The following is a 144,179-nucleotide window of genomic DNA, read 5'->3' as shown; positions in this document are numbered from 1 at the left end:
TGGATAATTATGATATGTAGACATAGGTTCATCACTTTAAACAAATATACCACCCTAGTGGGGGATGTCGATAATGGAGAAGGCTATGCATTCGTGGGGAAAGGGTGTGTATAAGAAATCTCTCTACCTTCCTTTCAATTTTGCTGTGACCCTAAAACTGATCTCAGAAAGTCTTTACAATATCGTGCGTATATGTATGTGTGTATAGATAGATTAGATATGTAGACAAAGAGGCTAAAATTGTGCATAAATGACTATGTATGATAAATAATCATCTATTGTGTTAATGGTGTTTATAACTTTAATTTCACATAGGACATTGAAAGCATTTTGGCTTTCTTTACAGAACTTTATATTTGTCTCAATTTATACACATCAGTTTATAATTAGGGGAAATGAGACACCTTTAGGTGCACAGTTTTGCCAAAATAAGGAAGTTTGAGGCTATCTGAGTTTTGGACCTGTCTTGGGAATCCAGAAATATCCAATTATAGACACTGTCTTAAGAAAGAATGTGATTCTCTTGCTTTGTAGCTGTCTGAATTGTGCTTCTTGTTTCTTACCAATTCATTTCCAGTCACATGCCCCCATAAATCAGGGCATGCTGATTCAGGGACATTCACTTTTTGGAGTGGGGTGCTGTATACTTTCATTTCCCAAGAACTCAGCATCCTTCCTTAACTAATTGTATCTAGTTAGCTGTAGAAAATTTACTGTTTCTATTTTAACTGTTCTGAGAAAACCGTTAGAGGGTTTTAGCTAGAGTGTGTCTATGAATATTCATAGACAGTCATCTTCTGTATTAGAAAACACACCCACATCTCTGCAGTATCTGCAGCATGAACAAGGGCGTCCTCTGGGACTCATAGGGCAGCATGAAAACTTGACACTAGTCTGCCTGCAGGATGAATATAAGACCTGCTTTGCTTATTGACCACTATAAAAAAGCCTCTTTGATTGACTTTTTGGCATCATGAAAATATTTTAATCCTGTTCAATCTGTTTGTATAATTTGCCTAATCACAAAACCTTCATAAAATTGAAATTTGCATTTTCTAAAATCAGAGATTGATATGTAGCTTTAAAAAGGGTATGTATATTCCTTCTGTATTATTTTGGGATATACAATGAAGCAACATTTTGCATATATACTTGGTAATGAATGTAGAAAGGTAGTTAAATATATAGGCAGATATGATAGGTTCATGTTTAGGACTATTATTTTGAATTTGAATTTGATATATGAATATGGGGCATATATAAAAGAATTGATATGTGGGTAAATATTGGCAACTTGCCTAAAATCACATAGCTAGCTAGCTAAATCTAGTGCATATGTTTTATTCATATGTATCTTTTATGTATGTCTATAGTATGTAACACAAAGGTCAGCTGGAACCTTTCTGTCCCTGGGGTAAGTAGGGAACACTTCACACAATAATTTTTGTCAATTCTTGTGGCTTAGTCTCTCCTGGTCTCCTCTATTTTATGCATTATCTTTTAATTGTACTAGGTAGGCGAAAGTGGAAATCGATAGATCTTTGAGAATTGACTACCACCCCCCTGCAGCCCATGCCAGTGACTTCTTAGGTATCAAGGCATCAATGGACAGAGGATTTATTGAAATTTTCATTTGGGGACAAGACTTAAAGCTGAACATAGAACTTTGAATCTCTTTAGAGCACATTTCTTTCCTAAAGTTCCTGCCAAGGTGTGTCTCTTTGATCTCACTAAGCCTCCTACCTTTCTTTTTTGTTCTATTTCCTCTCTTTTTCTCTAAGGAATGCCATGTCTTTTCTTTTTCATGTGCAAAGTAATTCAGCAAACTTACATAGCTCAGTTGCTTACCATAACCTATCAATGTTCTCCCCAAACAAGGCTTCTCTCATTAATATAATATACCCTCTTTAAGAACAGTTGGGATAATATAACATAAAACATGCCTTTTTAATGGACATTAGCATCACAATGAGGACTTTTTCTTAAGCGTTAGTTCATTGATGTTCCATTTTCGATTTGCCTGCTTGCCCTGTGTTCTTCCTGTATACCCTTTCTAGCACAGTGACTTGCAGATTTCTGTCTCAACTTCTACCTCCTATGCTGCAAACTCACACGCAGATCTGCATACTGGACATCTAGATTTACAGGACCCTCAAGCACCTTAAACTGAACATATTCAAAGCAAATCTCTCTATGTCCCACAGACACTTTGCTATTTTTTGTTCTCCCTCTATTTGTTAATATCACCAGTATCTTCACAAACACCCAACCCAGAAATCTGGGCTCTATTATTAACTTCTAACTTTTCCTTATGATTATTGGATTACTAATAGAAATCTGTCCCTTCTAAAATCTATCATTTCCTTTCCAGGCCCATTAGCTCTCCTTTAGATCATCAGTATTTTTTCTCCTAGGCTCTGGAAATCAGTCAGCTTCCATTTGGTCTGTACCTATTCTAATCTGTCCTCTTCCACTTATGCCAGCAAAATCTTTCTAAACTACAAATCTGACATTCTCTTCCTTCCCTCTATTAAAGGTCAAGTTCAAGTACATGAAGTATTCAAATACAATGCCCTTTAAAGTCTGGCTCCAGGTGACTAGCAGCCTCATCTATTTCTGTTTCCCTCTGGACTCTCAGTGGCATCTTTCCTTTTCTTATATTTCTTAGTGAGCTGTCACATTTGATATTTTACATTTCTTTATGTACTTGTGTAAATATTGTTGCTTTTGACTTGAAAAACATTCCCCGATTTTTTTCTCTAGCTGGTCAATGCCTCCCCTTCCTTTTACATCCAGGGCAAAAGAATCTTCTAGAAAGAAGCCTTTCTTGACTTTGTTCTTTACTCTCCTGGTTAGCATTAATTCCTGCTTAGCACTAACTCTTCAGCCCTGTGTTTGCACAGCACTTTCCCTATCCCTTGATTAGATCATCTGCTACATTACATTATAGTTATTAGCTTACCTTGACGTCCCCACTAGGGTGAGAACTTCCAACTCAGGACTGCATCGTATTCAAGTTTGTTCCCTCCTTATTTAGTGCAGTGCATAGAGGAAGCTCAGTGGATGCATATTGTTGAATAAACAATAGGTGATACTTATTTAATTATTGATTTTGGAGGCAAAGATTTCAGGTGGGCTTTTGAGAAGATCTTTTATGTGACAGAGTCTCTCCTTAACTTTTAGTTAGGTTCCTATGAACCCTTTTTCTGACTAGATGTTGGGTCCTGACTTTGGCCTGCCTAGTTCAGTTTTAGCAAGAATCTTGCTAAAGAAGCTCCTACCCTTTAAGTCTCCTCTTAGCAATTTTCTACCCACTGACCCTTAGGCCTGCTCATTGATTATAAATCACCTCCTATCTTTTTGTATTTAAGATCAAGTCCTATCTGTTTCCTCTATTGGGATAGTCTTGAAACCTATTGCAATAGTCTTGAATAAAAGCTTCCTTAACATTTAACTTGGGTCAGAATAAGTTTTTGTTTTGTTTTTAACATATGCCATGTTGTTCCCTCTGAAAAGGCTACCCTCTTCAAATAAATGAGGATCTCTGAGAGGTATGCTGATTCTTCCAGACTGTGTTTATAACGTAACTGACCTTAATTAAAAGTATCCTTCCCAACCTACATGATGGTTAACCTAGGTCTAGAGAGTAACTTACTTGTATGTCAGAATTTGACTCTCTATATTCAAGTTAATACCATTTTAAATACCTCATTAGCACATATCTATATTTACACCTAAACATAAAGACTGGTTTTATAAAGAATGCGGAAGACTATGTACATCTAAATAATTGTTGACCACTGAGACTGTCTCAATGAGACAAAAATGCTAACAAAAGAAAATCACCCAATGTCTAAGTAATTATAAGCATTCATTGTATGCTTTTCTCTATTTCTCTAATAAATATAATATTTTTAAGCAGCTGTACACTGATTCCAATGATACTGACACTGATTAAATGCTAGAAGTCTCTTCTAGAAAAATATAAATTGCAGCATTTTAGGAACAATCTTAATACTTCGTAATTGCACTTTAATAGTTCTTAAATATTAAAATATGTCAGACCTACCTCAAAGCAGATATTAAACAGTAGCTTTCCTGGGTATGTTGTTAAATATTTTTTTAGCACCTATTGCTAGAGGATGAGAAAATGGGAGAACAATTCAGACCAAGTTCTTGTCTTCATGGAGTTTATTTTGTCATGCAAGAGAATGACAATAAACAAGAAAATATAAAGTCCACCAGATGGTGATAAGAAGTATGGAGGAATATATAGCAATGTAAAAAATACAGCAGTGTAAAAAAAAAATGGGGTGTATGTAGAGGATGCTCTTTTTAATGGAGTGATCTGAGAAAGGACTCTAAAAAAGTAGTAATAGAGGAAAAATCTGGAGAGAAAGAGAGAGATGGGGTATAGTGGGAAGGCATCCCATACAAACCCTGTACAAACACCCAGTGCAAAGGTGAGGTGGGAGAGTAGAATTATTCAAGAAGCAGAAAGGGGCTGTGACAGGAAGTGAATGGGAGGTGGTGGGGCCAGATCATTGTAAGCCCCTGGCTTTTATTTTTGAGTAAAATGGGACCATTTTGGAGGATTTGGAGGAAGGGCATGGCATAGCTGCCTTCTTTTTAAAAACAATTGCTCAAATTGTTGTGTGAAAAACAGACTTTATGAGGACAAAGCCATGAACAAAGAGAATAGTTAGTAGGTTACTGCAATAATCCTGAGGAAAAATGACAGCAATTTTTACCAGTACCGTAGCCAAAGAAATAGTGAAAAGGAGCTGGATTGTGGATATATATTGCTGATAGATTCACAGTTGGGAGAAGGAAAAAAAAAAAAAAAAAGAAACAAGGATGCTTCCAAAGTGTTTTGTCTTAACAATGTAAAGACTAAGATTACCACTTTTTAAGATGGGAGAAGTGGCGATTGTGGAATGTGGGAGTTGGGTAGTAAAGATAACAGGAATTTGCTTTTGAATGTGTTAAAAATCTATAACCAGTGCTCTTAGAAAAGAAATCTGTTGCATTTTTTTCTTGCCAAGATAGCAAGAGACTTAAAGCTGCAGATGTGCCTATGCAGTATAGTGCACACTTAGATGGTTAGGCATTATAATGCGAAGTGGGCTCCTTGCCTCAAAACCCGGTGGATTTGAAGGTGAAAGTTAAGTGTCCCAGTGTCACAGACAGCCCTTCCGTATTTTACAAAGATGAAAGTGGTTTTCTAAATAGATAATTAAGCCCCAAAGCAGTTTGGCTTAGATAAAATTCTGTCCAAAGAAAGCCTGCATCTTTCTCCCTAGCATTAAAACACAGACAGCTTTCGCAGCTCTGGGGATTCTTCAACATATGGAAGTACCACTTCTAGCCAAGAGGCTTTCTGTGCTTGCTTATAAAGGCTAATATTGCCCGAAACAAAAGAAATTATCAGTGTTGTCTTCCTTAAAATGATAGGCAAGTCTGGAAGTTGAGGTAGAAATTCACATCTTTTAGAATTCTTGCACATACAGTAATTAGATGTTCTTGCATGCAAAATCTCTATGAAGTAGATTGGACTAACACAATTATTATCATTGTCAGCTAAGAAATCCAAAGTCCAAATAAAAAAAAGAGGAAGGAAAGAAGGAAGGGAGGGGCCAAGGGGGAAGGAAAGAAGGAAGGAGGGAAGGAAGGAAGGAACAATAAAAAACAAACAAACAAACAAAAAAACCCCCACTGTGTTCTAGAAGTAGTAAGTAGCAGCCCAAGGTTGCAAAGGTGATTTTATCAGAACTGAGATGATGAAAATGTATCTTAACTTCTGGTGCAGTATTCTTTACACTATAGCACACAAATATAATCGCTGAGCATTTAACTCTGCATTTCTTTTTCTCTTATGTAGGTTTTCTTTTGGACCCAGCAAAAATTCCTGCAGTCTAGTTTATGTATGAATGTTGTTAGGAAATAATTCAGAGGAAGCTAATGGCAAGTTGAGGAGGGACTTGCTTTTATTGAGTGATCATAAAATTTCTTATATAAGCAATTGGAGACTATCCAGTTCTTCCTGGTTGCAGAGAAACTTACCCTTCAACTCCTGGAAACAGAAATATTAGACTCAACCAATGAAGCTCAAGCAAATAGCATTACCTCATCCAAAGAATATTTCATTGGCTGTTCACTTTCAAGTTGCTTAAAGATAGTTTCTAATACTTTAACCCTTGTGTTTATAAACCCTATGCAATGAGTGCAGTATTGGAGCTATCTCTTGATACTAAAGGCATTCTATGTGATATATGTATATAAACCATATGGTTGGATTAAAGAAGCAAATGCCACTTATTTCCGTTAAAAACATGTTATAATTCTATTGGTCAATTTGACCAAAAAAATCCCTTAATTTTATTTTTTGCTGAATCATAATATCTCTATTTGCATGCTACAAAAATATCAGTCCTTGGAAAAAAGAGCAAAGAAAGTCGTGGGTGGTTTGCTCTGTGCACCATACCCCATGACTTCTGAAATAGCCAGTATTTTCCATGGATTATACTTTTTTATACATTTGTCTTTGGCAAGTTGGGGGTTAGAATTGGGTTAAGTGCTGGAGAGGGGAGTATGCAGGAAGAGATGATGAAAACAGCTAAGGGAAAGGAGGAGCTTTAAAGAGGTCCAGGCAGACGAGGCTCATGTCATGTTTATCATGAGCACATACTTGCTCTTCTCTGTTCAAGAAACATCCTCCCCATTATCTCTCTTCCTCTTCATTCTGATCCTTTAAGCAAAAGTAAAATCCCATTTATTTTATTTAGAGCAGTTCTAACTAGTCTTACCTTATATCTGACCCCTCACATAGTTCTTTTGTCCTGTTTCATTATAGTTATATATTAGTATTTTGACCTAAGACATTGTTGTCTAACCATTTTTTATCTCATTTGTTGATTAGATTGTAAATTCTATGAGGTCAAGGTGTAGGAGTTACAATTTTTTACATCTTGCTGAGAACCTGGCACAATAAACATTTGAAGACTAGTTAATACAGTGATGATCTGAGTCAGAACTTTGGAGTAAGTACCTGACCATAATTCTCAATAGCTAATAGGATCAGGAAAGTTCACTCCAGAAAAGAAGACATGAGTCATTTGTCTCTTTTGCAGTTCACACACCTAAGTTCCTCCAAGTTTTAAGGAAGCTGAAGGTGTAATAATCTTGGAAAAGATGGAGATTTGACCTCTAGTTGTGTCACTTTCTGTGTCATAATTTCAGATATGCTGTTTAAATTACACGAGCTTCAGTTTCCTTGTCTGGAAAACCAGGAGAATTTGGAAGTTCATTTACAAACAGTTGTAGGGGTTACAAGAAGTTGCACAGATCCTTCCAGCTTGCCATCTTCTTTACCATCTTCCCTTTGTCCTGGGGGAGATGTATTCATTCTGGATGATAAGAATTTTGTTCTTAGCAGGGATTTTGTGGTATCATCTCCTACATTACCCATCCCTGCTCAGCTTTGAGATAAAACTTTTACTTGTGGTTTAACTACTTTCTAGATCTCTAGCCAATCTCCATCAAGGCAGAAAAACATTGACAGCATCCAACTTCTATACTAATGGATAGCAAATTGAATTTGTTGTCATTTATCTGCTTCGCCACTGATAAACCTCAAGCATCTGAATGTCACAGGGCTACAAGCCTTCAGCTTTACCTCTGAAGTATACCTCTTTGTTCCAGATGGCTGTATCTTATCTTACTGTTCAATGCTTCAGAGTCTCATTGCTGACTCTTAGGCATTGTTGCTGGCACCTGCCTTTCCTTAAGAATGACCTATCATCTCAAACAATGGAGACTCATGTCATGAACTGCAGGCTTGACCTGGTTCTGTGTTATCATTGCTAATAGTAGCCTATTTGTCTTGATCTCTTTGGACTTGACTTTGGATCACAGGGCAACCAATTAGCATACATATCCTTCAAGATTCGTTAATTCGTTCACTCTTTCATTTTCTCATTCATTCTCTCATCCATCTTCTGAACATGTCAACTCCACTTGAGACCCTTTCCTAAGTTCTAGGTTGCAGAGTTAAATATAATAGCGTTAGTTCCATTGGTCTTGATCAGACCATGTCTCAGCTTCACCTCCTTCTGCACTTATCCCAACATGACTCATAGCTGAGCCTGAATTATCCTTAAATGCTCCATTTTACTATTTATAGGAAAAGATGTTCAAATGGGAAATGAAAAAAATGTTGTTAACAGATCCAAATGCATATCAAATTGTTTGGATGTTTCCTGAAGTCTTTAATTGACCTCAAAGCAAATAAGCAAATGGTCTTTTCTAAGTAGAATTATTTACATTAAAAATAGATTAGAAACACACAAATCTTTAGAAGTATTTTTAAATAACACACTGTCCTTGCCTAGGGAGAGGCAGAGCAGGAGACAAAACAAATTTAATGTGGGACTCTGTCTTCTCTACACAAATGCTGTAATCCTAATAATGGGCTGATTTGTTATAGTCCTAATAAAGTTAATGGAAATGATCAAAATCTTTCCAAGTATTTCTTGCTTTTATTTAAAAAAAAAAATCAATACCCAGCTTTCCACTAAATTGCAATAAAGAATGAAGCCAGTATGTAGACTTTACAGAGTCTGCCAGAAATGTCTATTTTAAATGACCCAATGCAAGGACAAATACCCTAATGCCTTTGTGATTCTCCAGTGGTTGATCCACTGGCAGCCTGACTTGTGTTCTCTTAGCCAGTCCTATAAGAACAGGGGTTGTCTATGGCAGTTGCTCCTTTTTGGTCAGACTTGGGATTACATCATCGTATCCTTCAGTCTGAATTTTAGTGGTCCCATGGGGGAATCTCTTTTTCGGAAAAGTTGACTTTGGATTTTGTATATGAAGGTGAGTGCATACCACAGCCAGAGTTTCAGACTGGCCCCTTGGACCCCAAACTTGATTTTCCTGTTACAGTTTTCTCTCCCTGAATTGTCAGTTCCCTTCTGAAATGGTTTTTCTTCTTCTATCCTGTCTAGTTTCCATGGTTAAGATTCTCTTGTTCTATGTAGCTTTTCAATTCATTTATTTTTGGTTTTCAATTCATTTAAATATTGACTGAACCCTTACAATGTGCCAGCTAAGTACTAGATTATAGCAGAGACAAGGTGAGTTTTCCCCTACCTTCATAGAGTTTATAGTCTATTGAGGCAATAGCTGTTTAACAAGATATTATTATAAAATGTAATGAATATTAGTAGGAGGAGTAGAATTCTTATCTCCCCTGCTGGCTCAATCTTGAATTCTGCCCAATGACGAAATTGTCTAGAATCATCACAATAGTTTACCTGGTTGTCAGGAGTCCTGCCCCTCTCCCCTTTGATTTTTCCCATACCATGTCCTCCCTACCTGATTCTGTTCCTCAACACTAATACTTAGAAACTCATAATTGAGTCCTGTTTCACTCTATCACTATGCTTGGAGATACCTGGCTAGCTCCTGGGCCCGCCTTAGTTGCAAGATCTGTTCCTTATAGCAGGGTTGTGGCACTTTGCCTTGGGCTAGCTGCTGTGTCTCACTTTCCCTCCCAGCTCTACAAGCAAAAGTCCCAGAATTCTATGCATATCAGCCTCTTAGGCTGCAAAGATTTCTGCAAACATGTGTGTATATATGTATATATATATATATGCAAACTGATTTGGAACTGACTTTCTCTATAGTTAAACCATGTCAGCGTCTTAAGATACAGCGCAATGTTTCTCTAGGGAACTTGCAGTCTCTAACAGAGAGTCTGATTCATTTTAAGGCCACTGCTGTACTTTATACTTCCTTAATGAGGTATGCACTGTTTTCTCATGTGCAAAATGGAAGTAATGGGTGTTGAGTTGAGGATTAAAAAGAGATAATATATGGGAAAATACTTGTAATTTCCATGTGTCATACCCATGTGAAATATTTTACAGCATTTACTAAGGAATACCTTAGTAAGATGAAAGCAGCATTATAACCATCAAAATTGGTTTACTTATGCCCAAGAGAGTAAAATTTGTTCCTTTTTGGCTGTTAGTTTTCTCTTATGTTAAATGAAGGGATTGGACTGAATGACTTTCTAGCATTAATATTGATTGCATGATATAGTTTTCTATCTTACTGATTCTTAAATATTTAAGATAAATCAATAGAAAAATCCATTATCAGCAAACATTTGTTACACAAAGAGTAAGTACAAGGAAGCATATTGAGTGCTTGGGACATACAACAATTTCACATCTCATCATGACTACTGAGGAACTTCTCTGATCTGGAAGAGAAGCAGCATACTTGGAAAGGTATAATGGTCAGTAGGCAGCTACATGTTAACTAAGAATGATACCAGAAGAGAAGAAAGGAAACAAACTTTACCAGTAGCCGGTGGTTCTCCATTACTTGACTCTCATGTAACTGTGCAAGATTTACATTGGTATCCCTATTTTACAAATGAAAGATATGAGACTGACATAACACTCATAATTTAATCAAGCTCAAAGAACTGGTAGCTAGAAACCACACTTGTCACTTTTATAACAAAGTATAAGGTTTTACACTAAGTCAAAGGCTTTGGTAGCCCAGAAACTATGAGTTCCTGACCACATAATCTACTACTGAAATTGGGAAGCTTTTGAGAGTGAAAGGGATACTGTTAATAGTTACTCAGAAACAAAAAACATAAAACAGGAATGATCTGGGTACATTGAGGTGTCTGGTCCTCCTAGCTACCATGTTTTATTTAAACAATGTCATTGGGGGTGGGGGTGGGGATATTTTAGAGCAGAATTAAAGGCAAGAATCCTAATCAGCAACTTGAGGAAAGGGCCATCTCTGCTCTCCCACCATCCTCAGATAGGATATCAGACCTCAGATGGGGTACCAGACCTCTCTGCTCTCCCAAGCATCCTCAAATGGGGTTTCAGACCTCTAGTACCTGAGTTTAATATTCTTTAGCTGCATAGTCTTGATAGCTTATAATGATTCTTCTTTCATGAACCCAACAGTTATTTACTATGATAATGACCTGGGGAGTCACAGGATGGGTCCCCAAATGAACCCATGACCTTGCATAGTCACCCCGTCCCTTATTGCTGGCTTGCTGTCTTATACTTGTTACATCAAACCAGGAATGTTTAGGAGTCACCAGCTGGTCTAGACATGAATCTTCACTTTCCCTCTTAGGAGTGTGGTATTTGGCAAGTTACTTAACTTGTCTTTCCTGAGTTTCCTCATCGCAAAAAGGGGCCTATGTGATAAAACATGGCTTCCAAAAGTATTAGCTACTTTTAGTATTAGTATTAGATAATTAGAATGATCACTTCTTTCTACCAAGGAGAGGATGGGAGTAAATAGCTCAATAAGTATAATTTACTGACACTCGATAAAGAGAAGCATTGGATTTGAAGTTGTAAGTCTCAGTCCCAGATTTTCCATAGAATGCTTTTGGGCAAGTCATGTTACTCTCTGTGTCTCAGTTCCCTCATCTGTATAAAATGTAGCTAGGGCTTACCTTCACAGAGTGATGTCTACCTCACAGGGTCATTATGAACTTCAAAATGAAATATTTTATATTTTGAAAAGCGTTACATACAACTAAATGATTACAACTTGTAATTCTAACATGTTTTATTACAAATGATTTAATAATTTGTTCAATAAAGTGCATACGACATTTGGACACTTTCAAATATTTTTAAGTATAAAAATAGTCTTAGTGCTTTTATCACCTGTAACTTAACAGGTGATTTATCACTGGCATAGTTGGATTAAGATCTTTTAAAAAAAAATGATCAGTTTTTGGTGAAATAAACAATGTCCAGAGTTTGCCTTTTGGACAAGAGTTGTCAGGAGAGCAGTTGGGTACAGTCTGTTCATCCTTTCCAAGGCTTTTAAGAACAGCAGACTGCATCTTCTTAACATGTGGTCCAACATTCCCAAACCGAAGTATATTATACATTAAAAATACAGAAATGAAACATTACCAAGATTAGGGCTAGCTCTGCTTGGAAGAGATTTTTGTGGTGCACTGCAGACAAACAGGAGCAGCAGTGCTGAATCTAGTTATAGAATCAGCTTCGATTTCCACTTGCTACCTTGGTCAAGCTGCAAAGACACTAAGAGAATGAGAGTTCAGCAGTGGGCCAGAAGGGATCCTGGGGCCATTTTCCAGGGAAAGCCGATAAATCAGGTGAGAGAGAAAGGCCTCTATACTGTTTTAAGTTGCTATAAAAATCAGATTAAAAGTGGAACATTCCAAGTGAAAATGCTGTTAAGGAAAATAATTTAAACAAACGTATTTTTTAAAATCTGTACTCTAGAAGGATATCCTGAGATTAATACTTAACTCACTGCCTTTGAAAGAGATGTGAGTGCTTCAGTCAGCTTTCCAGGGCATGTGTGGACTCTGAGTGTCTGGTGTTGTAATGTCATTACCCTGCTCATCATTTCCAACAGGCAGGATGGTCCCATTTTCTAGTTGGAGAAATGGATTGGATTTACCTGCCCTAAGCTCACAGTTGCCGGTTTCCAGGCTTGCTCTTTCTCACCACTAAGCTCCACCATCATTCAAATCTGTCAAGTGGAGAAATTTTATAAAATGCACTTAAAACTTAAGTGGTTGAGAGAGAGCTCATGGTTGCCTAGCAACAGAGCTTCCAGAGGTAAGCAATGTGACAAGCCGAAGAAATCTCTAGAGGAGAGAGGAAACCTTGCTTTTAGCTGTAGCTTTCTTGCTACATTAAGTGGGAAAGACATTTCAGCACTTGAGGGAACTCACATATAAAATGACGTGCTTGAGCTAGATGATCGCTAGAGTTCTTTACACTCTTTTATCTGTGATTGGATGAACTATCAAGTTATTAGAGTCTCAGGCTCTGAGACCTGATACCTGGATTTAAATCCTGATTTTTATCAGTGATTACAGCATTTTTGACTATTCCCAATCAAGTTCCGTACTCTCTATGTAGGATACTGTCCTGCCAATATATGGTTCTTTTACATGATTTACTTAACTATTTCTTGAGCAAGTATAGTATGTAAGGCACTGTTCTTGTGCTAAGGGAGTAAACGTGTAAATCACAAACTCCATTTTCTAGTAACTGTGCAGAGGGTAGGGTAATGTATACAAACATCCGTAAAACATGGAGAAGTTGATGAACCTTGGAATGACCCTAGAGATCACTTAAAAAGGGTCTTTTATTCAGCTCCCATGACTCCCTAGAGATGTGGAAGGTTTTTATTTTATGATAAAGTTTACATTGTGGTGCATCCTGGAAAATCTGAAGCATCTTTCATGTCTTGACAAAAAAGGACAGTGAGGCTCCAGTTCAATGACTTGTCCCAAATCACACAGCTAATGAATGGCAATGGTCAGATTCAAACTCATGTTTTCTGATTACGCATTTGGTATTTTTATGCAAGTTAGGCCCTTAATGTAAAATGAAATTTGATAGATGCACATAGATGCACACAAGAAATAAGAAATAAAGAATAAGAAATGGAAATAAAGTGATAATATTTGAAAAGAAGGAGAAGTTACATCAGGAATGAGTTAGAAAACAAATTTCATGGAAGAGGTGGCTTTTGAATGAGACATTGTAGATCATATTAACTTGCGTCTCTGAAGTTGGTAGGAAAGAAGTTCTTGGCAGAGGAATTATTATGAACAAAGGAAACAACAAATAGACAGTAAGGCCATATCATTCAGAGGCCTTAGTTTCATTCAATAGGCAGGAATGAAAAGTTTTCATTTTGCTGCTCACTGGAGGAATTTGTGTAGAACTGACATGATTAATTATTAAATATTTGGTAGAACTCATTGCTATTGCTTCTGGAACTGAGGTCTGCTTTGTGGAAAGTGTTGGGTTTTTTAACTCTAGTTTTGATATTTTAAGGTACAAAAGATTATCCATATTTTTTATTTCTTCTTATGTTGGACCATGTATTCTTGATCTTTGATTCTTCCCCTATTTTCCAGTACCTGGCATAATGCATTTGCTCAAATAATATGTATTGAATGAGTAAATTAGTAAATGACTTAAAAGTAGATTTGGCATATGAATTCATGAGAAAATATCTCCTAATAACCCAGATTGTGTATGTGTGTACATATGTACATGTGTAAACATACACACATATACATGTGCACGTATCTAATTCTAGTGTTGGATGAAGCATGGCTACAGGAGGCTCTGCGGTGGGGCATGATAAATCCCTTACAGCTGCTCAGTGAAGAACAGTAAATAGACAGACGCTGGGCCAAATCTAACAAACTTAAATGTAGTGCTAACCTCTGAGAGTGTACATAAACCTGGGTGAATTTACCTACAAACAACATTAATCATATCTAGATCTTGATTTTCATTTAAACACAAGAGAGTCTGATCTGATGGAGAGTGCAAAATAAAGAGAACCTCCAGATAGTAGAGATACACCTACCTCGTCAAGTGAAATCCGTATTTTGATTGCAGGTGGTCCATTTAGTTTAGAACAAAATAGAAACCAACAAAGGAAGTAGAGAAAACAAATATAATCCCCCAAGTAAATGCCAGTTTATAAGTCCTACTACTACTACTACTACTGCCAATAATAATAATAGTACTTGAGGTGGGCTTCAGTTTCCAAGGCCACCAGTAATTGGAGTGTCAATCAGGAAATAGAGACAGAAGCCCAGGCTTGAGGCCTGGAAACTGATGGTAGAGGTTAATGCAAGACTGTAGCACAACTTGCAAGCAGATGCCTATGAATAACCACAGAAGAAACAGACCCTGGACTTGCTGAAGACCAATACTTGACCCTAAAATTGCAGCTAGTGTCCTTATAGGCTTTTTTGGTTTTGTCTAACTTGGCTCAGAGGTGAGTCTTCACTTGGTAGGCCCATGAGCTACAGTTAGGCCTGCATGACTGGGGCAGGAATGGACTCAGAACCATGATCTTGTAAAGGCTTTCAAGGAAGTTCCATTCTAAGTCGATGACCTATGTGTTTTAAGGACAAAATTAGAAATTGTATTGCCTATTCCTCTGGAAACAATTCCCTTTTCTCAGTGGAATGTGAAAATAAGACTGATAAAACTCTAAGTTATGTGTAAGATGTAGAATCTGAAATAGTGCTTCCCCAGGAGGACTGTAATGAGTATACATGAGTAGGAAGTGCCAGCAAATTAATGGCCTCAAAAACAAAGTGTGTAAAAAACATCTTATGTGCAGGATATTCAAGTCAAAAAGAATGCAAACAGTAATACTGAATTCAAGCAAAGGAGTTAGATAGCAAATATGCCCTCTAGTCCTCATTTCTAGTTGAAATAAGATGCCTTTTATTTTCCATCACCTACATTAATGAGTAATACATTGTGTTTTATAAAAGAGTAATTGTTAAAATCCTTTATGTGTTTGTACTCCAGGACATGAGAGCAATCTGGGGGTCTGGGATGTGGAGGATGTTTATTTGTGCTTACTCTCTGATTATTAATCATTGCCTTCACTTTCCCTTGTTCTTCACCGGGCATTTCAGTATCCATAAACATCTTTAATAGAATATTATAAAATAGGATACAAGAAGGACTCATAGAGTTAATGAAGCTATTTTTAACATGGTAATATTGCTGACATGCACTAACATTTTCCATGTGCAGGTTCTGTCCTAATTTCTTTACATATATTAACTCCTTTAATCATTATAACAACTTTATGAGGTGGGGACTGTTACATCTTGCATTTGAAGAAAGTCAAATACAGAAAGGTTTTAGAACTTGACCAGGTTTACATGTGTAAAGGAGTTTAATTAAGACTCAAACATAGGATTTATGAGCCCAGTCTGTGTACTTAACCACCAAACTGTGCTGCTCCTGGATGATGCTGTGTGCTGTAGGCAAGCAGAATATCAAACTTGAAATTATTTGTAACCCTAACTCTAGTATCATCTATGAATTAGACAGTGCTGTGCTCTAGATGTGATGAATATGAGTAAGACATGTTGTCAGTAGGGCAGAAAGATATGTGCCCCAAACTACAGATGTGGAAATAGGTACCCCCATTCAGATTTTATGTTTAGGATTACTCAAAAAAAAAAAAAAAATCAGTGCTGAACTAGCATTAAGTTCATCCTCTTCCAGTGCCTGCTTCAGGCTTGAGTTGTAGCCCTGTAGATTTTAGCCACAACGTTTCACAATAGAATTTGTTCCTGCAACCTTTTCATACCTGCTGGTAAAATCCCTTTTTATCACTATTCCATTTCTTGTTTTTCTTTCTGCTTATGATCTAAATCGTCTTCCACAGTCTATTTCCGTGGCTGGAGGTGGGTGGGAAGACTAACTCCCACATCTTAGTTCAACCTTGCAGCACCTCAATTTTGCTTAAATATACTATTCTCAAATATTCAGGGCTGGGAACTCTGAGAATTGTGTTTCTAAGCAGAGGTCACCGCAGTATAAATCAGACTAGCATCTCTGCTTTGTTTATGTAAATTCATACAGCATAATCAATAGAGCCAAAAAAAAAAAATGGATGGGAAAGCAGTCAGTGTATTGGCCACTTCATAGAAATCTTGTAACACAGTGACACCATCTCCTGCTTCCCCACCACCACCAGTGGATTTGTAATGTTAGGTGTACGGTTGATGGCTCATTAGATTCCATGGAGTCACAGTCACTGATGTATCAGTGGTGGCAAAGGGACTTGTACAAATCACAACCATGAATTTTTGTGACTCCCAGATCTATCTGTAATATTTTTCATTTTTCTAACAAAGAGACCTGGTATTTTAGGGACTAGTTCTCAGTGGCCCTGGCAATCCTGTACCAATTCTGGACTTGAAACTGATGGGCTTATCAATCTAAGACATTAACAACACGCAGGGAACTTTAAAAGTTGTAATCCGTCTCTGGCTCTGAGACCATGGAATGCCAAAACCATCCCTGCTCAGGGCTCCTACTCCTCACTTTTTTTTAAACCTCTATGACTTGCAAAAATCACTTATAAAGATTTTCCCCATCCAGCAAGCAATAAAAAAGGATGCAAAGCCTTTGGGATATAAAACATGCTATGGAAATTCAAGCACGGTTCTGTTCATTGTAAACCCAGAACCGTAAACACCTGATTACCTTGCATGAAAGCGAATGTTACTTTTGCTTAATTTAGGGGCAGAATTGATGCATTCAATAAGGAAACTGGTGCAGTGGAAAGAGCATGGATTTGGGTTCAGAGAAAGCAGAGTTTGCTTCCAGCCTTGCTAATTACTAGGTATGGGACCTCGAGCAGATCAAACTCTCAGAGCTTCAGTTTTCTAATCTACATAATAAAGATAAACACACGTGCGCGCACGTGCGCGCACACACACACACACGCACCCTCCCTCAGAGATTTGTGAGAATTGAATTAGATAACAGGCAAAGTGTCCAGCAGAATCCCTATCTTACAGTCTTCCTAATGTTTTGAATGTTAAATCACTAGAGCAAGCTCTTCAATAGAGAGGCCAAAAAGTGGTGCATGCAGTGAATTTGCCAAAAAAGGAAGAGGAAACCCTGTTGATGTCTCCTTCTTTTTCATCCTAACTGTTCTGCTTGGAATAAAAATCCATACAGACCCAGAATACTGTTGAGTGAATAGAGGAAACATTTCCTGACACCGCTCCTTGAAGAATCATCACAAGTTCACTAACAATGGGGGACTTGCATTGGAGAAGGCATCAAGAAGCATGGTGCAGCAGAAGCAGTTCTGGATATGTGCAAGGTGTTGTAGAATCTGGTTCCATTTGGTTGCAGGCTAGCCAGTTACCTAGCCTCTGTGTCAGTCTCCTCACCTGAAAAAATAAGGAAAATGGCCCAGTGGCCTTTGATAGCCTGAGCTGCTTTTCCAATCCATGAAATGAAATTCCTTCATGAAAGAGAGATTTTCTGCAGTTCAGCAAATGGGCCGGCTGCTAAAGCAAAGCTATAAGCTTTGCTCTAAAAAGAGCAGGAAAGAAACCTATCTCCATCATTTCCTGGATAGAAATTTAGTTTCAGCCATCTCTGGAGCACTGGCTTTGGCAAAGCCATGGGCTCTGTCACTGAGGAGTAGAGCACAAATGACCTTAGTTCAAGTGAGAATGCTGCCTGTAGATATGGCATTTTCTAACAGAATCATTAAGGGAGTTTCAGACCTTGAGGATTTTACAACAAAGCGAAAAGCTTAAAAAAAATTTTTTTTAAAAAAGAAGAAAAACCTCTCTTAGTTTGAGCATCCTCTTTGACAAATGAGAGAACAGAACAAAGTGATTTTAAAAGCATCTTCCATTTTTAAATCTGTTTTTATTCTACGTACATAATGGAATTCTTTATAATCTCACAGTTGTTTTTGGAAATGACACAGATTTAAGGCATGCTAAAATCACTTTTTTTGCTCAGAAATATAAAATGACTCTTCAGTGTCTAGATAAATTTCAAGTTCCTAAAACCTGGTATTCCAATCCTTCATAATATACAACTTATCACTTCAACATGTTCTGTTTTCCAGAGAGAGTTACTTTCAATGTATATTACTCAATCTATATATACAATCTTAGAGGATCAATAGTGTTTCTTGTTACATTTGCCCATTCCTTAAATCATTTTTAAAAAAACTTCTGAATAAAAGATTGAAGTTTCAGTTTTCTTTTAGTTCTTATTAATGCCTTGCATATAGGAGGTGATAAAATCTATAACAATATAAATGAATAAATGACATAAATCTTTTCTTTTTGGAGTTCCCAGGTGGCCTAGTAATTAAGGATCCAACATTGTCACTGCTGTGGTTTCGTTTCAGTCCCTGGCCTGGGATATTCCAAATGACACAGGTTTTTTTTTTTTTTTTTTTGGTCAAGCACAAAATCAAAGAACATAGAAAGAAAGGAAAGAGGGAAGAAAGGAAATGAAGGAAGGAAATCCAGTGGAAGTGTCAGGAAAGGAATAGAGAGTGAATCTTCTTTAACTAGAGGCTTAATTTAGATCAGAGAGATAATAGGACTGATTGTAAGCAGGCAAAGACTTGGCTCTGCAGCATACCTGTTGAAAATACTTGGAAGAAAAGTCAGATCTATTGAGTTGAGCATGCATAGACTCAAACAAACTATTTCTGATCAGTTATACCAGATGAAAAGCACAAAAAAAGGCATTGATTGTTGAAGATGGCACATCCTAATTTTATTTTATTTATTTATTTTTTTTCTGACTTTATGGAGTCTTTATTTGATGGTTGAAAGATAGGCTACAGAAATTAAACTTATTTCCCTCCTATTAAAGTTTTGCCTGTTCTGTTTATTTTTTTTTTTTTTTAATTTTATTTTCCCACTGTACAGCAAGGGGGTCAGGTTATCCTTACATGTATACATTACAATTACAGTTTTTCCCCCACCATTTCTTCTGTTGCAACATGAGTATCTAGACATAGTTCTCAATGCTATTCAGCGGGATCTCCTTGTAAATCTATTCTACGTTGTGTCTGATAAGTCCAAGCTCCCGATCCCTCCCACTCCCTCCCCCTCCCATCAGGCAACCACAAGTCTCTTCTCCAAGTCCATGATTGATTTTCTTTTCTGAGGAGATGTTCATTTGTGCTGGATATTAGATTCCAGTTATAAGTGATGTCATATGGTACCCGCCCAAGACCCCAGGGGGTGCTGACATCCTAATTTTAAAGCTGGTGCTGTGTGATCCTGAACAAACTATTTAACACTGCTGGGCTTAATAAAGCTGATATTAAATGAGAAAATGCAAAGAACATAACAAAGAGCTCAACCCTTCTTAAATGTTCAGAAAGATGCTAGTTTTTCCCCACCTCCACTAATTTTGTATTTCGGATCCTTCTCTGTGATATTAAAATGAAAAAGTCATGTGCAGCCATTTAGGTGATCAAAAAGCATAGGCCACTTTATAACCTGTAATCTTACTGGGGTCCATGCCAAATTCTGGTCATTTTCATCTCTTTGCCCTTTTCTACATTATTGCTTCTTTTGGGCTGCAAATCAAACAATATGTCATAATAGATGTAGCATGAACCTAAAGAATTATTGACTCATTTTTTTTCAGAAATGGAAATTGGGAAACTTTGCTGTGCGGCAATCACTTTTGGGTGAGTTTCTGGACACTTTGACAGCTTTGCAGTTTCCAAGCTCAAAATTGTGTCCAGGCCTATTTATCTGTCACCTCTCCTCTAACTGAGCAGAGACTTAGCAAAATGCCATAACTCTCTTAACAAAGTGCCATAACTCTCTTAACTAAAGATTTCAGGATTTTTGGGAGTTCCCATTGTGGCTTAGCGGTAATGAGCCTGACTAGCAACCATGAGGATGTGGGTTCGATGACTGGCCTTGCTCAGTGGGTTAAGGATCTGGCGTTGCCGTGAGCCATGGTGTAGGTCTCAAATGCGGCTTGGATCCAGCATTGCTGTGGCTGTGGTGTAGGCCAGCAGCTGCAGCTCTGATTCAACCCCTGTCTGGAAACTTCCATATGATGTGCGTGCAGCCCTAAAAAAAAATAAATAAATAAAAGATTTCAGGATTTTCAAAAGGGCCATTATTGAAGAATTGGCTTGGCTTCTATTGGTTCCCACCTGTTCCTAAAATTTTAATACAGTGGTTCTGAAAATAGCACTGCCAAAACTCCAAAATCCTATTGAATTAACCAAAATTGCTAAAACAGAATTCTTCTGAGTGGTCTGGTCATGTTTAGATTATAACTTCCATGTTTTCCTATTGCTGAGCAGATCAAATTTAAATATTTCTACCTCGCTTTCAGGCTTTTCTATTGAGTGGCTTCATCTACCCATTCAACTCCATCTTCCCTTACTCCCCAGCATCTGCTGCCCACGATCTGTACATGTTCTACCTTGTTATAGTTACATGAATTTGACCTTCCCCCAAAGTGCACGCCACGCCCCCTAATCCCACATCTTTTTTTCTCTTTCAAGGGCAAGTTGGCCTTATCTTGTCCATGAGAGTTTTTCTGATTGGTCCAACGTTTGTAATTATGAGTCTCTAACCTCCCCTGCTAACATCCTCTCCCCCTCAACATGCACACTTTTATGCTGGAGAATGTGCTCCTTAGATCCAGGCCAAGCCTTCCTGCCCCATAACTCTTTCAGCCATGTCTCTTTGTATCCATATTTTGTGCCTGAAAGGGGTGCTGTGAATAGGAGCAGGGCCTGACAAGAAGGATGGAGAGAATGATTTGTTTATTTATTTTGCCTGTTTTCCTAAGATCATAGGGAACTGAATTTCAAGAGATTTGCATGACTTAACTAGATATAAGCTGATCTGTTTAGGGTCCATGTCGTCGCATGTGGCACCAAATAAGGAAAAAGGATGACTATTCTTCCTACTTCTGCATGAAGCTGAGCAGAATTTTGACATCATAGCCAGCAGGGTCTAGGCCGATTAGATGCCACACTCAAATGGGGAAAATTGGTGAGTATCAACAGAAAGCATAGCAAGAGGAGAATTTGCTATTTTGGAAAAAGGTGTGATTAGGGTTTCAGGAGAGTCAAAAAAGATGGTAAGGCATTGAAAATATATTTAGTGTCCTCCCAAATTTTTTTAAAGCTAGGATTTCACTCTTGTATTAAATATTCAATATACAGAGGCTGGGGACACGATGCCCTTGTTACAGAAGAGAATTATTTGTCCTGATTCTGACTCTGCTTTAGGACATGGACAAGCCATTTTCTATGCTGAGAATGAAGATGGGAAGTCAGGCATGATTCATTTTTCTCTCTTAAAAATCCATTATTTCTTTCGAAATTACAAAAAGTAATCTCCATTGGTTTTAACTAGTAAACAATGCAAACTTATAAAGAGGAACTTGATTACCTGCTTTATTTTTCTCTTTCCCCACAATAACCAAAGCTTAGAGCCTGAAACACAGTCCTTTGCAAGGTCTTTTAGGTTCAAACCCATACATGCTCACACGTGTGGTAGTTTACTCTGTGTTCCTGGTCTCTCCAAGGTTAGTGCTTGCCACTTAACATGAGATTTTGCTCTTGGCATGTCATCTTTTATTCCCAAGCTATTATAAGTGACTTGAGAACAAGGAGGGGTTCAAGTATCTTTAATTTTCTATCAGATATACCCTCACCTCTCAAGCCAACCCAAACCCACGCAGTACCAAGGTGCACCACAGACCATGTCTTGGTCTTTTCCACCGTTGTCTGGTTGCCTTAGAAATACTGCAGTTTCCTTGGCTGTCATTGGATTTATAAAAAATACTAACTAAACCAAAACAAAACTTGTAGTTCTTTTACTTCTTGCACCTTGCCAAAATGCAAATGCCTTAAGGAACAACTTGTAGCTCTTTTAATTAGGGGGGAAAATTGTACACTTAATATGCATACATGAAAATGTTGGAATGAAAAAGGCAAGGATTTTAATCATAGGAGTGCAAGTATTACCATAATTAGCTCAGTGTATTTTAAATATTTCCTGGTGACGTAGCTATTCCTCTTCTAAAAACCATCTCTGCTATACATATGTGCATCCTCTGTATCTGCTAATAAAAATTATTCACAGCGATAGGAAAAAATTATGCTATCATCTTCTAAGTACTGTAATGTAAGGCAAAAGAGTCTAATCACCTCCACATCTAATTAAAATGGTAAATCACTTTTAAAATTCTTGTGCTATTATTGAAGACTTGATTATAACAGTCCTGTGTCAGCAGTGCCCCTTAAAGCAAAGAAGTAAGTAAACCTATTACCCAGAAGAAACAAGCCCTCAGTGCTAGACCTCGTAGTCAAAAGCAGGATGTTCTGTCAAGCCAGTCAGATTTCTAGTGAAACTGTCCTCCTGATTTGCAGCAACGAGTTCTTTCTTAATCACTTGTAAACTGGTAATCTTATCTATTTCATTAATTTATGGTGGCTTACAGAGGCCATGCACACAATAAGAGTGCAGTTTACTCTGTGTGTGTGTGTGTTAAATTTCTGAGCCCTTCCCCATAGGATAGTCTGAACTTCTTTTCTATTCCATCCTCTTGGATTCCACGCCACCCAGGATAAACATCCAGGATTCCCCTCCATCCTGAATAAACTCACAGATGCTGAGGTAGATGGAAAATTCACACAAGCCTAGTGGCAGACATGGGCTCCTATCTCTAATCATCCCAAACCATCTTCTCTTCCACTCATTCCAGCCAATGCTCCCAAAATTGCCTAGCTCTGCAATTCTAGTTGGTTTCTTTTCCTTTTTTTTTTTTTTTTTTTTTTTCTTTTTAGGGCCACACGCATGGCCTATAGAAGTTCCCAGGCTAGAGGTCCAAAAGGAGCCGAGGCCCCTGGCCTATGCCACAGCCATAGTAATTCGGGATCTGAGCTGCGTCTTTGACCTATACCACACCTCACGGTTTCTAGTCAGATTCGTTTCCACTGTGCCACGACAGAAACTCCTCATTGGTTTCAATATGTGGGCTCTTGATGCTTCCTCCACTATGGTTTAAGGATCCACTTGCCCAGGTCTCTTGGGCTCAGTCTCAATTTTGTCTCTTAGTCACAATTTCACATTATCCCTCTTGCAGGATGGTGGTGGAACGGTCTTGGTACTTGGTGCTTTTCAAATCTTTAAGTTCTGGTCCCTTTTTGCTTAACAATGACTTCTTCACATACTCTTTCTCAGCCTTCACCAGAATCATCTTTAATGTCCATATTTCTAGCAACCATCTCTTCAAGGCAATATATATGCCTTTCTAACATGTATTAAAACCTGTTCATTGCCCATTTCCAAAGCCACTTCCACACTTTTAGGTGTTTATTGCAGCAGCACACCACTTCCAGGCACCAAAATCTGTATTAGTTTCCTAGGGCTTCAGTAACACATACCACATGAACAACAAAAATTTATTTCTTCACATGTCTAGAAGCTAGAAGTGGAAGATCTTTGTGGGCTCATGATTCAGCCCATAACACAAATACCCAGTACACATGCAAGGCTGGGAGTAGTGCCTGCTCCCACTGGCTAGACTGGATGCTTCGTCATTGGTAGGGGACTCAGTATTTCTCAGCAGCAAGGAATCAACAGCCCCAGACTGAATGCAACTCTGGTCCCGCTTATGATCTTAAAATCAAGACCTGAAAGGGTCAGGTTGTTTCCGAATATCTAACTGCTTTTCAGAACACAGTTCAATAACATTTATTAGAATATCATAAAACCCAGTACCAACAAAGGTGGGATCCAGACTATGCCATCTATTCAAACAATGATGGTGTATTAAAGAAACAGGAAAGTATGACCCTTGATGGGCAGGAAACTCCATCAAAACCAAACTAGAACAGACACAGATCTCTGAGCAGGCTAGGATACTGCAGTATTTATTATGACTATATTCTGCACATTCAAAGGTGTAAGTGGAGACACAGAATATACAAAAGATGTTAAATGTTGGAGTTGTTCAGATGGAGAGATAAGAACATTGTCCTGGACAGAACTGGTTAAAGATGTCCTTCAAACAGAATACCTCTTCTCCCTTGCCTTTCTCCCTTTTTATGCTCTTATGGGGGCTTAGAGTAAGTTGTTTAGTAAGGAGGATCATAGAGTCTGTGGAGTTTGAAGGAGAATTTTTGGAGTAGCTTTGTAAGTTCCTCCGATCCAGCAATGCATCTGAGGATGAGCAGGGATTATGTAGTACATGAGCATCCAGGGAAACTGGGTCCTAGCCCCAGAATTATCACTACCTCAGTTATTTTCCACTGATTACCCAGCTACATTGGGCTTTATTTTTATTCCCTAAAAAAAGTAAACAACCCTTTTTAATCTAAATCAGTATTTGATGAGCATGTCTTATATTCAGCCCTGTGGTACCAGTCCAGGGTTCTGCTGGAGGTAGCCAGCTTGTAGCACAATAATTGAGTAAATTGAATAAATATTTTTAAGTCATCTTTTTTTTTTTTTTGTCTTTTTGTCTTTTCTAGGGCTGCACCTGCAGCATATGGAGGTTCCCAGGCTAGGGGTCCAATCGGAGCTGTAGCCGCCAGCCTATGCCAGAGCCACACCAATGGCAGATCAGAGCCACGTCTCCACCTACACCGCAGCTCACGGCAATGTGGAATCCTTAACCCGCTGAGCAAGGCCAGGGATTGAACCTGCAACCTCATGGTTCCTAGTTGGATTCATTAACCACTGAGCCACAACAGGAACTCCTAAGTCATCTTTTTTAAGGAAAACTGAGTAATTTTTCCCAGCTTTCTCTTGTTATCATATTAATTCACTATATTTATTTACATAGGAGATAGTTTTAAAAAATGTTTCCAACTTAACTCATTATTATCTCCAGTCTAAGCTGGTTTTCCCACTTACATCCTCTTTCTTGGCAAAGGAACTTATAAAGCCTCATATACACAAGACAGAACCTATAAGCCAATATCATTTTTTCCCTCTACTTCATCCTTGTTCACTCATTCAGTAAGAAAAATGTTTTGTGCAGCCCAAATGTCCATCAACAGATGATTAAGAAGATGTGATACATATACCCAGTGCACTACTATTCAGCCATAAAACAGAATAAAATAATGCCATTTGTAGCAGCATGGATGCAGCTAGAGATTCTCAGTCTGGGAGTTCCATTGTGGCTCAGCAGTAGTGAACCCGACTAGTATCTATGAGGATTCAGGTTCAATCCCTGGCCTTGCTCAGTGGGTTAAGTATCTGGCATTACCATGAGCTGTGGTGTAGGTCACAGATGCAGCTCAGATCCTGCATTGCTGTGGCTGTGGTGTAGGTCTGCAGCTGCAGCTCCGATTCAACCCCTATCCTGGGAACTTCCATATGCTGCACATGTGGCCTTGAGAGAGAGAGAGGGAGAGAGAGAAATTCTCACATGAAGTGAAGTAAGTCAGAAAGAGAAAGACAAACACCATATGACATCATTATATGTGTAATCAAATACAGTACAAATGAACCTGTCTACAGAACAGAAATGTACTCACAGACATAGAGAACAGACTTGTGGTTGTCAAGAGGAAGGTGGAGGGAGTGGGATGGACTGGGAGTTTGGGGTTAGAAGATGCAAACTATGACATTTGGAATGGATACTGTATAGCACAGAGAACTCTATCCAGTCTCTTGGGATAGACCCTTATGGAAGATAGTATGAGAAAAAGATTGTGTGTATAAGAATGACTGGGTCACTATGCTGTGCAGCAGAAACTGGCACAACCCTGTAAATCAAATATACTTTAAAAATTAATTAAAATGAAAATCTAAAAAAAAATAAAAAAGTTTTGTGAAGCCATCCTCTTCCCTCTATCCCTGCCATCCCCAGTCTCTATAAGCTTGGTATCTTCTAATTTGGACAGTCCAGTCGTTTCTCTCTAATCCACCTTTCATAATTATGACTGTCTTTCTTTTTTCCATAAAGATGCGTTTGACCATGTCATGTCGCTTTCATTTAAATCTCTTTAATAAGTTCCATGGTCTTTAAGATAAAATCAGCTCAGATCACCCTCTACAGCCTGCCTTCAGCCTCACATCATGCTTTCTATACACCTTATAATTCAGCTTCACTAGACACTGACTATGAAGGGACCCATTAGACTCTGGTGTCCGTAGACTCACCAGTTCTCCTGGGAATCCTGGAATGCTGATTCTCTGCTTGGCATGCCTTTGGGGATTTGTTAAGATCTTTATAAAAACATGCCTCTTTGAAGGCTTCTCAAATCTCCCAGACAGTGTACACTTCCTCTTCCTTCCCCCAGGCAAGCCCATCAAATGCCTTCCTCCTTTGTGCCTTTCGTCACACTTTATAATCATCCACTTAGAAGCCTGTTTTGTTTTCTCATGAGGCTTGGGTTTCTTAGGGCAGAGCTTGATACATCTGTATATCTTCATGGACATTAAACAATACCTCCAGTACAGCAAGTATGTGTGCAATGAAACCGTGTTGAAAAATGAAATAAATGGATCATTAAACAAGCAGAACATAAATGGTATCGATCCATAATTGTTATTTATTTTGTTATTTTTATGCCATTTTCCCTCTAACGTCTACGAGTATTATTGGTCTCTGCTTCTCGTTTTTGCTTGTTTGCTTTCAGAAGCGTCATGGGGCTGGGATGAGGGTTGGGGCCAGGAAGGATCTTATGAGAGATTATGTCTTGGCTCTTCTGTGATTCCGGAAATGATGTTCATTGGTCCTTCTTCTTTCTGAGTGTTCTCTCACTTGAAGATCCAGGTGAACTCAGGGAGGACTATGAATCAGGTTGGGTTGTGCCTGATAATTCATTTCTGAAGGTAGGCTATTGAGTGGCACAGAGTCCAGCTGGCGATATTATTAGCATAGGAACCTGTTGAACCACCGGGGCAGCATTGATGAGATGGAATGAATTGGTTCCTCTTTTGAATGGCTTGGCAATGCCTCAGGATAGAGGCATCCAGTTAGCTCAGTGTGCTACTTGAAAGACCACTTCTCCCTTCCCTCATCAGCCTAAAGCCTGCAGTAGCTCTTAAACTATGTCCTGCTTCAGAAAGAGCATCACACACACTTCTGGGATCGAATTAATCTCCAGCTACTTTCCCTGGTGGACCTGAAGAAGCACATCCCTGAGTGAGGACCTGAGGTTTCTTTTTCTTTTTTTAATTTCACCAGCATAAACTTTTATATCAAGAGGCTGATCCTGATAAGGTGAGCCAATGGAAGAGAGTAAATAGGGAATGAAAATAACTTTTAAATGCTGGAGGATTTGCCTAAAATCATTTGTGAGTTTTTGTTTTGTTTTGTTTTTGTCTAGTGATTTCTTTTTTGAGTCCTGTTGGAATGGCAAAAGACCTTTGAATATTCTCTTCACTGTAACTATTCATTTCATGTGCAAATGAAATCAGTATCTTCTGCTTTAGAGCAAAAAGCAGAGCCATGAACTCCACTTTGTTGGCCAACCCCTTTCTATTTTTTTTTTTTGCTTTTTCTACTTATTTATTTATTTATGTATTATTAGAGTATAGTTTGATCTACAATGTTGTGCCAATTTCTGCTGTACAGCAAAGTGACCCAGTCATGCATATATATATAATATATAATATAATGTAACTTTGCTTTTATTATTTTCCAACATGGTCTGTCCCAAGAAACTAGATATAGTTCCCTGTGCTATACAGCAAGACCTCATTGCTTCATTCTAAATGTAATAGTTTGCATTGCCAGCCCCTTTCTAGATCAAAGTTGTCTTTCCCAGGAATAAACTCTTAGTCATTCAGTGGCCACCTGTGATATTGCTGTCATATTGGTGAGTGAATGGTCAGCCTCGAAACTGGAGTGGGTAACAGTTCAGATCATGGCTTTGGTAGGAGGCCTATGATCAGATTCCTGCTTTGCCATTTACAGCTTTGTCTGAGGACCTCTCATCCTTAGTTTCCTTGTCTGTAAAATAATCCTTATCCCAGAGTCTTGCAATGGACAGCACAGGAGAAATGTATAAAGGTCCAGCAGGTGCCTGGAGTCTGAAAGGTGCCCTCTCTTTCCCTGCCTATTAAAGGTGACCACTCACCTGGTGCATTCTTTATTTTATTAAAACAAGGAAGAAGGCTTCCTCAGAGGGCTCTGCCTCTTTATTGACACCTGCCATCCCCTGACCCACTGGCTGCTGCCCCGTGTCAATCATCCTGCTGGTCTTCCTTCCCTGCACATGGATGGTGGGGGCAGCATCAGACAGCTGTCCTAGGCACGTTAAACTGAATTGAAACATCACCCAGCGAGAGCCCTGTTTTGTTGAGAAAGCATCTTACAGAACCTGAAGTAGACGTAAAACAGAGCAAAGATTCTAGGATCACGAGCACCCCCTATGGAAAGGCCAGGAGAACCGTAGAAGGTATTAAAGTCCCAGCTGCTTCCCGAGACATAGCTCTCCCATGGACAACAGCATCTCAACTAGGGCCTGGCTAAATTGGGAGGCAACCGTGCCTGACTTATATGGTATCACTTATATGTGGAATCTAATGAGAATGATACAAGAGAACTTATTTATGAAACAGAAACAAACTCACAGATTTCAAAACTAATCTTATGATTACCATAAGTAGAACTGTTGGGAGGGAGAAATTAGAAGGGTGGAAATAACATACACATACTACTGTATAAAATAGATTAACAGGAATCTACTGTATAGCACAGGAAAATCTACTCAATAGTTTGTAATAACCTACATGGAAAAAAGAAAAGAATAGATCTAATTTATAAGTGTAACTGATTCACTTTGCTGTACACCTGAAACTAATACCACATTGTCAGTCAGTTATACTCCAATTGTATTAAAATATAATAAAGTGGCATAGTAAAATTAAAACAACCCCACCAAAATCCACGATAATATATAAAACTAGTTTATTTTCTTTCTTTTCCCATCATCACATGAAATAAATGTGTTGATTTTATGTTTAAGAAAAGTGAATATTGTAATGAAGTGAGCCCATGGAAAAAAATAAGAATGGGAATGAGATATATTTATTTCCTTTACAGGAGTCTGAACTTGGGGGAAAGCCTGGGCTTTTTCACTATCAAAATGATATTTCTGCCAGCAGCATGGCAGTGATTGAAAGTATGCTCTATGTAGTTAGAGTTCCAGGGTTGATGTCCTGACTGTGTTATTTAATCAGCTATCTCTCTTTCAGTGGATTATTTGACTTTTGACTTTGATTTTCTCAAACTGTAAAATGAGGATAATATTAGTTGACTCACAGAACTGTTTTAATTTCAAATGAAATTATACATAGGAAGTGCTTAGAATAATGCTTAACAAATCGTGTGCCCTCAATAGAGGCCATATTTGCTCTCCGTGTAAGAAATCACTGGGAATAGGGGCGCTGGCTTCTGAGTTCACTTATCTAAGATTCTCTAAGACACCTCTGGCATAGTTTCTCCCAAACTAGCGTGCCTGTGATGCTAAAGCCCTCCTTTTCTATGTCTTTCATCCTTGGAGACCCCTGAGGTTTAAAGTTATATGTATCTTCTTCTCTTGGCAATCAATATCCATTACGTATAGCTCACGATTGCAGCTTTTCCTGGAGCAAGATGTTAATGGATTCTGTCGAGGCCACGAGGCAGCCACTTCCTTACATAAGGGCTTTTGAGTTTCCTAAAAGCCTGACCTTCAGTTTGAAAGTGATCAGGAAGCTTCCAATAATCTCAGGAGCCTAATCAGTATTTTTCACTTCTTGGTGATGATTAATTGTCATCAGGAGTCCCCCACAAAGTCATATAAGTCATACAGGCTGCAGCTTTTCCTGACATTTACTATCCATTAGGTGTCTCTGGGAAGAGGGAAGCTCTATAAGTTTCCATGGCGACGGTGGCTAATCAGCTGGCCTTCAAAAAATAAACAGATAATATAAAATTAAAAAACAAAAAGCAGAGTAGTTCTCAGGATCCTGGGTCATTTGGGTCTGTTGACAGAGAAACTTCAAGAAGAATGGATTTCAGAACTGAGAATAAATAGGATTTGTCTTTCCAATTTAAAATCTCCAATTGAAGCTTTCAGGCTGCCACCAGTTCCCCTTTGTTCAGTGATACAGTCCTTACTTTTCTATCTCAATCCACGACCCTGCAGACAGGGAAGTTGTGTATGGCAAAATTCACCCAAAGTTACCTCCTTAACAATCAGGAGCAGGACTTTAACAAATTTCTTAATAAGTTTATTTCAAGTCGCGACTTTGACCGCCTGGTGTTGGCTGACAAAGGGACGAAACCATCCAGCAGTTTGCCAGCTCACAGGCGATTTAGTTTCCTATGTCGCCACCTACTGACCCTTCTAGGAACTTCCCCGATGGATTGTCAGGTACAGACAGACCTGCCGCAGGTGCACTTGGTAAGAAAGTTATTAACTTTCTTTAGAATAATTTCCCAGTTTTAGCACATTAAGTATGCATTTTTAGACTGCATAATCACATGTAAGTACAACTGCCTTGAACAAAAGGCAAAGGGCTACGTGGAGCTGGTTGATATTTGAGAATATAGTCAGCCCTCTGTAATTGAGAGTTCCCCATCCAAGGATTCAACCAACTGCAGAAAAAATATTTTTTTAAAAGTCCAGAAAGTTCCAAAAAGCAAAAGTTGAATTAGCTACATCCTATCTACTATTTACATGGCAATTGCAACTATTTACAAAGCTACTATTTCCATTGTATTATGTAGTTTAAGTAACCTAGAAATGACAATATAAGCAGGTGGGTGTATAGGTTATATGCAGATTTTAGCCATTTTGGGTAAGGGACTTGAGCATGGGGGGTTGGTATTTGCAGGGGTCTTGGAACCAATTCTCCGTTGATACCCAGGCAGGACTGTAATAGATGTATTGAAAATGCTGGTTTTATTTTGTTTTATTTTGGGTCATTATCACTGTATGCCTGGCAGAACTGATATAAAAATATGCTTGAGATTCCTTGGCACAGTTGCATTTGAATAATATATTGCAACAAATACAGACTATGATTTATTTTTGGAGAATCTTTTTAAAGTGATTTGCAGGAACTTGAACCGCAGAATTGATCAACTGCCCTCCCTCTACCCCCTGTGAGGTTCGGCCACTAATGTCTCTGCTCAGTTTGACTTCTTTTTATATTTCATATCATTTTCTATGGGTTTTCCTGGTTCTGCATCACTCAGCAGTCAGAGGTTTTGTGCCTTGGGCAGAGGTTTTGGTCAGACTCTGGGAGCCCATAAACCTTTGGCCTTCAGCTGTTTAATCTGTCTATGGTTCAAGGAGCATAGTCAAAGTTCAGCTTGATTTCACTTTTGTTTTGGATTTTCTTCTCCACGCCACTCTCTAAGGTACTCATCCCCAGGCAGGTCTTTCCCTGGTCATCTGGGAGGTTGAGAGGGGCTCATCAAACCTTCCATGCTTCTCTCAGGCCCACATGGCCCTCGTCCCATTTCACTCTGGTGCATTCTTGCCCTCCCTGTGACTATAGCCACAACCTAACAAAGATGCGTCCCTATCCTCTTTGTTTCCTATACTTCTCCTGATAAATTGTTTGAGCTCCCCAACCCAAACCAGTCCACCGATGTCATTAAAAAATGTAAATACAAAATTAGATAAAAAGTCCTGGAAGGAGCAGTATGTGTGATGGGCCCTAAAACCCCAGCTTCATGAGTTTCCAGAAACATCTGCTTCTGTTCAGGGCAGAGGGCACATGACCTGGCTGTGGAGAACAACCCAACACCCCAAGACACAGCATCCCAAGCTGTACCAGGCTCCATGTAAGTCGAGGCAAATACCAGCACCAGGAAGTGTTATTTATTCACAGCTGGGCATCCATGGGGTTTGAGGTGGAAGGCAGGTGGGTCCATTCCTAAAAGGAGTCCTGCCAGTGGATGTGGGTTCAAGGGGAAGGATTCAAACCCTGGCAAGTGACAAAAGCCAAAAACATTTGGTCTATGAAATCATAATTGGCTTTTTAACCAGGGACAAAACTAGGCCAACAAGGGGACCACTATGGGGGTAGCTGTGAAGATGCTTCCTAATCTATAGACAGTACTGGAACCTTGAGTGATGATCTAGGCAGGAAGCAATGAAGCAGGAGGACTTAGGGAATCTGAGACATGTTTATAATTGGAGAGAGAGAGAAGAAATAAAAAAAAAAATCATTGGACGTTAGTAGTTAGCCGATGTGAAGCCGAAGGTGGAGAAAGTGAGTGATGATGGGAAGTTTCCTGAAAGAGATATGGGAACGATAAGAAAAATAACAATTCAAGGAAATAATTCTTTTAAAAGGGGACTGAAGTATCACCAAAATGTATGTTGTTCATCAGCACATGTACTGTTCGGGTGACTACAGATATGTGAACATGTCTTCATTTTGGATGTCAGAGGGTTATTGTTTGCTTTCATGAGGCTAGTATAGATGATATGGAATTTCTTTTTTCAAAAATTTACATAAAGTATTTCAAGTAGCATATTTTGCTTTATTCATGCATTTATCAGTATTCTTTCTTAAAGGAGTGGTTTTAATTAGAACCTCGGAGGCTTATCAAAAGCACACCAGGTCTAAAGTGCTGAGTCACTGCTGTCCTTTGTGGATTTCATTCCCTCCTCCCATGACCAGTCAGCATAGCAACAATAATACACCAAGAACAACCAGCTTTCTTCCTTGATTTGCAGCCTTTATTTAATTGAATCAGGAAATTTGCATTTAGCACTTGAAAACTTTACTTCAGTAAATGAAAAAATAATTGCAGGTAGCTTTGGCAGTGAACAAAAAAGAACATAGAGAACACAAGAGAACACTCTGAGAAGCATCCAAATAAGAGAGAGCTAAAAGCATTCCCAGGACAGCCCCAGGCATCCTAACCACCTGACAGGGAGGGGTAGAGCCAGCATAGAAATTGCCCAGGAAGTGCTCCAACCCAAATATTGCAAGCATCTCAAAAGCCCTATGTGGGAATCATATTTCTTCTCTGCTGAAGTTAATTTTCTGAAATTCTTATAACTCTGACTTTTCTGAAAAGCTCTTAAGGAATTCTAAAAATTTAGGATTTTGGAATTAAATTCTAGGCATTTAGAATTACTAGGAGCATTTCATGTCCTCTCTTGCTGCCACCACAAGTGTAAGAAACTTTGTAGTTAAGATGACTATTTTTTTTGTTTTGTTTTGTTTTTATTTTTTCTATTATAGTTGACTTATATTGTTTTGTCAATTTCATATACATGTTTTGTCAATTACATATGTATGTATATTCATTCACATTCTTTTTCTCACATTATCATTCATCGTGTTCCATCACAAGTGACTAGATATAGTCTCCTGTTGTATACAAGCAGGATCTCATTGCTTATCCATTCCAAATGCAATAGTTTGCATCTACTAACCCCAAAAAAGGTGACTATTGTTTTGACTCCTTCACTAATAGGAAATGTATGGAACAGCCATTTACCTTTTAATTAACTAGTAGAATCTGATGCTTCCTGAACAGATTTCCTTGGCATTTCTTCAGGAGAGAATGTCATTTAAACCATAATTAATGGTAATTACATCAGATTCAAATTAAGGTAAGCCTTTTTATGCTCCTAAGGAAAAAAATCTCTTATAAGAGATATTTTGATTCTTAGACTCAGGGTTGTAATTTACCATCCTCTAAGTTTTGACTCTTTTTTTAAATAATTAACATTATGTAAGAAAACTATGCAAGGAGACTGTTTATTTTTATTTTAAGCTAAAAAGCATTTGAAAAACGACAGACTTTTCTTGTAGCATATGTCTGCCCCATAGATTGTGAATTCTACAGGTAAATTTTTCAGGAAGATGTGGTTTCTCTTTAGCATTTTCTGTCTAGATAAAGAACATTTGAAAAACGAGTAGAAATTTGTGTGGCAGATATCAAGAGAAGGTTACAAAGATTTTACATCCAGAATCTTCAGCTTAGACTTGCACAGCCATTTTGAATATCCAGTTTCAAGCTCTAAATGAAAACAGATGGTTAAAAGTAAATTGTTTTCTGTAAAATCTATAAGCACGTTATATTTCAGTGACTCATTTATATCTACTAATTACAGTAACCTTTCTGGATTCTGTTGTACTACATTTATCCACACTTCTCAGATCTCCTCAGCCATGGCTAATTACCCAATTATTATAAAATCGACAAGCCTATCACAAAAGAAAGAAAATCGTTTTGTTTTTCATTACAGGAAGCCAGACCCTTTGCTTGAACTAAGGTGCATCTTTTCTACTCCCCATCCTTGTGGAGTCGGGGGGACCATTAGAAATGCCTTTTCTCCTCCATCCCAAGAGGGAAAGTGTGTCGGGCAGGACTTCTTGAAAGAATGCCTTGTGGGGGAAAGCTTCCTATTAACCTGGTACATTTTAGGGACTCAAAAAAAGCCAATGAATGGATGAATGAAGGAATGAAAACAAAAACTCTGAAATGTAGCCAAACAGTGCTCATTGTGTCTCTCTTTGGCAAAAAAAAAAAAAAAAAAAAAAAAAAATCAATTTTTTTGATAAAATTTCTACCATTAGATATAATAATTCAAAAGTAAAATCATGCCTCGAATATAGTCAGTTATGCATTAGTAACAAACTTTGGTAAACCAATCATGAAAAAAAAACTATCCTATTAGAAAAGATACCTTTTCACTATTACCAATGCAATTACATCCTTTAAAATACCTCATGAGAATCCGTGGGTATTATCCTCTAGCCAAGAAAAGCTTGAGAAAGAAATTTTATTTTTGTTGTTATTTCTAAAATCTATCCAGCCTCTGACACCGTTGAATTCTAGCTTGCTCCTTTGATGGGGCTGAAAACTCTTGGACTAAAACATGCACTGCTGAGTTATCTGTTAGAAATGTAATCAGATCAAACAATGTCAAGCACCCTCATCTTTTAATGGGAACAGAGGACCTCACCAATCAGTGAGTAGATAAAAAACACAGAAGGAGACTAGTATTTAAAAACTTTTCAAAGGAGATCATCAGTCATAGGAACCTACCACTTTGGCACTTGGATTGGGATCTGCAGTTCCTCTTGGTTCTTTACTTGCAGGTTTCTATAATAAATAGATTTTGCTATTTCAGGAACAGAACTAGACATCGTACATAGACACACATGTGCATGAGCACATATATGCACAGACCACCTCTTCTCGATGCATGAAAACTCTTAAGACTGTAGATAGCTAGGGGATGGAGGGGGCGTGGCTGGGGGGATGGAGAAAGTTCTGATTAAGTCAAGTTTGTCAGAAACGATTTTTTCTTGTTAGCCTTGTTGTGACTCTCTCCAACACTGTATTTGGCAAGAGACTTCCAAATATTTTTCAAGTACTAGAGCTTATATTAAAAAAAAATCTCAGTTGAAATCCCAGTAAAATCCTGGGAGTTCTTGTCATGGCTCAGCAGGAACGAACTGGACTAGTATCCTTGAGGGCGAGGCCTTGATCCCTGGCCTCACTCCATGGGTTAAGGATCTGGTGTTGCTGTGAGCTGTGGTGTAGGTTGCAGGCACATCTCAGATCTGGTGTTGCTGTAGATGTGATGTATACTGGTAGCTGTAGCTCTGATTTGGCCCCTAACCTGGGAACTTCCATATGCAGCAGGTGTAGCCCTAAAAAGACAAAAAAAAAAAAAAAAAAAAAGAGAGAGAGAGAACAGCCTGTACTAGCTGAGCAGGGCATTCCACGCCACCCTGATTGTATAGCACATTCTGAGATCCTTTTGTTCTGGAGGAGGATTCTGTGGAACCACAGACTGAAAACTGTCTTAATCACACCCTTCTCACCATTTATAAAAAAGCATAATGAGAAATGCTGATTTTACAAGGATAAAGCTGAGAATCTTGGTGCTTTCACCTCTGTGACCTTGGGGCTACAGATGTAGATAGAGATTCAGGTGATTTTAGAGACCTTGTGATATCTTTTCTGTTTGGCTCCATTGCTCATGCAAGTGTGTGTTAAGTTAGCGAGTTTATTTCTCTCCCATCAATATTGATATAGGGAACACACCTCCTCAGTTAATGGAAAGCCCTCTGCTGATCAAGGAAGCCATCATTGGGTTTGATGCCCAAGAACCGAGGCAGGGAGGAGGATGAGGTGAGGGAGACTTTGGTCTCAGGGGAAACATTTAAGGGGTACAGACTCTGTAATCACAGTAAATAATATGTAAATTTGTTATTTTTTTTTTTTTTTTAAAAATCAGAACTGGATTTCCCTGGTGGCCTAGTAGGTTAAGGATCTGGCCCAAGATCTTCCACACACCATGGGCACAGCCAAAAAAATTTTTTTGAAGTCAGGACTAATTACCGGAATTCATGATGAACACTCAGTATTTCACATAAAGACAGTATCTGACTGAGCACTCACAAGACTCACTGATCACCTTAATCCCTGCCCTGCTGAGAAGAAGTTCCTATTTGTGTCTCAGATCGGAGAGCTGGGTTCTCTGATTGGACCTTTTCAAGGAAATGAGGAGCGGTTCAGATGATCAGTGGACTGGACACAGACTCACACAACCAACACAAAGGGGCCCAGGGACCGTCCTTACCAGCGTGATGTAGTGCGGACTCGAGAAGCTGGTTGGAAGTCTCGCCAGGGACTCCGCGGTTCTTCGCTGGGGAAAAAAAAGATACTATCAACCTGTAGTTAGTTCTCAAACAAATATGACCATTTCTCAAGCCTACACAATAAGTTTTCTTGGTCTTCTCTAGTATACAGTCCTAGTAAATGTGCAAATATTGAAACTCATGAAGACCATGTTGTTGCCTGGGCAGTTCTGTGATGGATGAGCCTGAGAACTTACCTATATGGCAACATGCATAGGAGAAGAGTGGGAGTTTCTTCACAGGTTATGATCTGAGGAGCACAAGTCCAGTCGGCTAGCCTCCAAATCTTAGTATCTCTAATGGTCTGCATGCCTGAAATTCCACAACCAGCTACATCCCTTTGGATCCTGGCGGTCTTTGAGGATTTCCAGAACTCACTATTGTAATACAGATATGCCTGGCTGAAGTTACTCTCTTTGAAATGTTTTCTGCTAACCCCCATTGGATGTCAATACAACCAGAAATCATGGTTCAGGGGAAACAGGATCCAGGAGAAGCACTGGGTGCCGGAGAGAAAAACTAACCAAGCATCCTAATTGCAACTGGGAGAGGACACCAAACACGGTTTTCTCAAACCACAGTTTTGCTGAGAACTGGCCTTTGACAGGTAACTAATGTAACAAACTGGCATCAGCTAAATCATTATTACTTCTATAATTTCATGCCAAATAATACAAAAAACATCAACAAGAGATTTGAGGACCCAAACTCTCCTAAACTGTCTGTATTTATAATACAGTATATGGTGAATTAAATTCATTCATGTATTTAACAAATATTCAGTAAGCTTATTTTCTGAGTTCCCTCATTTAACTAAAGTCAAAAGCCCTTCAGGATTTTGTGTTTTAGAAGTAACACATATGCCCCAGGCTCTATCTAAATCTCTGGTGACAATTTATCATTGATCGCATGCTCAGGCTACCTTCACTTGTCTCCTTTCTCTGGGAGTGCAACTGTTTTGCATATTAATTTAAAGAAAATGTAATTAGGAAAGAAACTGCGACAGTGCAGCACACGAGGCATAGTAGATAATTAACACATATTAAGTGCTAAATATATTCCAAACACTGTGCTAAATGCATTTACATACATTTTCTTATTTAAACCTTATATTAGCATTCTGCGTTTTCATATGGGGAACTCTCAGGGTAAGCTGAAAATGTTATAAATGATATTTTCTTACATGTAGGGGATGAATGTCAGGTAATATGGGCTCAGTTCTTGTCTGCTGCTCATCACCAGTGTATCCTTTATTTTCCACTCCCAGTGCTTCGCTAGGCGGTCTGTTAAGAAGGAAACTGAATATTGACACTGGCTATGGGATAAGCCTGGGGTTAATATTATATCGGCTAGGAGATTTTTAAAAGACAGATACTCATTTATACCCTGTAACAATTAAATCTGAGGGAGGAACCAAAGTTAGTATTTTAAAAAAATCCCCTGTGATTCCAAGGTGCAGCAAAGTTTGGGAGCCTTTGGGATAAGCATTTGAATGAGAACAAAGTATATAAAATCTTGACTTAAATACTTGATCTTCAGTAAGAGGCATCTACTTTTCTCCCATCAAGCATCCTCTAAGGCCACCAAGCTTACACAGTCTCACTATTGGTCCCTTCAACACATATAGAATATAGACGTACCTTTGAACTTGCTTCAACTTAATACATTTTTGGTAACGAATTAATAATACGGCAGACAGAACACCAATAATAACCAGGATGAGTACAACCACCAGGATGGAGATATCTGCAAATTAAAAAGCATGAGCTGCAGCCAGGACAGCAACTTCAGGGCCATAGAATAATAACATTTAACTGGTGATACAATCCTGCTTCTTCTTTCCTGAAAGAACTTTGATTCCCCCTCCTCCATTTTTTTTTTTCTTTTTAGGGCAGCACCTGCAGCATATGGAAGTTCCCAGGCTAGTTCAAATTGGAGCTGTAGCTGCTGGCCTATGCCACAGCCACAGCAACACCAGATCTGAGCTGTGTCTGGGACCTACACCATAGCTTGTGGCAATGCCGGATCTTTAATCAACTGAGCACATCCTCATGGATACTAGTCAGGTTCTTAGCTTGCTGAGCCGCAACAGGAACTCCCTGCCGCCTACAGTTATTTTTTTAAATAGAGTAAAAGACCAAAATACTGTACAAATTATTATCTATATTGGCAATTGACCATCCATGCAAGATTCCATTATGTTTATAGGGAATCACAATCAGCAGGAAAATTTGTCCATTATTGACTGTCTATAGAAAAGGCCATACTGTGTTATGGGTTCTTAGAAGAACTCGTCTAACTTTAACTAGAAGAAGACACATTCATTCTAAAAGCCATTGTAGTAAATTCAAACTTGGGTATTTAAATATGCAAAACAACAAAAAGACCATACACATTCATACAGAAATATAACATATATGTGGTAGAATTAGCATATAAGCAAAAAGCATTCTCACTGGCTAGGCTTTTGATACATGCAAGATATTATATTAATCTAGGATGCTCACTGGTAACATTTAAGGTTTCCTCCCAGTCCACAGATGCCTGTACTCCTTCACACTGGCACCCGAGATCACCGTCTTCCACCTGGAAAAGCCATCAGTCCTATCATTTATCAAATGACTGACGCGAGTTGTGTTTTGCACCTCATTTAGCTCGTATTAGCTTTTCATCAAATGCACACACATAGATACACACACCCGCACACTCATGAACTTTTTATTAATTAATTCACAAAACTGCCTACCAGAATCGATGTTGGGAACAATAAGCAGACAAAATGCAAGGAGCAGCTATGTTTGAAGATGGCCTTTGAACAAGAGAATGATTCTGACAAATTCAAAACCAGATGAACCAAATGGTGTGACTTCTCTTTCCAGGAGCCACTAATACTATTATATGCACAGACCCTGCTAGAGTTGGACATATCATGGCCAAGGAGGAGACTCAAATAAGGCTTAGTAATACTGGGATAATAATAATGTGGGAAAAAGGGGGTGGCATCATGTTTAGTTCAGCAAAGTCCATTGTGTAATAGTTAAGAGCTCAAACTCTTTGTGTATTGAAATCTCAGCGTTTCCTTGCACATAACATCAGTGTGACTAATTCACCACTAGTAGTCATCTTTTAAGGTTGTTATGAAACTTTTAAAATTCAATATATCCGTAAAGTATCTAAGGAGTACCACTCTATATAAGTGTTACTGATTCATTTGGCTTAGGAAAGATGTTACCCACAAAAGCAAACAGCTAGGTGTCGCTAGTATTGAACAGTGTTAACTGAGTGGAAAAAAAAATTGTCTTTATTGCTCTTCTCAAAAGCTTTAGGCTAATGTTGATATTGGTATAGTTTAACTGTAAATGCAATTATGATAGATCCAACTTTAAACTTTAGGTTTAAACTTCATATGTACGTAAGTTGCTGGGTTTCCAGATTACCAGTCCACTGGTAAGACATATACTTGCAGTACTGGCATTATCTATGTATAATACTTGGTTTGGCTCTTTGGATCAATGATGAGAGGGCAAAAAAATGGATCCATAACACACATTTGATTAAAAAAAATCACTGTACATACATACATACACCACCCTCATGTGCCTGCACATGAACACAGGCTCAGGAAGGAAGTCTTATGTAAATAAATGACTGATAAAACATTAATTGAAAGAGGAGTCAAACCTTACAGCATTCTCATTGCACGGAGAGGGACAATCGGTTGAATTGTAGGCTTTTTCAATAGTCACGCATTCACTGTTGCTGCACACCTAGAAATGAAGTACCAATATGAACTAGAATGACTTGCTTTTAGAACTTACATCATTTATTCTGTTGTAAAAAACCACAAGTAGAATCTTTCTGTGGAAGAAGGAATCCTCTGTAAATGTTCAGTGGATATTTGAAAATGGTACTCTATATCAGAAATTGTTATATAAACATATTATTTATTTTATTTGTCTAGGTCCTTATTCATTCTTCCAAGTGTTAATCTATCAACAGTTCTACCATTGTAATTGCAGCAATTTCTTCTATTATTTCTATCAGGTTTTCTTTTGACTTGATAAGGATCCATGTTTGTTATGCTACAGTTGCTGATTGGGCATTTTGTCAATATCAATTCATCTTCTTATTTGTACTTGTCACCTTTGTTTCAAATATTGCCCACTTTTTTTTTTTATTTTTAATTTTGGTGAGTTTTACGACCAACTTACTGTTGGTTTTTTCTTATGGTTATTGCCTGGCTTATCTGAGTTCATTTATTTGTTAGCTACTTCTTCTAAAAAAGCTAACTCTAGAAATGTTTTTCCAACTCTGTCGAGGTATAATTAACAAATATTGTATGTATTTAAAGGATATATCGTAATGATTTTACGTACTTATACACTGTGAAGTGACTACCACGAACAACCTAATTAATACATCCATCACCCCAAATAGTTACTTTTTTTGTCATGAGAACACCTAAGATCTACTGTCTCAGCAAATTTCAAGTACACATTATTGTGTTGTTAGCTATAGTCACCATGCTTTACATTAGATCTCCAGAATTTATTCATTTTATTTTATTTTATTTTATTTTTATTTTTTATTTTTTTTATTTTCCCACTGTACAGCAAGGGGGTCAGGTTATCCTTACATGTATACATTACAATTACAGTTTTTCCCCCACCCTTTCTTCTGTTGCAACATGAGTATCTAGACATAGTTCTCAATGCTATTCAGCAGGATCTCCTTGTAAATCTATTCTAGGTTGTGTCTGATAAGCCCAAGCTCCCGATCCCTCCCACTCCCTCCCCCTCCCATCAGGCAACCACAAGTCTCCAGAATTTATTCATCTTATAATGGAAAGTTTGTACCCTTTAACCAACATCTCCCTGTTTTCCCTACCCCCAACCCCCACCCTGGCAACCATCACTCTACTTACTTCCTACTTCTGTGACGTGATTCTTATAGATTTCACGTATAGGTGAGATTATACAGTCTTTGTCTTTCTGTATTAGGCTTATTTTGCTTAGCATTAAGTGAAATCTCCAAGTTTATCCATGTTCTTGAAAATGACAGGATTTCCTTTTTTTGAGATTAGATAATATTCATTTATATAATATATAAAATATATATAAAGTCACATTTGTATGTGTATATATATGCGTACATATATAATATATATGAACTCACATTTTCTTTATCCATTCACCTATTTGAGGACATTTAAGTTGTTTCCTTATCTTGGTTATTGTGACTAATGTTGCAGTGAATATGAAAGTGCAGATATTACTTCAATTAAATTCATTTTTTTCAGTTGGCCAGAGTGCTTGACTATTTTTCCTTTTTAAAATATTTTATTGCAGTTGACTTAATGTTGTATTAGTTTCAAGTGTATGGCAAAGTGAATTCGCCATAACTTACTGCAAACTATGACGAAGATTTCCCTGAGCTATACAGTAGGTACTTGTTAATCATCTATTTTATACAGTGTATAGGCTTTTTTCTTTTCAGAAAATAAATGCTGTCTAATTTTACTGACATTGTCTTTTTTTTTTTTTTTTTTTTTTAAGGGCCACACACACCGCATATGGAAATTCGCAGGCTAGGGGTCAAATTGGAGTTACAGCTGCTGGCCTACGCCACAGCCACAGCAACACAAGATCCGAGCTGAGTCTGTGACCTACATACACCACAGCTCATGGCAACACCGGATCCTTAACCCACTGGGCAAAGCCAGGGATCGAACCCACATCCTCATGGATATTAGTCAGGTTCGTTAACCACTGAGCCTTGACAGAAACTCCCTGATATTGTCTTAATCATAAGGTGTGTGAGAGTGTCATTCTATTACTTCACTGTCTGAATGATAGCTTGGTTATATTGTATGGTTCTAAGGTCCCCACATTTCTGTTTTCCAGAACTCTGTGGGTTTTGCTGCATTATCTTCTGGTATTTTTTTGTTGAAGATAAATATCATGGTAACTTGATAATTTTTTTATTGAAAAATAATACTTGCCTTCTTTTGTACTTATGGAACATTTTCTTTATTGTTGACTTCATAGTATGAGGTAAGCCTAAATACTCATTTAATTTTATGGTTTTTTCCTGGTACTGAGTTTTTATGTTATGCATTTCTCAGCTCAGAGATATTTTGATTATTATTTCTTTAATTATATTTTAAATCTTATTCTGTTTTCTTTACCTAGCAGATTTCTTAGGACTGTTTTTCTTGCTTTTACTCATTTTCTTTCATTAAAAAAAAATCTTCATCTGATTTTTCCGTGTTAAGAAGTTTGGCTTCCATTTACTATTTTTTTTGTAGTTTCTATTCCATGGCTTACTGCCAAAATTGCATATAAACCAGCAGTTATTATTCGTTTTGTTCTTTGAAGGCAGCACCTCTTGATTTCAAAGTATATCACCTTTATAGATTTAATATCCTTCTAAATAGTATTCAAATGTAAATTTAACCTTTTTTTTTTTTCTCTAAAGGATTTTGTTCTTTTTAAAAATGGGAGACTACCATCTTTGATTTCTTAGACTGGTTTCCTTTGTTCACCACATTGAATTCTCGTTGCCTTTTTTCCTTATGCTTATAGAAGGAGTTTTCTGAGTTTTCTTTATGTATGATTAAACACTGAGAAACATTGTTTTAAAACCTTCTTAGACTGGTTTCCTTTGTTCACCACATTGAATTCTCGTTGCCTTTTTTCCTTATGCTTCTGAGTTTTCTCTATGCATGATTAAACACTGAGAAACATTGTTTTAAAACCCATGTAGACCTCTCTTCAAGTATTTCAGGCTCAACTAAAGGAAAAATACTGAAAAGTTTCTTATTTTGATTTTGCTATGTTGTATATTTAATGAAGAGATATCTGCAGAGATGGTTTTTGAGCAATTCTGTACCAGAGAATGAATGAGCAAATGAATTTCCTTCCTTTCTCCTCTTCTCTCCTCTGCTCTTATTCTCTCTACACGCTACTCTTTTCCTTCTCTTATTTCTCTCTTCTTTTTTTTTTTTTTTTCCATTTTCTTTTTCTTATCTCTGTTGTAAGTTCTGTAGTATAACTAAGGAAAGTGGCACCCAGGGTAATGGAATATGTTTGCCCTTTTTTCCTATGCCAAAGTAAAATTTACCCAGAAAAAATAACTACTAAGAGAAATTAAAATGTTTTAATGCATTTTAAGTTCCTTGGTCTACAAAATAGTATCTCAATGTAAATATGGGATGACAGATTCTGAAAGGAGTGTCTTTGTGATACGTCTATAGGCTGGCATTTGCTATGCATAGAGTCACTCATTAGGAACTAGGTTAAGAAGCGGCACCATTGTGAGTGGTGCACGTCTGTAGTAAGATTTCTCTTAAAAGAATAGGCGTCGATGTGGTGGTCCATGGTCACAGCATGTCTTCGCACACTCAAGAAGTGTTCTTTAACAGCTCCCTTGTCAACTGCCTTGTTTAACCCTGCCATTCTATGCAAGGGATGTCATGCTTTTGCTTTGTACCTCTGGCTATTCACTTTCTTACCTGAAGTGAATAGAAAATTATTTGGTATTTTCTTCAAACTGATGCCTGATACACCATCTTATTGAAAATCCTTGAACTTTCTAGCTTGTGGTTGATACATATATAGCCAAATTTTCACAAATATTTATTCCTCACTATTTTTATATTTATTTAGTCATTTTAGTGGGAAACTGTATGGTTAAATACATGGATTTGAAATATAGGTCTCTATTAAATTCTGATTCCTATTATTATTATTATTATTATTATTTTCTTTTGGCCTTTCCTAAGGCATGAGGAAGTTCCCAGGCCAGGGACTGAACCTGAACCACATCAATAACCAGAGCCACAGCAGTGACAATGCTAAATCCTTAACCCACTGAGCTACCAAGGAATTCCTGATTCCTTTTTACATGCTGAATTTTTACTTTCCAATTCATTTCTTTATCTCATTACATCTTTCCATCATCTGTGTCCCACACAGTCACTGGCATCATGGTATATGACCAGTGAATATGTCTGAATGAATAAAATAAATGAAGACTGTATGACTCCTGCAAATAAATTAAAAAAAATAAGTCTATAATTTCATTAAACATCTACTGTAAGATACTAAGTAAGCATCTTTATAACATTTATAAGATTTGTATAATAAACATTAAGCAACATGAATATTTATTATAGTGCTATTGCTACTCTGTTCAATTTAAAAAAATGTTGCAGACTTTTTTTCTTCATTTCCATGTATGGGCCCTCTGGAACCAATTATAGAATCCAAAGAGATTTTAAAATGGCTGAACCAAGAAGTTGTAATAAAACAAAGGGCTTTCATCTTACCTTTCCTTCTCCACATTTTGTTCCAGGAGCAACCAAACCAAAATCCTTAGATTTGTGATATAAAAAAAAGGTTTTGCATTCAGTGACATTCTGCGTCAGAGGCTTCTTAAGGTGATAGACCTTTTCTTCTCCAAGGATGGAAGCATGCTTCCCACCTGTGCAGAATATCTTTCCGCATTTGACATCTCTGAAGGGAAGGAAAGCAGAAGTATATTCTCACATTTGGGATCAGTAGAACTTTAGCGACTAGGCTAGCGGTGAAGTGGCCTGGGTAGTTTTTTCTAGATTCAGGCTTGTCAGAGGCAAGGAGAAGCCGGGGAAACTGTGGACCAAGTCCAGACTCTGGGAACTGAGCTGTGTAGGCAAAGGTGTAAAATGATTGTATTTCTTTGTGATATATCTATAAGTCTCACAAGTCAGTATTACCTCAAGTTTACAGAAGAGTTTCTTCTTAGTAATTGGTATAACTTTCATCGGGACATTCAGATTTCTTATTCTTATTCTTTCTTGCATAGAGCAGGTCGGTTTATTCTCACAAAATTATTATTATAACAGCCCCCCTTTTTTGGCTGCACCCATAGCATGCAGAAGTTCCCGGGCCAGGGATCGAACCCATACCACACAGTAACCAAGCCATAGCAATGATAATGCCTTAACTGCTAGGCTACCAGGGAACTCCTGATATAACCCCCTTTTTACAGAGCAGGCAGCAATTGGAAATAAGAGGAGTTCAACAACTACCCATTTGTTGGAGTACATTTTAGAGGCATATTTGAACTTGACTCTAGATTTTCATTACTGTGGTTTTCAGTCTAAATCCTGTTTGGGGGCACATAGAAGCCCTTGCCCAATGTCAGTAATAAACCTGGAAGTAGGGTTCAGCCTGTGTCTTTTAAAAAACAGACCTAACACCCAATTCTGCCATTCTGTCTTCAATTTTGACTTCTACCTTTCTTTCTTTTTATGGCTTTCCTTCTTTCTTCCTCCTTTCCCCTTTTATACTTATCCCTCCCCCCCCCATTTGCTACTTTCTCTCTGTCTTTTTTTTTTTTTGTGTAGTTTCTTTCCCTCCCTTTCTTCTAAAGAATCTTAGCTCTTTCTCATCTTTCTTTCTTGTTTTCCATGACTTTCAATGACAAAATACAGAACATAAATGCTGGTTGATTCCATTCAGGCTTTTTGCTCACTTCCTTCTTGCTTCCCTTGCTTCCTAATCTCCTCAATAGGAAGAGGCTGGCAGCTGTTTGAAGAAGAGCTATTGTGATTTTGCAAAACACTCTTAGAGGGCATTGACTTTTCTTTGAAAGGCACTTACTTTTCTTCACAAGGAATTAATGTCTGTTCTTCATTTTTGCAGTATCCGAATTTGTTTCCATTTTTATTCATCTTGTAACAGATATCAGAACTGTCTTTTGCCTCTGGAAGCCAAAAATGGAATGATAAAAATAAAACAAGGAAAGCATAAATATTACAAATCCTAAAGTGCCTTACTTTTCTAATATAATTGAAATTTCAGTATTGTGTAGTGGTGAAGCACAATGGGATAAATAAATGATTTTTAAAACTACCCCATGGCCTCAGGAGGATATTTTAGAAAGGAAGATGAAAATTAAAAAGAAACATACCTTAACCCACATACTGAGCTAATCAATTAAGGAATATTGACTAAATATTAAAATCAATTAATAAAGTCAATTAATATTAAATTACTATTAAATTTAAAATCAATGACTATTGAAGGTGTTATTCAGAAAGGTGCCAGGTGATATCTTGGAAGAATGCCACAGACGGCATCATCTCCACGCTTGCCCCCCAATCCTTAAAGGATAATAACAGAGAAGTAATGGCTATTATCTTGATCAGTCCTTCTGCGTGATTGTCTCTCACCATTATCAAACAGTTCAGAGCACTGATCATCCCGGGTGGGACAGTTCCCCATGAAGCAGTAGCCTTTTGCATCCTTGCAAGGAAATCCATTGACTTGGAACTGGTCCTTAGGACACGCAGGAGAGTGGCCAGTACACGTTTCAGGAAAATCACATTCATCTTTTGCTGGTCGGCAGAGAGAGCCTGCTTTTTTCACCTGTTGAAGAAAAATGAAGAGATTGAATCTTAGATACAGGCAGGTGAGGTTCCGTAAGTAGGAAGAAGTAAGTAGGTTGACCCATTTCATTTACCTGAAATAAGGTTATCAGGATGAATCAGGACTACCTTCTCCATTCCACTGGGAATTATTAGAATTATTGCCTTTTATGTAATTTTAGGAATGACAGGCTGGTGTTTGTAGTATGAGACTAGCACTGGGGCAGAATTGGAATGGACTTAGAATGGGGAAATGAGCATGGGTTCTCTTCGTTTTGCCTTCTTCATCCCTTGCGTTAGTACTTCCCTTTCTCCCACCCCCACCACACACACACACACACACACACACACACACACACACACACACACACACACAGAGGGAATGTACTGGGAACCCCTGACTGTAATGAAGAATCTCCACTCCCAGGAAATCAGCTCTCTCCTGATGAACTAACAAAATATGCTGACTCTCATTGCTCGAGGGTTGGAGGGCACTGCATGGGACTAGTCTCTTTCAGCCATTCAATATGCATTTAATTGTGCTGGGTTTTGGAGAGTCAAAGATGAATAAAGCACACTTCCTTTCCTTTGTGAGTTTATAAGCCAGTGGCAGAAGAAATGTTAATAAACCCTTGGACAGAAGCATTTGAATTTTCAGTCATCTTTCCTAGGAATCTATCTCCATGTACTAGTCAGTATGGGGTTTCAACTCCAGTGTAGCCCTTTCACCTTTTAGTTCACTGTTGTTGGGATGCCAGTCCCCCCTACCCCCCACCCCCAGTGAGGTGAAATGGGTTGGAAATGATTTACAAAAGAGCAAGAAATAATGTTAGTCCATATATCTCTACTCCTAAAAGTCCAAGCACTGCTTCCCTGCTTCTCCATTCCCCAGACCATAGCACTGGCCAGTGCTTAGAAGTCAGAGCATCTCAGAAGAGCTCTGTTGAGTACAGGGAAGCCTAGCCCTGATGTAAGGGCATTATGTGATGTAAGGTCATTCAGTGGTCAACCGGTTCTTTGGTCATAAATATATTGAATAAACTAAAAACAGAGAAATCCAGTCCTGGCAAGGGATCTTACCTGGCAAGATTCACAGCATTCTCCTTCCGCACAAGTAAATTCTGGCTTCAGCATACATTTGCGTGCATCACAGCAAGGATTAGTGCACTCCTGGCAATAATCAGAAATTAAAGATCAGAAGCAGTTTGTATTTTGGTTCCTGTTTGAAGAGTTAATTTGTTGTGCTTCTGTGGAACTTAGCCTTAATTGTTTTGCAGAGTTAAGTCCAAATGCACGGTGCTTGGTTATGAAGTGTAGATAAAAAGACTACTGCTTGCCACTGGTGTTTGGGGCTTTTACTTGGTTTCCTTCCCTTGAGCTTTTCAGGACTCCACAGGTAGTGAATTCTCAATGGTAGCGGACAAAGTCCAAAGTTTGTGCCCATTCATTCCCCTGACAACTTCCTTCTCTGGAGGAGTCCTGCTGCTTCTCATGCCAAAGGTGTGATGTGAGATAATACAACTTCTGAAGATCTGATGTTATATTTCCCTCAAGACGCTAAATATTTCAGGCTGAACTTTTTTTGGCCACACCCACAGCATGTGGAAGTTCCCACAGAAGGGATCAAACCTGGGCCACAGCAGCAACCCAAGCCACTGCAGTGACAATGCCAAACCCTTCACTGCTGTGCCACAAGGGAACTCCCAGACAAAACATTAAAAAAAAAAAATCACATTAGATAATAACAGCAGGATGGACCCATAGACCTTATCCACTCAAACAAAATTAAAACTGCAGAAAAATGGTCTGCATACTGTCACGTAAGGTACTTCAAATGTTAGAATGAAACTGTAGAACCATTGTAAAATATTACATGGCAAAAGCATCACTTTCCAAAGTTAACATTCTTGGAGTTCCTGTTGGGACTCAGCAGGTTAAGAACCTGACATCGTGTCCATGAGGATGAGAGTTCAATTCTTGGCTTCGATCATTGGTTTAAGAATCTGACATTGCCGCAAGCTGTAGTGTAGGTCTCAGATATGGCTTGGAGCTGGTGTTGCTGTGACCGTGGTGTAGGCCGGCAACTGCAGCTCGGATTTGACTCCTAACCTGGGAACTTCCATATACTGCAGGTGCAGCCCTAAAAATAAAAAAAAGTTAAGATTCTTTTCCTGTTTAACCTGAGAGGTTTGAAAACTAGAAGCCATAACCTCTGGACCTGTCTACCGTCTCCACACTCATCATGAAGTCTCTTCATGGCCATCCTATTAGACTTCTTTTGAATTGTGCGATGTCTAGAGCATAGGTGGTCTTATGTGGTTCTTGGATTCGCAGCATCAGCACAACTTTGCAAGTTGGTAGGGACAAGATCTCAGTTCCACTCTAGGCCTACTGAATGAGCATCCACACTTGAACAACATGCTCAGGTGATTTATGAGCACTCGATTACTCGAGAAGCAGTTTAGCTAGGACACTTACCTATATGATGAGCGCTTGAAAGAAAGAGCTTCTATGTTGAAGAACATCAGATTAAGAATTAATTGAAAATATGCCTCAAAGGCTCACTTTGAATGTTCCAGAGACTGCAATAAATATGTGTAAGTTTAGAAGGTTTCTGCTCAATTAAGTTTTCTAATAATGTGAACTGGCCAACAGGGATAGAGACCAGCCTCAAAAGTGCTGAGTAAAACTCGGCTGACTGACTGTGGGGGATTTTGTAGAACAGATTCTTACTGTGCATGAGAGATCAGACTTAACAACACCTACGGGCCCTTCTCGAAGAAAAGCCAATTAATATGTAAACCAGGCTAATGTGATGCTTTGGACCTTCAGCAAGATCATTACACACGATTCACAACTTGGTAAAAAGCCTTGTAATGAAGCTGCACAGCAGCTTCTTTCCAATTAAAAAAAAAAAATCACAGCTTTTCAAACTTTACCAGGCATACCATGGTTGACTGATGGCTGCATCCCTGTCTAGGTTCTAGCTGATCTAGCTGAGTTTAAAACCCTGGAATTTATTTATTTATTTTTCTTTTTAGGGCCCCACCTGCAGCATGTGGATGTTCCTGGGCTAGGGGTCAAATCGGAGCTACAGCTGCCAGCCTGCACCACAGCCACAGCAACGCCACAGCCACAGAAATGCCGGATCTGAGCCACATCTGCAATCTATGCCACATATTTTGACGACACCGGATCCTTAACTGAGTGAGGGCAGGAGTCAAACCTGCATCTTCATGAATGCTGTGTCAGGTTCATAATCTGCTGAGCCGCAACAGGAATGTCTAAATTCTGAAACTTGAAGACGACATCACTTGCAAATACCTGCACAGGGCCACAGTCACACTCTTCTCCATCATCCAGCTTCTTGTTTCCACAATATGGGTAATCACTTAGTTTATCAGAAAATGGAATATCGAACATGCATGTAGGCTTGAAGTCCTTCAGATATTGCTGGTACTGAGTTCTGCTACATTTACTGAATTTTAGTGCAGGAATGCTAGAGATAGGATGAATTAAAAATAAATATTAAGCCTATCAATGCCTAGTGGTAGAACAGTTCTGAGAGTTCTATGAAGAATTTAGGGGAAAAAAATATAAATGATGGGAGGGATTTAAAGTCCATTTACTTTTCTTACTCTTGCCTTACTGTTACAGCAGAATGATAACAGGGCTTTTTATTATATAAAATGTCTTATTGACACACAGCCAACATAGGCTGTTTTAGTGAAAATACTCAGACTGCATGTCCTCCAGAATCCCATTCCTGAAGCCCATAGTTTATACTGATCATGTCTGCTGCTCCTATCTCACTTTTTATTTGTTCCACTTGAAATAATCTCTATGTTTGTCTATCATCCCTGTGAGATTGCAAGCTTCTCAATACAAGGACTGAATCATGTTCACATTAAAAACAAAACAAACAAAACAAGCACTAGTTAACACAGCACCTGGCACAAAGTAGTTCTCTCGAGAAACATTTTTGGAAACTATTTAGTACTATCTTAAACAACTAGGGACGCGATATATTTCCCTTCAAATGGAAACTCACCTGCATTCTATCTTCCATTTGTTTTGACTCTCTCGTCATTATTATTGATAGAATGGTCGGGTACAGGTGGACTTTTAAAGCCTTGGCAACATCTGAGTGGGATTGTGTGCCCCCACCCCGATATTGCTAATTATGTAGGTAATGATGTAAAATTAGACATCAGTTACTGAGATCTTACTCTGTGCCAGTCACTGTACTTGGATGCTTTAGCTACTTTAATTCATTACTACATAAGAGCAATACCTTTATATAATATTATATAAAATACTTTTATATAATACTTTTATATAGTATTATATAATACTCATCTATCAATACTTTTTTTTTTTTTTTTTTTTTTTTTTGTCTTTTGTCTTTTTGTTGTTGTTGTTGCTGCTATTTCTTGGGCCGCTCCCACGGCATATGGAGGTTCCCAGGCTAGGGGTTGAATCGGAGCTGTAGCCACCGGCCTACGCCAGAGCCACAGCAACGCGGGATCCGAGCCGCGTCTGCGACCTACACCACAGCTCACGGCAACGCCGGATCGTTAACCCACTGAGCAAGGGCAGGGACCGAACCCGCAACCTCATGGTTCCTAGTCGGATTCGTTAACCACTGCGCCACGACGGGAACTCCTCAATACTTTTCTTACTATCTACAAGGCACTGTGTGTACCCCCTATAAAGAAGTCCAAAGATGCGTAAGGCTTAGGATCTGAGCACATGTGCTTCACAGCATGATGAAGAAATGTCGGACATTCACTCCCTCTGCAACCATTGATGAGGTGCCTAGTGTGTGTCTGGAACTTTTCTTGACTGTCTTTGTATAACAGTGAACAAAACAGACAAAACCTTCTGACTGCACGAAGCTCCCCTTCTAGTGGGGGAGTAAAATACTTCACAAGCTAAGTAAAACATAGACTTTGTTAGATTAGAATAAGTGCTAAGGAGGAAAAACAAATCAAAGAGAGAAGGGGAGGTGGATAAAGCCAGAGTATGTGTGCAAGAGGATGGGATTAAAAAATTGGCTGGGGTGGCTGGGTGGGTTTTCCTGAGCATGACATTTGAGTCGAGATTTGAAGTAAATGACAGCTTATAGCAAAGGTGATAAAACAAGGCATGTAGAGTGTATTCCTCTCCTGAGATCTCTGGTACAATACTAATTGGTTGTCATGTATCTTTGCAATATGGAATTTTAGAATTTCTCTCACCATATCACTAGGAGAGAAACTACCAACTGGTAAGATTCAGTCACAAATAGGAAACTCCTTACCATGCCTGCTTTTAGACTAGACCTTCCAGAGTATATTAGAAGAATTCCATATAATAACAGCATGGCCCTACAACACTGAGTTTTAATCAAAAGCCACTCCCGCAATACTGAAATATATTCTCTGTATTGTTTGAACCTCACCTTCCACCACTATCCATCACACACTTTCCCAAAGTACAGGTACATGGGTAGTCATCATGCTTCATCCCAAGACTGTGCCCCAACTGATGTGCCATTCTGCTCGCAATTGTATTTAGGTCAGGTAAAAGGTCCTGATGCCAAAAAACATGTGCATTAGAAATGTCTGTAAGATATCACACTAGAGTACATAAGGCTATGAACTAGTGGTTGAGACCTGGTTTCTAACTTCTGGTAAACCAGTAATTTATCTGAGAGGTCGTGGTCTTTGTTGTCTTCTGTTCTTGTATCTTAGTTTATTCAATTATATAATGAGGTGAACAAATAACCTTTTGGATATCTCTAACATTTTGAAATTTTTTAATATTTTTGTGGTCCAGTAATAGCCATTGGATTTCTATAGACTCATTCTTACAAATAGCTAAAATTTATTAACATCCTACACACGAAAATAAAGATTCTTTATTGTTTTCTACTACTGGGTTTTCAAAGGGAGTAAAAATAAAAATATGTGAGGTTCAGGTTTTCAATTTATAGTCTCACATTAGGCGATAATGTTATTTAATCATGAGGAGGGGGTTTCTACCATGACAAAGACCAGAGATCAGTGATGTAAAATCCAAGGCAGAGTTGACTGTTACCTCTGTTCTTAGTTCTGTTTCATGTTTTAATCTCTATATTAATGAAAACAATTAATTCTCCAAAGAGGAGTGGGCTCTCAGGCTACTATAAAGGTAAAACATCCCTAACTTGGTAATGTCCTCTTACTCATATGATGTTTAAAATGTGTCCTGGAGGGGTTATAGTGATAATTGCAGTGGACAGCCTACATTAGTTTAATGTGATTCTGTTTTGGGGGAAGGGAATCTGATAAGCAAAGAGAGTCAGCAATTCATAGGTTTGATGCTTTCTGAAAGTGAGTGGTAAGGTCATCTCTGCTGTATTTGAAGTGGTTTATACACTTTCTTATCAGCATAAGAACTACTATCCTCACTTGCAAAACTTGCCATCAAGTTTTGGGTATATCGCATGTCCTTAAAAATAACTATATAATACTATACGAAAGAGCTTTCCTATTCTGTGTATGTTAATTCACATCTGATGTTCTTTTACACTCTGAAAAACACTGGTTTATATTCATTATTTATCTATAGCTTTAATAAAACAAAGGAAACATGACAGTTTCATCATGACATTTTGGTGGGAATGCATTTGTGGTCCTTTTCAATAGGATATAGAAAATTACAGAAATTAAAAAAAAAGAAAATCATAGAAATTTAAGGTAAATTTTTGGATGAAGTAATATATGACATAAATAAAACACAGCTCACCTTAACGACACTGGAGGAATAATAGGGCAGACACATGCCCCCTGGATAGGAAGTTCCTTGTGCAGATGTGTAGAGCCACTTCCCACTATAAACAAGATGTAAAAAACTTTAGTTCAATTGCCACAAAGACTGAACTACAGTGAACCCCACAATGCTAGTGCCTTTTATTTTTCCTGGAGTTCTGGGCTTAAGGATGACCTTAGTTGATACCAAGCTCATTTTCGACCTGTGGTATTTTAGAGGCATTGAAAAAGTCAGTGCAATCTTAAGTTGAAATCCTAAAAAAGTACTTTCTAAAAAGAAATAAATAAAAGGATTAGAATCCCTTTGACTTGACTTTTGTTTACCCTACACTCAACTTTGGATAAAACCACTTAAACGATGAAAAAATTTACAAGTGTTCAGAGGGGAAAATGTAACATAGTGAGTGGACTCAACACTGTGATGCATTTGCTGTGGTTGAAAATTTTTAAAAATTTAATCAACCATAGAAACTCATGGAGGATTTGAGAACTGTAATTAAGCATTTAAAACACTTATGTGAAAACAGATCTATTCCTGGATTACCTAAAAAGACAGACATAGATGTGTACATCAAAGGATCCAAATTTGATATGCCTTCAAGAAGATCATTTAGTAGGAGTTCCCCTGTGAGGCAGGAGGGGCACTGCTGTGATGCAGGTTTGAGCCCTGGCTTGGGAACTTCCAGAAGCCCTGGATGTGGCAAAAAAAAAAAAAAAAAAAAAAATTTATAGTTGGACCACTTTAAAAAGAACAGCTACAGCTCCAATTTGACCCCTAGCCTAGGAACTTCCATATGCCGTGGGTGCAGCCCTAAAAAGCAAATAAAATAAAATAAAATATGTAGGAAAATAGAGCAGCTACATACCTGAGTAACACAACATGATCAAAATTCTTCTTTTTTTTAAGGATTATTTCTTGCCAAGCTGAAAAACGCTTTAAGGTAGTTTCTATATTTGAATCTATTTCTATTTTGTCTCCATTTGTCCATGTTTCAAGGCCGACCAATGTCACATGAATGTCCAAGGTCTTATAAATCTGATCAAATGAGAAATAATTTTTTACAATGTGATGTTGCAGAAGGATCCTTTATCACAACTATATTCCTTTACATTTAAAAAAGTAATTTTAATGTGTAAAGTACATAAGCAAACGGTCCAGCCTCATTTTATAAACAGTTGTATTGAAACAGAATTTTAGGGTGACTCATCCAGAGTATTGGGTAAATTGCCATGATCAACAAAGAAACTTGACGAAAAATCTCTGATTCTCCTCTGATTCGACCCCAAGGCTGGGAACTTCCGTATGCCACAGGTGTGGCTCTTAAAAAAAAGTATATAGTTCACAGTATTGCTTCTCTAACAGGATTATAGTATTCACTTTACTGAAAGTTTTCTCCTGATTTCTCTCTCAGAAAACATGGGCTGTAAATTATAGCTTGAAAGCTTTTTTGCTATGCAAGGTCATGGTACAGTGATTTTAAAAAGTGAATTGATTTATTCATGATGGATAATCAAATCTTCATACATTGCTTTATAAATTTTGTGATTAGTGACCCATATTTAAAACTTATTTAAATGTAACTTACTTAGAAAATCAAAAGCTTAGAGCTGTGATTCATTTTGTTGCTGTGACTTTTTTCAATAGAATTTTTCTAATTAGTTGACTTAGTGAATTTTTGTGTTCTAGGCTGCTCAATATCTTGATTACTACAAACATCCATCTATCCTAAAAGTTTCTTTCCTCTGTGGCACAGTGTTATTAAGAACCTGTCTGCAGCGGCTCAGGTCACTGTGGAAGCATGGGTTCCATCCCCAGCCCAGTGCAGTAGGTTAAAGGATCCCACATTGTCCCAGCTGTGGCTCAATTCAGTCCCTGGCCCAGGAACTTCCAAATGCCACAGGTGCGGCCATTAAGAATAAAAAATTTCTTTCCAGTTGTGTTTTTGGTTTCATTCAAACTGTATCAGATCTTACCATGTTGACAAAATTGACCATTCCCCAAACTCGATTCCTCACTTTACTGTTAGGATTCCTGTGATACTGGAAATATAAACATAAGATCAACATTTATCAATCATAAGAGTTGAATAAAAATTCAACAAAATTATTCCCATCATGAGATATTTCAAAGAAAAAAATTCACTGGCTTTCCTTCCCCCTTTCTTATATATAAAATAACTAGATTAGCAGTTTCTAAAGACACGCTTCAACTCGGCACTACTTTAAGGTTTTCTTTATAATTTGATTCCCTTTTCACAGTACGTTATATTACATTACATTGATTTATTATACCAACTCATAAATGTTCTTTAGAGTCCATATTTATAAAAAAACATATTAGAGCTCCATAACAACCATTATATTGCAAAAAACAGTTTTATCAGCCCTCCTGTATCCATGGCAGTGACAAAGTAAGGGGAATAGAATCAAGGATCATTCTGGAGACAGATATATGATGGAGAGAACAAAAACTTGTGCCCCCCCTCTCTCCAGGAAAAGGCTAAGCAGAGTTTCCTACTTGTTTTGTATTTTGTCCTCTTCTTACAAATAGATATCCTATTTGTACTTGTTTTCAGCATTATCAATTTAGACCTAATAAAATACACTTAATAATAACATAAGGCCTCCCAAGCTTTTTGCATGATAAAAATAAAAGTGCCTTTTCTGAATCCTGCAGCATCCTATAGTTCATCTTCCATTGCTCTCCTGTTATCTTAAGTATCTAAGTACCTCAAAGATATTACATTAGAATCCCTTTAATTTTCATTTCCTACCCACTCTTCAACCTACCACTTATTGATTTTACTGCCACTATTCCATTGAAATTATTTCTGATAGGCCCATAAATGTTCTCTTATCAAATCCACTGCATTATTAGAATAAACCTTCATTGTGATGCACTCTTTTTTGATATGTGCAGGATTGAGTTTGCAAGTAATTTAAAGATATTTGCAATTGTATTTGTAAGTGAAACTGGCTAATCATTTTACTTTCTTGTCTGGATCTCTTAGCAACATCATCATAGATTTTTATAGTAATGACCCTTAAGAAATCACTTTTCCAGGGAACTGTACCCTTGTGTACTTCCCTCCAACACTGATTCTAGGCTTGGCCATTTGACTTACTTTGGCTAATGAGATATTAACAAGTGTTGTAGAAGCAGAAGCTTGAAAAGATACTGTGGGAGTTCCCTTCGTGGCTCAACAGAAAGGAATCTGACTAGCATCCATGAAGATGCAGGTTCACTCCTTGGCCTCACTCAGCAGGTTAAGGATCTGGCGTTGCCATGAGCTGTGGTGTAGGTCACAGACTCGGCTTGGATGTGGCGTGGCTGTGGCATAGGCAGGCAGCTTCAGCTCCATTCCGACCCTTAGCCTGGGAGCCTCCATGTGCCATGGGTGCAGCCCTAAAAAGACAAAGATAAATAAATAAAAAGAAAAAAGAAAAGATCTCTTAATGTTTTGATGCCCAGGTATAATATGAGAAGAAACATGGGCTTGCCTACTGGAGACACATGAGCCAAGCCCAACACTACATACCAGACAAGTGGCTAAGGCCATTTTGCACCAGCCAGGCAGCCCAGTAGAACCACTACATTGCTGTAACTGCATAAATGACCCATACTAACTTTGGGGTAATTTGTTACACAGCATCAGATAACTAACACAAACTTTCAATAAATAAAAATGTGTGAAGAATTTTTCCTGTTCTTGAAAGCAGTTTATAAAAGATAGGGTTTTCGGTTATAACAAATTTTGGTGAAATTTGCCTTTAAATTCATCTAAGGCTAGTGTCTTTATTGGTTACTAGATTGTGGACTACTTATTTAATTTTAAAAATTCGTTATATTCCTTTTGGGTTTTCCTATTTCTTCTCAAGTAGGCATCATAACAGTTTACTATATGCTTTTGCTCATAAAAGTATTGGCACAAGATTGTACATATATTTTTAATGATATATAACCTTTCCTATGTTTATAGTTATGTTTTTCTTTCATTTATAATTTTATTTATACTTCTATTTCTGTCATAACACATACTGTCTGAAGTTTCTCTATTTCATGTATCTTCCCACGGGACTAGCATTTGGCTTTGTTTCTTTTTGGCTTGTGCCTTTTATTAATTTTATCATTGTTAAAATTATTTTTTCCTTCTATCTTTTTTGGTTTTATTTTGCTTATGTTCTAACTATTCCAGTTAGACTCTTAATTCATTAAATTTCTTTCTTTTTTAATAGAAATTTTTAAGTCTACAAATGTCCTTCTAATTACTGCTAAGCCACCAGCATCTAAAAATTTTTATCTATACTAATATTTTATTTTTGCTGTTATAAATATTTCATAAATTCGATTTGAGTTCTTTAGTCAGTTAATATTTGGCAGTATATTTTGATTTTAGTTTCCAAACCAGTGTTCTTTTAGAGGTTCAGTTTAACAGTCTCTTGTTATATCTTCCAATTGGGTTGTGGTTGTTTTTTGTTTTTTTTTTTTAAAGAGTGATCTTTATCATATATGGGTTTTTTTTCCCCAATTTTTTTAAACTTCCTTTGTGGCCAGATATGTTTAATTTTTGAAAATGTTTTATTTGCGCTTGAATACATATTGCTATTTTTTGGTTGCAGTATACTCCATCAGTTGGTTTAAATCAAAGCTGTATTATGTGATTCAAATTTTTCCTATATTTGTTGAATATTTTCCCTGCTTAACCTAAATTTTTCTGACAGAGGAGAAGTAAAAACAACCCTTCTTACCCTTTAGCCCTGTTATTTTTTTATTGCATATCTTTTTCTACCCTGTTGTAAGGTGTATAACCTGAAGTATCGCTGGCTGATTTACAGATCTTGGAGAGCTCATTCTTTTCATTTATGTTGGTTGACTTTTCCTCGTTAATTACAATAATAGGGCGTTTTTCACCTGGGGTCTGGTGGTTTATTAAGTTTTTAAGCAGTTTTTGTGTGGAAAGCTTGGCTTGGCATTTCTGTATCTGGAGAAGAGCAGGATACCAGCCCCACATCAGTGCAGGACACAGACTTGGGAGGATTTTTGCCCCTTTATGCATAATATTTTCCCTGCCCATTGCAACAGGTAGAAAAACAGAACATTTGCTTTCTCTTTGCAGTTTCCCTAGAGAGCTTTTCCTGTTTCCTTTTCAGGGATGGGATAGCCCTTTATGGCTCTGGGCCTTACACAATGCAGTCTATGTATTATGTGCCACCAAGACTTGGAATTTTACTTAACTGTCTTTTTTTTTTTTTTTTCTTTTCTTTTTGTCTTTTCTAGGGCCACACCCACAGCATATGGAGGTTCCCAGGCTAGGGGTTTAATCGGAGCTGTAGCCGCTGGCCTACGCCACAGCAATGTGGGATCCTAGCTGCGTCTGTGGCCTACATCACAGCTCACAGCAACGCCAGATCCTTAACCCAATGAGCAAGGCCAGGGATCGAACCTGCAACCTCATGGTTCCTAGTTGGATTCGTTAACCACTGAGCCACGACTCAGAACTGAGAACTCCTACTTAACTGTTTTGACAGAGATTCTTTTCCTCATTTTTAGCACTTGGAGATTTCCTGTGTTTTCTTTTGAGCTCAAGTATAAATTGTGAACATATGTTCAATTTTTTGTAAGTTGCTCATCATTTCCATATGTTCATAATGAAGAGGATTCTATTTTGGCTTCGTATCCTATGCCGCCAAGGAACTTTATCAGCCCTTATATATGTCTTCTTGGGGAAGCTAAAAACAGGACATTGAACCTGGAATGGAATTCTGATTAAAACACTATTTCCTGGAGTTGCCTTTGTGGCTCAGCAGAAATGAACCTGACTAGTATCTACGAGGACTTGGGTTAAATCCCTGGCCCTGCTCAGTGGGTTAAGGATCTGTGAGCTGTGGTGTAGGTCACAGATGCAGCTTAGATCCTGCATTGCTGTGGCTGTGGCGTAGGTCAACAGCTGCAGGTCAGATTCAACCCCTAGCCTGGGAACTTCCCTATAGTGAGGATGTGGCCCTAAAAAAAAAAGCAAAAAGATAAAATACTATTTTCTCTTTGTTAAAATCACATCTATAGTTTTACAAGGATGAATAGAGAGCAAATGTTTATCTGAAAACTTACCACATTATTATCAGCAACAATGAACAGTTCAATATGCTTTTCTTTTTCGATGCTCTGGAAATGTATGGAAAAGTTAATGAAGTATGGTTAATATTTCTCATCTTAACATTTTCAGTTACATTTTCAAGGTAAGGCATGTTAGTATTATTGGAATGTGAGGTACAAGATTATATCTAATGACTCCAGAAATTTATGCAAATAAAATCCACTATACTATTAAAACGCATGGACCTGTGCATCAGTTTTTGGTAAACTTGAAACAACAGTCCATATTTTATTATCCTTCTTTTCTTTGTGTAGTCTTTCAGGTAAAATAAGAGTTATAAATAAAGAATCGTGAATCCAGTTTTAAGATTAATTTTTTTTTTTCATTTACAAAGTAAATGCTTACTAAGTAAGCTCATGTAAAAAGGACAGATCTCTGGTTGACAGCCAGACATAAGACTGGCTAATAGGACCGACTAAATTTCTTCTACCCCTCTTCTGTCTCTCAGTCTCTCACTTTGCAATAATCTCCATTCCAAGGAAATGTGTAAATGTTGCTAATTATAGATCTTTTGTTTTATAAAACACCAGCCCCAGGAAATTCTAAGTTTTCAGATTTCAGTGTCATGTGTTGAGGTATAAACCTGTGGCTCAGCGGGTTAAGGATCCAGCATGGACACTGCAGCAGCTCAGGTCATGGCTGTGGCACAAATTAGATCCCTGGCCCGGGAACTTCCACATGCTTCAGGTGCAACCAAAAACAAACACAAAAACCAGAGGAATCTTGTTCAAATATTTGACTAAGTCATTCTTTACTGAACTAAGTAATTGATTCAATCAGAGATATCTGTGAGGCATCTAATAAGTTTCAGACACAGTCTAGACTACGGATATGTGAAGAAGATAAACACTCATAGATCTTAAAGGCTGACACCGAGTGGGGATTTAAGATGATGTGAACCAGGACAGAAAAGCCTAGAACACAGAGGGCTATCACTGTACAATCCTTCACTAGAAATCCCACCTGAACAATTAGAGTATTTGTTGCGATGAAAGGATAACCTGCTTATCATCAACTCCCTCCCACGCCAAAAAAAAAAGTTGCAGGGAAGACAAGAAAAGACATTATCTTGGAGAGATTTCAAGATACAAATTTCATTCTTTCCAACCACTTGTAGCTCTCATGTTATGAATCCCTCTCTAGGGTTGTAGACATCCCCCTTCTTTGAAACTGAACAGAAAAATTGAGGTTAACTGCCAAGGATGAACACTTTCTATAGAGATAACAGACACAAAAGCTTGACATTTCAGATTTCAAACAATGAGTCAGTTCTAGGTAGCATATACACTTCATTAATTGGGCTCGTAGTCTCTCTCTTGAGATCAGAAAGAAAAGAAGAGATGTTTTACCTGGGATAAAGATGATTTAAAAATAAAGCACTCACTTCCATTTTGGAGTCTTCCATGGATTTAGTATTATCCTTCAGAACAGCTGTCCTGGTGAAATTGAGCTCTGTGCAAGAATAATTGGCAGCGTGCTGCACCTTGGGGTTATATCTGAAGACCAAGTGTTCACCCTCATCTGAATATTTCACTGGTTCAATAAGGTACCTTTGGTCATTCACCCTGAAGAACCCCCTGTGGATTGGGAATACGATGTCTGTTTAAGATGCATTCCATTTTACTACTACATGACTGCACACTCTTTCTCTGTTCCATTTTATAGATGTTGCCTTTTTAAAAAAGGGAAACTATGAGGTCAAGGCCACCTGAGCATGTAGCCAGGTGTTCTGAGTGGTAAAGAGGTGAGGTGGCATGCAAACTTTGACTCAATGGATAACTGCTAAGAGTTAACTCATCTGGATTTTCAGAAGTGTGATGGTCCCACCTCTACTTTGAAGCCTAAATAGAGCAGCAATTCCCACTTGGGGTTGAGGACCCCTGGCAATCCGAGTCCTTGCAAAAATTTTGTGAATTTTTATGTCCATCAAGTATTAATTACACAGTAAATACTTGAAAGTACAGACACTATCATGTGGTAATTTTGTCAGTAAAGGGTTTCTCAGTCTTGAAAATATTGAGAACTACTCAAAGTCCTCATAAATCTAAACACAAGTTCCTTGTTCTCCTGCCCTTGGCTTCCCCATATCTTCTGCCTTTGTCCTAGAGCCCAAGTTCTCTAGAGAAAATTTTAGGCTTTTCTTCTGAGGGTTTTTTTTTTTTTTTTGGTTTGTGTGTTTGTTTTGTTTTTTACTTTCTCGAGACTGGAAACACTACCTAATTTAGTAAAAAGCTTTGTGGTATGATGAGTTGGGAATTCACAGGCCTAGAAGTCAGGGGGCCTGGTTTAGGGGCCAGATTCAACCACTAGCATAGGGAGTGTCCAGAAGTAAGTCTCTGATGTCAGTATCCTGATCTGTAACACAAAGGCTGGATGACTTCTAATAGTCTTCCAGCTCTGAATCCCTTGATCACATATCGAAAAACTTGTCTTCCTGGGGCTGTGTCTTAGCCATCTTTTTGTTGAAAATGAGCATAAACAATGGGCTAGGGTGGATACTCGGTACTGAAGATATACCGCATCTCTTTTTTCCATTAATTTTACTCTTTAAGGGATCTTAAAAAAGAAAGAAGTGCATGTCTTTGAAAATATGGTGCATTACCTTAGACCACTACACGTGCTAATACTGGCAGCAGAATCAAATTCATGTATGATGGATCCTTGGTAAAAACAGTGATCCTAAAAGAGATGAAGAGGCTATTGATATAAGTATATGTATTGATATTGCAGCAATATTAAAATCTACATATTTTATGCTCACAATTTATCTTTATTTCCTTTTCACAAATAACACATATTCATTTATGTATCCATTCATGCATTCATTCATTGCATTCTTTCACTGGAAAATTTTGAATTTACTTCAGAGTCCTTTCCTTTTAATTGTAAGATTTCTTTGTGGAAAGCAGTATAAGAATTCTTCCCTCACAAATTTAAGTCTGTTAGTTTACGCCAGCCTCAGAAATGTGACCCTTTTCCTTATTAATTTTACTGCTTTAATCCACCTCAAAAATCTCCACCAAACTACCTCTCCTGTGTTATTATTATAAAAAAATTTCTCAGTTGCCTGTGAAGTCAAGTCAAAGCTTTTGATGATGGTAAAAATTAGGTCTCGCTCTCCAGCCAGATCCTTCATTCCTTTTCTGCCTCTCTGTCTTGATTGGTCTCTTCATCATTTCCCACTTTGTGCTCTATCCATGGTGATTCCATCAGGTAATTCCTCTTTCCATACAATCCATCTGTTCAATCCCTGCCTATGTGTGGCAGTTTCCAAGGCCCTGGACCTCAGACCCTCACAGACTAATAACCACTCTCTGTGTAAAAGAATGTTACCCAGGTTTCGTACTCTTCTATTTTACAGAGATTGCGTGATACCTAAGATTTCATGGATGACAGCTGCCCTAAATAGGGGAAATATGGTTTAAAAGGTATATATTTGGTAGAAGAGAATAAAGTCATCCTCGGCTGGAAGACTGCAGTGGGCGTGTTCTGGAAAGGGGAATAAGGTCATAAAAACAGGACTTGTATCCACTGAAATAATACTCATGATAAATGAACAAGGATTCATTTGGAGAGTGCAGGCAAGGGCTTGAGGCTGGTGTATCAGAAGGACTGGGCAATGGGATATGACTCACACAGGGTCAGTTAGGTGGAGTTTTAAAACTGTCTCACATGTCTCTGAGTTTTGTCCTTTAGCTTAATTACTCCTCCATCAGGGTACCTTACACTTCTTTGGTGTCCTGCTTTACCCTTCCTCAGACTTAACACCATTTTGGGTACATAGAAGTCAGTGGGGTAAAGGAAAATGCACTAGCAGTCATTGATTTGCTTATTAGGCCGTGAGTAACTGCCTTTCCAGGTCAGAGGGTCTTGATTTCTACTCTAGGCTCATTCAGTGATGGTAGTCAATGCAGGATCCATTTCTGATGTAACGCTTTCCGAAGCTGCATGGAAAGCTAGGACAGGGTTTCAAAAGCACACAAAGAAATAAGTTTCAGAGAAGAGACATTAGAATGTTCTGTTAAGATATACCATGATCTGAGGGTGCGTGGTGACCTCCTCTCCTTTGGTGGAGTAATACGTCTCACTGTAATTTGAGGCGAGGAACTCCCTGGAAAAGAGGGCAGAGAGGTAGTGAGAATTGCTCATTCTAAAAGTTAACAGATAAAACCTGTTATGTGAGAGAGACACCTCTGGGCTGCTTTCAAGTCTCAGCAAGGTCTTCTTACACTAAAAACAGAAAAGCAAAATCAATTCCACACACAGAAAAGTTTTTCTACCTAGATTTCATGGTTTGGTAGAGACTGTACAAGAGACAGAAAGAGTTTCTGGCGGTTTTAACAAGGAATTATTTTGTGAAGAACCTGGAAACAATATTATCTAAGTAAAAATGTCTTGCCTTAAGTGCCAAAATTAATGCAAAAATTTTGATAGGTCCATCATATGTATCATATATATAATACATTTTTATCTAAATATATAGCTATTGGGTTAATACGTGTTAGGATATATATGTGTGTGTGTGTACATGATGCATACATCCTGTGTATCATAAATATATTTATACATACAAATATATTTGATGTATATATCTTCTCTGATGATGTATTTTTAACAAGTTAGAACATAGGTATGGGCATAAAACAAATTACAATACATTTTTTAAAATATATCATACAAAGTTTGACAAAGGTTGTGCAAAAAAAACTACCAAATATTGGAAATATTGGAAAAACACTCTTAAATAATCCATGAGTCAAAGAAGAAATCTCAAAAGAAATTAGAAAATATTTTGAAAGGAATGATAATAAAAATAAAACACATCGAGTTTTTTTAAAATACATCTAAATTAATGGAGAAAATGTCATGGTTCTAAATACTTTAAATATTTATGACAGAAAAGGTGAAATGTTTCTATAAAAACAGAAGAGTAAACAATAAAGTAGAATAAATTAAATAATAAAGATAATAGAAGGAATCAATGAAAGAGACAAATAGCAACAATTAATTCAAATTTTAGTTATTTGAAAAGATCATAAGATTGATAAATCTCTTTATATTTGTCAAGAAAAAAGAGGAAGAACTCAAATTACCAATATTAGAAATTATAAAGGGTTATCCTCACTCGAGTTACTACAGACATTAAAGAATAAGAGAATATTACGAGACACTATACCAAAAATTTGACAACTTACATGATATATACATTTCCTTATAAATTACAATTTTAAACTGGCACAAAATGAAATACAAAATCCAAATAACCCTCTCTTAATAAAATTGAATTTGTAATCATAAAACTTTCTCCCCGCTCCTGTGAAACAGGAGGGAAAGGGTCAGGGCACAACCTTTAAAAGAATGACATAACCATTGTAGATATGACATAAACTGGTTAAAATCAGCTAGGTCTAAGATGGGAGAAGATTTGACTTCCAGTGGACCTTGAGCCTCATTATAGGCTCATTGTAATACATTAGCTAAGTGACATGCCCACTGGTGCCATAATAGTTCCAAGGCCAACCATAAAAGGCCAATGGCTTTTTATGGTTGGACAGTAGCTCAATTTCTGGAAATCCTTGCCCCTTCCCCTGACATAGTGGGAATGATAGTCCCCTTCACTAGCCTATGAAATTACCCACTCCACAAAAACTCAACCACCCCATATTTTGAGGCCTCTTGCCTTTTGAGACTGCCCACACTCTATCTCTCAAGAAAACCACTTTTTACCTGTTACTTTGCCCCTCGCTGAATACCTTTGTGCTGATACTTAGAGAACCTGAACTGCAGTAAGTCCTGAGACCAGGTATGTGATTTGAATTAAAAAAATAATGAGTTGGTTTTTTTTTTCTTTAACTGCTTTTTTTTTTTAACAGATATACACATTTTATTACAGCAAACCTGTTTACTTAAATGGTTATAAAACCAGATGTTGAACAAATGTCTATGACAATTAAAAACAGGGTGTAAATTCATAAACCACATTTATATAAATCTCTAGAATGGACAGAATAATCCATAGTGAGTAAAACCTCTGTGAGCAGGTTTTGAGGGGAGCTGACTATGAAGGAGCAGATGGAAATTTTTAGTGTCAGTCCTTTCCTAGTTCATTTTTACAGAAATTTGGGTAACACGGATACCTGCGTTTATCAAAATTCAGTGAATGAACATTTAAGATTTGTGCATTTCATCTTATGAAAATTTTACATCAAGAGAAAAACATTGCAGATGTATTTGGGTTTTTTTTGGTGGGACAGGGGAGACCCATGGCATGTGGAGGTTCCCAGGCTAGAGGTCGAATCAGAGCTATAGCTGCCAGCCTACACCACAGCCACAGCAATGCCAGATCCAAGCCATGTCTTCGACCTATACCACAGCTCACAGCAATGCCGGGATTCTTAATTCACCGAGCAAGGCCATGGATCAAACTCACATCCTCATGGATACTAGTTGGGTTCATTACCGTTGAGCCACAATGGAACGCCCAGACAGATTTAAACTCTAATGATATGCTAGTTGAAGCCCTTAGGTAGATATTGATGACTACGATATAATTGAAATGTATAAAAATAAGCTGGATGAATGGACGGATGGATAAATGGATAGATAGAGGAGTGGATAGATAAAGAAACATGATGTAAAACAAATATAGCAAAATGTTAGCCAACATTTATATTTGTATACCTTGATGGGATTATGGGTATATGTATATATTCTATATACATGGTCATATAAAATTCCTCAACCTTGCTCTATGTGAAAAATTTTTTTTAATAATAAACGGTTGGTAAAAATGAAAGAGATGGCAAAAATAAATAGACTACAATTATTTCTGTGGTTATTTTGCAATAGCATGTACAAAGCTTCTAGTTAAGTATTTGGCTGTGTAGTATATTCTAAAATAATGGGGTTTTTCCTCAAAAATACAAATAAATGTAACTTTTTACCTATTATGGATAAGTTATAGTCAAAACGAAGTTGACCCAATATTTCCGCTAGATGAATAAACAGTTGGATTTAACAGTTTGCCTCTTCACCTCAAACCTCAGTTTAACAGTAGATATTCGATGCAGTTAAAAATCAAGCCAAATGAAAATCATAGGTGAAGTATGGAAAAATGAGGCGATGGAGAAGGAGACATAAAAATCTCAATTAGTGAGATCAACTTTTTATTTGTTACCATCATATATGAAAACATTTGATAATATTCACAGATTTGGGGAGGCTCTACAGTATGCACTAAATTCACTTACTTCATAGAGCTGAGGGAAGGAGGGTAAGGGTGCCCACTGGAAATATCAACATCAGTTAACTGCTTTGCCTGTCTACAGTTCTAGAATACGTCACTCCAGGCTGATGCACAGAATTGAAACAAAGTTTCATACAATACGATTGGCTACTTGAGGCATAGACGCGTGGGGTATTTTGAAAAGCAGGATTTTGAAATTTTTTAATATTTTTGTGGTCCCAGTAATAGCCATTGGATTTCTATAGACTCATTTACAAATAGCTAAATTTATTAAACATCCTACACAACGAAAATAAAGATTCTTTATTGTTTTTCTACTACTTGGGTTTTCAAAGGGAGTAAATAAAAATATGTGGAGGTTCAAGGTTTTCAATTTATAGTCTCACATTAGGCGATAATGTTATTTAATCATGAGGAGGGGGTTTCTACCATGACAAAGACCAGAGAATCAGTGATGTAAAATCCAGGCAGAGTTTGACTGTTACCTCTGTTCTTAGTTCTGTTTCATGTTTTAATCTCTATTATTAATGAAACAATTAATTCTCCAAAGAGGAAGTGGGCTCTCAGGCTACTATAAAGGTAAAACATCCCTAACTTGGTAATGTCCTCTTCTCATATGATGTTTAAAATGTGTCCTGGAGGGTTATGTGATAATTGCAGTGGACAGCCTACATTAGTTTAATGTGATTCTGTTTTTGGGGGAAGGGAATCTGATAAGCAAAGAGAGTCAGCAATTCATAGGTTTGATGCTTTCTGAAAGTGAGTGGTAAAGGTCATCTCTGCTGTATTTGAAGTGGTTTATACACTTTCTTATCAGCATAAGAACTACTATCCTCACTTGCAAAACTTGCCATCAAGTTTTGGGTATATCGCAATGTCCTTAAAAAATTAACTATATAATTACTATAACGAAAGAGCTTTCCTATTCTGTGTATGTTAATTCACAATCTGATGTTCTTTTACACTCTGAAAAACACTGGTTTATATTCATTATTTATCTATAGCTTTAATAAAACAAAAGGAAACATGACAGTTTCATCATGACATTTTGGTGGGAAATGCCATTTGTGGTCCTTTTCAATAGGATATAGAAAATTACAGAAATTAAAAAAAAAAAGAAAATTATAGAAATTTAAGGTAAATTTTTGGATGAAGTAATATATGACATAATAAAACACAGCTCACCTTAACGACACTGGGAGGAATATAGGGCAGACACATGCCCCTGGATAGGAAGTTCCTTGTGCAGATGTGTAGAGCCACTTCCCACTATACAACAAGATGTAAAAAACTTTAGTTCAATTGCCCACAAAGACGAAACTACAGTGAACCCCACAATGCTAGTGCCTTTTATTTTCCTGGAGTTCTGGGCTTAAGGATGACCTTAGTTGATACCAAGCTCATTTTCGACCTGTGGTTATTTTAGAGGCATTGAAAAAGTCAGTGCAATCTTAAGTTGAAATCCTAAAAAAGTACTTTCTAAAAAAGAAATAAAATAAAAGGATTAGAATCCCTTTGACTTGACTTTGTTTACCCTACACTCACACTTTGGATAAAACCACTTAAACGATGAAAAAATTTACAAGTGTTCAGAGGGGAAAAATGTAACATAAGTGGTGGACTCAACACTGTGATGCATTTGCTGTGGTTGAAAATTTTTAAAAAAATTTAATCAACCATAGAAAACTCATGGAGGATTTGAGAACTGTAATTAAGCATTTAAAACACTTATGTGAAAACAGATCTATTCCTGGATTACCTAAAAAGACAGACATAGATGTGTACATCAAGGGAATCCAAATTTGATATGCCTTCAAGAAGATCATTTAGTAGGAGTTCCCCTGTGAGCAGGAGGGGCACTGCTGTGATGCAGGTTTGAGCCCTGGCTTGGGAACTTCCAGAAGCCCTGGATGTGGCAAAAAAAAAAAAAAAAAAAAAAAAAATTAGTTGGACCACTTTAAAAAAGAACAGCTAACAGCTCCAATTTGACCCCTAGCCTAGGAACTTCCATATGCCGTGGGTGCAGCCCTAAAAAGCAAATAAAATAAAATAAAATATGTAGGAAATAGAGCAGCTACATACCTGAGTAACACAACATGATCAAAATTCTCTTTTTTTTAAGGATTATTTCTTGCCAAGCTGAAAAACGCTTTAAGGTAGTTTCTAATTTGAATCTATTTCTATTTTGTCTCCATTTGTCCATGTTTCAAGGCCGACCAATGTCACATGAATGTCCAAGGTCTTATAAATCTGATCAATGAGAAATAATTTTTTTACAATGTGATGTTGCAGAAGGATCCTTTATCACAACTATATTCCTTTACATTTAAAAAAGTAATTTTAATGTGTAAGTACATAAGCAAACGGTCCAGCCTCATTTTATAAACAGTTGTATTGAAACAGAATTTTAGGGTGCTCATCCAGAGTATTGGGTAATTGCCATGATCACAAAGAAACTTGACGAAAAATCTCTGATTCTCCTCTGATTCGACCCCAAGGCTGGGAACTTCCGTATGCCACAGGTGTGGCTCTTAACAAAAAAAGTAATATGTTCACAGTATTGCTTCTCTAACAGGATTATAGTATTCACTTTACTGAAAGTTTTCTCCTGATTTCTCTCCTCAAGAAAACCATGGGCTGTAAATTATAGCTTGAAAGCTTTTTTGCTATGCAAGGTCATGGTACAGTGATTTTAAAAAGTGAATTGATTTATTCATGATGGATAATCAAATCTTCATACATTGCTTTATAAATTTTGTGATTAGTGACCCATATTTAAAACTTTTTTAAATGTACTTACTTAGAAAATCAAAAGCTTAGAGCTGTGATTCATTTGTTGCTGTGACTTTTTTTCAATAGAATTTTCTAATTAGTTGACTTAGTGAATTTTTGTGTTCTAGGCTGCTCAATATCTTTGATTACTACAAACATCCATCTATCCTAAAAGTTTCTTTCCTCTGTGGCACAGTGTTATTAAGAACTGTGTCTGCAGCGGCTCAGGTCACTGTGGAAGCATGGGTTCCATCCCCAGCCCAGTGCAGTAGGTTAAAGGATCCCACATTGTCCCAGCTGTGGCTCAATTCAGTCCCTGGCCCAGGAACTTCCAAATGCCACAGGTGCGGCCCATTAAGAATAAAAAATTTCTTTCCAGTTGTGTTTTTGGTTTCATTCAAACTGTATCAGATCTTACCATGTGACAAAAATTGACCATTCCCCAAACTCGATTCCTCACTTTACTGTTAGGATTCCTGTGATACTGGAAATATAAACATAAGATCAACATTTATCAATCATAAGAGTTGATAAAAATTCACAAAATTATTCCCATCATGAGATATTTTCAAAGAAAAAAAATTCACTGGCTTTCCTTCCCCCTTTCTTATATATAAAAATAACTAGATTAGCAGTTTCTAAAGACACGCTTCAACTCGGCAACTACTTAAAAGGTTTTCTTATAATTTGATTCCCTTTTCAACAGTACGTTATATTACATTACATTGATTTATTATACCAACTCATAAATGTTCTTTACGAGTCCATATTTATAAAAAAACATATTAGAGCTCCATAACAACCATTATATTGCAAAACAACAGTTTTATCAGCCCTCCTGTATCCATGGCAGTGACAAAGTAAGGGAATAGAATCAAGGATCATTCTGGAGACAGATATATGATGGAGAGAACAAAAACTTGTGCCCCCCCTCTCTCCAGGAAAAGGCTAAGCAGAGTTTCCTACTTGTTTTGTATTTTGTCCTCTTCTTACAATAGATATCCTATTTGTACTTTGTTTTCAGCATTATCAATTTAGACCCTAATAAAATACACTTAATAATAACATAAGGCCTCCCAAGCTTTTTGCATGATAAAAATAAAAGTGCCTTTTCTGAATCCTGCAGCATCCTATAGTTCATCCTTCCATTGCTCTCCTGTTATCTCTAAGTATCTAAGTACCCTCAAAGAATATTACATTAGAATCCCTTTAATTTTCATTTCCTACCCCACTTTTCAACCTACCACTTATTGATTTTACTGCACTATTCCATTGAAATTATTTCTGATAGGCCCATAAATGTTCTCTTATCAAATCCACTGCATTATTAGAATAAACCTTCATTGTTGATGACTCTTTTTTTGATAATGTGCAGGATTGAGTTTGCAAGTAATTTAAAGATATTTGCAATTGTATTTGTAAGTGAACTGGCTAATCATTTTACTTTCTTGGTCTGGATCTCTTAGCAACATCATCATAGATTTTTATAAGTAATGACCCTTAAGAAATCACTTTTCCAGGGAACTGTACCCTTGTGTACTTCCTCCAACACTGATTCTAGCTTGGCCATTTGACTTACTTTGGCTAATGAGATATTAACAAGTGTTGTAGAAGCAGAAGCTTGAAAAGATACTGTGGGAGTTCCCTTCGTGGCTCAACAGAAAGGAATCTGACTAGCATCCATGAAGAATGCAGGTTCACTCCTTGGCCTCACTCAGCAGGTTAAGGATCTGGCGTTGCCATGAGCTGTGGTGTAGTCACAGACTCGGCTTGGATGTGGCGTGGCTGTGGCATAGGCAGGCAGCTTCAGCTCCATTCCGACCCTTAGCCTGGGAGCCTCCCATGTGCCATGGGTGCAGCCCTAAAAAGACAAAGATAAATAAATAAAAGAAAAAAGAAAAGATCTCTTAATGTTTTGATGCCCAGGTATAATATGAGAAGAAACTGGGCTTGCCTACTGGAGACACATGAGCCAAGCCCAACACTACATACCAGACAAGTGGCTAAGGCCATTTTGCACCAGCCAGGCAGCCCAGTTAGAACCACTTACATTGCTGTAACTGCATAAATTGACCCATAACTAACTTTGGGGTAATTTGTTACACCAGCATCAGATAACTAACACAAACTTTCAATAAATAAAAATGTGTGAAGAATTTTTCCTGTTCTTGAAAGCAGTTTATTAAAAGATAGGGTTTTCGTTATAACAAATTTTGGTGAAATTTGTCCTTTAAATTCATCTAAAGGCTAGTGTCTTTATTGGTTACTAGATTGTGGACTACTTATTTATATTTTAAAAATTTGTTATATTCCTTTTGGGTTTCCTATTTCTTCTCAAGTAGGCATCATAACAGTTTTACTATATGCTTTTGCTCATAAAAGTATTGGCACAAGATTGTACATATATTTTTAATGATATATAACCTTTCCTATGTTTATAAGTTATGTTTTTCTTTCATTTATAATTTTATTTATACTTCTATTTCTGTCATAAACACATACTGTCTGAAGTTTTCTCTATTTCATGTAATCTTCCCACGGGACTAGCATTTGGCTTTGTTTCTTTTTGGCTTGTGCCTTTTATTAATTTTACTCATTGTTAAAAATTATTTTTTCCTTCTATCTTTTTTGGTTTTATTTTGCTTATGTTCTAACTATTCCAGTTAGACTCTTAATTCATTAAAATTTCTTTCTTTTTTAATAGAAATTTTTAAGTCCTACAAATGTCCTTCTAATTACTGCTAAGCCACCAGCATCTAAAAATTTTTATCTATACTAATATTTTATTTTTGCTGTTATAAATATTTCATAATTCTTTGAGTTCTTTAGTCAGTTAATATTTGGCAGTATATTTTTGGATTTTAGTTTTCCAAACCAGTGTTCTTTAGAGGTTCAGTTTAAACAGTCTCTTGTTATATCTTCCAATTGGGTTTTGTGGGTTGTTTTTTGTTTTTTTTTTTTAAAGAGTGATCTTTATCATATATGGGTTTTTTTTTCCCCAATTTTTTTTAAACTCCTTTGTGGCCAGATATGTTTAATTTTTGAAAATGTTTTATTTGCGCTTGAATACATATTGTCTATTTTTTGGTTGCAGTATACTCCATCAGTTGGTTTAAAATCAAAGCTGTATTATGTGATTCAAATTTTTTCCTATATTTTGTTGAATATTTTCCCTGCTTAACCTAAATTTTTTCTGACAGAGGAAAGTAAAAACAACCCTTCTTACCCTTTAGCCTGTTTTTTTTTATTGCATATCTTTTTTACCTGTTGTAAGGTGTATAACCTGAAGTATCGCTGGCTGATTTACAGATCTTGGAGAGCTCATTCTTTTCATTTATGTTGGTTGACTTTTCCTCGTTAATTACAATAATAGGGCGTTTTTCACACTGGGGTCTGGTGGTTTATTAAGTTTTTAAAGCAGTTTTTGTGTGGAAAGCTTGGTTGGCATTTCTGTATCTGGAGAAGAGCAGGATACCACCCCACATCAGTGCAGGACACAGACTTGGGAGGATTTTTGCCCCTTTATGCATATATTTTCCCTGCCCATTGCAAACAGGTAGAAAAACAGAACATTTGCTTTCTCTTTGCAGTTTCCCTAGAGAGCTTTTCCTGTTTCCTTTTCAGGGAATGGGATAAGCCCTTTATGGCTCTGGGCCTTACACATGCAGTCTATGTATTAATGTGCCACCAATGACTTGGAATTTTACTTAACTGTTTTTTTTTTTTTTTTCTTTTCTTTTTGTCTTTCTAGGGCACACCCACAGCATATGGAGGTTCCCAGGCTGGGGTTTAATCGGAGCTGTAGCCGCTGGCTATACGCACACAGCAATGTGGATCCTAGCCTGCGTCTGTGGCCTACATCACAGCTCACAGCAATGCCAGATCCTTAACCCAATGAGCAAGGCCAGGGATCGAACCCTGCAACCTCATGGTTCCTAGTTGGATCGTTAACCACTGAGCCACACTCAGAACTGAGAACTCCTACTTAACTGTTTTGACAGAGATTCTTTTTCCTCATTTTTAGCAACTTGGAGATTTCCTGTGGTTTTCTTTTGAGCTCAAGTAAAATTGTGAAACATATGTTCAATTTTTTGTGTAAGTTGCTCATCATTTCCATATGTTCATAATGAAGAGGATTCTATTTTGGCTTCGTCTCCTTATGCCGCCAAGGAACTTTATCAGCCCTTATATATGGTCTTCTTGGGGAAGCTAAAAAACAGGACATTGAACCTGGAATGGAATTCCGATTAAAAACATATTTCCTGGAGTTGCCTTTGTGGCTCAGCAGAAACGAACCTGACTAGTATCTACGAGGACCTTGGGTCAAATCCTGGCCCTGCTCAGTGGTTAAGGATCTGTGAGCTGTGGTGTAGGTCACAGATGCAGCTTTAGATCCTGCATTGCTGTGGCTGTGGCGTAGGTCAACAGCTGCAGGTCAGATTCAACCCCTAGCCTGGGAACTTCCCTATAGTGAGGGTGTGGCCCTAAAAAAAAGCCAAAAAATAAAATACTATTTTTCTCTTTGTTAAAATCACATCTGTAGTTTTACAAGGATGAAATAGAGAGCAAATGTTTATCTGAAAACTTACCACATTATTATCAGCAACAATGAACAGTTCAATATGCTTTTCTTTTTCGATGCTCTGGAAAATGTATGGAAAAGTTAATGAAGTAATGGTTAATATTTCTCATCTTAAACATTTTCAGTTACATTTTCAAGGTAAGGCATGTTTAGTATTATTGGAATGTGAGGTACAAGATATATCTAATGACTCCAGAAATTTATGCAAATAAAATCCACTATACTATTAAACGCATGGACCTGTGCATCAGTTTTTGGTAAACTGAAAACAACAGTCCATATTTTATTATTCCTTCTTTTCTTTGTGTAGTCTTTTCAGGTAAATAAGAGTTAATAAATAAAGAATCGTGAATCCAGTTTTAAGATTAATTTTTTTTTTTTCATTTACAAAGTAAATGCTTACTAAGTAAGCTCAATGTAAAAAGGATAGATCTCTGGTTGACAGCCAGACATAAAGACTGGCTAATAGGACGCGACTAAATTTCTTCTACCCCTCTTCTGTCTCTCAGTCTCTCACTTTGCAGTAATCTCCATTCCAAGGAAATGTGTAAATGTTGCTAATTATAGATCTTTTGTTTTATAAAAAACACCAGCCCCAGGAATTCTAAGTTTTCAGATTTCAGTGTCATGTGTTGAGGTATAAAACCTGTGGCTCAGCGGGTTAAGGATCCAGCATGGACACTGCAGCAGCTCAGGTCATGGCTGTGGCACAAATTAGAATCCTGGCCCGGGAACTTCCACATGCTTCAGGTGCAACCAAAAACAAACACAAAAACCAGAGCACTCTTGTTTCAAATATTTGAACTAAGTCTATTCTTTACTGAACTAAGTAATTGATTCAATCCAGAGATATCTTGAGACATCTAATAAGTTTCAGACACAGTCTATGACTAACGGATATGTGAAGAAGATAAACACTCATAGATCTTAAAGGCTGACACCGAGTGGGGAATTTAAGATGATGTGAACAGGACAGAAAAGCCTAGAACACAGAGGGCTATCACTGTACAATCCTTCACTAGAAATCCCACCTGAACAATTAGAGTATTTGTTGCGATGAAAGGATAACCTGCTTATCATCAACTCCCTCCCCCGCCAAAAAAAAAAGTTGCAGGGAAGACAAGAAAAGGACATTATCTTGGAGAGATTTCAAGATACAAATTTCATTCTTTCCAACCACTTGTAGCCTCTCATGTTATGAATCCCTCTAGGGTTGTAGACATCCCGCTTCTTTGAAACTGAACAGAAAAAATTGAGGTTAACTGCCAAGGATGAACACTTTCTATAGAGAATAACAGACACAAAAGCTTGACATTTCAGATTTCAAACACATGAGTCAGTTCTAGGTAGCATATACACTTCATTAATTGGGCTCGTAGTCTCTCTCTTGAAGATCAGAAAGAAAAGAAGAGAATGTTTTACCTGGGATAAAAGATGGATTTTAAAATAAAGCAACTCACTTCCATTTTGGAGTCTTCCATGGATTTAGTATTATCCTTCAGAACAGCTGTCCTGGTGAAATTGAGCTCTGTGCAAGAATAATTGGCAGCGTGCTGCACCTTTGGGGTTATATCTGAAGACCAAGTGTTCACCCTCAATTGAATATTTCACTGGTTCAATAAGGTACCTTTGGTCATTCACCCTGAAAGAACCCCCTGTGGATTGGGAAACGATGTCTGTTTAAGATGCATTCCATTTTACTACTACATGACTGCACACTCTCTTTCTCTGTTCCATTTTTATAGATGTTGCCTTTTTAAAAAAGGGAAACTATGAGGTCCAAGGCCACCTGAGCATGTAGCCAGGTGTTCTGAGTGGTAAAGAGGTGAGGTGGCATGCAAACTTTGACTCAATGGATAACTGCTGAAGAGTTAACTCATCTGGATTTTCAGAAGTGTATGGTCCCACCTCTACTTTGAAGCCTAAATAGAGGCAGCAATTCCACTTGGGGTTGAAGGACCCCTGGCAATCCCGAGTCCTTGCAAAAATTTTGTGAATTTTTATGTCCATCAAGTATTAATTACACAGTAAATACTTGAAAGTACAGACACTATCATGTGGTAATTTTGTGCAGTAAAGGGTTTCTCAGTCTTGAAAATATTGAGAACTACTCAAGTCCTCATAAATCTAAACACAAGTTCCTTGTTCTCCCTGCCCTTGGCTTCCCCATATCTTCTGCCTTTGTCCTAGAGCCCAAGTTCTCTAGAGAAAATTTTAGGCTTTTCTTTCTGAGGGTTTTTTTTTTTTTTTTGGTTTGTGTGTTTGTTTTGTTTTTTTACTTTCTCCGAGACTGGAAACACTACCTAATTTAGTAAAAAGCTTTGTGGTATGATGAGTTGGGAATTCACAGGCCTAGAAGTCAGGGGGCCTGGTTTAGGGGCCAGATTCAACCACTAGCATAGGGAGTGTCCAGAAGTAAGTCTCTGATGTCAGTATCCTGATCTGTAACACAAAGGCTGGATGACTTCCTAATAAGTCTTCCAGCTCTGAATCCCTTGGATCACATATCGAAAAACTTGTCTTCCTGGGGGCTGTGTCCTTAGCCATCTTTTTGTTGAAAATGAGCAATAAACAATGGCCTAGGGTGGATACTCGGTAACTGAAGATATACCGCATCTCTTTTTTCCATTAATTTACTCTTTAAAGGGATCTTAAAAAAAGAAAGAAGTGCATGTCTTTGAAAAATATGGTGCATTACCTTAGACCACTACAACGTGCTAATACTGGCAGCAGAATCAAATTCATGTATGATGGATCCTTGGTAAAAACAGTGATCCTAAAAAGAGATGAAGAGGCTATTGATATAAAGTATATGTATTGATATTGCAGCAATATTTAAAATCTACATATTTTATGCTCACAATTTATCTTTATTTCCTTTTCACAAATAACACATATTCATTTATGTATCCATTCATGCATTCATTCATTGCATTCTTTCAACTGGAAAATTTTGAATTTACTTCAGAGTCCTTTCCTTTTAATTGTAAGATTTCTTTGTGGAAAGCAGTATAAGAATTCTTCCCTCACAAATTTAAGTCTGTTAGTTTAACGCCAGCCTCAGAATGTGACCCTTTTTCCTTATTAATTTTACTGCTTTAATCCACCTCAAAATCTCCACTCAAACTACCTCTCCTGTGTTATTATTATAAAAAAATTTCTCAGTTGCCTGTGAAGTCAAGTCAAAGCTTTTTGATGATGGTAAAAATTAAGGTCTCGCTCTCCAGCCAGATCCTTCATTCCTTTTCTGGCCTCTCTGTCTTGATTGGTTCTTCATCATTTCCCACTTTGTTGCTCTATCATGGTGTTCCATCAGGTAATTCCTCTTTCCATACATCCATCTGTCAATCCCTGCCTATGTGTGCAGTTTCCAAGGCCCTGGACCTCAGACCCTCACAGACTAATAACCACTCTCCTGTGTAAAAGAATGTTACCCAGGTTCGTACTCTTCTATTTTACAGAGATTGCGTGATACCTAAGAATTCATGGATGACAGCTGCCCTAAAATAGGGGAAATATGGTTTAAAAGGTATATATTTGGTAGAAGAGAAATAAAGTCATCCTCGGCTGGAAGACTGCAGTGGCGTGTTCTGGAAAGGGGAATAAGGTCATAAAAAACAGGACTTGTATCCACTGAAATAATACTCATGATAAATGAACAAGGATTCATTTGGAGAGTGCAGGCAAAGGGCTTGAGGCTGGTGTTATCAGAAGGACTGGGCAATGGAGATATGAACTCACACAGGGTCAGTTAGGTGGAGTTTTAAAACTGTCTCACATGTCTCTGAGTTTTGTCCTTTAGCTTAATTATCCTCCATCAGGGTACCTTACACTTCTTTGGTGTCCTGCTTTACCCTTCTCTCAGACTTAACACCATTTTTGGGTACATAGAAGTCAGTGGGGTAAAGGAAAATGCACTAGGTCATTGATTTGGCTTATTAAGGCCGTGAGTAACTGCCTTTCCAGGTCAGAGGGTCTTGATTTCTACTCTAGGCTCATTCAGTGATGGTAGTCAATGCAGGATCCATTTCTGATGTAACGCTTTCCGAAGCTGCAGGAAAGCTAGGACAGGGTTTCAAAAGCACACAAAGAAAATAAGTTTCAGAGAAGAGACATTAGAATGTTCTGTTAAGATATACCATGATCTGAGGGTGCGTGGTGACTCCTTTCCTTTGGTGGAGTAATACGTCTCACTGTAATTTGAGGCGAGGAACTCCCTGGAAAAGAGGGCAGAGAGGTAGTGGAATTGCTCATTCTAAAAGTTAACAGATAAAACCTGTTATGTGAGAGAGACACCTCTGGGCTGCTTTCAAGTCTCAGCAGGTCTTCTTTACACTAAAAAAACAGAAAAGCAAAATCAATTCCAACACAAAAGTTTTTCTACCTAGATTTCATGGTTTGGTAGAGACTGTACAAGAGCAGAAAGAGTTTCTGGCGGTTTTAACAAGGCAATTATTTTGTGAAGAACCTGGAAACAATATTATCTATGTAAAATGTCTTGCCTTAAGTGCCAAAATTAATGCAAAAATTTTGATAGGTCCATCATATGTATCATATATATAATACATTTTTATCTAAATATATAGCTATTGGGTTTAATATGTGTTAGGATATATATGTGTGTGTGTGTGTACATGATGCATACATCCTGTGTATCATAAATATATTTATACATACAAATTATTTGATGTATATATCTTCTCTGATGATGTATTTTTAACAAGTTAGAACATAGGTAGGGCATAAAACAAATTACAATACATTTTTTTAAAAATATATCATACAAAGTTTGACAAAGGTTGTGCAAAAAAAACTACCAAATATTGGAAATATTGGAAAACACTCTTAAATAATCCATGAGTCAAAGAAGAAATCTCAAAAGAAATTAGAAAATATTTTGAAAGGAATGATAATAAAAATAAAACACATCGAGTTTTTTTAAAATACATCTAATTAATGGAGAAAAATGTCATGGTTCTAAATACTTTAAATATTTATGACAGAAAGGTGAAAATGTTTCTATAAAAACAGAGGGCCCCACCATGCCAACGTGTGGATGTTCCTGGGCTAGGGGTCAAATCGGAGGCTACAGCTGCCAGCCTGCACCACAGCCACAGACAAACGCCAAACAGCCAAGAAATAGCCGGATACTGAAGCCACATCTGCAATCTATGCCACAATATTTTGAACGACCACCCGGCAAAAGGATCCTTAACTGAGTGAGGGCAGGAGTCAAACCTGCATCTTCAAATGAATGCTGTGTCAGGTTCATAATCTGCTGCCCCACCGCCCGCAACAGAGAATGTCTTAAATTCTGAAACTTGAAGACGACATCACTTGCAAATACCTGCACAGGGCCACAGTCACACTCTTCTCCATCATCCAGGCTTCTTGTTTAACATATGGTAATCACTTAGTTTATCAGAAAATTCCATGAATCCCATGTCCTGAAGTCCATAGATGTTTTAATACTGATGTCATGTCTGGCTGCATCCCTATCTCACTTTTTATTTGTTCCACTTGAAATAATCTCTATGTTAACGTGGTCTATCATCCCTGTCAGATATGAACAAGCTCTCAATACAAGGACTGAATCATGTTCACATTAAAAACAAAACAAACAAAAACAAGCACTAGTTAACACAGCACCTGGCACAAAGTAGTTCTCTCGAGAAACATTTTTGGAAACTATTTAGTACTATCTTAAACAACTAGGGACGCGATATATTTCCCTTCAAATGGAAACTCACCTGCATTCTATCTTCCATTTGTTTTGACTCTCTCGTCATTATTATTGATAGAATGGTCGGGTACAGGTGGACTTTTAAAGCCTTGGCAACATCTGAGTGGGATTGTGTGCCCCCACCCCGATATTGCTAATTATGTAGGTAATGATGTAAAATTAGACATCAGTTACTGAGATCTTACTCTGTGCCAGTCACTGTACTTGGATGCTTTAGCTACTTTAATTCATTACTACATAAGAGCAATACCTTTATATAATATTATATAAAATACTTTTATATAATACTTTTATATAGTATTATATAATACTCATCTATCAATACTTTTCTTTTTTTTTTTTTTTTTTTTTGTCTTTTGTCTTTTTGTTGTTGTTGTTGCTGCTATTTCTGGCCGCTCCCACGGCATATGGAGGTTCCCAGGCTAGGGTTGAATCGGAGCTGTAGCCACCGGCCTACGCCAGAGCCACAGCAACGCGGGATCCGAGCCGCGTCTGCGACCTACACCACAGCTCACGGCAACGCCGGATCGTTAACCCACTGAGCAAGGGCAGGGACCGAACCCGCAACCTCATGGTTCCTAGTCGGATTCGTTAACCACTGCGCCACGACGGGAACTCCTCAATACTTTTCTTACTATCTACAAGGCACTGTGTGTACCCCCTATAAAGAAGTCCAAAGATGCGTAAGGCTTAGGATCTGAGCACATGTGCTTCACAGCATGATGAAGAAATGTCGGACATTCACTCCCTCTGCAACCATTGATGAGGTGCCTAGTGTGTGTCTGGAACTTTTCTTGACTGTCTTTGTATAACAGTGAACAAAACAGACAAAACCTTCTGACTGCACGAAGCTCCCCTTCTAGTGGGGGAGTAAAATACTTCACAAGCTAAGTAAAACATAGACTTTGTTAGATTAGAATAAGTGCTAAGGAGGAAAAACAAATCAAAGAGAGAAGGGGAGGTGGATAAAGCCAGAGTATGTGTGCAAGAGGATGGATTAAAAAATTGGCTGGGGTGGCTGGGTGGGTTTTCCTGAGCATGACATTTGAGTCGAGATTTGAAGTAAATGACAGCTTATAGCAAAGGTGATAAAACAAGGCATGTAGAGTGTATTCCTCTCCTGAGATCTCTGGTACAATACTAATTGGTTGTCATGTATCTTTGCAATATGGAATTTTAGAATTTCTCTCACCATATCACTAGGAGAGAAACTACCAACTGGTAAGATTCAGTCACAAATAGGAAACTCCTTACCATGCCTGCTTTTAGACTAGACCTTCCAGAGTATATTAGAAGAATTCCATATAATAACAGCATGGCCCTACAACACTGAGTTTTAATCAAAAGCCACTCCCGCAATACTGAAATATATTCTCTGTATTGTTTGAACCTCACCTTCCACCACTATCCATCACACACTTTCCCAAAGTACAGGTACATGGGTAGTCATCATGCTTCATCCCAAGACTGTGCCCCAACTGATGTGCCATTCTGCTCGCAATTGTATTTAGGTCAGGTAAAAGGTCCTGATGCCAAAAAACATGTGCATTAGAAATGTCTGTAAGATATCACACTAGAGTACATAAGGCTATGAACTAGTGGTTGAGACCTGGTTTCTAACTTCTGGTAAACCAGTAATTTATCTGAGAGGTCGTGGTCTTTGTTGTCTTCTGTTCTTGTATCTTAGTTTATTCAATTATATAATGAGGTGAACAAATAACCTTTTGGATATCTCTAACATTTTGAAATTTTTTAATATTTTTGTGGTCCAGTAATAGCCATTGGATTTCTATAGACTCATTCTTACAAATAGCTAAAATTTATTAACATCCTACACACGAAAATAAAGATTCTTTATTGTTTTCTACTACTGGGTTTTCAAAGGGAGTAAAAATAAAAATATGTGAGGTTCAGGTTTTCAATTTATAGTCTCACATTAGGCGATAATGTTATTTAATCATGAGGAGGGGTTTCTACCATGACAAAGACCAGAGATCAGTGATGTAAAATCCAAGGCAGAGTTGACTGTTACCTCTGTTCTTAGTTCTGTTTCATGTTTTAATCTCTATATTAATGAAAACAATTAATTCTCCAAAGAGGAGTGGGCTCTCAGGCTACTATAAAGGTAAAACATCCCTAACTTGGTAATGTCCTCTTACTCATATGATGTTTAAAATGTGTCCTGGAGGGGTTATAGTGATAATTGCAGTGGACAGCCTACATTAGTTTAATGTGATTCTGTTTTGGGGGAAGGGAATCTGATAAGCAAAGAGAGTCAGCAATTCATAGGTTTGATGCTTTCTGAAAGTGAGTGGTAAGGTCATCTCTGCTGTATTTGAAGTGGTTTATACACTTTCTTATCAGCATAAGAACTACTATCCTCACTTGCAAAACTTGCCATCAAGTTTTGGGTATATCGCATGTCCTTAAAAATAACTATATAATACTATACGAAAGAGCTTTCCTATTCTGTGTATGTTAATTCACATCTGATGTTCTTTTACACTCTGAAAAACACTGGTTTATATTCATTATTTATCTATAGCTTTAATAAAACAAAGGAAACATGACAGTTTCATCATGACATTTTGGTGGGAATGCATTTGTGGTCCTTTTCAATAGGATATAGAAAATTACAGAAATTAAAAAAAAAAGAAAATTATAGAAATTTAAGGTAAATTTTTGGATGAAGTAATATATGACATAAATAAAACACAGCTCACCTTAACGACACTGGAGGAATAATAGGGCAGACACATGCCCCCTGGATAGGAAGTTCCTTGTGCAGATGTGTAGAGCCACTTCCCACTATAAACAAGATGTAAAAAACTTTAGTTCAATTGCCACAAAGACTGAACTACAGTGAACCCCACAATGCTAGTGCCTTTTATTTTCCTGGAGTTCTGGGCTTAAGGATGACCTTAGTTGATACCAAGCTCATTTTCGACCTGTGGTATTTTAGAGGCATTGAAAAAGTCAGTGCAATCTTAAGTTGAAATCCTAAAAAAGTACTTTCTAAAAAGAAATAAATAAAAGGATTAGAATCCCTTTGACTTGACTTTTGTTTACCCTACACTCAACTTTGGATAAAACCACTTAAACGATGAAAAAATTTACAAGTGTTCAGAGGGGAAAATGTAACATAGTGAGTGGACTCAACACTGTGATGCATTTGCTGTGGTTGAAAATTTTTAAAAATTTAATCAACCATAGAAACTCATGGAGGATTTGAGAACTGTAATTAAGCATTTAAAACACTTATGTGAAAACAGATCTATTCCTGGATTACCTAAAAAGACAGACATAGATGTGTACATCAAAGGGATCCAAATTTGATATGCCTTCAAGAAGATCATTTAGTAGGAGTTCCCCTGTGAGGCAGGAGGGGCACTGCTGTGATGCAGGTTTGAGCCCTGGCTTGGGAACTTCCAGAAGCCCTGGATGTGGCAAAAAAAAAAAAAAAAAAAAAAAAATTATAGTTGGACCACTTTAAAAAGAACAGCTACAGCTCCAATTTGACCCCTAGCCTAGGAACTTCCATATGCCGTGGGTGCAGCCCTAAAAAGCAAATAAAATAAAATAAAATATGTAGGAAAATAGAGCAGCTACATACCTGAGTAACACAACATGATCAAAATTCTTCTTTTTTTTAAGGATTATTTCTTGCCAAGCTGAAAAACGCTTTAAGGTAGTTTCTATATTTGAATCTATTTCTATTTTGTCTCCATTTGTCCATGTTTCAAGGCCGACCAATGTCACATGAATGTCCAAGGTCTTATAAATCTGATCAAATGAGAAATAATTTTTTACAATGTGATGTTGCAGAAGGATCCTTTATCACAACTATATTCCTTTACATTTAAAAAAGTAATTTTAATGTGTAAAGTACATAAGCAAACGGTCCAGCCTCATTTTATAAACAGTTGTATTGAAACAGAATTTTAGGGTGACTCATCCAGAGTATTGGGTAAATTGCCATGATCAACAAAGAAACTTGACGAAAAATCTCTGATTCTCCTCTGATTCGACCCCAAGGCTGGGAACTTCCGTATGCCACAGGTGTGGCTCTTAAAAAAAAGTATATAGTTCACAGTATTGCTTCTCTAACAGGATTATAGTATTCACTTTACTGAAAGTTTTCTCCTGATTTCTCTCTCAGAAAACATGGGCTGTAAATTATAGCTTGAAAGCTTTTTTGCTATGCAAGGTCATGGTACAGTGATTTTAAAAAGTGAATTGATTTATTCATGATGGATAATCAAATCTTCATACATTGCTTTATAAATTTTGTGATTAGTGACCCATATTTAAAACTTATTTAAATGTAACTTACTTAGAAAATCAAAAGCTTAGAGCTGTGATTCATTTTGTTGCTGTGACTTTTTTCAATAGAATTTTTCTAATTAGTTGACTTAGTGAATTTTTGTGTTCTAGGCTGCTCAATATCTTGATTACTACAAACATCCATCTATCCTAAAAGTTTCTTTCCTCTGTGGCACAGTGTTATTAAGAACCTGTCTGCAGCGGCTCAGGTCACTGTGGAAGCATGGGTTCCATCCCCAGCCCAGTGCAGTAGGTTAAAGGATCCCACATTGTCCCAGCTGTGGCTCAATTCAGTCCCTGGCCCAGGAACTTCCAAATGCCACAGGTGCGGCCATTAAGAATAAAAAATTTCTTTCCAGTTGTGTTTTTGGTTTCATTCAAACTGTATCAGATCTTACCATGTTGACAAAATTGACCATTCCCCAAACTCGATTCCTCACTTTACTGTTAGGATTCCTGTGATACTGGAAATATAAACATAAGATCAACATTTATCAATCATAAGAGTTGAATAAAAATTCAACAAAATTATTCCCATCATGAGATATTTCAAAGAAAAAAATTCACTGGCTTTCCTTCCCCCTTTCTTATATATAAAATAACTAGATTAGCAGTTTCTAAAGACACGCTTCAACTCGGCACTACTTTAAGGTTTTCTTTATAATTTGATTCCCTTTTCACAGTACGTTATATTACATTACATTGATTTATTATACCAACTCATAAATGTTCTTTAGAGTCCATATTTATAAAAAAACATATTAGAGCTCCATAACAACCATTATATTGCAAAAAACAGTTTTATCAGCCCTCCTGTATCCATGGCAGTGACAAAGTAAGGGGAATAGAATCAAGGATCATTCTGGAGACAGATATATGATGGAGAGAACAAAAACTTGTGCCCCCCCTCTCTCCAGGAAAAGGCTAAGCAGAGTTTCCTACTTGTTTTGTATTTTGTCCTCTTCTTACAAATAGATATCCTATTTGTACTTGTTTTCAGCATTATCAATTTAGACCTAATAAAATACACTTAATAATAACATAAGGCCTCCCAAGCTTTTTGCATGATAAAAATAAAAGTGCCTTTTCTGAATCCTGCAGCATCCTATAGTTCATCTTCCATTGCTCTCCTGTTATCTTAAGTATCTAAGTACCTCAAAGATATTACATTAGAATCCCTTTAATTTTCATTTCCTACCCACTCTTCAACCTACCACTTATTGATTTTACTGCCACTATTCCATTGAAATTATTTCTGATAGGCCCATAAATGTTCTCTTATCAAATCCACTGCATTATTAGAATAAACCTTCATTGTGATGCACTCTTTTTTGATATGTGCAGGATTGAGTTTGCAAGTAATTTAAAGATATTTGCAATTGTATTTGTAAGTGAAACTGGCTAATCATTTTACTTTCTTGTCTGGATCTCTTAGCAACATCATCATAGATTTTTATAGTAATGACCCTTAAGAAATCACTTTTCCAGGGAACTGTACCCTTGTGTACTTCCCTCCAACACTGATTCTAGGCTTGGCCATTTGACTTACTTTGGCTAATGAGATATTAACAAGTGTTGTAGAAGCAGAAGCTTGAAAAGATACTGTGGGAGTTCCCTTCGTGGCTCAACAGAAAGGAATCTGACTAGCATCCATGAAGATGCAGGTTCACTCCTTGGCCTCACTCAGCAGGTTAAGGATCTGGCGTTGCCATGAGCTGTGGTGTAGGTCACAGACTCGGCTTGGATGTGGCGTGGCTGTGGCATAGGCAGGCAGCTTCAGCTCCATTCCGACCCTTAGCCTGGGAGCCTCCATGTGCCATGGGTGCAGCCCTAAAAAGACAAAGATAAATAAATAAAAAGAAAAAAGAAAAGATCTCTTAATGTTTTGATGCCCAGGTATAATATGAGAAGAAACATGGGCTTGCCTACTGGAGACACATGAGCCAAGCCCAACACTACATACCAGACAAGTGGCTAAGGCCATTTTGCACCAGCCAGGCAGCCCAGTAGAACCACTACATTGCTGTAACTGCATAAATGACCCATACTAACTTTGGGGTAATTTGTTACACAGCATCAGATAACTAACACAAACTTTCAATAAATAAAAATGTGTGAAGAATTTTTCCTGTTCTTGAAAGCAGTTTATAAAAGATAGGGTTTTCGGTTATAACAAATTTTGGTGAAATTTGTCTTTAAATTCATCTAAGGCTAGTGTCTTTATTGGTTACTAGATTGTGGACTACTTATTTAATTTTAAAAATTTGTTATATTCCTTTTGGGTTTTCCTATTTCTTCTCAAGTAGGCATCATAACAGTTTACTATATGCTTTTGCTCATAAAAGTATTGGCACAAGATTGTACATATATTTTTAATGATATATAACCTTTCCTATGTTTATAGTTATGTTTTTCTTTCATTTATAATTTTATTTATACTTCTATTTCTGTCATAACACATACTGTCTGAAGTTTCTCTATTTCATGTATCTTCCCACGGGACTAGCATTTGGCTTTGTTTCTTTTTGGCTTGTGCCTTTTATTAATTTTACTCATTGTTAAAATTATTTTTTCCTTCTATCTTTTTTGGTTTTATTTTGCTTATGTTCTAACTATTCCAGTTAGACTCTTAATTCATTAAATTTCTTTCTTTTTTAATAGAAATTTTTAAGTCTACAAATGTCCTTCTAATTACTGCTAAGCCACCAGCATCTAAAAATTTTTATCTATACTAATATTTTATTTTTGCTGTTATAAATATTTCATAAATTCGTATTTGAGTTCTTTAGTCAGTTAATATTTGGCAGTATATTTTGATTTTAGTTTCCAAACCAGTGTTCTTTTAGAGGTTCAGTTTAACAGTCTCTTGTTATATCTTCCAATTGGGTTGTGGTTGTTTTTTGTTTTTTTTTTTTTAAAGAGTGATCTTTATCATATATGGGTTTTTTTTCCCCAATTTTTTTAAACTTCCTTTGTGGCCAGATATGTTTAATTTTTGAAAATGTTTTATTTGCGCTTGAATACATATTGTCTATTTTTTGGTTGCAGTATACTCCATCAGTTGGTTTAAATCAAAGCTGTATTATGTGATTCAAATTTTTCCTATATTTGTTGAATATTTTCCCTGCTTAACCTAAATTTTTCTGACAGAGGAGAAGTAAAAACAACCCTTCTTACCCTTTAGCCCTGTTATTTTTTTATTGCATATCTTTTTCTACCCTGTTGTAAGGTGTATAACCTGAAGTATCGCTGGCTGATTTACAGATCTTGGAGAGCTCATTCTTTTCATTTATGTTGGTTGACTTTTCCTCGTTAATTACAATAATAGGGCGTTTTTCACCTGGGGTCTGGTGGTTTATTAAGTTTTTAAGCAGTTTTTGTGTGGAAAGCTTGGCTTGGCATTTCTGTATCTGGAGAAGAGCAGGATACCAGCCCCACATCAGTGCAGGACACAGACTTGGGAGGATTTTTGCCCCTTTATGCATAATATTTTCCCTGCCCATTGCAACAGGTAGAAAAACAGAACATTTGCTTTCTCTTTGCAGTTTCCCTAGAGAGCTTTTCCTGTTTCCTTTTCAGGGATGGGATAGCCCTTTATGGCTCTGGGCCTTACACAATGCAGTCTATGTATTATGTGCCACCAAGACTTGGAATTTTACTTAACTGTCTTTTTTTTTTTTTCTTTTCTTTTTGTCTTTTCTAGGGCCACACCCACAGCATATGGAGGTTCCCAGGCTAGGGGTTTAATCGGAGCTGTAGCCGCTGGCCTACGCCACAGCAATGTGGGATCCTAGCTGCGTCTGTGGCCTACATCACAGCTCACAGCAATGCCAGATCCTTAACCCAATGAGCAAGGCCAGGGATCGAACCTGCAACCTCATGGTTCCTAGTTGGATTCGTTAACCACTGAGCCACGACTCAGAACTGAGAACTCCTACTTAACTGTTTTGACAGAGATTCTTTTCCTCATTTTTAGCACTTGGAGATTTCCTGTGTTTTCTTTTGAGCTCAAGTATAAATTGTGAACATATGTTCAATTTTTTGTAAGTTGCTCATCATTTCCATATGTTCATAATGAAGAGGATTCTATTTTGGCTTCGTCTCCTATGCCGCCAAGGAACTTTATCAGCCCTTATATATGTCTTCTTGGGGAAGCTAAAAACAGGACATTGAACCTGGAATGGAATTCCGATTAAAACACTATTTCCTGGAGTTGCCTTTGTGGCTCAGCAGAAACGAACCTGACTAGTATCTACGAGGACTTGGGTCAAATCCCTGGCCCTGCTCAGTGGGTTAAGGATCTGTGAGCTGTGGTGTAGGTCACAGATGCAGCTTAGATCCTGCATTGCTGTGGCTGTGGCGTAGGTCAACAGCTGCAGGTCAGATTCAACCCCTAGCCTGGGAACTTCCCTATAGTGAGGGTGTGGCCCTAAAAAAAAAAGCAAAAAGATAAAATACTATTTTCTCTTTGTTAAAATCACATCTGTAGTTTTACAAGGATGAATAGAGAGCAAATGTTTATCTGAAAACTTACCACATTATTATCAGCAACAATGAACAGTTCAATATGCTTTTCTTTTTCGATGCTCTGGAAATGTATGGAAAAGTTAATGAAGTATGGTTAATATTTCTCATCTTAACATTTTCAGTTACATTTTCAAGGTAAGGCATGTTAGTATTATTGGAATGTGAGGTACAAGATTATATCTAATGACTCCAGAAATTTATGCAAATAAAATCCACTATACTATTAAAACGCATGGACCTGTGCATCAGTTTTTGGTAAACCTGAAACAACAGTCCATATTTTATTATCCTTCTTTTCTTTGTGTAGTCTTTCAGGTAAAATAAGAGTTATAAATAAAGAATCGTGAATCCAGTTTTAAGATTAATTTTTTTTTTTCATTTACAAAGTAAATGCTTACTAAGTAAGCTCATGTAAAAAGGATAGATCTCTGGTTGACAGCCAGACATAAGACTGGCTAATAGGACCGACTAAATTTCTTCTACCCCTCTTCTGTCTCTCAGTCTCTCACTTTGCAGTAATCTCCATTCCAAGGAAATGTGTAAATGTTGCTAATTATAGATCTTTTGTTTTATAAAACACCAGCCCCAGGAAATTCTAAGTTTTCAGATTTCAGTGTCATGTGTTGAGGTATAAACCTGTGGCTCAGCGGGTTAAGGATCCAGCATGGACACTGCAGCAGCTCAGGTCATGGCTGTGGCACAAATTAGATCCCTGGCCCGGGAACTTCCACATGCTTCAGGTGCAACCAAAAACAAACACAAAAACCAGAGCACTCTTGTTCAAATATTTGACTAAGTCATTCTTTACTGAACTAAGTAATTGATTCAATCAGAGATATCTTGAGACATCTAATAAGTTTCAGACACAGTCTAGACTACGGATATGTGAAGAAGATAAACACTCATAGATCTTAAAGGCTGACACCGAGTGGGGATTTAAGATGATGTGAACCAGGACAGAAAAGCCTAGAACACAGAGGGCTATCACTGTACAATCCTTCACTAGAAATCCCACCTGAACAATTAGAGTATTTGTTGCGATGAAAGGATAACCTGCTTATCATCAACTCCCTCCCCCGCCAAAAAAAAAAGTTGCAGGGAAGACAAGAAAAGACATTATCTTGGAGAGATTTCAAGATACAAATTTCATTCTTTCCAACCACTTGTAGCTCTCATGTTATGAATCCCTCTCTAGGGTTGTAGACATCCCCCTTCTTTGAAACTGAACAGAAAAATTGAGGTTAACTGCCAAGGATGAACACTTTCTATAGAGATAACAGACACAAAAGCTTGACATTTCAGATTTCAAACAATGAGTCAGTTCTAGGTAGCATATACACTTCATTAATTGGGCTCGTAGTCTCTCTCTTGAGATCAGAAAGAAAAGAAGAGATGTTTTACCTGGGATAAAGATGATTTAAAAATAAAGCACTCACTTCCATTTTGGAGTCTTCCATGGATTTAGTATTATCCTTCAGAACAGCTGTCCTGGTGAAATTGAGCTCTGTGCAAGAATAATTGGCAGCGTGCTGCACCTTGGGGTTATATCTGAAGACCAAGTGTTCACCCTCATCTGAATATTTCACTGGTTCAATAAGGTACCTTTGGTCATTCACCCTGAAGAACCCCCTGTGGATTGGGAATACGATGTCTGTTTAAGATGCATTCCATTTTACTACTACATGACTGCACACTCTTTCTCTGTTCCATTTTATAGATGTTGCCTTTTTAAAAAAGGGAAACTATGAGGTCAAGGCCACCTGAGCATGTAGCCAGGTGTTCTGAGTGGTAAAGAGGTGAGGTGGCATGCAAACTTTGACTCAATGGATAACTGCTAAGAGTTAACTCATCTGGATTTTCAGAAGTGTGATGGTCCCACCTCTACTTTGAAGCCTAAATAGAGCAGCAATTCCCACTTGGGGTTGAGGACCCCTGGCAATCCGAGTCCTTGCAAAAATTTTGTGAATTTTTATGTCCATCAAGTATTAATTACACAGTAAATACTTGAAAGTACAGACACTATCATGTGGTAATTTTGTCAGTAAAGGGTTTCTCAGTCTTGAAAATATTGAGAACTACTCAAAGTCCTCATAAATCTAAACACAAGTTCCTTGTTCTCCTGCCCTTGGCTTCCCCATATCTTCTGCCTTTGTCCTAGAGCCCAAGTTCTCTAGAGAAAATTTTAGGCTTTTCTTCTGAGGGTTTTTTTTTTTTTTTTGGTTTGTGTGTTTGTTTTGTTTTTTACTTTCTCGAGACTGGAAACACTACCTAATTTAGTAAAAAGCTTTGTGGTATGATGAGTTGGGAATTCACAGGCCTAGAAGTCAGGGGGCCTGGTTTAGGGGCCAGATTCAACCACTAGCATAGGGAGTGTCCAGAAGTAAGTCTCTGATGTCAGTATCCTGATCTGTAACACAAAGGCTGGATGACTTCTAATAGTCTTCCAGCTCTGAATCCCTTGATCACATATCGAAAAACTTGTCTTCCTGGGGGCTGTGTCTTAGCCATCTTTTTGTTGAAAATGAGCATAAACAATGGGCTAGGGTGGATACTCGGTACTGAAGATATACCGCATCTCTTTTTTCCATTAATTTTACTCTTTAAGGGATCTTAAAAAAGAAAGAAGTGCATGTCTTTGAAAATATGGTGCATTACCTTAGACCACTACACGTGCTAATACTGGCAGCAGAATCAAATTCATGTATGATGGATCCTTGGTAAAAACAGTGATCCTAAAAGAGATGAAGAGGCTATTGATATAAGTATATGTATTGATATTGCAGCAATATTAAAATCTACATATTTTATGCTCACAATTTATCTTTATTTCCTTTTCACAAATAACACATATTCATTTATGTATCCATTCATGCATTCATTCATTGCATTCTTTCACTGGAAAATTTTGAATTTACTTCAGAGTCCTTTCCTTTTAATTGTAAGATTTCTTTGTGGAAAGCAGTATAAGAATTCTTCCCTCACAAATTTAAGTCTGTTAGTTTACGCCAGCCTCAGAAATGTGACCCTTTTCCTTATTAATTTTACTGCTTTAATCCACCTCAAAAATCTCCATCAAACTACCTCTCCTGTGTTATTATTATAAAAAAAATTTCTCAGTTGCCTGTGAAGTCAAGTCAAAGCTTTTGATGATGGTAAAAATTAGGTCTCGCTCTCCAGCCAGATCCTTCATTCCTTTTCTGCCTCTCTGTCTTGATTGGTCTCTTCATCATTTCCCACTTTGTGCTCTATCCATGGTGATTCCATCAGGTAATTCCTCTTTCCATACAATCCATCTGTTCAATCCCTGCCTATGTGTGGCAGTTTCCAAGGCCCTGGACCTCAGACCCTCACAGACTAATAACCACTCTCTGTGTAAAAGAATGTTACCCAGGTTTCGTACTCTTCTATTTTACAGAGATTGCGTGATACCTAAGATTTCATGGATGACAGCTGCCCTAAATAGGGGAAATATGGTTTAAAAGGTATATATTTGGTAGAAGAGAATAAAGTCATCCTCGGCTGGAAGACTGCAGTGGGCGTGTTCTGGAAAGGGGAATAAGGTCATAAAAACAGGACTTGTATCCACTGAAATAATACTCATGATAAATGAACAAGGATTCATTTGGAGAGTGCAGGCAAGGGCTTGAGGCTGGTGTATCAGAAGGACTGGGCAATGGGATATGACTCACACAGGGTCAGTTAGGTGGAGTTTTAAAACTGTCTCACATGTCTCTGAGTTTTGTCCTTTAGCTTAATTACTCCTCCATCAGGGTACCTTACACTTCTTTGGTGTCCTGCTTTACCCTTCCTCAGACTTAACACCATTTTGGGTACATAGAAGTCAGTGGGGTAAAGGAAAATGCACTAGCAGTCATTGATTTGCTTATTAGGCCGTGAGTAACTGCCTTTCCAGGTCAGAGGGTCTTGATTTCTACTCTAGGCTCATTCAGTGATGGTAGTCAATGCAGGATCCATTTCTGATGTAACGCTTTCCGAAGCTGCATGGAAAGCTAGGACAGGGTTTCAAAAGCACACAAAGAAATAAGTTTCAGAGAAGAGACATTAGAATGTTCTGTTAAGATATACCATGATCTGAGGGTGCGTGGTGACCTCCTCTCCTTTGGTGGAGTAATACGTCTCACTGTAATTTGAGGCGAGGAACTCCCTGGAAAAGAGGGCAGAGAGGTAGTGAGAATTGCTCATTCTAAAAGTTAACAGATAAAACCTGTTATGTGAGAGAGACACCTCTGGGCTGCTTTCAAGTCTCAGCAAGGTCTTCTTACACTAAAAACAGAAAAGCAAAATCAATTCCACACACAGAAAAGTTTTTCTACCTAGATTTCATGGTTTGGTAGAGACTGTACAAGAGGCAGAAAGAGTTTCTGGCGGTTTTAACAAGGAATTATTTTGTGAAGAACCTGGAAACAATATTATCTAAGTAAAAATGTCTTGCCTTAAGTGCCAAAATTAATGCAAAAATTTTGATAGGTCCATCATATGTATCATATATATAATACATTTTTATCTAAATATATAGCTATTGGGTTAATATGTGTTAGGATATATATGTGTGTGTGTGTGTACATGATGCATACATCCTGTGTATCATAAATATATTTATACATACAAATATATTTGATGTATATATCTTCTCTGATGATGTATTTTTAACAAGTTAGAACATAGGTATGGGCATAAAACAAATTACAATACATTTTTTAAAATATATCATACAAAGTTTGACAAAGGTTGTGCAAAAAAAACTACCAAATATTGGAAATATTGGAAAAACACTCTTAAATAATCCATGAGTCAAAGAAGAAATCTCAAAAGAAATTAGAAAATATTTTGAAAGGAATGATAATAAAAATAAAACACATCGAGTTTTTTTAAAATACATCTAAATTAATGGAGAAAATGTCATGGTTCTAAATACTTTAAATATTTATGACAGAAAAGGTGAAATGTTTCTATAAAAACAGAAGAGTAAACAATAAAGTAGAATAAATTAAATAATAAAGATAATAGAAGGAATCAATGAAAGAGACAAATAGCAACAATTAATTCAAATTTTAGTTATTTGAAAAGATCATAAGATTGATAAATCTCTTTATATTTGTCAAGAAAAAAGAGGAAGAACTCAAATTACCAATATTAGAAATTATAAAGGGTTATCCTCACTCGAGTTACTACAGACATTAAAAGAATAAGAGAATATTACGAGACACTATACCAAAAATTTGACAACTTACATGATATATACATTTCCTTATAAATTACAATTTTAAACTGGCACAAAATGAAATACAAAATCCAAATAACCCTCTCTTAATAAAATTGAATTTGTAATCATAAAACTTTCTCCCCGCTCCTGTGAAACAGGAGGGAAAGGGTCAGGGCACAACCTTTAAAAGAATGACATAACCATTGTAGATATGACATAAACTGGTTAAAATCAGCTAGGTCTAAGATGGGAGAAGATTTGACTTCCAGTGGACCTTGAGCCTCATTATAGGCTCATTGTAATACATTAGCTAAGTGACATGCCCACTGGTGCCATAATAGTTCCAAGGCCAACCATAAAAGGCCAATGGCTTTTTATGGTTGGACAGTAGCTCAATTTCTGGAAATCCTTGCCCCTTCCCCTGACATAGTGGGAATGATAGTCCCCTTCACTAGCCTATGAAATTACCCACTCCACAAAAACTCAACCACCCCATATTTTGAGGCCTCTTGCCTTTTGAGACTGCCCACACTCTATCTCTCAAGAAAACCACTTTTTACCTGTTACTTTGCCCCTCGCTGAATACCTTTTGTGCTGATACTTAGAGAACCTGAACTGCAGTAAGTCCTGAGACCAGGTATGTGATTTGAATTAAAAAAATAATGAGTTGGTTTTTTTTTTTCTTTAACTGCTTTTTTTTTTAACAGATATACACATTTTATTACAGCAAACCTGTTTACTTAAATGGTTATAAAACCAGATGTTGAACAAATGTCTATGACAATTAAAAACAGGGTGTAAATTCATAAACCACATTTATATAAATCTCTAGAATGGACAGAATAATCCATAGTGAGTAAAACCTCTGTGAGCAGGTTTTGAGGGGAGCTGACTATGAAGGAGCAGATGGAAATTTTTAGTGTCAGTCCTTTCCTAGTTCATTTTTACAGAAATTTGGGTAACACGGATACCTGCGTTTATCAAAATTCAGTGAATGAACATTTAAGATTTGTGCATTTCATCTTATGAAAATTTTACATCAAGAGAAAAACATTGCAGATGTATTTGGTTTTTTTTTGGTGGGACGGGGGAGACCCATGGCATGTGGAGGTTCCCAGGCTAGAGGTCGAATCAGAGCTATAGCTGCCAGCCTACACCACAGCCACAGCAATGCCAGATCCAAGCCATGTCTTCGACCTATACCACAGCTCACAGCAATGCCGGGATTCTTAATTCACTGAGCAAGGCCATGGATCAAACTCACATCCTCATGGATACTAGTTGGGTTCATTACCGTTGAGCCACAATGGAACGCCCAGACAGATTTAAACTCTAATGATATGCTAGTTGAAGCCCTTAGGTAGATATTGATGACTACGATATAAATTGAAATGTATAAAAATAAGCTGGATGAATGGACGGATGGATAAATGGATAGATAGAGGAGTGGATAGATAAAGAAACATGATGTAAAACAAATATAGCAAAATGTTAGCCAACATTTATATTTGTATACCTTGATGGGATTATGGGTATATGTATATATTCTATATACATGGTCACTATAAAATTCCCTCAACCTTGCTCTATGTGAAAAATTTTTTTAATAATAAACGGTTGGTAAAAATGAAAGAGATGGCAAAAATAAATAGACTACAATTATTTCTGTGGTTATTTTGCAATAGCATGTACAAAGCTTCTAGTTAAGTATTTGGCTGTGTAGTATATTCTAAAATAATGGGGTTTTTCCTCAAAAATACAAATAAATGTAACTTTTTACCTATTATGGATAAGTTATAGTCAAAACGAAGTTGACCCAATATTTCCGCTAGATGAATAAACAGTTGGATTTAACAGTTTGCCTCTTCACCTCAAACCTCAGTTTATACAGTAGATATTCGATGCAGTTAAAAATCAAGCCAAATGAAAATCATAGGTGAAGTATGGAAAAATGAGGCGATGGAGAAGGAGACATAAAAATCTCAATTAGTGAGATCAACTTTTTATTTGTTACCATCATATATGAAAACATTTGAATAATATTCACAGATTTGGGAGGCTCTACAGTATGCACTAAATTCACTTACTTCATAGAGCTGAGGGAAGGAGGGTAAGGTTGCCCACTGGAAATATCAACATCAGTTAAACTGCTTTGCCTGTCTACAGTTCTAGAATACGTCACTCCAGGCTGATGCACAGAATTGAACAAAGTTTCATACAATACGATTGGCTACTTGAGGCATAGACGGCGTGGGGTGGTTTTGAAAGCAGGCAGATCTGAGTTAGAGTATCAGCACTGTCACCTGCATTGTGACCTTGGACAAGTTATTATTTCAGTGAACCTAGGATTCTTCCTCAGTGAGATGGAACTAAAACAATCTCTGCTTTACATGGATGTTGTCAGGATCGAGAAAGAACTTTGAGGCTGAGCACAGAAATTGCTCAATAAGTGTCAGCTTCATTCCATCCTGAGACTATTAGAATATGCAGATTTGGAATAAGTTATCGATATTATGTTACTAGGTTCATATTTCTGCACATTTAGTGAAATGGAAATAAGACAATCTCTATTTCATATGATGTTGTCAGGATAAAGAGAGAACTTTGAGGCAAGGCACATAGAAATTGCTCAATAAATGTCCATCCCGAGACTATTAGAATATGCAGATTTTGAACAAATTGTCAATAGAACTGTGTTACTAGGTTCATATTTCTGAACATTTGTCCAGTGGGGGACTCAAAGAGGATGGAGAGGTTTTTTGTTTGTTTGTTTTTTATTTTGGTTGTTTTTAGTTTCAATTCTTCAGTAGAGTTATCCTTGTATTTTACTTAATGTTTGACAATTCCTCATGATTTTAATGTTTGGGGCTGGGAGACAGAGCTATTGTGTGTAGGGTCCAGTCCAAGGGAAAACAGTGGAGATTCAAGAACAGCAAAGGCTGTAAAGTATGCTGATTAGAATTAGAATTATTAGAATTGTATTATTATTATTTAGAATTATTAAAAAGGCATTAGAATTATTTAGCCTACACAAAATAACTTGATAAATTCTTCCCAGTCTTTAGCTTACTCTCCAACAGAACTTGGTTTGATATGTATTTTCAAGAAGTCACTTTAAAAACAATGGTTTTCACATTTCTTTGCTCCACTGATTCACAAAACAGTAGCTATGACCTCTCAGAGGGAGTGTATGGAGTTAACAGAACTCCGAGTACCCCAAATAGGGAGTCATTTCAGAACTAGAAAGCAGGGCCTATAATTGTTGTTAAGGTGTTGAAATGAGATGGGCGTATTTTAGAAGAATAAGAATTCAGATTATGTACAACAAGGCCTTGAATTCAATTATCTGAAAGGTTTTTTTTTTTAATGAAAACTAGAATATTATAAGCTGATAAACCTGTAAGTTACTGAATCATTATAGAACTTACCTTGATTTTAAAAGATGGAGTATTAAGGTTTTTCTATTTAGGCTCAGTTCATACAGCAATTCTTCTTCATAAGCTTCCTGAAAAACAACATCCATCATGTGAATTAAACATGCGCTCCATTAGTGTGTGTTGGCGGTGGGTAAAGGAGTGAGTGGAGGGGAAAATTACAGACCTTTCACAGTCTACCCAGCAGCCCAGCAGTCCTTTCAGGCAAGATGATAGATACTGATAACACTTTTAGGTTGTGCATATTTTTTTAGTCGACATATCCATTAATTAGGGCTTTTTTTTATTATAAATGTAACATAAAATTAGGACTTTATTATAAAAAAGTAGAATTGTTAGATGAGCAGGCAAGAAATGAGGTGCTCAATCCAATAAAAAGGGATGAATCCCATCTTACAACATGATGAACAATATGTGTAGATGTACATGCGTGCACATTTGTGTGTGTATGTGTAACAAGATGTTGTGATGGGACTTTTCTGAAATTTGAATGTTTGAATATGGATTTTATATTAGGTAATATTAGGAAACTATTGTTGGGAGTTCCTGTCGTGACTCAGTGGTTAATGAACCCAAGTATCCATGAGGACATGGGTTGGATCCCTGGCCTTGCTCAGTGGGTTAAAGATCCAGTGTTGCTGTGAGCTGTGGTGTAGGTCACAGATATCTCTCAGACCCTGTGTTGCTGTGGCTGTGGTAGGCCAGCAGCTACAGCTCTGATTCGACCCCTAGCCTGGGAACCTCCATATGCTGTGGGTGTGGCCCTAGGAAGACAAAAAAAAAAAAAAAAAAGAAAAGAAAAAAGAAACTATTGTTAATATTTTTAATATGATAATATTAATTTTGTCTTTCATTAACAGTATTTTTAATAAATAGAATTATTTTTATTTAAGAATTTGATTTATTTTTAATTTTTAAATGAATTTCTATTTTAGAATCATTTTAGACTTGGAGGACAGTTGAAAAGATGATTAACAGAGAATCCGTATAGACCTCATAACTTTGTTGTATTCTGTTCTGTTTATGGCTTACGGCTGCAGCCCTCTCTCTGTATACCTGGTGCCTTATGCTTTGAGTGTCAGAGTGAGTCACCAGCAAGCTGCTTTTCTTATGTCCATACTTTGGGTGATTATCGGCAATATAACATTTGGATGGGCTCTGCTTTCTCTGCCTCCCGATGCTTCGAAGTCTCCCCCTGCTTGGCCTTTCGCTTGTACCTTTGGCTACTTTAATGGTGCCTACATGACTTTGATCCAAATAGTGGGGACCACCTCTTTATCATTAGCACTCACTTGGTGTGGTGTATTTCCTTCATGCAGTGCCCTATTTGGTGAGCCCGCCCATTGCAGAATGTGCTTGCATATATAACTGGCAACTACATTTTCTATAATCTTTAGTTCTGCATTGCTTGCCTTTGCTATACTTATAAAGAAGATGAAAAAAAAACCAGCTCCAGTTCCTTGCCAAAGAATATGATCCTGGAGTTCCCATCGTGGCTCAGTGGTTAACAAATCCAACTAGGGACCATGAGGTTGCGGGTTCGATCCTGGCCTTGCTCAGAGGGTTAAGGATCCGGCGTTGCCATTAGCTGTGGTGTAGGTTGCAGATGCAGCTCGGATCCTGTGTTGCTGTGGCTGTAGCATAGGCTGGCAGCTACAGCTCCGATTAGACCCCTAACCTGGGAACCTCCATATGCCGCATGGGAGTGACCCTAGAAAAGGCAAAAAGACAAAAAAAAAAAAAAAAAAAAAGAATCTGATCCTGAGCTGCACCTTTGGACCATTGGCTCAGTGGCTTATTCTGCTGTAGCAAGAGAATTGGATCAGACAGATGGAGAATCTGTGACTACAGTGATGCTTGGATCCAACCTCACATGACCAATGGCCTTGAGCCTGGGAATCTCCAGGGCTGAAAAAGGAGGGACCACTGGATTGTACATGTTTCTGAAGCATTTTGTCTTGGCAGAAGCATTGCCCTCCAAGGAAATTTGTTGTACTATTAATATGTTTCTAGGGGAAAATAGCAAATAACAAAGCAAGCTGGACCGGCTTAGAATTTCCTCATTTTTGGGTAATGAGCAGCACACCTTGGAGAACGTTAGGACAGGACTGATATAATTAGCTGTAAATAAGGGTAATTTCAAGGCATGACTCAAACTGATGACATGGGGAGCAGCTTTCTCCCAAACTCTGTTCCCCTCCATCTTCCTTCCTCACTTAGAAGATAAAGAAACATTGACATGTAAAAAAAAAAAGAAACTATTTTTAATATTTTTAAATGTGATAATACTACTTTTAAGTCTTTAGCAGTATATATATATATATATATATATATATATGTATATATATATATATATATATTTTTTTTTTGGTCTTTTTGCCTTTTCTTGGGCTGCTTCCATGGCATGCGGAGGTTCCCAGGCTAGGGGTCAAATCGGCACTGTAGCTGCTGGCCTACACCAGAGCCACAGCAACGCGGGATCTGAGCCACGTCTGCCACCTACACCACAGCTCACGGCAATGCCGGATTGCTTAACCCACTGAGCGAGGCCAGGGATCAAACCTGCAACCTCATGGTTCCTAGTCAGATTCGTTAACCTCTGCGCTACGACAGGAACTCCAAAGTCTTTAACAATATTTTTAATAAATAGAATTATTTTTATTTTAGAATTTGATTTATTTTTAGTTTTTAAATGAATTTTTATTTTAGAATCATTTTAGACTTGGAGGACAGTTGAAAAGATGATAACACAGAATCTGCATAGACCCCGTAACTTAGGTTTCCTTGTGTTAACCCTTATATATTACTGTGGTATATTTGTCACAACTAATGAACCAAGATAGATACTATCAATTAAAGTTTACATTTATCCAGATTTCTATAGTCTTTTTTTTTTTTTTTTTGGCTTCACCCTTGCCTTGTGGAAATTCCTGAGCCGGGGTTCGAACCCAAGCCATAGCTGTGACAATGCTGGATCCTTAACTGCTAGGCCACCAGGGAATTCCTGGATTTCCACAGATTTTGTCTAATGTCCTTTTACTGTTTTAAGATTCCAGCTAGGATACCACATTACATATGGTTGTCATTTCTCCGTTAAGTTCTTCTAGATTGGAATAATTTCTTAAACTTCATTTATTTTTCATGACTTTGACAGTTTTGAAGAGTATTAGTCAAATACTGATGAGATATTTTGTAGGTTGTCCCTCGATTTAGTTTCCTGATGTTTTCTCATGCTTAGACTGGAGTTATAGAGACCTGATAGAAAATGAAAAAATCCACTGCGATTTTTCATTGCATCGTATCAGGAGCACATCTATCACCATGACTTATTACTGATGTTAACTTGGACCACCTTGCTGAGGCAGCATTTGTCAGATTTCTCCATCATAAATATGTACTTTTTCCTCCTTCATATTATTCTCTTCTTTGGAAGGAAGTCACTATGCAAAGCCCATGCTTAGAGGGTAGGGTGTTATGCTCCACCTCCTGGGGAGGCGAGAGTCGACATCAATCTTCTGACTCTTCTTATGGGAGATTTGTCTATTCTCCCTCTTTTATTCACTTGTTCAGTCATTTATTTATATCAATCTGGGTTTATGGATATTAATCTATACTTTGTGTTATGGTCCAAAGCTATGTTATTGATTTTGTTGCTCAAATTTTCTGCTTGGCCACTGGGAAATCTTTCACTTGGCCCCTGTGTTCTTTTGCCATATTCCCATCAACATGGGTTTAGGTTTCTTTGCTTGTTTGAGAACATTCTTACTTTCTAGTGCTCCCAAATGCTCCAAACTCGTTTTTTATATTTCCTGCCCCAGCCCTGGCTCATCTTGTATATACCAGGACTTTTCATCTTGATGAAGTCTTGAGAGAATAGATGCCAAAAGAGCCACTGGCTTTTGCACAAGGGGTGGCAGAAAACTGGTTTTGACCTCTTAGCTAAATATCAATGTCCAACCAGTAAAAGGTTTGAGAAGGTGAAAAAAAGAATTGGAGATCAAGAGAGAATCTACTTGCAAAGAGATATTAGAGAAAAATGGTTCGGCATTATTTCCAAATGGTAGCAGATGGAGAGCTGCTTTTTTTTTTTTTTTTTTTTTTAATCATCTCAAGCCATGGGAAAGAAGCCTCGATGGGACCATTTGGAAAGTTGAAGTGTATCTTCCTTTTGACTGAGAAACCTCCAAAGTGAGAGCCTGGAAGCCTGGCTCCTGTAGTGGTGGAGGGAACTCAGGTCAGTGCATTGGGCAAGGTCTACCTTCTCAAGGAGTATTGGCGTCAGGCTGCTCCATGGGCCAAATTAAAAGCCTAAGGCTCAAAATGCAGATGCCTGCTGATAAGTATCTAGAACAGTCATTTAGTGTCTTTTAGAATGGTGGACATTGAAAATAATCTAATTTTGAAGCGTCTTCCCCATTAGGTGTGTTATATATTTTCTACATAAATATTTATTATTGGGGGAAAGAAAATTTTAAATGTTTTTAAATTTGAACACCTGAGTAAACACTCTTCTGACTCCCAGGCCATCTAGACCTTTGTGTTCCTGTGCAAGTTGCTCAGCTTTGCTGTGGAATCTGTGAGGTCAATAAACCTGCATAAGGTCCCTGGGAAGGCTAAGTGCTCAGAGATTACATTGTGTAGGTACCGGCTTGGAATGCATGAGGCTGCTTTAAATCAGCCTGGAAAGCTGTTAGTGGAACTCCTCACATAAACTGGGAGATTTTAAATGCCCTCCCCTCTAAAACCTAAACTTTCTTCTTTTTCGTTTCCTCATCCATCAAAGGATTGCTTTTTCCACCAGCCTCTACCTGTCCCCCTCCCCTGCAAGAGGATACTGTAAACCGAATAGGAGTCCTTGGAAAAAATCAAGACACCTCCCTTGTTTGCTTCTAATGGAGACAAAGGTTGCTTTCTTCATGCCTATGAAAGCAACGCATCTTATTTATTAAAGCAAAGCTGCGTACCTGTATATCATCCTCATGGATGTGCCAAACATTTCGCTTCTGTATCAGAGGAAGCTTTTTAGGATAAACCAGTTCTTGACCCTTTACTCCAAAGATTACCTTCTCTGAAAGGAAACATAACGGGGAAAATACAGCTGGGATTAACACTCACCCACCATAATTGGATAACAGAATTATTTTCAGAGTTCACTTGCTCCTAATTAGCAGCCGGGTATAGTAGCATCCACACTTTACAGGTAAAGAAACTGAGATGGATGTTTCCGACTTAGGAAAATTAAACAAAATTGGAGCGGAGGGAAAGAAATCAGGGTCCTTCAACTTCATTTTTTTCACCTTGTTCTGCAGTTGTCAATTTTGTCACCTTGTTCTCTCATGCCTGTCTCTGGATTCCGCCACTGGATGGAAGGGCTGTTTCAATGTAAATTGCTGATTTTATCTCCAAGGGACATTTGCATTTGCTGTCTAAACTCTCCCGGCTAAATACAAGCCTTTCCTCTGTTGGAGGGATTTTCAATCCTTTTGAATCAGTGTTAGGCAGGACCTTCTACACATTACCTGTCACATTGGTAGTCGTCTATAAGGTGAACCCTGCCAACCTCATTCCAGAGTGATTCAGAGGAAAGAGAGTAGGATTTTGGAAACTGCTCTTATTTGAGCCAAAGTTTTATAGCTTATTAGCAATATGACCATAAATACCGTATCTAATTCCCCTGATCTGTAGCAATTAGTCTTGATTTCCTTACTTGTAAAGCAGAGATAATAATATAGAATTTTGGAGTTCCCGTCGTGGTTTGGCAGAGACAAATCTGACTAGTATCCATGAGGACACAGGTTTGATCCCTGGCCTCACTCAGTGGGTTAAGGATCTGACATTGCCGTGAGCTGTGGTGTAGGTTGCAGAGGTGGCTCAGATCTGGCGTGGCTGTGGCTGTGGTGTAGCCAGCTGCTATAGCTCCCATTCAACCCCTAGCCTGGGAACCTCCATGTGCCACAGGTGCAGCCCTAAAAAAAATAAATAAATAAATAAAAATAAAAAAATATTAATAATAATACAGAATTTTAAGCATGCTAAGGGCCTATAAATTGGTTGATGACTAACGTGATGTCTGCTGCCTTGCAGCTAGTCCGTAAAATCCTCTCCTTCCTCCTTCTCACTATCCATCAATGTATTTAAGTGACATGGCATTTCATAGATTTATAGAATCTCAAGAGTAGCCATAATCTAGTCCAAATCCAATGTTATGTTCTCAGCAAAATCATGAATGGATCCTAATGTTTTTATCATTTATCATTTCGAATGTGAACTTTGTGCCTAGAGAGACCTTATCTCATAAGCACCCTAAGACAACCCTCCTAAAAAAGATTGACATACCTTTAATCTGAGAAATGAGTAAAATCGTGAAAAATAAACTCCCGGAAACATTCTGAGTGATTCTGGGAGAAGAGGGGCGCGTGTGCTTGATAAAAGTTGTGCACCGTCTGCGCTTCCACAGCGACGAGGACGAGATGAAGACCGTAGCAGACAGACGGGCAGTTTTGATCCAGCACAAGGAGTGTTCCTCGACCGTGTTGCACAATCCGTGAGGTGCTTGAGGCTAAAGCCTGGAAGATGGACATCATGTACCAATTAAGGACAACCACGGAGAAGGTGGTGGTGGAGGAAGTGGGTGGGCAGAGATTCCTACTTTCTGCCTAATATGAATCTGATTCCAGAGGTATTAGAAATTTAAGAGGGAAACATATCACGTATGTCTTGGGAAAAAAAGTCATTGAAGGATGTTTCTATAAATGTTGGTTGAAGACGATCTTTCTATGCTGAGAGCCACACGAAGAAACTGTCAAGGAAAGTGTGAGAAAACACACTAGACAGGAATATTGAGAACGTATTTTTTTCCCCAGCTAAATAAAGGCTTGGGCCATGTGGGGACACGTGGAGGGTGGCCTTTAGAGTGCTGAATGAAACACAAGATATTCATCCACATTCCACCCCTACCCTAATCAAAGAAACCAGGGAGTCCCTGGGGTAAGAGGGGGAAGTGAAGAGACATAACTGCGGTTTTCATCCCATTTTATTGAGATGTAATTGACTACAGCACTGTTTAACTGTACAGCATAGTGATGTGACTATATATACTAGGTAATGATTATCATAATAAGTTTAATTTGCATCTATCTCTCATACCCACTAGCTTTTTTCCCCGTGATGAGAACTCTTAGGATCTACTGTCTTAACTTTCAAATATACCACCCAACCCTGTTCCCTCCAGTCATCATGGTGTATTTTATATCTGCAGTGCTTATTTATCCTAGAACCGAACTTTGTACCTTTTGACCACTTTCATCCAAACTTATTTATAAAACGTTTTATGTCATAAACCACAAATTAATGGCAATTAAAAGGCAAATAAACACTCCAGAAATATATGCAATACACATAAGATAAAGTGAGGGCAGGAGTTCCCTGTGGCCCAGTGGATTAAGGATCTGGAGTTGTCACTGTTGTGGTGCAGGTTCAATTCCTGGCTTGGGAACTTCTGCGTGCCACAGACACAGCCAGAAAAAAAACAGTGAGGGTATATATCTTTATAATGTAGAACTCTTTCAAATCAATACAAAAAGAAAGTATTAGCAAACAAATGTGCAAAGACCTGTGAAACCTATCTATATGCATGTGTTCTCTCATTATATGAGAAGAGATATCCCTTGGCAGTACAATCCCTTACCTGTTCAGGATTCTGTTCTTTCCCCATCTCACGATATTGCATTCCATAAACTGAACCAATCTACCATAACCAGAAGCTTTCTTTTGACATTTAAATAATCTAAAATCTCTCCCTTTCACAAAAACCCATATTCCAAAGAACCCCACCATCACCCTCTTCATTCCGTTTTCAGTTAAACTTCTCACAAAGTTTATCTATATTTCTCGTGGCATTTTCTCCTCTCCAACTCTTCCTAACACATTCCACTTGCATCTGCTTTGTCATCCTGATACTGTGAAATGCCTCTGATGATTTCACAATTTCTTTAAAAAAAATTTTTTTTTTTCTTTTTACAGCTGCACGTGCAACCTATGGAAGTTTCCAGACTAGGGGTCAAATCGGAGCTCCAGCTGCTGGCCTATACCACAGCCACAGCAACCTGGGATCTGAGCCACATCTGCGACCTCATCACAGCTTGTGGCAACACCAGATCCTTAACCCACTGGGTGAGGCCAGGAATTGAACCCACATCCTCACAGACACTATGGAAGGTCTTAACTTCCTTAATGGGAACTCCTCCTTCAGGGGTTTTGAGATTGTAGATGCTTGTGTCCCATCCTTGTTGTCACTAGGAACAACCCTTTAACAGGTAGTCGACCAGGAGACTGTGTCTTGGAGGCCTCCCAGCTTTGTGCCGAATGTGTCTGCTCTCTCCCTTTGACCTCACTCACAATCCAGATCCCTCTTCAGCTTTGCCTTCCTGAGCTTCCTCCCCTGCTTCTTTCCCTCAATCCTGCTCCTCTCTCCTACCTGGCAACTTGGGATGCAACCCCTCACCTCTTCTTAAGGACTTAACAAAGTGAATTTGCAAAAGTGGGGGCCTAGGAAGGGTGATGGATGATAAAGAATATATTCTAAGTCAGAAATGAGAGGCAGCCCCCTCTGCAGACTCAAAATGTTTGTTCTTGCATGTCCTTTGCCAAGAGAAACATGAAGAAAAGGGGTAATAAGTTCAAGTGAATGAGTAGAATGAAGTGAATTTTGAAAATCCTGTTTGTATTATGATAGTGATGGCAAAAGTTTGACACGGAAATAACTGGAATAAAGATTAGCATTTTCTGTCTGACTTTAAAAGAAAGGTCAATACAAAGTACTCCGAAGTTATATTAATTAAGGGGAACTTGCGATTCTTTTTGTAGAAGCTAATTTTGGCCCACTAATTGTGTTTTAAGTGTATTGAAAAGAACACGAGATTCAAAAGCAGGAACCCTGTGTTCACCTGTGACTAATTGACGACCTTTGGCAAATCGCTTATTTTCTGGGTCTTATTCAGAAATTAGGAATGCTAGCTCTCTAAGATTTTTTCTTTTAAACATGGGAATGCTATGTTTCCATGCATTTCCTGTTTTGCTTTTTTTCCCCCTCTAAGACCTTCTAAGACCTTGTCTAAGACCATTGTAAGTAGAACTTATGACCTTATGGCCAGTATAATTACAAGTTTTGGATTTTTAAAAAGTCGCTATCATATTTTCCACAATTTAATATGCTTAGAAATGTCATGTTATAAATGCACCAAGAGCCATTTAAAAATTGACTCACTCAATTGACCCAAAAGCATAAGGTTGTTCCTGGGGAATAGCAGACCCAGAGTAAAAAGAGTGTGTAGAAATTTCACTTCTTAATTCTGATTATCACTTAGCTGGTGACATTGAACAAACTACTTAATATTCCTAGAGTCTGGGTTTCCTCATGGCAAAGATAATAGTGCTTTGATCACTGTATAGATGAAGAAACATAAAGAACAGCACATAACATACATACAATCTCAATTTTGTCCAAGGGTTGACATTATCTCTCACCTTCAATTTAACTCTGTTTTCTAAGGGCTTTAAGAAATACGCTAACTTTGGGAAGGTCAAAATGGTTTAAGCAACATAGACGTAAAGCCCTGTGGTGATAGGGTTTGAAATGAGATGCAATTAGATTTTTCTCCAGTTGGATAAGTGATAGAATTTGTGATCCTATTCTGAAGTCCTGTTCCTACAGAACCAAGTCGCCCCTTCGCTTCAGTCCTCCGCAAGCTGTAATTTTCCTCTTTAAACAAATGATAGCAACTCTCTTGACCTCACATGCCCTTCCAGCCACCTTGTTATCTTTCTGATCTCTTTCTAACAAAATCCTCCCAAGGAATTATCTGTAATCACTGTTCCTGGTTCTTCCTTCCACCTGCGAGCCACTCCAGGCAGGGATGAGGGAGAAACTCTTTTGTGCCAGCTACTCTACTGAAACTACTCATCAAGGTCACCAGTGATCTCCAGACTTTAATTTCAATGGTTAATTCTCAGTTTTGATTTCATTTCTTGGTCATTTTCGATTTGTCATTTGACCTTGACCTTCTTTCTCTCTCTTTCTCTCTCTCTCTCTTTTTTTTTTTTTGGATACACATTCCTTACTTAAAAGGAAGAGCCTTGCTTTTTCTCCCTCATTAGATGCTCTCTTCTTGCTTTATTTACTCATTTTCCCACATATCCCAGACCTTTAAACTTTGGAGGGTCTCAGGACTCACTCCTTGAACTTACCTCTTTTCTGTCTATACTTATTCTCTTGCAGAGCTCAACAAATCACATCTTAAAGGTGCTTGTGTTACTGTTGATTGCCAAATTCACAGGCCCCAGAAATATTTCCTTGACTCCAGTTGTCTGTTTGGCATCTTTATTTTAATGTCTAGTGGGCATTGCAAGTTTAATATAGACAGAAACTCCACTCTTGATTTTCACCCCCCAAAACTGTTCTTCTGAATGTCCTGCTCATCTCTGGCAGTGGCAATGCTGTCAATCATCGTAGTAAGTCAAGCCAAAAACCTTGGTGTTATCCTGGGCAGCTCTCTTCTCTCACACTCCATACACAGTCTGTTGGGAAACCCCACTGGCTCTTCTTTCATAATAGACTGTGAATCTAACCTTGTCTCAGCTCCCCCACTGGATTTGACCACTCAACAAATCCAGAGTCTTCTCTTACTAGATTTACCACCATAACCTCCTCATCAGTGGTTTCTTGTTTCTGTCATTGCCTCTCCCTCATGGTCTCCTTGACAAGAGTAGCTAGGGATCCTTTTACAACAGAAGCAATGCCATGTCAACTCCTTTGTTTGGAATCCTCTAGCGGCTTGCCATCGAACAGTGAGTGGAAGCTCAATTCCTTGTGAGCATCTACAAGTTCCTACATGATCTGGCACCCTCTTACTCTTGGACCTGACCACTGGCTCTTCTCTTCAGCTCTCTTTAGCTACTCTGTCCTTCTCCCCATACCCAGGATGAATATGCCAGTCCATTGTCATCAGGGCAGCATCCCTATGGCTCCCTCCCTCACCTCTTTTATCTCTTTCCTCAAATTGTATCTTTTCAAGACCTTCTCTGCTCACTCTCTTTTAGATGGCACTTGTCTTCCTACGAATATCTAAGCATTCTATATCCCCCTTCCCTCTTGATCAATGAAGGCTTCTTAGTACCTGGTCTGTGAAGACTTTTACTCATGCATTTGTTTTTCATCCTCTACCTGTACTAGAATGTAAAGCAGAGATTTTGTCTCTTGGGTGCTATACCTCCAATGCCTAGAATTGTGCCTGACATGTAAGATACTCTCAACAAATATTTTTGTATGTAAATTAGCCATTTGTTTCAGGATATTGTCTTTATCATTTATATTTTCTTTGCAAGAAACTGAATATTACCAACCAATGACTGAGATTCTAGCCTCCTCTGCCTTTCTGAAGAGGATTTCTTTGAAGCCTGGATGGTCCAATGGAAAGAGACAAAAGTTATTATACCCAGCCACTATTTGCACAACAGTCTAAGAACATCACCTAAAAACGTGCAGGGACTTTACTTTTGGCCAACTGATGGGTTGGTTGGCCTGTTCCATCCTTGGCACCCCTGTTCCCTTTATCAGCACACCTGTGTGAGTTCTCCTACACAGTTGACCTTCCTTTCATCTTCCTACAGTTTCAACTGAAACACCTTTCCCAAGGTTGATTAAACAGAACTCAGAGTACACTTGTCAGGCTTTTGTGGTTTAATCATGTTCTTCATTCCATGCCTACCACCCTTTGCCTCCAATTTGATAAATATAATAAATCACTCTCTGGGGTAAGGGGCCATCCCCTGTCCACCTTCGCTGACTCCAACACATTCTGGCACCACAGTCTTTATGCTACCTGCGTTACCTACCATGGCACGCACTGCTCTTCCCCCCCTGCACCTAAAACCCTGCCTAGCTCTGCTCTATAGTCTACATGTATGTAGTAGGTTGGTTTGTTTATATCTTAATAAAGGGATGTATCCAAAGTTACCCCCTGTATGTGGCTACTTTCAGATATTTGCAATGCTAGACATTATTAGTATAATTTTCACTTTATCTTCTGAAATATGTGCAAGCCCTTTGAAGACAGAAACCCTCTGCGAGCATTCACGTGTCCCCTATCGAGTCTAACGGTGCCACACCTTGCATGTTGCTGGTATTCAATCAATAGCAACTTAAGAAGTTGATCATTCATCATAGCTTTATTGCCACACTTGATTTACAGAATAGGTGAAAACTGTTATGGGTTTACTGGGACTGAACAAAAGTCCCACTGTAATTCTCTTTTTCCTTTACCCTTGAGCTTCTTTGGATCTTTGTATGGCTAACCCAGGGCTGTGTAAAGGCCCTAGAGTCCCTGTGACTGAGAGCAATTCATGCACCATCAAGTATCAGGAGCCAGGTTCTTATTACTATTTCAAACTACTCGGGTATCCTACATGCCTTTCTTCTGAAATTGGAAAAGAAGGTGATACAATCTCTGCAGACTGCCCATGCAAACTCTGTAGTTTGCATTCACCCACAGGCATATCTTCCAGCACAGCTTGATCTCCGTGTGCCTGTACCAGCCATACCCCATTAATCAGGGGGCAGAGGTTGGGAATGGCCCTCAAACCTGTGCCAGAAACTCCCTACGGCTAAGGGGCCAAGGTTGTCTCCTCACAAAAAGAAAGTTAAGGGAGGGAGGAGATATTGGCACCTGCATATTCCTTAACTCAGACACGCAATCTTGATTCAGCCTTAACCCTACTACCTTATGATGAAATAAAGTGTATGCCCTGAGCACTCACTCTGGCAGGACTTGCCCATTTAATTTTAACAATATGTGGTGGTGATGTAATAATTTAGTCACTTTACAACTGAAAGAACTGAGTCTCTGAAAAAGAAATTCACCTGCTCCAAGGTAATCAGCAAATGGTGGAACCTCTTGAACGCTCAAGCCTCTTAGACTATTAATTTGCAAGGGTCCCACTATTTTACTCCTCGTTTCTGTCTTTCTTTTTCTTTTTCTTTTTCTGCCTGCCCCAAAGGACGTGGAAATTCCTGGGCCCGGGATTGAACCCATGCCACAGCAGTAACCAGAGCCACAGCAGTGACAACACTGGATCTTTAACCAGCTGAGCCACCAAGGGACTGACTCTTACTACGCTCCTCACTTCTAAGCACCACAGAGGACTCCTAGAGTAGTGAAAATCTTAAAAAAAAAAAAAGTTGAACTTTTCAAAGTCACCAGCAGCTGCACAAAGTTAGAAATTCCCTTCCAATTTCAAACTCCAGTCACGTGCCTGCAAAGATGAAGGGAATTACTTTGAGACTTTTCTTTCCATGGTGCTTTGCTGATAGTGGTCCTGCTGTCTGCTGGTGCCCATGGTTAGAAATAGAAACTGAAATTTGACAGTTTTAATTTTTTTTTCCATCCATTTCTTGTTTTAAGGATCATACTCATTTCCCCCTAACTGCTAAAGAGAAATCACAGAAGAAAGCTATTCTCACTCTCTTTCCTCTGAAGTCAGGAAGTGTGTTTTTGTTTCATTTTGTGTTATGTTATTCTCTCTTTTTGTTGTTGTTGTTGTGGTTTGAGCCCTTCCAGTCCTTGCTTCTGCCATTTCCTTTCCTGAACTGTCTCAGTTGCTTCAACTGAGTAACACATACTTGTAGTGATTGCAGTAGTCTCTCTCTTATAGAACAGAAGAGAAAAAAAAAAAGTTGAATATTAATGGAATGATGAGATTTGCTCCCAGGTATGAATTCTGTAGTAGATGATTGTTATGAATTGAAATGAAATTAGATGAAGCCAATTCATATCTAAAATTCTGACCTAAACATGGATCTGGGTGATAGTGGAGATGTTAACAGTGGAACAAGTTCAGTGGGACTGGGGAGGTGGGGCTGAGCCATAAAAGGAGGTGTCCCAGGTATGCTGGAGATGGATCATGAAGAGGTCAGTTTGCCAAAGTAACAGGATGATAATTTATCCTGATGGCAATAAAATTAGAATTTTAAACACAGAAGTAATGTCAGATCAGTTTTTCAAATAACAAGGCTATCCGGGATGATGGATTGGAGTGGAAAACAGAAAAAAATTTTGTTTTTTGTTTTTCATTTTTTAAAATTTTCTTGAGGTATAGTTGATTTACAATGTTATGATAATTTCTGCAGACATGCAGACGGGACCTGCAAGGGGGACTCAGTTGAGAGGTCCCAAGTATTTCTCTGTGGGTTTCTCCTCTCTGCCACGATCTCCTCATTACATAAGCTTCACCAGCACACCCCCAGGCCCACCATAAAGGCTTTGTCCAGGGTCCTGTTAGCCAGAGGATTTACTGTGAGGGGAGTAAGGGATTTGACAAGTGCTCTGCTGCTGTACATGTTATGGCCACACGAGGGCGCCTAGAGCCCTAGATATTATTGTCCATAACTGAGGAAATCGCCTTTGAGTCTACAAACTATAGCCCTGCCCGAGTCCCTCGCTAAGCTTCTAGACTTCAGACGAAAGTCCACCCACCCTGGTCTTGGAGTCCTCCACTCTGTTCAACAATGCTCACTTGTCACAGCCCCTCTGATGTGGGAGGAAAGGAGAATAGACTGAGGTGCAAAGATGGGAAAAGGCAAGCTGTCTTGGAGAGCCCCTCCCACTCTGTTCTGTGTCACCAGGGCCGCGGAGCTGAGCAAATCCACTGTGTTCCCTGCCTCCTGGAACTCGGCTCCTTGTTGCAGCTTTCCTGGGAGAGAGGCTCCTGCAGGGGTGTAAACGGCTTTCCTGGAAATTTATAGGGAGGGGCCTTGCAGATGGTTCTTATGCGGAATTTTTAGGGATGAATACGAATCAGAAATTGAGGAAGAAAGGTTAATAGGTAATAAAATGGAATCCATCCCGTGGGAATAAAGAGGAAGGGAAGGGAATCGGGCAAAGTACATAAAATGTACAGTTCTTTGGGCTGGTGTTTGTCAAACCAGCAGACAGCCACACTATAGGAAGATGGCTGTATTTATGTCTATTTTTTTTTTTGGTCTTTTTGTCCACACCCAGCAGCATGTGGAAGTTCCCCGGCCAAGGGTTGAACTGGCACCACAACAGTGACATGTCCCCTCCCCAGCCCCAAGTGGCTTTCCTGTCCTTCTCTTGGTCATTGAACTCACTATCCTCAGCATCCTCACTCACCCTAGCGTTTTAGGACAGCCTGTTACCCCAAGTTTTCTTTGTTTGGGTGTGTCGTGATGGTTCCGTGGTTGAATGGAATTCTCAGAGGCAGTACTTGTGAGTATGCATAGACACACACACACACACACACACCTAGCATGCCCCTTGGCCTCAGTGAAGTCTCAGCCTTGGTTAGTCAGTCTTATCAATTAGTCTAGTTATTAAGAGTACAGATTCTACTTTTAGTTTATTTCTAAGCCAAGAAAGTAACCATATTTAAAAGATTATGTTGTGATACCTAGAGATTATCATACTAAGTGAGGTCAGACAGAGAAGGACAAATAGTGTATGATATTGCTTACAGGTGGAATGTAAAATAGGACACAAATCAACATATCTATGAAACGGAAACAGACTCACAGACATAGAGAACAGACTTGTGGTTGCCAAGGGGGAGGGGCTGGAGGAGGGATGGATTGGAAATTTGGAATTAGCTGATACAACCTACTATATATTAAGTAGATAAACAATAATGTCCTACATTATTGGAATACAAGGTACTACATTCACTATCTTGTAATAAATCATAGTGGAAAAGAATATGAAGAAGTTTTGTATCTATATGCGTGTATGTATGTATGTCTATAGTGATAGCAGTGTGATCCTCTCTCAGATGCTGGGCCTGGGCAGTGAACCGCAGCCCCCAGGCAGCCACACAACCACAGTGGGAAACAACCAATACACTTGTAACCATTCTGTACCCAGAGGACCACTTAGTTCTCATTCGGTATGGTCTTCAGCACTTTATAGGTAACATTCAGCACCTTATTGTAAAAGAGACTTGGTGTTAGATGATTTTGCCCAGCTGTAGGCTAATGTCAGTGTTCCGAGCACACTTAAGGTAGCCTAGGTTAAGCTGCGATGGTTGGTAGGTTAGGGTCTTAGACACATTTTCAACTTAGGAGAGGTTTTGGGGATATAAGTCTATCATAAGTCAAGGAAGACCTGTATGTGTGTCTGTCACATGGTTATGATGGACCTAAACAACCAGAAGAGCAGAGGTCCATAAAACAAGTGAGTGTACTAGGAAAAGATAAGTTTTCAGCATGGCCTCTGCTTTTGTGACGGCTGACTTTATGTGTCAACGTGACTGTACTCAGGGTGCCCTGGGACAAAGCAGACAGCCCTCCTCGGGGCAGAGGGCTATCACCCAATCTGTTGAGGATCTGAGGAGAACAGAATTTGGAGGAAAAAAGAATTTATCCCTTTTTGCTTCCTGCCTGCCTGCTGGAACCAGGGCATCTCATCACATCTTCTGCTGCCCTTGGCCTGAATTACACCAGCAGCTCTCCTAGTTCTTCAACTTGCAGGTGGCAGATTTCAGGACCTCTCAGCCTTCATAATTTTTTATGATTATATGAAAATACATTTATTTTTTGTATGTATTTTATCTATCTTTTTTAAAAAATTAGGGGACAATAGTTGCTTTACAATTTTGTGTTAGTTTTCAGGTGTACAGCAACAGCCTTCGTAATATGTGAGCCAACTTCTCTTAATAAAATTTAGTCTCTCTCTCTCTTACGTAGATAGAGAGATAAATGTTATAAATATAGATATAGCCGTCTCTTTCTCTCTCTATGTATATATCACATATAGTGAATAAATGTAAGTGGCATATGTATGGTGTTTCTCTGGAGAGGTCTAATATAGGTTTTCATATAACTTACTTAATTGTAAATGTATGCAGGTTGGTTTTTTTTTTAGTGACAGCTGTGCACCACAGCCAGCTCATAAGATTCCTGATAATTTCACAGTTAGCATCGTGAGCCATTATTGTCTTTAGGATGCCACCAAAGCTGCAATCCTTGCAGCTCAAGTGGTTTTCTAAGAAGCCTCTATCTACACATGAAGCTGGCGAGAACATAAGCCTACCTTAACCCTTTTTCCCTGGAAGAGTTGGGTGGAAGTTTGTACTAGCCCAGTGGACCACAGAGATATTGACAAGTCAGGGCTGCAGCATGGCTACCGGTGACAGCAGACGTGCCACTTCCTGTAATACTGGTAGTGCCAACCCACCAGTAATATGCAGGTGGGGAAAGGGGAGATGGCCGAGACCAGCAAGCAGAGCTTTCTGGAAGGCCACTTGTTCCAAAGCCCAATCCTTGGAAATATAAGTCCCTCTTCTCCCCACTCAGGCCTCAGTGGAAATTTGGGCAATTATTTGCAGTAACCGTTAAAAAGCATTTAGAGGAACGTTGAAAAGAAGTCTAGTCTTGTGTGACCAGCCTCAAGTCATTGCATTTTGAGCATTAAAGGAGGATGGCCCACCGGATCCTGGGGGCAGAGCCTCCTTGCTGGCCCACTTGCATCTCTCAGAAGTGTCCTATCTTAATAAATCTATTTACCCATCAAAAAATAATAATAAAGGAGGATATGACCTTTCTCCTCTCCCTCACGATGCCTGTGCTCTGTGGCAATGCTGACAAATGTCCAAACGGGAAATTATCTACTCATAACACAGACCTACCCGGAAGCTAGAAAAGACTCATTTTTGAAAAGGGCCACACAAAATTCTCAAAAAGTGGTATTTTATTCATTGACAGTGTGTTTCATGAAATCAATAGATGATTGAAACATTTCTTGGTGGCTAAATTACAAGGTGAGCCATGCAGACTTCTCAAAACCAACAATATATGTGATGGTGACAAGATTATACATGATAAAATAAAAATGTTTCATTAATCTTGACATGATATACCACACATCTACGAGTCAGGCAAGCAGAATACTGAGGAGTAATAAATGACACATGAACTCTGATTTTTTTTTTTCCCACCGAAGACCTCACTCATCCAGTGGCCTTATTTTTTCATGGGCTATCCCAATTGAGATTAAAACACAATGTACAATTCTGATTTTTTAAAAATTATCTTTAGGGTCACACCCACCACATGTGGAGGTTCCCAGGCAAGAGATAGAATCAGAGCTGCAGCTGCTGGCCGGTGCCACAGCCACAGCAATGCCAGATCCCAGCCGAATCTGCAACCTACGCCACAGCTCATGGCAATGCCGGATTGTTAACCCACTGAGCGAGGCCAGGGATGGAACCCGCATCTTCATGGAACTAGTCGGATTCTGAATCCACTGAGCTATAATGGGAACTATATAATTCTGATTTGAACTGGCATAATTCCGCAGTGCATTTTGAGGTGTTTTAGCTAAAGGCTAATTTCTTTTGTTCTCCAGAGAGTAGAGCTAAGCAAGAACTTCACAATCCTTAAAAATACCTTGAAGACCAGGCTTAGAAGAGTCAGCTTCTCTAAATACATCTATTTCCCTTTTGGCTGGAGTGGTAAAAATATAGGAAATATAATGACAAGTGAAAAGCAAATATATCTAAAAACACGGGTGAAAATATGAGACGTTCTTGGCAGGTTTAGATTTCTTGATTCTTGTCCTGGCAAGTGGTGTCTCAATGAAAGAGGTTTTTGGATTCACTCTCTGATCAGAAGAAAAAAAATTTTGGAAGCCATGGTTATGATAAATTATAAAATATTACATAATAGTAAAAAAATTACATAATAGTAAATATTTATGGAATTTATATAATACTAACAGCCCTACTGAAAGATAATATCATTATCTTCATTTTACAGGTGAGCAAATGCAGTGAACAACTTGGCCGAAAGGGCCACAGCTACTTTAGACCAGAATTAAGAATTGAAGTTTCCCGAGTCCAAGTCCAGTTTTCTTTCCATGACGCAAAATTGTCAGTCTTGCCTGGTAAGGGGGCAGGCATGCCCACCTATCATTCCAAACCCCTAAAGAGTTGAATGGACTTTCTTTGCAATGCTGTGCTTCTGAAGCCTCTGGACAGAGGAAGAAGATGGGTCTGATTTCTAGAATTCCCAGTGGTTCAGCTGAGGACAATGGTACTTGGGGGAAAAAGAATGAGTGATGCGCCTCATCTTATGACCTTGCTGTGACTTTTCCTTGTGAAAGTGATACCCATGGTCTTTGAGTCAATTACTCCCTTTATCATCTCTCAGCAGGTTCCAGTCAGAAAAGGTTCAGAAAATTCAGTAAGGATAACTCCTTTTCATGTAATTTATCCTGAGACTTTCCCTCATTTATTATTTTTGTTGTTGTTGCTGCCATTTTTAGATTTGGAGAATATGTTCAGAACTATTAGATGTTCTAGTCCTACTCATGTAAGAGTGTGTAAAACACAACAATAATGTGCGGATCATGGCTTATTGAGGCTTTTTTTTTTTTTTTTTTGTCTTTTTGGGGCCCCACCTGCAGCATATGGAGGTTCCTAGGCTAGGGGTCTAATCGGAGCTGTAGCCACTGGCCTACACCACATCCACAACAATGTCTGATCTGAGTCGTGTCTACGACCTACACCACAGCTCACGGCAACGCTGGATCCTTAACCTACCAAGCGAGGCCAGGGATCGAACCCGCAATCTCATGGTTCCTATCCGGATTCATTAACCACTGAGCCATGAGGGGAACTCCTTATTGAGGCATGTTTAAAGGAATAACTTTGTCAAATCTTGGAGTGTTATTTTCTGACTACGTTGCAAATTTCAACTGTCAGCGCCAAAAAACAAAATCTGCTCATCAATCGAGGCCTTTTTAAATAAACTTTTCTGTCTGTCGTATTGCTTTGTGTGAAACTCATCACGGCCTGACAGAAGTTTATACAATTTTTAGCATAGATTTCAGCAGTCCCAATATCACAGATGACAAAGTAGCCACTTTTCTCATTTGTAGATTAGTGTACACACAACTGTGAGTTATTTATGTTCAGAATGGCAGTTTTTTTTTTCATTTCTGAAATTGTGTCATCTTTAAAAATGTAAAATAAATTGTGTTTTAGTGTATCATAGAACTCAGCGGCACATCTTTCTTAAATCAAATGAAAGTGAGAAAATATTTGGGAACAACAAAAGAAGAAAGGGTCTTACATGTTATGGTTTAGTGTCTTTTCCACAATCAGCTTCAGGTTTGAGCAGGCAGGTCCTGGCCTCACAACAAGGGTCGTTACATTCCTTTAAAACACATAGACAATGAGAAAATGGGTTCAAGCATTTTTCTTCCCTGTAGGCTAGGTACACAGAATTCTGCTACAAGATAACAACGAAATTTCACTTTTTAAACTAAACTACTCTCTTATACAAATTCCAGTGGAAATGACCAAGGAAATTTAGTGATAGACAAAAATGTGGAGGAGTGAAAACTGCCTCTTAAAAGGACAAAAGTAGAATTATCCAAGAATTACCCAAATAAATATGCCTAGAGGGTATTACATGTAGGCCAATTTAAAAGTCTGAGGGAGACTATTTCTATACTATTCAAACGGTTTGAATCCTCAGTTCATTTTATCAAACTTGCATAATTCTGATAATGAGAACTGCTAATGAATATACACACACGTCTTCATTTATGAATATAAATTCAAAACTTTGTAGAAAATATTAGTAAAACACTAGCTTCTTAATATAATAACTTTCCATTATAAACTATGCAGGTTTTTTTATTTTCACCAAAAATGCAAGAGTGTCTCAACTGTATAGAATAAAGGAATATAAGTCCATCATATTAAGAGTTGAGGGGAGGAGTTCCCGTCATGGCTCAGCAGAAACGAATCTGACTAGATCCATGAGGATGCAAAGTTGAGCCCCGGCCTTGCTTAGTAGGTTAAGGATCCAGCGTTGCTGTGAGCTGTGGTTGGTGTAGGTCACAGATATGGCTTGGATCCAGCATTGGTGTGGCTGTGGCATAGGCTGGCATCTCCAGCTCAGATTTGACCCCTAGCCTTGGAACCTCCATATGCCATGGGTATGGCCCTAAAAAAAAAAAAAAAAGATAGATGGCAAAAATTAGTACAAATTCAGTAACCATTATTTATTTAAGCATATATAAAGAAACTCTAACCAGAATTATGCATCACCATGATAAAAAAATCTACCCAATGAATGGCAAAAAAATATCTAATAAAATAAAGTATAATTGAGAATTATAGGCTATATTTTTTGTGTAAATAGGCTATATTTTTGTGTAAATTCTGACACATGCTATGAGACAAAAAATATATGAAAAATAATAATTGGAAAGTATAATCACATTTTCATTATTTATATGTAACACAATTCCTGACCTGGGGAAAAAAGAAAGAATCAACTTTAAAAACACTGAATGAGTCAATGAGGCAGCTATTTAAGACAATAATAAAATAATATGAAAAGCAGTAATAAATTAGAACCTAAATGAAAAGGAAAGGATTACACATATTAATAGCAAAAAAAAATGAAAATGTTTCAAAATAGATTTTCAAAATGTGCAAGAACTACATAAAGAACTTTACATATAACTTTCCTGAAAACTTTAAAAGCAACTTGTCTTTTAAGACAATGTTTAATATTGTGAAAATGCCAGTAGCCTTCAGTAGCAAATTGATAAAAAAAAAAAAAATACCTGGAGTTTTATGGAAGAATGAACACAGAACAATTGCCATGCAAACAGTGCAAAAAAAAAAAAAAAAAAAGAAAAGAAATGAAGAAACTTTCCGTTAAAGATATTAAAGTGTATTACATAGTTATAATCACTAAGATTGTGTAATAGTTGTGTGACCATATCTAGACAAATAGAATGATTATTTTTAAATCTAGAATAATATATACATATAATAAAAAAGCAGATGATCAAAGAAAACTGGATTTTTCACTAAATGATAATATATAAACTATATATACCACTTTTTGGATAAGAAAACAGTTATTTAAAATTCAACTGTTCATAAGCTTGAACTCTCTAACTCTCTAATTTTATTCAACTATAGAAGAAGAAAATCAATAAAATATGGAAACAATATAGGAGCTAGATATTATACTTAAAGTATAATAGACAGTAGTTTCTGTCTCTCTCTCCCCCCATCCCCCCCTTTTTTTGCGTGTGTGTGTGTGTGTGTGTGTGTGTGTGTGTGTGTGTGAGAGAGAGAGAGAGAATGTACTGCATACATGCCATTTACCTGCTGAAATCAGAAATACCTAGGACTGTGAACAACTTCAATTATCCTCCACCCGAGAAACCATATGGGAATGTGAGGGAGAAAGAGATAAACTTAAGTCTAACTTATTGAAAAGTATCAAATCATTTATGAAATTCCATATCTCATTATAATTAACAGAATATTTGTAAAGTCTTTGTGAACGATTAAGGTGCATCATGAAAACTTTTAATATAATTCAATAGCGTAAATTTTCTGGATGAATAAACCCGGGTGTAGAGTGATTACGTGCCTTCCCCATTGTCACAGGACCCCTTAAAGCAAGGGATAAATCTTGGGTTGCAATAGGATTCACCAGTTACTAGCTTTGTATCCTTGGATCTAGTTAACTTTACTGAATCTCACTTCTTTTCTAAATTGGGAACAAAACAGTCCTTTTTTGGGAGTTCCCGTCATGGCGCAGCAGAAATGAATCCAAGTAGGAACCAGAAGGTTGCGGGTTCAATCCCTGGTCTCACTCAGTGGGTTAAGGATCCAGTGTTGCCATGAGCTGTGGTGTAGGTCATAGATGTGGCTGGGATCTGGCGTGGCTGTGGCATAAGCCAACGGCTACAGCTCTGATTAGAGCCCTAGCCTGGGAACCTCCATATGCTGCAGGTGTGGCCCTGAAAAGATTTTTTTAAAAAAGTCCTATTTTGTAGGTTTGTTGTAATAAAGGAGATTGTGATTATAAAGGCATTTTGAAGATTGACAGTAAAAAAGTCTCTTCAAATAGCGATTCATTTTCTTAGTTTTAAAAGTAAGAGAATATTACTGAGAAAATAGAAATCTAATATGGGATTACTAATAAACATTCTATCAGAGACATTCTTTAGAGTATACCAATGCCTTAAGGGGTCAGAATTTTGGAAAGACTAGCAGAAGTGTCGCAATTATCTTAAATCTTATATGTTAACCCATTTTTTCTACAGGTTTGTGTGATTTTTCTCTTTTTCTGTTATATTTTCTGTCTTGTTTACACACTGGCTTGATGAGAGAAAGCCGGCTCTCTAGAGAGAAATCTTACTTCTAGATTTTTAAATGTGATTGCTTAATAAATGATCAGCTGTGACTTTACATGATTTAGGAACTTCTGACTAATATATCTAGGTAATATCATAAGTGACATGTTTTAGTTAATGATTTACTTCTTTACCTTGGACTTCACCCAATCATGATAAGCATATCCTGGCTTTGAAATACTTTTCAAAAGATGACTAAAATCAGTACTAAAACCAAGTGCAAGTTTACTTTTTACTACGATGCCAAGTTAAAAAGAATTTCCAAAAGGACACATTAAAAAGAAAAAGAAAAGAAAACAGCATAATTCCTATGCCACAGTAACTCTCTAGTAAATGTTTTAAGCCGTGGATGTTTTCATACCTTAGGAGAGCCACAATCGCAGTCTTCTCCGGCTTCCAGAAGCTGATTTCCACACACTGGTTTCATCATCAGATTTTTAGGAACTAATGTTTGCAACAGGCATCTTGGCTTTTTAGATAAAATGTATTTTTCAAAATGTGAGCGACTGCCTGTACTGAAATCCTTGGGGAATTTTGAACTGCAACCAGAAGAGAAATGAGAAATACCATGATACATAGTGATAAGAGAATATGAGAATCTGACTTGACTAATCATATTACTTGGTTCAGTGGAAATTCCAAATGTGCTATGTTATAGGTGGAGTTCAGTCGACCATGCATACTATGCTGGGGGGAAAATTCTTTTCTTGGATGCTCAGTTGTTGAGCTGGGAGAATCCAAAGTCCTGTGTGGAGTCAGTTCTGTCCTAAATGGCAGCAGTGATGAGCCATTTGTTATCACTCACTTACGTCACCATTGAGGGCTGAGGGGTAAGCTATCATCACAACAATGAACCAGTGAAAGGAAATAATTACAGACTTAGAGGTCCTAGGACGTATATATCTTCCTATTTATGAACGTATATATCTTCCTATTTATGAACACTTCAAGAGCAAGGTATGCCTGGGGAGTTCCCGTCGTGGCGCAGTGGTTAACGAATCCGACTAGGAACCACGAGGTTGTGGGTTCGTCCCTGGCCCTACTCAGTGGGTTGAGGATCTGGCGTTGCCCTGAGCTGTGGTGTAGGTTGCAGACGCGGCTCGGATCCTGCGTTGCTGTGGCTCTGGCGTAGGCTGGCGGCTGCAGCTCCGATTGGACCCCTAGCCTGGGAACCTCCATATGCCGTGGGAGTGGCCCAAAGAAATAGCAAAAAGACAAAAAAAAAAAAAAAAAAGCAAGGTATGCCTCATTCATTTTCCTATCCCAAGACCTTGCAAAGTGCCTGGAATTAAAAGGCAATTATTAATAACATAAAAATGAATTGATTTGTGATAGGGATTGATAAGGATGATGTCATCATGTTAATTAGATAAACATTTTTAGAAAATATATTATTTTAAGCTAAAATTAAGTTAAAATAAGTTATTGTAATTGAAAATAACATGGTCACTAATAAACTATCTTGGCATATCTAGAAATCTTAAATAATGTGGTCTGATATCTGGGTAAATCCTGTACACAAGGAAGTAGAAGGTGAATTAGTGAGAAAGACAGCCATATATATATATATAATATATATATATATTTTAGCTATTTCTTGGGCCGCTCCCACTGCATAAGGAGGTTACCAGGCTAGGGGTCGAATTGGAGCTGTAGCTGCCAGCCTATGCCACAGCCACAACAACGCGGGATCTGAGCTGCGTCTGCAACCTACACCACAGCTCACAGCAACGCCGGATCCTTAACCCACTGAGCAAGGCCAGGGGTTGAACCCGCAACCTCATGGTTTCTAGTCAGATTTGTTAACCACTGAGCCACAATGGGAACTCCCACAGCCCTATATTTTAAAAAGAATGCCCATATAACTATATAGACTACATCTGAATTCTTAAGATTTAAGAAATGTTTTTTTCTCTAGTTGACAAGGCCTCACCTTAGATATTGATTCATTACACAACTCCCAGAGGAACATTTGGTATCATATGGAACATCAGGCATCCCGAGGACATGACCTAACTCATGTGACATCAGTCCTACAAGAGAGACTCTATTCTTTCTCTTTGCCTAGAAAAAATAGAAATATCCATGACATTTTATTCAGTGATTTTTTAATTATTCCCAATGTTCAGTATTTCAAAAAAAAATTGAAAAAAATGAGCCCTTGAACTTCTTTCTTTGTCATTGATGATTATAAATTATTGAATAAACATTCAATATACTTGGTTTCTGGACATCTAACCATTGAGCCAGTGGTTAGATGAGCTATATTTGCTGAACTAATGATGAATTTTTGATAAACTATGGTTAAATTATGGTAATTATATTCTTCATAGGAAGTACCCAAAGGTACTTAAAGACCTCCAAAAACTATTGACATGATGCCCATGACATTGGTAGTGTTTCGCCACATGACATGAACATGCATCTTGTCTGACCTCCCTGGTCATCGGTACTAGGGATGATAAATTGAAGTTTCCTCAGGCCACAGATGGCACCTGGATTCCCTTTCTGTTCTTATTTCCTAACACCAACTAAAGGACAAAACCTCTGGGAGGGTCAATGTAAAGAGAAACAGTCTCATAACCCGAGGGCTCTTCCATGTAGTGATTTACCAATAGGTTCATTTCTACTTTTATTTACTGACTGAACCAAGGTACGTTGTCCTAACTCTGAATAAGATGTTGCAATTGTCTTCATAGAAGAGAACTATATGTTTACAAACCTCAATAACAGAAACAGATGATGGGGAACACAAGGAATTCGAGGCTGCCATTCCTGCAATTCCATTTTTGAAGCTGATTCCACTGTGTGAAAGTTACAGGGACACTGTCACAATCTGAGTTGTTGGAACCATTGGTTTTTGTCAACTATGGTGATTTCCCTTGTTGCCCCACCCTTTTTATAGTCACTAGCCGCGCCCCCCCCAAATCTGCTATTCTATAGCATTAGAATGACCACAGCTGGTTATCCCACATCCAAGGGTCCATGAGTCACCAGTAATCTCACAGGTGAGTTGCTATTAGTAGAACTTTAGGCTCTCTGACAACTGATTGGGGAGATAGAATTGAACAGAAATCTCTGCCAAGAAACCTTTGGGGTGACTACCTACTTTATCAAAACCGACCTGGCCCTGGCCAGCATGTGCTCACCTGAGTAGCTGAGCATGATCATGGGTCTTCATTTTCCTCAGGTTAGAATGATGCCAATTCAGAAAGTTGTTAAAGGTGACACTTGTTTCGGGTACCACCTTTATCTTATCACCGTCAGACCAGATTTCCATACCTACCAAGGTCACTTGAATATCTATGGTATTATAAATCTGTGGGAAGAATATTTTTCTTCATGACATTGAGCGTTTTTTGTTTTTTTTAGTATTTTAGTTATTTTATTGACCACAAGTGATGGGTAAATGTATCGCATTTTGAAAACGGAAAACATAGGATTTGCTTTTGCTACAGTATATGTGATTTTTCCCTTGATGTCGATCTTTGTCTGCTACATTTCCCCAAACTGCTGACCTTAAGCCACTTTGACTGTCCCAACTCCTCATTTAGTGAAAACATAGGGAAGCCCTAAGCTTATGCAAACATATGTTTATTGAACAAATATCTTACCACATTGAGTAGGTTTATCACATCAAACACAAAGCTTCTTATCGAAGTTATATTCCCATTATGCATGTTATACTGTAAAATACAAAATGCAGAGTGTAATTAAAATCACAAATTAAAGTGAGAAAGCTGATAGGGCACACAATTTTTACATTTTAAGAAAAATTATACAGTTCAACATAAATAAGTGTATATTAATTCCATGTCTATTTAATATAAGAATCTGTTTCAACTATTCTATTTCAAATGTAAGACCTTTTTAGCAAGAGAAAAATTATGCATTCATATAAAATTTCAATTCAAATTAAGTTGAATAAATCAAATTAGTAATGTCAATGTTTTTTTTTGTTTGTTTGTTTGTTTTGTCTTTTTGCCATTTCTTGGGCTGCTCCCGCGGCACATGGAGGTTCCCAGCCTAGGGATTGAATCGGAGCTGTAACCACCGGCCTACACCAGAGCCACAGCAACGCGGGATCTGAGCTGAGTCTGCAACCTACACCACATCTCACGGCAACACCGGATCCTTAATTCACTGAGCAAGGCCAGGGATCGAACCCGCAACCTCATGGTTCCTAGTCAGATTCGTTAACCACTGCGCCACAACGGGAACTCCATGTCAATGATTTTAAACTACTTGAATATTACTAAAATTTGGGAATAAAGCAGTATTTGCAAGCTAAAAGCACAAATTCTTTTTTTTTTTTTTTTAATTTTATTTTCCCACTGTACAGCAAGGGGGTCAGGTTATCCTTACATGTATACATTACAATTACAGTTTTTCCCCCACTAAAAGCACAAATTCTGCAATTTTTGAATATTTGAATAGATTTGTACAGTATATATAGTTATGCCTACATTTGCATATTATAGTGAGGATTTTGAAAAGATATTAATAACTGTTCTTTTATGTTTTTAGTTGTTCTACTCTTGCTTTCTGGCACTGAATGTATTTCCAACATCTGAATATTTGGCAGCAGATGAGTTTTTAAAGGCGGGGGAAGGGGGTGTGAGTGAAAGCAATTTCTTTCAAGGCACGTAGAGCAGAGAAGACAATCAGGTGGACAGGTTTTGTATTTCCAGCCAGGATAGTTTATGGCTTGTGTCCACTTGATAAGAAAACTTAAGAGGTGACTTAAGTGGCCCAGAAGCACACATATTTTGTACTCACAAAGGCTCTATCCAGCACCAAAAACAGATCGATGTATTTCTCAGCCTGAAGAAAGTCTTCTTTCTTTACAAAGAGAGAACATTGTTAGCAGCATCTTCACTCTGCAAGAGTGAAAAGCTCACAAAGAGATTTTTTTTCTTTTCTTCAGAGGCAAGTTAAATTGAAGAATAAGTAACAGAAGTATGGGTTCATCACACGAGTCACTGTGGAGCCCACCAGTATATCAACATCACTGCTGAGACAGACGTAATGAGTGATGGTCGGAAAGCGACTCTCACCTCTGGATTTTTGAGTGACCTTGAAGTTCGGACATGGCCCTGTTTCCTGCCAACATTTCTTACACCACAGGTAAGGTTAGTGGGGTCTAGCTCCTCCTGGTTGTGTGTGAGGACGGCGTGTTCTTCTTGGTCAGTGCTGTTCAGAGGCTTTATCATGTACCTCTGATCGTGATGTGTGAAGTATCCCCTGCGAAATGCAAAGGCTCCTATTTCAGCATTCTCTGCCACACAGGGTCACAGTCACTGACAAGAGTGGACGGACACTCCTCCCTCAGCCTCAGGCTCGCGCACAGCGTGTTCATTCATGGGCCTTGTGGCTAACTGTTGCTAGATGAAATTATAATCAACATTTTGTCAGCAGTAAAACAGAGCCTATTTTAATCAGCCAGACAATTCTGAACAAGGAGTACTAAGATGAAGCTGTTGCAAAGAATTTGGAATTTACACCGTGAGCTCAGTAAATATCGTAGTATATTTTTACACTTAGTTCGTAGCATATTTTTATATTTACCAAGTATTTCTTGGCAGGCCCAGGAATATAATGGGGAGTGTAGTAAAGGAATTCTTAGATACCAAGAACCCCCGAAGAGAGAAAGAATGATGAGCAGATCAGCTAGAGGAAGAATTTGGAACTAGGAGTAACTTAGAAAGAAAATTAAAGTGTTCCCACTGTGGCACAGCTGGGTTAAGGACCTGGCATCACTACAGCTGTGGCATAGGTTGCAGCTGCAGCTTGGATTTGATCCCTGTCCCAAGAACTTCCATATGTCGGATGAAGGGGGCACAGAAAAGAAAAAAAGAAGGAAACTTAGTTCAGAAATACATAGTGAATCCATATGAAATATTAGGAAGCCAATACAGCTGTTAAAAAATTACATTTATGAAGGTAGTTTATGATATGGGAAAAGGCTTATGATGTCATGTGGGGCGAGCCATGTTGCAAAAAGAGTCCTGTATATTCTATTTCATATTTAAATCACATAAAAGATACCTTTGTTTATATGCATAAAAGGCCGCAAGCACAACAAAACCTTAATACTAGTGAAACTCAGAGGTAAAATTTTGCAGTGGATGTTTTCTTATGTGTGCTTTCTCACACTTTCCAAATTTTCCCTATTGGCAAGAATTACCTTAGTAAACAGAAATACCACACACATACTTTTCTAAAAATTATATTCAACCATGATAGTTGCAGGGTAGCATCTTTAAGAAAATAAAATGGAATGGTTTTGGGGAATGGAGATCAACATGAAAATAGATCCAGATATCATCAAGCTCCAGAATGGAGTACTTGCTTAAAAATTGGTAAGGATAACTTCTACTAGAGCAGCAGAGAATGAAATGAGTACAAGGATGATACTCTGTTCTTCACTTTAACCACATACCTTCAGCACTTTATCAATAGTGAAAATTGCACCAAGACAGTAAAAAGACGTGGTGTCCAGGGAGACTCAATTCTGTGTAACAAAATGGTACCTGAGGTTTAATATTTTTGCAAGTGGCTCTTACCTCAGCCCATCACAAGTACTAATGCTGGCCACAGAATCCCGTTCATTTAAAATATGTCCTTTATAGTAGCAGTGTTCCTAAGGTTAGAAAAAAATATGTTTTTAGTTATAAAAATAAATGTATCACAGTGGTGTTGAAAGTTCTTATCTTGAATATGTAGGAAAGTTCTTCAAGTAGTGGCTGTGGCCAGAGCAGTTCCCAGAAACAAAAACATTGAGAAGTTCAGTGGTTTCATAAACTCTTTCCCCACAGACCTTGGAAACTCTCCATATTTGATGGCTGAGTTGTCTTTCTGACACTAATTCACACTAAAGAGAAGTCCAGGGAGTTTGAACCCAAACAGGGTCATGGCAAAAGTGGATGTGCATTTGAGGTTAGCCAGTTTCCCATGAGATCTACAGCACTCCCCAGCTCTCAGGAGTGGAGGACCAACTTTTGGGAATTTGGTTCTATGTGCAAGCTCCACTGTGCCTCACACATCAATAAAACAAAGTATTTATTTTTCTAGATTCTAGAGTCCTCAAGAGCCACACTTCCAGCCCTGAGCCCCTCAGATTAACTGGTCCAACTCATTATTTTAATTGATGTGTTAGTGGAATTCCTCTATCAGCATCAAAAACCCAGAGCATTTGTCTACACCTAGAAATTCAGACGTGGTTAGTGCTTCATTTAAGCAAAGTAGGGAGGTCACTTATGTAGAATGACCCAAGAAAGCAAATGAATAAACTCTGATTCAAAATAAACTTTCACCTGTGCCTTTCTTTCATTTTCAAGAAACTTTGTCATCATAAATATTTTCTTACAAATGACTTGAAAAAGGTACCACATTACGATATCGCCGACCATTCACACTTAAGCATGAATGAGTTTATCAAATGCTTTCCCCAGAGGTCAATATTAGCAAAATTCCAAATGTCCATGAAATGAGGGGTTTGATGTGAGAAGGAAACAGAGAGTCATTTGCGGCAGAAGTCTTTTTTTTTTTTTTTTTTAAATAGACACATAGATGTTTGGGGCACCTTGGCAGGTGGCTCTGAGAAACTGACTTATGACTCCATGACTGAGGCTTTCTATATTCTCTTCCTGCTCTTCCCTTGGCTTTTTCAATGTGTGGTGTCTGAACCTTGACATTATCTAGAGGATGGTGGTTTAACCAGATACAAAAATTATATTAATTAATTAATTGATATTCCATTGTGACCTCAGGATAAAAGCATGTATCGTTAGAAATAGTAAATAGCAACATGACATTTCAAGTCCTTAGGGAAGAATATTTCTAACCTATTGATATCGTTGTCTCAGTAGCTTCTAAAGATGCAGCACTTGGAAACCTCCTCCTACTCCTACATTTTTAAAAAAGCTATGTTTTTTTTTTTTTATGCTTTCTCATTGGTCATAGATGAGCACCTTGCATTCAAGTCTTTTGATTTTTTAATAAATTCTTCCTTGGAACTATGAACCTTATGATGTAAGCAGCAGATTGAAGTAAGGGTCCCCCAGAGCATTCAGAACCTACCATGATCTGAGGGCTTTTGGTGATTTCCTCTCCTCTGGGTGAGTAATATGTCTCAGTATAGTCTGGACCCAGGAGGTGCCTGTAGAGAAGAGAAAGTTGCATAACCTTCTCACAGTGGCAATAAAGACCAATATTCCTAATACAATCTTTAGCACTAAAGGAATGATAATGTCTATAGTGAGAAAGAGCTGACATTCTGACCCCCTGATCCTTTTCCAGCATTGGAAGTCTTCAAATCAAAGCCTTAGATCTATCAGATCTGAGGAAAGGAATGCCCTCAAATACTTTTCTGATAAAGGAATCAAATAGGGATTTTTCTGTTTTTCAAGTGGATTATTTGGGGATTCTTTGCACCAATGATGCAGCCTCCCCAGGATCTTTGAAGGTTGTTTGTTGGGTCACAAATACACATCCAGGCCCATTGCATTCAGAGAGAAGTTTACTGACTGCTACAGAATGTAGTGGAGCCCCGTCCCCTAGCATCTGCCTCAAGATTGTGTGCCCTGAATGAGGCTTGGATATATGTTCTTATAAAAGTAATGGAAAGTCACATAAAAGGTTTGAGTTTATCTGTGTAGAAAATTTCTCAGTAAATTCTAAAAAGCAGCAAGGAAAGGTCACTGGTGTGTTCTCTGTTTTATACTTTGCAAATAATTTCCTAGGGAAACATCAAAATTCTTAAATAATGTTAACACAAACTATTAGCATCTAATACTCAAGATGCTTCCTGTCTTCTGTCTCAAATTATATTATACAGAGTTGGAAGATCTATTTTTCCACAGTCTCTTAGTACAATCCAGTGATTAGACTTGCAGGAAGTACAACTTACTCAGTTTTTCGTAGGGAAAGAATGACTTCTTCTCCATTTAATATAATCTGATATTGAAGTTCAGGTTCATATCTTTCCTAAAAATATTTAACAATATGATGATAATTTATATTTATGCATCTAAAATAATTATAATATAATGATATACATAGTACCTATAGAATAATAATTAGAAATGCATGTGGGACAAAAGCTGTTCTCTTATGCTTTTAAAATATGTAAAAGCAAACATAAATTGTACATTAAGATAGGTTTCCAGAAAGTTTCATGTTAATATAGATTAAACTAACTCCAACATGTGAGATAGCGATTTATTGTTTGCTCTGATGTGTGGTATGCTGTCTTATGTATCCTAATGGCTTACTAATAAGTTAAATATTTTTATTACCTTAAAGCCAAACCAAATATGCTAAATAAAACAGCCAAAAACCGACTAAAAATTAAAATAAATATCATAAAATGAGGGTGATATTTGTGAAAATGTAATAGTCAAAGAGTTAATATCTTTAAGACATTAAAATTCTTGTTGATTAGTGAGATGACTTGATTTCTCCATTATAGACAGAATGGCAAAGGAAAAGGCAATTCAGTGGGGGCCGGGAGTGAGGGCAGGGAGAAAGGGCTTTGTTGAGCTTGGCTAGAAACATTTCTTCCTAGAAATGGCTGTTCTTAGTGTTCACTTTTTTTTTGATTCCTCTACACACTTGGAGAAATATCCAGGCTGCTTTATTATTTCTGATCAAGTGAGGCAGTTAACTCCCTTTCTGCTGCTTAATTGTAAAATCACTTCAAGAAATCCTCTCCTCTCTCCTGAGCAAAAGGGAGCTGTGGTATATATGGGCTTCAAGATTAAACTATTAGATATTGAGTGTGATATCACTTATATTAGTAAAAAGGTCCTTTACTGTCTTTTTAGATGACAGTAAAAATCCCACCGTCATTTCCATTGCTTACCTCTTTGCCAGGCTTCTCTGTCTGGTTGTTCTGTGTCTCCCTTTTGTGTAAAATGTGTAGCTTTTTAGGAAGAACTACTTCATAGGTCTCAGATTCCGGCATTTCCTTCATGGCTATTGCTAGAGAAAGAGAGCTAATATTGATACACCATGTTTAAAAGTTTTTGTTGGTTGGTTTGTTCAAAGGGCATGGAAAGACAATTTCCACTGAGAAGGGAAATGTTGAAAAGAACAAGTTTCTCCTTCCCCTTCAGCTTTGATCATAAAGACGTTTTCTTTAGCTTTCTCTCCCTATTCTGGAAAGACATGACAATGAAGAAACAATTCTTTGGAACTGTCAACAGAGCAGGGCTTACCTTGAGGTTGAACAATAAGCCAGAGGAGAGAAAGCAGTCCCAAAGCCATGCTGGTTACTGCAGGTAGCTGAGATGTGCTTCAGAGTGCCAAGATGTGGTCTCCCCAGCTCTCTCTCCAGTTTTATCTTCCCCTACTTCTCTTTACAAATAGAAAAAAAATAAAAATAAAAACCTCAAACCTTCTTTGTGAGATTAGGGTATGTTTCCTAAGGGCGTTGGGAAGTTGCCAAGAGATTGCGGTATCAAGTTATCATGAGAATGTTCCTCATTTATGAGAGGTGTTTATATCTGTGGTTACAGCTTTTAGGGATTCATATCTGAACAGCTGCTTGGCCCTCATGTTCCAGCAATGCTGGCAAAGTACCCACTGAGCCTGAGGTGTCTGTGTGCGTAATTGCATACTCATTAAATTCAGCCATCACTCATGCTGTTCAGTAACCTTATAGAAAATGACCTATACATTTAGGAAAAATACCAGTAGTGTGTAGATATTTTGAAAACATGGCAGAGAGAACACTGTCTATAAAACAAGAACCAGAAAGTCTTAAAAGCTGGTAGTATATTGTTCCCTTACCTGTGAAAAAGGGATGAATTTTTATAAAATCCACAGAAGGTAATGCACACACACACCCACACACACACAATTGTAAGGAAATGTGCAAATGCAAACTCTCTTGACAGTGTTAGCCTTAACCAAGTTATGCTGCATATAAAGTATTTTTGAAATGCACTTTGGAACAAAAAAATAACAATATTTTTCTGATTACAAAAATAATAAATTTTCATGGTCATAAATATCAAGAGTACACTGAGGAAAAAAGCTGGTCACCCAATGGTTCGGCATCAAGAAATGACTTCTGTTAGTAATTTCACAATTTATTTTCATCTCATTTCCATGCACTTGTAAAAGAAAAGAAAGAAAAGTACATTTAAAAAAAACTTCAGTCCTTCCTGTATAAAAGGTTTGGGGAACCTGTTATTTTTTGTATAACATTATGGCATAAGCATTTTTATGCTATTAAATTGATTTTATTTTAATGAACTTAGAATAGTGCCTTGTGTGTATATGTTATGTATATCTCTGTATTTGTGTATTTCTTGATTGAATTTCTGATTACTTCTTTTGGATACATTACTAGTAATAGTATTATTTCGTTAAAAAGGTAAATCAATTTGAGATTCTTTGGATACATTGACCTGCTACTTCTCAGAACATTAGCACCAAGTTACTCTTGCACTTGCAGAGTTTTCTCAATTAACTCAGAGTTCTTTAACTTCTGAGTTTACTTTCTACTGATATAGTTAGGAATTTGCTAGCATCAGACTGTATGTTTCATGGTCACCTCCATGTCTATGCTTCTTTTTATTCTTCTACATTCTTTTGAGTCATTTAAGTTTTCTCTGTAATTTTGTTTCTTCTGCTGGTCCAGAAGACTAACATTCTACATACATCCTATAATAGTTACCGTTAAAATTTGACAAAATGTAATCTTAATTAACATCTCTACCATCAAATGATACAAGACAGTGGAATGGTGTAACTCTTATCAACATCTCACTGCTGGCCACCTTACATGTGGCTGTCAGGTATTTTAGTTCTAGTGTGATTTTTACCCCCAAGTTAGTCATTATAATTAGTTGTATATTTTGTATATTTCTATATTAGTTGTATATTTCTGTATATATTAGATGATGCTATTTGAAATTACATGTATCACCTTCTTTGTCACAGGCCCTTTTAGCATTAGTTTTTTTTTTTTTTTTAAAAAAAGACTTCTTTGTGAAACAAATTCTTAGACAAATCCTTCATTAAAATTTTCTTAGTTTAAACACCATCATGAGATTTCCCCATCGGGCTCAGTGGAAATGAACCCGACTAATGTCCACAAGGATGTGGATTTGATCCCAGGCCTCCCTCAGTGGGTTAAAGGTCAGGCATTGCCGTGAGCTGTGGTGTAGGTCACAGACTTGGCTTGGATCTGGCATTGCTGTGGCTGTGGTGTAGGCCAGCAGCTGGAGCTCTGATTCCACCTCTAGCCAGGGAACTTCCATATGCAGAGGGTGTGGTCCTAAAATTAAAAAAAACAAACAGGAGTTCCCATCACGGCTCAGTGGTTAACGAATCTGACTGGGAACCATGAGGTTTCGGGTTCGATTTCTGGCCTCACTCAGTGGGTTAAGGATCCGGTGTTGCTGTGAGCTGTGGTGTAGGTCGAAGACGTGGCTTGGATCCCGCGTTGCTGTGGCTCTGGCCTAGGCTGTAGGCTATAGCTCCAATTAGACCTCTAGCCTGGGAACTTCCATATGCCTGGGAGTGGCCCTAGAAAAGACAAACAAACAAACAAACCAAAAAACCCACACACATTGTTGTGTTTTTAATTTTTTTTTCTGAGAGTATATTTATTTCAACCTGTTCTTTAATAGTAGTTTAAACGGTGAATACAGTTCTAGGATGACAGTGTCTTTCAGCATGTTATCTGTTAGAGAGTTGAGTATCAGTCTATAAATTGAAACTGTAGAAATAACAGTGAAGAGTGTTTACTTGATGCATCTGGAGAGAATGAGGGAAGGCATATCTTTGTTCCCTTATGAACCCAAGATCTAAGGATTTACTAAACATAAGGCTTAATTTATGATCCTAAAACTAAGAAATCCTGACCACCGCGAATTTTGTTCCCATAAAATTTAACAACTTAACATTCTGGAATGTTTCATAATAAAGTATATTTGATGATTGGAGAGGATGTTTAAACAGTGACTAGCTAGAAATGAAAATAGAACAGCAGCATGGATAAAAATTTTAAATAAAATAATAATCCCTTAAAAGGTAAATATGTTACATGCATTTTTTAAGTTGGGAATCATAATAGAGCTGAGTAGTCAGCTCAAAGATTATGATTTCCATTTTATAGATGACTCAAAGAGTGACTGACTTCACATTACCCAGAAGATCTGTAATATATGTCTCCTGAGTCACTGGGGCAGGAGGGTTGCTTAATATGAGCACTAAATTATTTTAGGTGTTCCCTTGTAGTGCAGTGGGTTAAGGATTAGGCATTGTCACTGCAGCAGCTGTGGTTGCTGCTGTGGTGTGGATTTGATCCCTAGCCTGGGAATTTCTACATGCTGCAGGCCCAGCAAATATATATATATATATATATATATATATATATATATATATATATATATATAATCATATTTTATTATTTTATTGTGGGAGGAATCCATAATGACTTTAATTGCTTCAAGGAACTAGTGAATTGGGTAAGAAGTTTGAGATGAGAAGAGAGGGTTTCAAATAAATTATCAAAAACAGTGGCAGGAGAGCTAAAGAGAAGTAAAAAGATTAAATGAGTGATTTCTTATTAAAACTTGGGCTTTGGGGGCATTATGTTTTGAAACTCTAGAATTGTTTAAACTTTCTAGTTTGGCTTGCTTCTTCTGACCCCTCTCTGGCAAGAGAAGGAGGCTACTGTCTCATTACCTCCTAGTGCAGGCAGGAATCCACACTCTTACCTTGGTCTCCATTGGCACCTAAAGATAGGGATGTTTTCATTGAGCCTGGGTAGGGCTGGGGTTCTGGCTCCCCACTAGGTCTCCACAGAGCCCTGGATGGGTAAGAGCACCTTGTTACGGCTGTCCCCATGGCCTCCCCTGACATCTTGGGAGGGAAGGTAGCCTTGTTACACCTGGGAGGTGGTAAAAGTTTTGACTCTCCATTAAGCCTCCTCTGACAACGTCCCAGCAGGATATGGGGGGGGGAGATACTCACTATTCCCAGGTAGGCATAGAAATCCAAGCTCTTTACCTTAATGTCCCCTGACACTAAGGGGAGAGGGGCTGTTATGCTCCTTACTACCTGGTGAGGATGAAAAAAGACTTAAGCCTCCACTTAGCCTTGTCTGACATCACCCCAGTTTGGGGGTCAAAGAGGCCACCAGTCTTTGCTGGTGTGATGGGAATGGAGTCACAGATATTTGTGTAGTGTTTGGCTTGAGTAGAGTATTTAAAGTTTCATGTGTTGTTATCTGATCTTATGCTGGTTCTTTGGCTATAGTGAAAGACTTTTGTGGTGGCTTTTCTTGTCTGTGTCTGTTGGCATTTCCACATTGATGCTTCTTCAGATCCAACCTGGGTGAAAATGAAAACCAAGGGGGACCCACCACTATATCCTTCCTTGCATCCTGTCCAAGGTGTTCTGTCTTCTCTCCACCTTTCATAGTCTTATTATATTTATTTTATTTATATTCTGTAGAGAGTTTTTAGTTGTGCTTCATGTGCTCCATCTTTTTTTTTTTAATTCTTCTTTTTTTTTTTTTTTTTTGTCTTCTGTCTTTTTAGGGCCACACCCACAGCATATGGAGGTTCCCAGGCTAGGGGTCTAATCAGAGCTGTAACTGCCAGCCTACACCACAGCCACAGCAACGTGGGATCCGAGCCACGTCTGTGACCTACACCACAGCTCACGACAATGCCAGATCTTTAACCCACTGAGCGAGGCCAGGGATCATGTCTGTGTCCTCATGGATGCTAGTCAGAATTGTATCCCCTGAGCCATGACAGGAACTCCTTTAAATTTATTCTTAAGGATTTTTTCCTAATTTAAGCTGTGCTGAATGTTTTATGGGAAAGTTTTCATACTACTTTGTTTTTATCCTTCTAATGTCAAAAAGGTCTGCTGTGATGCCATTGCTCTTATTATTTATTTATTTATTTATTTATTTATTTATTTATTATTTATTTCAACCAGGGATGGAAGCCACACCACAGCTGTAACCCAAGCCACTGCAGTGACAATGCCAGATCCTAACCCACTGTGCCACCAGGGAATTCCATCATTCTTGATATTAGTAAGTTCTGCTTTCTCTTTATATACTTGATAGGTTTTGGTAAAGGTTTATCAATTTAATTTCTTTTCAAATCAAATTATGACTGTGAATTTCCTTTATTATTTTTTTTCCTGTGTCCTTTCACTTTTCCTTATTTTTGTAACTTTATGTGTTTTAATTTTTTATTATTTGAAGTCATTGATTTTAAGTTTTTAAGTAAGAACAGGGAAGCTATATACATTCCCCAGGACTATCCAAAGTTTTTACTTCTCTTATTTTGTTAACGTTTAGTTGAAAATATCTTCTACTTCATTCTCTTCATTAACCTATGAGATTTTGAAGTGTGCTGTTTAATTTCCAAATATTTGAAGCTTCCCAGTGTATCTCAGTTTAATGGAATTCTAATGTACTTCTATTGTGTTCTTGGGGAATTTTTGTAACATTTTGGTTTTTTTGAAATACATGAGTCACTGATCAGCATATTATCTTAATGAAGGATCCATATTCTTTTAAAAACTATTTTCTGTAGTTATGAACATAGTACTGTATTCTTTATTAATTAAGTCACATTAATTGTCTAATTGGTTGTTGTTCAAGTCTTCTGTAAGTGTACTGTTAAAAATTTTTTCCTAGTTGTTTTATCAGTTCCTGAGAGTTTACATGTTAAATCACCTACCGTAATTATAGATTTACCTCTTTCTCCTTTAATGTTCATCAGTTTGTGTTTCATGTATCTGTAAGTTTTCTTACTTGGTACACAACATCTGAAATTATTACGTGTTCGTGATGAAGGTCCCTTTTTATTTCCACCTGATTTCTTATATAAAATATATTTTTTCTGATATTAATATAGCACACCAGCTTTCTTATATACTCTTTACATGATATATCTTTTTACTTTAAATTCTGTCTTCATAGTAACATCAAATATACATTTCTCAGAATATAAATCCAACTTTTAGAACTATTTCTAGAAAAATTTTCTCTATTTGAGCTCTACAATTTATCAATTTATTCCTCAATCGTATTCATTTTGCTATTTATTCTATTTTATTCTGTATTTCAACTGTTGTGTTTTTTATGCCTATTAGTTTTCCTTGGTTAGTTTTTAAATGTTTTCTTATTCTTGTTTTACATTTGGAATGAATTCCTTGATGCCTATTAGTATGTTAATTGTTTGTTGACCCCTAGTTCTGATATTTCTGCATAGGTTCTATTATTTGAAGTTTTTTGTTCATTTGCACTTTATATAATTATTTATATGCTGAAATCTCTTACAATGAAGAAAATATAAGAGCAGTTTTAAAAAATCATTGGAGTATAGTTTATTTACAATGTTGTATTATTTTCAGGGTACAGCGAAGTGAATCAGTTACGCACATACATATATCCATTCTTTTTCCATGTAGAATTTCACAGAACATGGAGTAGGTCTTCCTGTGCTACATAGCAGGTCCTCATTAATTATCTATTTCATATAAAGCAGTGTGTATGTGTCAAGTCCATCCTCCTAATTTATCCCTCCCCACCATAGTTTCCCCTTTGGTAACCATAAATTTGATTTTGAAATCTGTGACTTTGTTTCTATTTTATAAATAAGTGTTTTGTATCATTTTTATTAGATTCCACATATAAGTGATATCATGCGATGTTTATCTTTGTCTGACTTACTTCACTAAGTACAATAATCACTAGGTCCAACCATGTTGCTGCAAATGGCATTGTTTCCTTCTTTTTTATGGCTTTTTTTTTTTCTTTTTTTTTTTTTTTTTTTCTTTTTGTCTTTTGTAGGGCCATTCCCGTGGCATATGGAGGTTCCCATGCTAGGGGTCTAATTGGAGCTGTAGTCACCAGCCTACACCAGAGCCACAGCAATGCAGGATCGTTAACCCACTGAGCAAGGCCAGGGAGCGAACCCGCAACCTCATGGTTCCTAGTCAGATTCGTTAACCACTGAGCCACGATGGCAACTCCTCTTTTTGACTTTTAAAGGCCGCACTCATGGCACATGGATGTTCCCAGGCTTGGGATCTAATCAGAGCTATAGCCTGCTGGCCTACACCACAGCCACAGCAACACAGGATCCAAGTGGCATCTGCAACCTACACCACAGCTGACGGCAACCCCGGATCCTCAACCCACTGAGCAAGGCCAGGGATGGAATCTGAGTCCTCATGGATGCTAGTCAGGCTCACTAACCACTGAGCCACAAGGGGAACTCCCTGGCTTTTTTTATGTCTGTTGGAAAATGCGAGGTCAATGATAATGGTTTTTTTTTTTTTTTTTTCCCCATATGATGGGCTAATTGTCTTGGAATCATTGAATTTTTTCTCTGTTCTGATATTCCTCAATTTGCCATAAATTTGCTAGGGGCATTTTTTTTTAAAAGTGTTTTGTTTCCCTCCCTCGTTGACTCTCCATGGCTGTTCCCATATTGAGCTCTTTTCTCTTTCTTAAGGCTAGAAAATTCATCTCCATTATTCAAGTATTTCCTTGTCTCCACTTTTTTAAGATAACCATTTTTCTTGGATTTCTCTTATTTGGATTTTAGCATTTCTACTTCTACCTTCCATATTTTTTTGGCTTTTTCTTTTTCTTTTTTCTTTTTCGTCTTTTGTCTTCTTAGGGCTGCACCTGCGGCATATGGAGGTTCCCAGTCTAGGGGTCTAATCAGAGCTGCAGTTCCCGGCCCACGCCACAGCCATAGCAACACCAGATCCAAGCTGCATCTGCAACCTATACCACAGCTCACAGCAACACTGGATCCTTAACTCACTGAGCAAGGCCAGGGATCAAACCCGCAACCTCATGGTTCCTAGTTGGATTCATTTCTGCTGCACCACGATGGGAACTCAGGCTTTTCCTTTAAAAATTGTTTTTTCTTTGTTATTTTTTTAGTTATTTCTGAAAAAAAGTTCTATTAGGTCTCTGTAATTTACTGATTTGTTCCTCAAGTCTTTACATTCTACTACTTATTCTATTTTATTCTATATTTCAACTGTTAATTTTTATGTCTAATATTTTCCCTTGGTTGCTTTCTTTATGTTTTCTTGTTCTACTTTCATATTTGAAATATCTTCCTTCATGCCTATTAGTATGTTTAGTATTATTTTTGTCCTCTTTCTTCTAATATTTCTGCCTAAGTCAGAATCTGTAATCTAATATAGTGTTTTTCTTTGTAAAATGTTTATTTCTCTAATGGGTTATGTTTTGGTCGACGTTCTTTTTACGTGACCCTATTGCTTATCCCATTAAGCAACGCATCTAGAGAAGGACAGCCTCAGATATTTTTAGGTGGAAAAACCAGAAAGTGGGAAGTTGAAGATTCTCCCACAGGGTGGAAAAACCTCAAATACCAAGAAACAAGTCAATTGCTCTTCACCCATAGACAGCTCTCTGATCTTCACCTTTTGTCCCTAGAGAAATAGCTTTGGTATGGTAAACTCCTAGATGGCCTTGTCAGTTTCAAACAGGTGGTGTCCAAAGCGCAACCATCAGGGATAGTCACTCATTTCCTCCAGCCTCATGTTGCTCAGGGTTTCTCTATTGCCCCAGTTTTATCTCTGAGTTCATTGGGATTAATCCCAGTTGTGACAGGTATGACACATAGCACTGGGTATTCGAGGCAAAGCTAGCAAACAGCCAGAGAAGCTCAGTCCATTTTGCTCCCAGACCTGCCAAGCTATGCCAAAGTCCACGCAGACATCAGACATCTAAAAACAAATCCACCCCCATTCCCACATTATCCAGGAAATCTCCCAGGTTCCTTCACTTCTTTTGCAACTAAAGAAGACATCTGTAAAATATTTCAGCTACATCAGCTATTGCTTGAAATTGCTGAATTTTTTACAAAATGCAAACAAAATATGCATGTTTTCTTTTCTCATTAAATTTACTTAGAATTAAGTAAATTTACTTAGAATTAAATCTTTCAGCTTCAGGTGTCCTTCACAACTCCCTTCTAGTTATAAAATCAATTTGTATCAACCTCGCTTCCTTTTTCCCTCTGAACTTCTCCATTTTGTGTTTTAAGAAAGCAGAAGTCTAAACCAAACGGCTCATGGATCTCTATAGTTGTGAGACTCACAAATTACTGATGGAGGTGTTATTTGTGTCATTTTGAGTCACTGTGTGAGCGATTTACCATCTCAAGAGAAACTAGACGACTCAGGTTATGTTTTATGATGGCATTATCTCCAGTAGCAACAAGATAAAAGATGCCTGGATCAATTCAAAAGGCCATGGCTGGCAAATAAACATGGAAAAGCTCAACATCGTATATCATTTGGAATTTCAAATTAAGACAACAGTAAGATACCACAACACACCTATTAGAATGGCAAAAATCCAGAACACTAACAACATTAAATACTGGGGAGGATGTGGAGCTGCAGGAATTCTCATTCATTGCTGGTGGAAAAGCAAAATGGTATAGCCACTTGGGAAGAAAGTTTGGTGTAACCATACCACCTAGCAATCTCACTCCTTGGTATGTGGCCAAATAAATGAAAACTTGTATTCACACAAATACTAGAACATGGATACTTACTGAAGCTTTCTTCATAATTGCCAGAAATTGGAAGCAACTAAGATGTCCATTAGTAGGTAAGTGGATAAATAAAGTGTAGTTTGGAATTTTATTCTATGGTGAAAAGAAATGAACTATCAAACATGAAAAGACACAGAGGAAACTTAAATTCATATGACAGAAACCAATCTGAAAAAAAGTTACATACTGTATGATTCCAACCAAATGACATTCTGGAAAAGGGAAAACTTTCCAGACAATAAAAGGATCGGTTGTTGCCAGCAGCTGTGGTGGGGGTGAGAGAGAAATGAATCTGCAGAATAAAGGGGATTTTTTCAGCGCAGTGAAAATACTTTGTATGGTACAACAACGGTGGATATATGGCATTATACATTTGCCCAACCCATCGAATAGATCACGTTAAGCCACAGACACTGAATGATAAGAATATGTCAATATAGGACATATGGATAGCCAAAATACACATTAAAAGATGTTCAGCCTCACTAATTATTAGAAAAATGCAAATCAAAACTACTATGAGCTACCATTTTACACCAGCCAGAATAGCCATCATCAAAAAGTCTAAAAATAATAAATCCCGGAGAGGGTGTGGAGAAATGGAAACCCTCTTACACTGTTGGTGGGGATGTACATTGGTGCAACCACTATGGAAAACAGTAGGGAGGTTCCTTAAAAAACTGAAAATAGAACGATTCAGCAATTTCACTCCCGGGCATTTATTCAGAGAAAACCATGATTTAAAAAGCTACATGCACCCCAGTGTTCACTGAAGCACTATTTACAGTAGCCAAGACATGGAAGCAACCTAAATGTTCAACAGAGGAATGGATAAAGAAGATGTGGTACATATATATATAATGGAATATTACTCAGCCATTAAAAGGAAAGAAATAATGGCATTTGCAGCAACATGAATGAAACTAGAAGCTATCATACTAAGTGAAGTTAGTCTGACAGAAAGTGACAAACATCATATGATATTGCCTATACGTGGAATCTAAAAAAATAATGGTAGGGAATAAAAATGAATTTGTTTGCACAACAGAAACAGACTCACAGACTTTGAAAAACTTACAGTTACCAAAGGGGACAGGCAGGAGAGTGGGAGGGATGGACTGGGGGTTTGGGATTGGCATATGCACACTGAGGTATATGGAATGATTGACCAAACAGGGAACTGCTGCATAGCACAGAGAACTCTACTCAATATTCTGTGATAATCTGTGTGAGAAAAGAATCTGAGAGAGAATGGATGTGTGTATACGCATGACTGGGTCACTCTGTTGTGCAGCAGAAGTTATCACAGCCTTATAAATTAACTATACTTAAATAAACCTTAAAAAAAGTGTATGTCAATATAGTTTCATTGATCAGGACAAATGTACCACTCTGGTAGAGGATGTTGATAACTGGGGAGGCAGTGCATGTGAGAGGGCAGGGGGTATGTGAGAAATTTCTGAATCTTCCACTCAGTTTTGCTGTGAACCTAAAACTCCTATAGAGAGTAAATATTATGTTTCTGTTCAATGGTGAGACTGAACCACAACAGCATGAATGAACCATGAGTGTGTGCTGCAGCTGATCATATTAACCCAGGGGCTTTGGGTTCTCTATAGTTGCACATGTCCTGAGGTTTATACTTCATATCCTCATGCAAATTTCTTTTCTTTTCTTTTTTCTTTCTTTTTTTTTTTTTTTTGGTCTTTTTGTCTTTTTAGGGCTGCACCCACGGCATATGGAGATTCCCAGGCTAGGGATCTAATCAGAGCTACAGATCCGAGTTGCATCTGCAGCCTATAGCACAGCTCACAGCAACGCCGGATCCTTGACTCACTGAGTGAGGCCAGGGATCGAACCCGAAAACTTCATGGTTCCTAGTTGGATTCGTTTCTGCTGCGCCACAATGGGAACTCCCAATTTCTTATGTAGCAACTAAGAGAGAAAAATGATAGCCACAAATATAAATATTGTTTGCTCTTAATTACTTAACAAGCTGATTTTTCAATATTGTCTGTAGCTTTTGTTTCTAATACTTAATTTTGGCTTCCTTTTACTTCATTTTAAGCCCCATAATTTTATCAGTAGCACCCATGAAATATGCCATGTTTATAATATAACTCCAATGTCTTGGATAAGAGATTGCAGCTCCTGGAAAATGTATATATTTAAAAATATTTTGTAATCAAATAACTGTTGTTATTCCTGATGCTAATTTCCATGAACAATCAAGATTGGATATAGGATATAGGTAGCAAATGATGGCTGAAATATTCCCATTAAATCTTTGGTTCTTAACCAAGAGTACATATTGGGATCACCTCTAGAATTTACTAAAAATCCAGTGTCTTGATTCTTTCCTCGTTATGTTCAGATTCTGTTGATATAAAGTAAGGGCTTTATTATTTTAAAGTAATATAGATGATTTCAATGTTCACCTTTAGTCAAGACTTCTTATTACAGGAGAGAAAATATTGTAATACTCTATATATTTTTAGTGATGAAAAGTATAAAAAGATAAAAAGTTTATAATACTCTTTTTTAGTGATGAAAAAAGATAAATCCAATGAGCTTAGAAGTGATTTTATAGAAAAAAGTAGATTCACTTTCCCAAATAATCAATTAAGATAGAAATACATATAACTAATGATTATACAATGATACAAAATGTCTTCGGTGTCACTTAGCATAAAGCCATTCAGTTTTTAGATATTAAATTTCCTCAATGGCATATTTAAATATGCTACAAATGCATATTTAAAAAAAATTTCTTTAAGTACTCTTTTTTTTTGGGGGGGGTGGCTGTACCCAAGTTATATGGAAGTTCCCAGGCCAGGGATCCCCCAGCTGTAATTTATGCCACAGTTGGAGCAACACTAGATACTTTAACCCATTGCACTGGGCTAGGGATCAAACTTGTGTCTCTGCAGCGAACTGAGCTGCTGCAGTTGGATCCTTAAACCACTGTGCCACAGAGGGAACTCCTTAAGTACGCTTAAAACAGGTTAAAAATACCTATCTCATTTGTTCAGTGATGACATGAGTTACTAGTATGAAAAAGATCAATGATTTGGTTTCTCAATGCACAGTATCCAGCTTAGTTAGAAATAATTTTTCCATT

General features: G+C 37.8%; 2 protein-coding genes and 1 long non-coding RNA gene across 4 annotated transcripts; all 3 read right to left on the bottom strand.

The window, feature by feature from the left end:
• ADAM7 (ADAM metallopeptidase domain 7) lies at nt 33,057-103,545 on the bottom strand. Its single transcript, XM_021074374.1, has 24 exons — nt 103,518-103,545; nt 103,185-103,288; nt 98,215-98,291; nt 93,649-93,727; nt 92,218-92,294; nt 90,999-91,191; nt 89,570-89,623; nt 85,434-85,499; nt 84,326-84,495; nt 68,865-68,884; nt 54,191-54,256; nt 52,864-52,993; nt 50,745-50,919; nt 48,501-48,590; nt 47,226-47,421; nt 46,654-46,756; nt 45,339-45,525; nt 40,696-40,776; nt 39,517-39,595; nt 38,650-38,755; nt 38,193-38,292; nt 36,952-37,017; nt 35,406-35,462; nt 33,057-34,373 (listed from the first exon to the last, which is right to left on the bottom strand). Exons 4-24 carry the CDS (start codon nt 93,649-93,651, stop codon nt 34,329-34,331), a joined length of 2,064 nt encoding a protein of 687 aa, XP_020930033.1. The 5' UTR covers nt 93,652-93,727; nt 98,215-98,291; nt 103,185-103,288; nt 103,518-103,545; the 3' UTR covers nt 33,057-34,328.
• LOC110256883 lies at nt 70,815-76,550 on the bottom strand. Its single transcript, XR_002338957.1, has 3 exons — nt 76,430-76,550; nt 74,977-75,030; nt 70,815-70,871 (listed from the first exon to the last, which is right to left on the bottom strand). It is a non-coding gene; the product is annotated as an uncharacterized LOC110256883 (long non-coding RNA).
• ADAMDEC1 (ADAM like decysin 1) lies at nt 104,628-131,972 on the bottom strand. Of its 2 annotated transcripts, none has more exons than XM_021074375.1 (14): nt 131,681-131,972; nt 131,326-131,444; nt 130,372-130,448; nt 129,543-129,621; nt 128,027-128,103; nt 126,518-126,704; nt 126,240-126,302; nt 125,075-125,146; nt 124,610-124,779; nt 124,183-124,264; nt 123,394-123,524; nt 121,822-121,999; nt 118,358-118,441; nt 104,628-104,786 (listed from the first exon to the last, which is right to left on the bottom strand). In XM_021074375.1, exons 1-13 carry the CDS (start codon nt 131,727-131,729, stop codon nt 118,361-118,363), a joined length of 1,365 nt encoding a protein of 454 aa, XP_020930034.1. In that variant the 5' UTR covers nt 131,730-131,972; the 3' UTR covers nt 104,628-104,786; nt 118,358-118,360. The 2 variants fall into 2 exon arrangements, with proteins under 2 accessions (XP_020930034.1, XP_003132859.2); XM_003132811.3 differs by lacking the exon at nt 104,628-104,786 and adding an exon at nt 115,956-116,885 and having other exon boundaries at nt 131,681-131,971.

The sequence above is a fragment of the Sus scrofa genome, chromosome 14, assembly GCF_000003025.6.
Source record: "Sus scrofa isolate TJ Tabasco breed Duroc chromosome 14, Sscrofa11.1, whole genome shotgun sequence".
In the NCBI taxonomy this organism is placed as follows: Eukaryota; Metazoa; Chordata; class Mammalia; order Artiodactyla; family Suidae; genus Sus; species Sus scrofa.
The sequence above is the reverse complement of the archived record's forward strand: the minus strand, read 5'-3'. Positions and strand labels throughout refer to the sequence as shown.

Excerpts from the sequence above, each read along its gene's own strand:
- ADAMDEC1 (XM_021074375.1), bottom strand. The coding sequence starts at position 131,729 with ATGGCTTTGGGACTGCTTTCTCTCCTCTGGCTTATTGTTCAACCTCAA. Across the intron at positions 130,449-131,325 it reads CAGAGAAGCCTGGCAAAGAG|GAAAGATATGAACCTGAACT; the intron begins GTAAGCAATGGA and ends AAATATTTTTAG. Across the intron at positions 125,147-126,239 it reads TGGTGCTGGATAGAGCCTTT|TATAACATGCATAATGGGAA; the intron begins GTGAGTACAAAA and ends TGTATTTTACAG.
- ADAM7 (XM_021074374.1), bottom strand. Across the intron at positions 68,885-84,325 it reads GATCATGTTGTGTTACTCAG|TGGGAAGTGGCTCTACACAT; the intron begins GTATGTAGCTGC and ends CTTGTTGTATAG. Across the intron at positions 38,756-39,516 it reads GGAAACCTTAAATGTTACCA|ATATCTCCATCCTGGTGGTT; the intron begins GTGAGCATCCTA and ends TTTAATTTGCAG.